This window comes from Syngnathoides biaculeatus, chromosome 4, assembly GCF_019802595.1.
Source record: "Syngnathoides biaculeatus isolate LvHL_M chromosome 4, ASM1980259v1, whole genome shotgun sequence".
Classification (NCBI taxonomy): Eukaryota; Metazoa; Chordata; class Actinopteri; order Syngnathiformes; family Syngnathidae; genus Syngnathoides; species Syngnathoides biaculeatus.
The window spans coordinates 13,393,755-13,537,933 of NC_084643.1; positions in this window are offsets into that span (position 1 = coordinate 13,393,755).

Here is a 144,179-nt window from a genome sequence, read left to right on the forward strand (position 1 = left end):
TGCATGATGTGGGTACACATTGCCTTACTGAAACAAGCATGGAGCTCCGTGAAAAACAAGCATACATTGCTTCAAATCCTGTGTGTCGCTCAGAATTAGAATCAGCTTTATTGGGAAAGTGTGTAAAAACACAACAATTTTTTTTCCAGCAGTCGGTGCTGCCCTGGTACAGCATTAAGAACAAAGAACAACAAAGCAACAAGAACAAAGAACAAGAGACATTTGTGTTTCTTGGAACTATTCCTTATCAGTGTCGTGCAAGATATCAAATATTCTTTATTTAGAACAGAAAAAAGACAAGAATGTGTCAACGTCCCACATTGTGTTAAGCTTGTACAGAGTTCCTTTACCCGTTTGCAGCTCCTGTTATAGATCAGTGCAATTACAATTGTGCAAAGGGAGCTGTTTAAAGTGGTGAATCGTGTGCTAGTCTACAAAATATATTACTAATACTAATACTGACTGGTACAGCAAGATGTGAGTGCCCTAACAATGACACATGGCAGAAAATAGTAGGTTCGTTGATCAAGAATTTCATGACTTAATTGCTGGAGAGAAAAAAATAGTTTGAATCCCTGCTAGATTTGACTTGCATTGATCTGTAGTACTTTCCTGACGGAAGGAACTGGAAGAGCTGGTGGACAAAATGTGGAGGATCCGAAAGGATCCTGCCTGCTTTGGAGCTAGATTGTGTTGCGTGCAAGTTCTCAATAGTGGGTAAAGTGGTCCCGACAAACCGTTCAGCGGTTTTGATTGTCCATTTCAGTCGGAGTTTGTCATTTTCTGTGGCAGCCCCAAACCAGACGGTGATGTAGGGACGCAGTACTGATTGGATGACAACTGTTTAGAACTGTCTCAGCAGCTCTTGTGACAGGCTGCACTTCCTCAGAAGTCGCAAGAAGTACATCCTTTGCTGGGCTATTTTGAGGATGGAGTTGATGTTCATGTTCTGTGAGACTGTAATTCCCAAGAACCTGAAGGTCTCAATGGTTGACGCAAGACAGTTGGACAGTGTCAGGGGCAGCTGTGGTGAAGGACGCATCCTGAAGTCCACTATCATCTCTACAGTCTTTAGAGTGTTCAACGGCAGGTTGTGTTGACTACACCAAAGCTCCAGTCTTGCCACTTCCTGTCAATACGCAGACTCGACACTGTCTTTGATGATGCCGATGACTGCGGTGTCATCTGTGAACTTCAGGTTTTCTACAGTCAGATGTCACTAGGTGCAGTCGTTTGTGTAGAGCAGAGGGGAGATGACACAACCTTGGAGTGCCCCTGTGCTGATAGTGTGTGTGTGGATGAGGTGGTGTCCCCCAGGCTCACCTGCTGTGTCCTGACCATCAGGAAGTTGTAGATGCACTGGGAGATGGAAGGCAAGACACTGAGCCGGAGAAGCTTAGAGGAGAGGAGTTCAGGGATGTTGCTGTTAAACGCAGAGCTTAAGTCAGCCAACAGGATCCTTGCATTGATTCCCTCACTGTCGAGATGTTCAAGGATCAATTGCAGACCCATGTTGACAGCATCATCTGCATACCTGTTAGCTCGAGACGCAAACTGCTTTGGGTCAAGCTGGAGACCTGCAACGCTCTTTAGGTGGTCCAGCACAGGCGATTCAAAGGTCTTAATGACTGCAGATGTCAAGGCAACAGACCTGTAGTCATTAAGACCCGAGACTCCTCCTTTTTGGGGGACGGGGATAATGATGGAATGTTTGAAGCAGGTTTGTACTTCACACAGTTGTAGAAACCAGTTGAAGATCTTTGTGAAGACAGGAGCAAGTTGGTCTGCGCAGACTTTGAGGCAGGATGGGGACACAAGGTCTGGGCCCAGCGTTTCATTGATCTTTTGTTGTTTGAAGATCTGTCTAATGGACGTTGGAGTGGAAGCTTATGCAGCTCTTGGTGCAGGTTGGTGCATGCGTGGTGTGGAAGTGTCTGTTTCAAATCTACAGTAAAATCTATGTATGTCATCGGCTAGCCCGCTTTTGTTTTCTACCGGGGGGGTACCTCACTTGTAATTAATGAGCGATTGTGCTAAACTGATTTGGAGTCATTAGCGCCAAGATCTTTTTCAAGTTTAACTGCATACTCCCTCTTTACAATGTTAATTTCTTTAGTCAGCTGATCTCTAGTGCGATTGTAGAGGGCCCTGTCCTCACTACGACAAACAAACTCTTTAGCCTGGTGAAGTTTCCTGACCCTGGCTGAAAACCACGACTCGTTGTTCTTGACCGTGCGAAAAGTTTTTTCCCAAAAACCTTTCTGCATTAATAGTTGAGCTGTGCATGGTGACACAAAAACATTTTGGAACCGAGACTGGTGTTCCGATGGTTCCCAGTTACAAAGCCTAGTCTAAAGAAGAAGTGGAAAAAAACCTATGAAAAAGCATCTCAAACCAATTAAAAAAATGAGCACGAAGACATGTTCATGCCAAATGCAGTGTCAGCAAACAAAACCACGTCTTAACTTGGTTAAAATGAATTACCAGTCACCTTAGTGCAACACTTTGAAGATTATATAGTGCAACGGAGATCTGCACAATGTGTAGCAATAACTGAGTTTTTTGGAGACACTCCTTTTATACCCAATCATGATATTCAGCAATCCATCCATCCATCCATCCATCCATCCATCCATCCATCCATCCATCCATCCATCCATCCATCCATCCATCCATCCATTTTCTTAGTCACTTATCCTCACAGGGGTCGTGGGAGTGCTGGAGCCTATCCCAGCTGTCAACGGGCAGGAGGCAGGGTAAACCTTGAACTGGTTGCCAGCCAATCACAGGGCATATCGAGACATACAGCCGCACTCACAATCACACCTAAGAGGCAATTAGAATGACCAATTAATGTTGCATGTTTTTGGGATGTGGAAGGAAACCCGAGTGCCAGGAGAAAACCCACACAGGTACGGAGAGAACATGCAAACTCCACACAGGTGGGTCCGGGAACGAACTGGGACCTCAGAACTCAGGCCAAATCCCGGCCCCACCTGTGTGGAGTTTGCATGTTCTCTCCATGCCTACATGGGTTTTCTCCGAGCACTCTTGTTTCCTTCCGCATCTCAAAAACATGCATTAATTGGAGACAAAATATGCCCTAGGTGAGTGGAAGAGAGTCCAATCCCAATGAAAGCTGGGATTGTCTCCAGCACTCCCAGAATCCTCATGATGATAAGCGACTCAGAAAATTGATCTTTTCCGTTTTGGAAGATAATTGCAGAAATAGTGCAAATCAGGAATGTCTCCATTTAGTTTTCCTTACGTTATTGGGTGTTGCTAAAATGGTTTTAAATGAGACATTTGGAGATCTAACATGAGTCAGCTTTTCCCCGAGTATAAGAATTAAGCATCTATTTTCACATCAGTGGCTATCCGTTGCAATTGTGACTTAATTACTGAATTCTTGCAATTTAGTGCTGACGTATTTTTCAATATTTCACCAAAAACCCAAAAGGGCTTTCTAGCATGACTTGGCCCTCCCCTAATATATAATTTAAGTGCTAACCACTTTCCTTCCATCAATGGCTATCGAGCGCAAATTTACTCAGTAATAATCACTGAGCCTATTTCTAACACAACAGCACACTGTTAACTATCTAGCTTTACCTACACCCTGAAAGTAATTATATCTGGATGCCACACTTTTCATGTCCAGAGGCGAGAGAGTGAGTATATTGGTAGAAGGGTGCTGGGGATGGAGCTGCCAGGCAAAAGAGCGAGACAAAGACCAAAGAAAAGGTGGATGGATCTTATGAGGGAGGACATGAGGATAGTGGGTGTTAGAGAGGAGGATGCACGAGATAGGCTTAGATGGAAAAAGATGACACGCTGTGGCGACCCCTAACGGGACAAGCCGAAAGAAAAAGAAGAAGAAGAAGGATGCCACACTTTCTAAAAAAGTTCTTTCTTGTTATTTTAATTCCCTAGCCTAATGCATTTTGTGTTAGGCTACAGCAAAATGTTGAAATGTGAAGGATTGTGGCTACAGTATATAGCTAGCAGGAAGCATGTGCTCAAATGTCTGTCATGTAGTGTCATTCACACTCTGAACAGTGTGTATCGATGTGTTTCATAAACTGTTAACTTTGCCTGAGCTGTCTCTGTTTTGTTGACCCACACACCGCCACGACACCAAGTGATACGGTGGGGTACCGGATGAGCCTATAAGCTGTTAGCCCATGACCTGGTTGTTGGCGAGTGCCTGTCAACATGACATAGAAAAGCCCTGCAATGATTCAGTGGAATATATCAAAGCAAGCGAAGGAGTTAAGTGGATATATTTTATCTGCTCTAACATAGAGGGATATTTAGATAGAGGAAAGATGATAGATGTCCAAATGTATTTAATTTGTATCACACTCTCTCGCTTCTCACACAGTGCACAGACTTTTTTTCTCTGCTCTTGCTCTGCTTGCTTTGCCTCTGTTGACAGTTTTTTTTTCTTTTTCTTGCTGATGTTGGAATTTTATTTCTAAATCATCATAAACTTAAGTTAGTAATCTGACTCCAATTTGTGACCTTACCCAACTGCCACTCATCCAACAATACGCGCGCTCGTTCTGCAATAGATAGGTATCAGGAAGCTGGCATTTTCACACACGAGTGGATTTATTCCTTCAACAAACACCTGGGTCTCGGGTCCCTCTCATTACAACCCTGTATGCCTCTGTTGCCACCAGCAAACGTACTCTACATCCGAGTTGCCCAGAACAATTTAAAAGTACAATCTACTAATTCACTATTGGTTCTGTGTCTCCTGCAGTTATCCTTGGCGCTCTCTCATTGGTCTCCTTTGGTCCGCTGGATGTTGGCCCGACTCCTCCCCTGCAGAATCGCGTGCTGGCTCCTCCTGGTGGTGGTTTCCTGACAGTAGTTTTTCCACCAACTGCCTCTGAGCCCTCTCGTCTCCGCACCCTCCTTGCAGTTAACACCGTCTGTTCTAAAACATTCCCTTCTTGGACATTCTTGCACCACATACCCTGTTTCATTCCACCAGTCACACACTCAGCACTTTACAGTCTCACACTTTCATACACAGGATGCAGCAACATCTAATGAACTACTTTAAGCTCAAACTCTTATATTCCTTTATTCCCTCTCATGACCTCAGACGACTGAGGTCATCACTCGAACACTTTATTTTATTGTTAAACACGAGTTAAAAATCAATAGCCATAAGCTAAAAATCAGCAAAAAAATAAAAATTAGTAGAAAATTAAAAATCAGTAAAAAATTTCATTCTAGTAGAAAATCAGTAGAAAATTTCATTCCCTCCTCATGGCCTCAGGTCCCTGAGGCCACCTTCACATGCTCACATCCCGGACTCCCGGAGGGTAACTGCTGTCTCCGCCTCCTGGGGGTCCTTCTGAGGGATCATCATGTACTGGCCACCCGGAGGGAGTGGCCCCAACGTGCGTTCAATTGTCTTAACAGTTAATGATCTGATACATGGAATACAGCAACATCTGCATAACACCATATTAGCAGCAAACACAGCGATATAAATCAGTACTGATGCAATCAAGCTTTTATATTTACCAAAGACGTTTAACCAATCAGAATACCAACTGGTGTCCACACCTGAGTGCTCCTTCATTTTGTTACATTTTTGCGCAGACCCTCCAATGCCTTGGTAAGGCGACCGTCAGGAGATGTATTGTTGGGAATCAGAGTACAACACTGATCCCCAAAAATACCACACACTCCTCCTCTTTCAGCTAACAACATATCTAAGCCCATTCTATTTTGGAATGCCATAAGAGACGTGGCAGCCAAATGCTCATGCACTGCCTGGAGTGCTGAGGTGGTGAAGTTCGCCAATCGTTGGACATTATAGTGGACATAATTAATCCGGTCCACATTTTTGTTTACTGTAACGAACAGGAAAATACTCTCCCATCCTGCCGCCACTTGATCCACCAATTTGTATTCATCAGGGACCCCTCTCGGAACTCCAATTGCATCTAAGTACGTGGGGTCTCCTGCATTCAACCATTCTTGCATGTCCCTTTTCTTCCCCACTGTCCAACGCCTTCCCAATCCCTTCTGGTCAGATCTAATGCTGTCACACTTATTGGTATGATCAGCGTTACTAGGGTGCACTTACCTGAGGCATTGGTGGGAAGCCTATCGTACAACAGTTTCGCTCCACACCACAGCCAAACATCAGCACGAGCGAGAGGGATTCCTGCTGGCAAAGACACACTTTCATTACACCATGACTCCTGGATACTTCCAATCCCAGGGCCAGTCCCATTTAACTTTAGGCAGGTGAAATTTTGTTTCGCAACTTGGGTCTCAAAGATAGGCTTTTTCTTTTCTATTCCTGCCAGTGGAAAGGCCAAGTCCAATTGGCTGCACTCTCCTTGGAAGTCTTATTATACAGGGAACCCGTGAGGCAGGTTTTAGATATGGCAGTTGCTGCTATTTTCAAAACTGGTCTTGCACCTAAACATACCAAACAATTCTCGTGAGTATTGTTAGCGGCCTGTTCAGCCATCAGGAGCCAATTATTAGTGACCATAGAAATACCTGTGTGACTCATAAACCAGTCATGCACTGTCGTCATTGTTTTGGCCGTGGTACCCGTTTGACGGGTATAATTATTTAACACTGGCGCTTCCCCTTTTGGCATAGTCCCATTCTCACAAATGATAATTGGAAAATATGGATCTTTTCCAGACAAATATGCCCACAACTTAAACCCCCAACATGATGTTTTTAGCACTAACACTTCTTGGTGTGGTGGCGCAATTGACTTATTACCCATTGCAATTGTCAATTCCAATATCTCCCCTTCTTTTCTTAGGATAATCTTATTATGGAAATACTTAGCAATATTATTCTTTGACGGTGTCCAATAATCACCCGCCTGTGTGGTAACCAGGGAATCCCATCCCCACATTGTCACATGTCCTGTTATATACCACCAATAACCAGGGAACATGTCTCCAGTTACTAATGACATGTGTGCCACCACTGATGTATACCACGCTTCCCGAAACCCTCTCAGTGCCTTTATTGGTATATTTACTTGGGTAGTTGTATTAGGGGCCACTGTTACTCTCACCGAATTATTGTATGCCCAGCCAATTATCCTAGGCTGGTAGCCCTTTTTCTCCCACTCATTTTCTGACTTTACCTCTCTTCTCCTTCTAGGTTCCTGTGGGCATACCAAGGGCCACTCCTGGTACCGTGGTTGATAATTGTCCAATTTATCTAACAAATCAAGCCATTGTTGAGTCCAGTTGAAAATTGTCACCCAAGTGTTCACCTGTGTCGGTTGTTTACACTTCAGATTTAGCAGTAGTTGTTGTGTCTGTGTCACCGTCTTACCACCATCTTGCTCTGCTTCATACCATACCGTTCCATTGCAGGAATGGTACACCATTACTCGTTCTCCTTTCACTCCATCACTTCTGTCATTCCGCACCATATGTTCAAACGCCAACATAGTCCACACAAAGCACAAGCCAGCAAGCAAGATAGTCAATAAAGTTAAACATTTTCATCGTCGTCGTCTTTGTTCGGACACTTTCGAGTCCAACTTTGATCCAATTCTCGCCATCGTCACATTCCCTCTCTTGACCTGCCCGTCCGGGCGGTCAACCTTTAAGCTCACCATTGGCAGGCACAAAGTCTGGGGCCAGGCGCAACTGTGAGTATTGGTACCACTTTTGTCCTTTAGTTTCCAATTGGACGGCATGTGAAGTTCTAGCCAGAACCCTAAACTGTGGGGAGTGGTGCCATCAACCACTGACCCCTAGGTGTCACAGGCTGGGAGCATTCCAGAACCTGTCCGCCAGGAAATGTCACTGTAAGTGCGTTCTCGCCGCACAATATCTGGGCTCTCAATGCTGACAACATGTCTCTGCCCATTAAATTGATGGGTCTGTCCATTGCATGAACATATGAATGATATAGTTTCTGTCCAGTGTTTGTGATTTCCATTTTCAATGGCCGGGTAAAGGACAGAGTCTGAGGACGTCCCGAGAAGCCGACCAACGTTGTAACTCGTCTCGACAACACTGTACTTGGCAGTGGCATGTTGATTGATGAATGTGTTGCTCCAGTGTCCACCAACATCTGGACCGGAGTGTCCGCCACTGTCAACTGAAGCATTGGCTCTGCCTGGCCAGTGTTTTCCGAGCTTCCCAGGCCCCCCTATTCATCTAGGCCGTACCATGGGTTGGCTTGGTAATACTGACCCCGTGGATTGCCTGTGGCCACTGGCGGGGCTGCTGCGGTCCCCCTTGGTGTGGTGGCCCTGCTTGCTGGTTCTGCTGCTCCACCCCTGGTGGTGGTGGGTTGCCATGACAATCACGTCCCCAGTGATCAGGGGACCCGCAGTTGAAGCAAGTCCCTGGAGCGAACCCATTCCACCCCCGACCTGGGGGGGGCGCCACGACCACGCCCTCTGTATCCACCACAGAACTCTTGGCCTCGGCCCCGTCCAGCCCCCACTGGAGTTTGATACATCTGTTTTTGTTTAACCTTTTCTTGTTTTGCCTCACCATGCAACTTTGCCAACTGTAGTTTAACCAAACTAGTCGCCAGACCATCAGTTTCCTTTTGATCTTTATTTGCTTTTTCCATGTAGATGCGGCAATGGTGTATCAAATGCCTTTTAAATCTCGGTTCCGGACAGACCAAAATGTCCGGGTCAATTCTCAGAATCCCTTGCACCTCATTCGGGAGGCCGTTCAGCATCGCCGTCCTGAACATCATCCCAGCGTCAGGATAGCTGCCTGGGTGTTTACCTGTGGTCTCAATCCACAGCTCCAATGCCAGAGCATAATGTTGCTCGGGAGTCACATCTTTTCCGTAATTAAAAATTGTTGGCACCACATCCACTGGGGAGGGAAAGGCCGCCCTCAGCTCCCGAAACAACGCCTCCGAGATCTCAGCCAGGGGCGTTTCTCTCCACAGCTGGCGGGTGCCAGCTGCCCCCTCAATATTCTGTAATTGAATCAGGGAACATGATCCCAAAATGGCTTGTCTAAAATCCCCCAATGCAACTCCCTGTCCTGACATGGAAGCTAAGAATTTAGTAATCCAGGCTTGTGCCCCTTTATGCAAGGGGGGGGGGGGCAATTTTTCCACCAATGCAGCAACATCCAGAAGCACCAAAGGCTCAGAGTGACGGCCAGCATGAGTCACCACTAGGGGTGCCATTGTTTGAGGCTGCTCCTGCTGTGCCATCATTTTCCCTTTACTACGCGTATTATAGCCTCGCTCCGCCCTGGACATCACTATCGCCCAGCCTCTCTCCTTCACTCAACGCTCTGAGCATCTGCCGCTGTTCACGTAACACCACCTCGTCTTCCTCATCACTTTCCACTTCCTCCTCGCGGTGATCAGCGTCGCTGGGCATTGCCTGCCCATGTTTCCGTGTCCCCGTCATCACTTCCTCTAACATCTCTCTTTCCTCACTCTGCACCCTATGTCCTTCGAACAACTTCCGCGATGCCTCCTTCTTCATCAGCTTTGGAGTCCTCTTACTAGCACTAGTGGTTCCCCCGTCTCTTGCTAGCTCCGCCCCTGGCGTCAGCACGGGCGACTCCACACTCCCCTGCTGTTCTCCGCGCACTCTCTTTCTCTCATTATTCACAGCCTGTTCAATCAACTGTATGGTCGCTGGCGCCATCCGTGAACCTTCATCTTCTACATCTAAAACCATTCTGCCCCCCAAGGTGACTACGGGGGCCATTACTGGCGCCGTCGGATACGGTGGCGGTGCAAACACATACTGTCGCGAGTCCGACAACTGTGGATAAATGCCTCTCAGACATTCTGTCTTTTCTTCCACTTTTTCAATCACTTCATCCTCTTTCTTCACCTCATTCTCACTCTTTTCCTCTTTTATCGCCGCCAGCGCAGTAGCGATAGTTGCCAATTGGTGAATGCCCCGTCTATCTTTCTCCAATTTCTTCACTTCCTTCTCAAGTTTATTACGCTGTCGCCATCCGACTTGGCTCTGATCCTCCTTCATACCTCGAATATTTGCCAACATTCTGCTTTCCTTTTTCTGTAACTGCCGCGCTAACTTCGCCATGTCCCATGTTCCGGGTTCTCTGCGAAACAATTCATCCCTCTTTAATTTCAGAAACAACTTCTGACTCCGTTCTTTTTCCTTCTTAATTTTCTTACTTTCTATTCCACTAATCAACTGTGATTCCATCTTAGCGTAATGACCATTAATCTCCGACCAGAGATCTTCCTCCCATCCCCCGTCACCTCAAACCACTGTCCACTAAGCGAAATGCCCCTCCTCACCCATGAAGACTATCTGTGACTGATATTTACCGGGTCTTTTCCAGAATAACTCAGACCCCTATGGAGATCAAGCATTTTCCATCCCTGTAATTACAAGGGACAAAAAGTTGGTCAAAAAGGTATGGCTCCAAAAAAGTAGAACTTCCAACTTAGTGACGATAAAATATGAGTCTATCGAACCATTCTCTCCAGCCATCTCTGCGAGACTAACTCTTTTTAATATCAGGTCAATGGGTAGCAAATCAATGTTGATCAATGACATCATTACAACCTATGGTCTGGAATTTTTGTTATTAAATGAAATGTGGTTAACAGAAAGTAGCTGTAATACCATTTTAAATGAGGCAAAATCAGTGGAATTAAATTTCATGAACAAGTGTCGAACAGGGAAAAAAAATGGTGGTATTGCTGTTATTTTTAAAGAATTATTTCAATGTAAAGAAATTATACTGGTTGTTTTTAGCTCTTCTGAATATCTGTGTTTTTTAGTTTAGGCTGACCCAAAAGTGATCATTTTAATAATTTATAAACCTCCAAGATACAATGGAAAATTTATGGAGGATTTTTCAGAACTGCTGTCAGTTATTTGTACTGAGTACAAGTATTTTGTCATAACAGGGGCTTTAACATTCATGAAGACAATAACGTGGAAAAAAAAAAACATCCAAATAACTTTCTGCAATACTAGACACATTAGACCTCTCTCAACATGTTAAAAGTCCAACTGACACTCAAGGTCACATCTTAGACCTGATCATCTCTAAGGATGTTGAAATTCTATCGATTGACATTAAGGATATGGCTATTTCTGACCATTTTTTGCGTATTTTTTGAATTACAGATTCTTCCAAAAATTCAGACAACCTCTCCCTCGTTTAGGAAAAGGTACATCAATGAGAGTACTGCCACTGTGAATGCTGAGACAGTTGATGAACATTTGGACAATTTCACCTCAAAAATCACAAATGCTATGAATGCTGCTCCTGTTAAAACTAAAACTATCCTGAGGTGACCAAGAACAACGTGGAGGAGCACAATGGTGGTCAAGAGATCTAAATCGGAGTGTAGGAAAGTGGAACACAAGTGGAGAAAAACTAAACTCCAAATTGACCTGGACGATTCCATGTTAGTAAGCTATAGACCTATCTCAAATCTATCGTTCATAGCCAAGATTCTTGAGAGTTATTTTTAATTAACTCGGAAATTTCTTGAATTTAAATTGACTTTTTGACAAATTTCAATCAGGTTTCTGAACTCATCACAGGACAGAATGTGCTCTTATCAAAGTGCTAAATGATATAAGGTTGAATACTGACTCAGGAAAGGTGTCAATTTTGGTCTTGTTGGATCTCAGCGTGGCTTTTGATACGGTAGATCACAATATACTGCTCAACAGGTTGGAAACGTGGGTAGGACTAATTGGAATGGTCCTTCAATGGTTTAGGTCCTACCTGGAGCAAAGGAGCTACTTTGTGACCATTGGAGGTGCTCGGTCTCAGCAAATGGCAATGACCTATGGGGTCCCTCAAGGGTCAGTTTTTGGACCTCTCTTGTTCAGCCTGTATATGCTACCCTTGGGTCAAATTCTTCAAAACTTTGATTTTTGCTATCATAGCGATGCAGATGACACACAGTTATATTTAGAAGTGTCTCCTGGTGGCTACAGTTCAATTAAGGTATTGTGCCTCTGTCTAAATCAGGTAAATAACTGAATGAGCCAAATTTTTCTTCAACTAAATCACAACAAAATGGAGACAATTGTTTTTGCAACAAAAAAAAAAAGAGAATTGCTGTTATGGACTCTTTATCTATAAAAAAAACTACGACCAAGTCCGAAACCTTGGTGTTCTGATTGATTTCGACCTGACTTTCAACAATCATATCAAATCAATTACAAAAACTGCCTTCTACCATCTGAAAACACATCTAGAATGAAGTCATGTATGTGTCAAGCAGACCAGGAAAAGCTCATCCATGCTTTTATCTCAAGTAGACTTGAGTAACTGCAATGGTCTTCTGGCTAGACTCCCCAAAAAGAGTATTAAAGAGCTGCAGCTCATTCAGAATGCTGCAGCTCGCGTTCTGACCAAAATAAAGTGGTCAGAGCATATAACTCCAATCCTAAAGTCCTTGCACTGGCTTCCTGTCATCTTTAGAATAGATTTTAAAGTTCTGCTACTAGTCTAGAAATCACTAAAAGATTTCGGTCCTGAATGCATGAAAGAAATGCTTACAGAATACCAACCCAATAAAGCTCTGAGATCGATTGACTCATGTCAAATAGTGGTGTGCAGAGTCCAAAGTAAACATGGTGAAGCAGCATTTAGCTATTATGCTGCACACAAAAGGAATAATTTTTTTAAAATCCAGGTTGAAAACTTTTCTTTTATCTCATGCTTTTTAGAATATATCCACTTATTGATCATATTACTTGCACTGTATGCGAATTTTAAGTCTTTTTTTATATTGTGTTTGTCGTTTTTATTGTTTTTATGCCATTTTAAATGTTTTATCTCTTTGTTTTCAAATGCCTTTAATCCTGTACAGTATCTTGTGTATGAAATGCGCTATACAAATAAATTTGTTTTGCTTTGTATTTGATAATGGACAGTTGAGTGGAGTTTGTTTCAGCACATACAGCAGATATACCAATAGTGTTTGAAAGCAGGGCTTGATATTTCACAATTTTGAAGTCTCATTTTAAATACTTGGCCATTTGTTTTAAATAGGCCAACACTTCTCCATTAAAACCTTGTTACCTTCAATTTACAGGGATTTTAACTCTTTTTTTTTCTTTCTTTCTTTGTTTTTTTTTTTTTTACAGTTAATTAAATACACATACGCATCATAAACAAACAGGATCATTAAATCATAACACCTCTAAACTACAGGTAAATATGGCCTGAACGGGTTTGGAAGTACTCTATTTATACGTATACATTCTATTTCAAAATAGTAACTAGTAATGTCTGACAAAAGTAAATAAAATGATGATGCAGATCTGTGCTTTACTGTTTTTGACTGTTCTCCCATGTGATAAAATTTTCCTGCAGTCTTGGCCTGAGGCTATGGTTGCCCTTGAGACTAAAGAAGACTGGCTGTCACCATCATGTTTAACTACCCTTGACACATCATCACCCTTATTGTGCTTCCCTATCTGAGCACACGTACACAGAGCAGAAGCAACAGCAGCCCAAAGCAGAAATGCTGCAGTACCATCTGTCAGGCTGGTGTCAAGTGGCACTTGTCTCCAATGATTATGAAAGCTCCTGCTCCCTCAGGTGGTCCATAGACCAACTCACCCATCTTTGAAGGGCTAGGCCAGGCCATATGGTGGGGCACAAGAGGCTCCCAGGGGAGGTAATACTCCTCCCTTGTTGTCGGAGAAGACAGTCTGCAAACACCATCACACTACTTGCTGCCCACTAAAATGTCCCACTCAGACCTGAACGGTTTTGGAACATCTTGATAGATGCCAGATGAGTATCTGAAAAGAGCCAAGGAGGATCAAAAACTGAAAAGTTAACCAGGTAGTGACCAACATGGCCCAACTTTGATGCTGAGATTTTATGGCAAAATTGTGGAAATCTGTCTGACAATCTTTTTCATTCAATTCCAAGATGGATCAAATTACTGAGTAAAAATATTGTACTTAACTTGAATATAGGTATAGCAGCTCGTTTATCCTTGAAAAGTTTACACAGAACTATTGGATTATTATCTTGGGTTTTGTTAAAAACAATAAACAGAAGGTATAAAAAGTTTTGCACCCACTATAATTTCAGGGATTGAGGTATTTAACCTCCATCCATCCATTTTCTGAGCTGTTTATCCTCAGAGGGGTCATGAAAGTGTTAAAACTTATCCCAGCTATCATCGGGCAAGAGGTGGAGTAGACCCTAAAGTGGTTGCCAGACAATTGCGGGGCACATAGAGACAAACCACAGTCGCACTCACAATCACATCTAAGGGCAGTTTAGAGTGTTTAACTAATGTTTTGGGGATGTAGGAGGAAACCGAAGTGCCCAGTGAAAATCCATGCAGGCACAGGGAGAAGATTCAAACTCCACATAGGCGGAGCTGGCATTTGAACCACGATCCTCAGAACGCTGAGGCCAATGCTCTATCTAGTTGCACCACGGTGCCACAACCTAATATACTTAAATGCTACTTGTTACCTTGAATTAAATTAGGTTAGAAATGCTTTGGTTCCAGTCCCATCAAATGTGTCTATCCCCCTTTGGCAGAAAGTGACAGATGTTTTATTGTGTTGGTAGAGTGAAGAAAATAAGTATTTGAACACCCTACTATATTGTAAGTTCTCCGACTTAGAAATCATGGAGGGGTCTGAAGTTTTCATCGTGGGTGCACGTCCGCTGTAAGAGAGAGAATCACCAAAGAAAATCCAGAAATCAAAATGTATGCCATTTTTTAATGATTTATTTGTGTGATACAGCTGCAAATAAGTATTTGAAGACCTGTCTATCAGCTAGAATTCTGATCTTCAAAGACCTGTTAGTCCTCCTTTAAAAGTCCACCTCCACTCCATGTTTTATCCTGAATCAGATGCACCTGTGTGAGGTCGTTAGTTGCATGAAGACACCTGTCTACCCATAGAATCAGTAAGACTCAAAATTGTAACATGGCCAAGATCAAAGTGCTGTCCAAACACACCGGAGACAGAATTGAACAACTCCACATGGCTGGAAAGGGCAATGGAGAAATTTCCAAGAAGCTTAGTGAAAAAAGGTCCACTGTTGGAGCAATCATTAGAAAATGAAAGAAGTTAAACATGACGGTCAATCTCAATTGGAGTGGATCCCCATGCAAGATACCATCTCATGGGGTATCAATGATCCTTACAAAGGTGAGGAATCAGCCCAGGACTACATGAAAGGACTTGGTCAATGACCTGAAAAGAGGTGGGACGACCATTTCCAAGGTCCAGCTAACGACCTTACACAGGTGCATCTGATTCAGGATAATACATGGAGTGGAGTTGGACTTTTAAAGGCGGACTAACAGGTCTTTGAGGGTCAGAATTCTAGCTATTAGACAGGTGTTCAAATACTTATTTGCAGGTGTATCACACAAATAAATCATTTAACAAAGCAAAAATTGTGATTTCTGGATTGTTCTTTTTAGATTATGTCTCTCACAGTGGACATGCAGCTACGATGAATATTTCAGACCCCTCCATGATTTCTAAGTGGGAGAACTTGCAATATAGCAGGGTGTTGAAATGCTTATTTTCTTCACTGTATCAGGTCAAGTCCAGAATATTTGTTTTTTTATGTTGGTCTTATCACATGCCTGGAAATGCTGGCTGTTTTACCCCCCAAAGACAATCTGAGCAAATAATGAAACTACGACAAATTTATTCATTTCAGTATTGGAGTTGCAGTCTTTGGCGGCACTAAACTCCTCCCATGCCCAAGTTTTTGCTTCAACGATCACCACAGATTCATTCCGCTTGGGATTCCAGTACCCATCAGCTACCACGGGAGTCCCATGGAGAAAAATACCCAATATGACTCATTTTTCAGCTAGACAGCATCCCTCACAGTTGGCGTCCACCAACGGATTCCTTAAGGCCACAGTTCGTATCTGCTGCCTCAGCAAAAGATGCAGAACATGGTCCACTTGGACTCAAAGTCCGCTGCATCCCGCGGAACATGAGCAAAGTTCTTTGGGAGGTGATAGTTGAAACTCTTTCTAGAATTCTGCCAGATGTTCCCAGTAGACCCTCACAATACATTTGGGCTTGCCATGTTGGATCAGCATCTTCTCCCACCATCGGAGCCAACTCACCACCAAGTGGTGATCAGTTGACAGTTCCCCACCTCTCATCACCCGAGTGTCCAAGACATATGGTCATAATTCCAACAACACAACCACAAAATTCATCATCGAAGTGCAACCTATGGTGTCTTGGTGCCAAGGTCACGTGTGGACACCCTGATGCTTGAACATGGTGTTTGTTATGGGTAATCCATGATGAGCACAGACGCCCAATAACAGAACTACACTCGGGTGCACTGTTCTGTCCATTTATTCCAGTTATCGCTGTCATTGCCCACATGAGTGTTGAACTCCCCCAGCAGAATGATGGATTCCCCATCAGGAACGCTCTCCAGCTCTCCTTCTAAAGACTCCAAAATGGGTTGGTACTCGCAACTGCCAAGACATAAACTGTCAGGTGCATAGGCACAAAAAACATCAACTGTTGTTTGGTGCATAGACACAAACAAGAGTCAGGACCCATTCCCTCACCCAAAGCCAGAGGGAGGCTAGCCTCTCATTCCCTGGGGTGAACCCAAATGTACAGGTGCCAAGCCGGGGGCAATAAGTATACCCGCACCCTGGGAGAGTCCAGAATGGAAGAGAGCCCACACCATCTCAAGAGGACTGGTATCCGAGCCCAAGCTGTGTGTGGAGGCAAGTCCAATTGTATCTAGTCTGCACATTCAGACCTCACACATAAGACCATGCACCTTCCCTGCCAGAGAGGTGACATTCCATGTCTATTGAGCCAGCTTCTGTAGCCTGGGATCAGATCATCAAGGTCCCTGCCTTTGGCCATCGCCCAGCTCACACTGCACCCAACGCCTATGAATTCTCACACAGGTGGTGAGCTCATGGAAAGGAGGACACACAATACCCTTTTTGACTGCGGCCGGCCAAACCCCATCGGTGTAGGCCCGGCCATCAGGCGCTTGCCTTCTAATCCTGTCCCAAGTATTGACCCGCATTCAGAGAAGATCAATGTTTTTTATTCATCATAGGGGTTAATTGTTTGATTTCTAACATAGTACCTATTTGCTATGGGTGGCTCTATGATGGGCGTGAATCCCCAGACAGTTTAGCTCCTAGGATAATTGGGACAAAGAAACCCCTCTACCATTCGTCCTTCTTGTCACATCCCAGCGGTGCAGGGGCGCAGGGACCCAAATGCAGGACCCACAGGCAAAGGCATAATGTTCAGTGGGTTTTATTCTCAACTAAAGAGATGCACAATTACACAGTCCAAGAAGGCAGAATCCAAAAAAAACGAGAAAGAAGGTTCGATGACTTTGAGGCAAAGGAGCGGAGTAATCCAGCATGTGGTGAAGCATACTCACTAACACAAAGCAATCAAACTGACAAATGCCAGTGACAAAATGTCAGGTTCACCAATCAGACATTCATTAAACAGGACAAAAAGGAAGCAGAGACACCAGTTCAAGTCTCGTGAGGAGAGAGGAGAGGAACTGTCTCGCACAATTCACCACTGCACTCTCTGATTATCCTCTCCTCAGCATCTTTATTTATTTAGTTTTGAGATGCTCCTTATTTACATGGATGTTACAAAAAGGAGAGGACAAGCAAAACAGTTTGAAAGAAGGTGTACATGTTTGTTCATGTGCGTGTGTGTGTGTGTGAGATTGCTGAATACATGTGTGGTCATCATTTCTTTAACAGGCAGCAGTTCTAACAGTTCTGATGATTACATGTTTTTGTTCTTGCTATCTCCTGCTAGGAGGCTCCCACGTTATCTAGGGCAGAGTAAAGCATTTCTTTATTGGAAGCAAATGTATGATAATTATGATCACAATTATTGATACATTTCCCCCCTGTTTATCCTACATTTGCGACCATGTTTTCTAGAGCAGAGCAAAGCATTCTTCATTGCAGGCAGAGACAGTAACTGAATTGGAGCAGAGCAAAGCATTTCTTCATTGCAGGCAGAGACAGTAACTGAATTGGAGCAGAGCACAGCATTTCTGCATTGCAGACAGAAACAGTCACTAAATTGGAGCAGAGAAAAGCATTTCTTCATTGCAGGCAGAAAGTCATTTAATTATATTTACAATTATTTTTACATTATCCCCCTGTTGATCCTACATAGGCTCAAATCTTCACATCATCTAATAGATCATCCTTTCGGCTTTATTCTACAGAGTCATATTTCTGAAAACAAACATAGTTACACTCAGAGGAAAATATAGTACTAATTACTTGTAATCTTCTGAATCAGAGAACAGGTCTGTAAGAGAAGTCATAACATCATCATCGTGGTCAACAACATCACTGTCATTAACCTGTTGTGCCAATAGTGGATATATTTCTGCAAATTTTGAATTTGTCGGGGCAATAGCAGTGGTTATAAGTCGGTTAAGTAATGCCTTTATGCAGGGAATACAACAACATCCACACAATGTAAGAATAGCTGCAAACACAGCTATAGAAACTAGGAGAGAGAACACCAAGTTTTTATATTTGCCAAACATTTTTTCTCACCACTCAGACCAGGCTGATGTGCTCACGCCAGAGTGCTCCTTCATCTTGTAATTCAGGGTGCAGAGGCCTTGAATGGCCCTTGTGAGTGACCCATCAGGTGCTGTGTTATTTGGAATAAACGTACAACACTGGTCACCGAACATTGCACAGACGCCACCCTTCTCAGCCAGGAGCATGTTGACCGCTATGCGGTTCTGGAACGCCATGAGTGAGGTTGTAGCTAGGTGCTCTTTTATGGCAATAAAGCCTGCTTCCGTATAGTTACCTAGTTTCTGTACATTGTAATGTATGTAGTTGATCCTGTCAACATTTTTATTCGGGGTTATCCATAACAAGATGGATTCCCATCCTGCAGCAATCTGGTTAACCAACTTATACTCATCTGGAACGCCTCGTGAGATGCCGATTGCATCAATGTATGTCGGATCGCCATCTTTCCAAGAGGACTTTCTTCTTTGGGAAAAAACGAGTGGAGGTCCAAAGATGGATGCAACCAATTGTATATCCTCTGCTGTGGATGGAAACACAGTCACAGGAAGGAGCAGTGATACCAGTGCACATGTTCCTGATGCATTTATCAGTGTGTCATACAACTTTTGGCCACCGCACCACCACCACACATCGCTGCGTAGAGGGGCAATTTGCCAATGGATAACATGACACCATGTTTTATTGAGACTTCCCACTTTAACACCTGTCCCTGTAAAGTTAACACAGGAGAAATTAGCTAATGCAACATTAGTAGAAAATATCGGTTTGTCATTTACTGCTTTAGTTGTCGGATAAACACTATTCCATTTCTGACAAGTGGTGTTAAGAGTTGTTTTTGTCATTACTTCCAGAGTGCACTGTGGTGGGATTGCTGCTGGAATGACACGTAGTAGTGGCCTGGGGCCCATGCAACTATAGTTTACCATCCTAGCTGCGTTCTCCATTAACAACAACCAATTATTTCGTACTTGTGAAATACCGGTCACTGCCAAAAAATGTCCATCCTGTTTTTTTGGTTGAAATATTTCAACCCCCTCCATAGTATACGAACTCTTTTGTCTGGCATTTGGGTTCAGGGTGGCGTTAAATTGGCAAATGGTAAGAAGGAAACGGGGGTTTCCTTTGACATAAACCCATAGATGGAATCCCCAGCAAGGTGTGGTAGAAGGCTTAAAGGCTGGTGGAATAATTGAACCTTAAGTTAAATTTACTTGTATTGTAAGGCCTGTTTCTGTCTTAAGCAAGGTCATTAGGCGTTTGTGATGTCGAGAGTATGATGATGTTCCCCAGGAGGCGGTCCATCTGTTAACTTCGTCCGCCACCAGGGTGTTCCACCTGGAGTCTCGTACATTATTTGTCAGATACCATTTATTTGATCTATACCTTATTCCTTGCAGGGTCCCTTTATTTGAGTGTTCAGTTAGACTCGGCCAGGGAATTAAAATAGTGCTTAGCTGATTCATTGGGAGGCACATATGGAGTCCTGCCCTCATGCCTAGGTGACTGCCACATAGTTGTTTATCAATTTTATTTGAAATGAGGTTGCACCTCTTTAGCTTATGTGTAGTAGGCATAGTTCACTGAGTATAATTATTGGTTCTGTTATGTGTTTTTGTCAGCAGTGCAGGTGCCCAAAGGTACCATATGAACAAAAATATCATAATTGATGTCGCAGTTGCACCCCAACGTGGTATGATTTTACTTCGCCATCTTGAAGTCATGTCGACCAAGTCACCCCTAAATGAGTCAGGTGTCTTTTAAATATTCACCAGCCTTCAGGTATTTTCAGATACTATAAATCTACACCCACCGTATGCTGGTCTTTGCTCACCTTTCCCTTCGGGTGACTCATCTGAGATGACTTTTTTACAGTGTGTAAGATGTATCCACGTGTTTCTTTCTGCTATTTTCACTGCTGTCGGTGTAGTCAACAATACTTGGAACGGGCCTTCCCACTTTCGATCATGCCAGTGCTTCTTCTTTATGCTACGTGTCAGCACCCAGTCGCCTGGCACCACCAGTTGTTGATCCTGTTGGGAAGTAATATCATGTTCTGGTAATTTAAGTTCACTTCTTTTTTCTAATGTTTTTCTCATGTAGTCTGCTAAATTTGCCTCGTCATCTATCTCCCATTGTGTGGAAAATATCGGTAATTTGTATGGTCTCCCAAACTGTGTTTCAAACGGAGTGAGACCTGTTATGCGTGTTATGTTGATGTATAGTTTGACTAGATCTATACATTGCGTCCATGGTCTGTGTGTTTCTTCCATGCATTTCTTCAGTCTATTCTTAATTGGGCCATTCATTCTTTCTACCAACCCTGCACTTTGTGGATGATAAGAACAGTGGTGTTTCAAGTTAATGTGGAACAAGTGTCCTATTTTGTCGAGCACTTTGTTTACAAAGTGTGTTCCATTATCACTATATATGGTCTCTGGGATACCATATCGTGGTATGATGTCTTTGCATAATGCTTTTGCTACTGTTAGCGCATCAGGTTTTTAGCCGGGAATAATTCTACCCATTTTCAAAAAGCATCAATGATGACTAAACAGTATTGTTTTCCCTCACTTTTGTTTAGTTCAATGAAATCCATGTGTATTCTCTGAAATGGATATGTAGCCTGAGGAAACTGACCATGTTTTGGACGCACATTCCCTTGTGGATTATGTCAAGCACATGTCAAACAAGCCCTGCAAAATTGTTTTGCATACAAGTTAAATCCATAGGTTGTATAATGCCTTTGTACCAAGGCTACCATTCCCCCTGTTGAGACATGAGACTTCCCGTGGCTCAATATTGCCACCCACTTAAAAATACTTTTTGGTAGAATGGGTTTTGTATCTATGCAGACATAAATCCCATTTTGTAATTATGCCTTTGTTTTCCCACATTTTTAGTTCTGCTGGCAAGCTTCGTTGTCGCATTTTGTTTAACACATCATTTGAAAGTATGTCTTCATTTGTTGCATGGTCAGCTAATCCCATACAGGTTTTGGCTGCTACTTCTTTTGCTGTTTTATCTGTAAGTGCATTTCCTAATGATACTTTATCTGTAATTGATATGTGTGTTGCACATTTACATATGGCTATTTCTTTTGGTAATTGAACTACTATGAGCAAATTTTGTAGTAGCTCTGCATGTGTCACTGGTTTCCCTGTAGATGTCACCATTCCTCTGTTTTTCCAGTATTGCACAAATATGTGACATGTAGCAAAAGCATATTGGCTGTCTGTGTAGATTGTAACACATTTTCCTTTCAATAATTTACATGCCTCAGTTAGTGCCAGTAATTCTGCAGCTTGTGATGAATAGTGTGATGGCAACGGTTCAGCTTTTAAAATGTGTGTTTCTGTTACTACAACATATCCCGTTTGTGTTTTTCCAAAATAATTCTTTTTTGATGATCCATCTACAAAAAGGATTTCTCCTGTTTCTAATGGTTGGTCTTTTAAATCTGGTCTGCATTTGGTAGTTTGTTCGGATAATTCTTGGCAGTCATGTTGTTCCCCCTCGTCAGGGAGTGGTAGAAGGGTAGCTGGGTTTAAAATGGTACATCTTTCCAGTGTGAGGTGTGGCTGAGATAGCAATATGGCTATGCATGATAGATGTCTAGCTGGGGACAAAAAAGTCATATTGGTCTGTAGTAGTAGGGCTGACATGGCATGTGGCAGCCCTGATGCAATGAGGAAGTGCACATGCTACACTATCCAATTTGGATGAGAAATATGCCACTGGTCGCATTTTTTCTCCATAGGTTTGAGTCAGTACTGATGTCATATATTCTCCTTTGCAAACTACCATTTGAACAAAGGGTTTTGAATAGTCAGGTAATGCTAAGGCTGTACTTGACACCAAAACTTGCTTTATCTCACAAAAGGCCCCCTCTGCCCCAGCTGTCCATTTTATTTGGGATTTCATTTTTAAATTTTCCTCATGCATCATTTTTGATAACGGTGCTGTTATTTAATCAAAATTCGGTATCCAGGCTCGCCAGTAATTTGTAAAGCCTAAAAATGACATCATTTGTTTTTTTGTTAATGGTTTGGGAGCTTGTAGAATGGTTGTCTTCCTATCTTCCAAAATTGTTTGTCCCCCCTTACTTAAACTATGACCAATATACTTTACTTGTTCCCTACACATTTGCAGCTTCTTCTTGCTTATTTTGTGACCCTCTTCTGCCAAATGCTTGAGTAATGCTATCGTATCTTGTCTATAGGTTTCCAGATCAGGTGAAGCTACAAGCACATCATCTACGTAGACTATAATTTGACTCCCCCCTGGGGGTTGAAACTTGGACATGCTTGCTGTCATTACTTGTGAATAGATTGTTGGACTTTCACAATACCCTTGGGGCAATCTTGTGAATTTATATTTTTTACCTCTGAACGTGAATGCAAACCAAAACTAGCTGTCTTTGTCTACTTGGACTGAGAAAAATGCATTACTTATGTCTACCACTGTGAAGACAGCAACGTCTGGTCTCAAATTGTTTAATAATGTTTGTGGGTCAGGGACACAAGGAGCTCTTTGTATTACTGCTGAATTTACTGCTTGTAAATCCTGGACTATCCTCCATCCAACCGATGGAGGGGCCTTTTTACAGGAAATATGGGTGTGTTGCATGGTGAGTCATTACACTCCACTATTACTCCTGCCTTCAGCTAGTCATCAAGTCCTGGTTTTACTCCCTCTAGTGCATCTGGTTTCAGTGGATATTGTCGCACACAGGCCCTGTACTCAGTTTTGGGTCTGATTTGTATTGGTAATGCTCCTTTTATGAGTCCTACATCTGATGGTCCTTGTGACCATCATTTATCAGGCACACCTTTTAACAAATCCTCTTCATCCTCAGTGAGGCCTAAAATGGTTAAATTTGTTTCATCTGGTCAGTATGAGTGTATCCCCATTTGTATTTGCACTGTCCAATGAAGTGGTTTTCTGTACAGTTCAGTCTCCTCACTATAATCTAAGCCTGGTTCTATTTCTGTCCAATCAGAAACATTTCATGCTACCTGTACAAATTGTCCCAAAATCTTCCAATCCTGCACAGTTTGTTTGTATAATGATATATGTGGCGGTGTCAATTCCTTGTATAATGCATCATGATTATCCTCTCCTCAGCACCTCTATTAATTTAGTTTTGAGACGCACCTTATTTACATGGATGTTACAAAAAGGAGACGACAAGCAAAACATTTTGAAACCAGGTGTACATGTTTGTTCATGTGCGTGTGCGTGTGTGTGCGATTGCTGAATACATGTGTGATCATCATTTCTTTAACAAGCAGCAGTTCTAACAGTTCTGATGATTAGATGTTTTTGTTCTTGCTGTCTCCTGCTAGGAGGCTGCCACGTTATCTAGGCAGAGTAAAGCATTTATTTATTGGTAGCAAATGTATGATAATTATGATCACAACAACAACAATTACAACACAAAAACTCCAACTTAAATGCTTGGTCTAATTACAGTACCTAATGCGAAACAGCTGTGGCAGGTGACAGGTGTCATAGGTGGCACCGCCCAGAGCAGTGGCCTGGCCACGCCCCTCTTGTCAGTGGCCAAGGTATGCTCATGACACTTCTAGATTGAAAATAATTATTCGTGCTAGTAACCTGAGGAGTAAGCTGCTATGACAATGCGACAGTCGTGTGATCTTCCGAAGGCAAAACATGATGGCGCTTTCCACGTAGATTGAAAGAAACTGTTCTTACAAGAAAGAATTTATTTTTACAACAGCAGCCCACAAATAAACTGGAAATGGAGAACCCCAGTGGTGTTAATGAGCTCAAAATGAAACCAAAAAAAAAAAACTGATTTCTCCTCTTAAACTGAAGATTTACTGGATTCAACAAAGATACAGACAAGTCTCCTCTTGATTGATAAGAAATTGTCACTCTCACTAAACTCATCATTCGTCTTCCTCCAAACACGGTTTGTGGAATTATGACCAAAAAGTTCCATTTTTGTGTCATCTGACCACAAAACCTTGTCCTATAACTCCTCTGTCGCGTCCAAATGCTCATTAGCAAACTTAGACGGGCCTTGACATGTGCTGGTTTAAGCAGGGCAACCTTCCATGCCATGCATGATTTCAAACCATGGCGTTTCAGTGTATTACCAACAGTCACCTTGGAAACGGTGGTCCCAGCTCTTTTCAGGTCTTTGACAAAGACCTGTCGTGTAGTCCTGGGCTGATTCCTCACCTTTCTAAGAATCATGGACCTTTCCGATGGTGAGCTAAAGCTCCGCCCCCTTAGCCATGTCGCACAAGCTTCCAAAATGGAGGTTGAACCGAACATGTTTGAAGTTGATTTTCTATGGCGTATTCCAGATAATATTGGGGTATGTATTTTGCCAAATGCGTCAACTGTTGTCCAAGAGAGTTCTACAGAGAGGTCTCAACTATTTCACCCAAGGATATGTACACGGAATTAAGATTGTAGCTGGAGCAGGACGCATTGTTGGAGTTACAGCGAAACGTTGGCGATTGATGCAAAAAATTTCGACACATCACAAATTTCATATTGAAATCCAACAGGATAAAATAGTGGAATCGTAGTGCGCATGGAAAGCAGGGTCAGTACTTTTTACTTGGAAAGATCACGAGTAATATCATTGTAGTCTTTATAAGTGAGTGGCTCTATTCATTTGACTTGGCTCGTATTCGAACCCAGTGCTCCGTCTTAAAAGTCCAATGTGATACAAATCGGCAAATAGACATTTCTCTTGCATGACATCACACGTTCACGTATCACTAACCCGACTCTTCAGCATAAAACATTACGCACTTCATTCAGGTGGTCAGTGATACACTAACAAAGTGAAAGTTGTTCTCCTGCAATGTATAAAATTGATAATGATTTGATTAAACTCAGAGAACATACTTCTCCCTCACTTACCTTCGAACATACAGCCTTGTGTTTGTTGATATTGCTCACATTTAGTTGTACGTGCGCTCTTCCGCAAGCCTTAATCCATTGTAGACACTGTCAAACTGTATTTTAGGCTTTGGAAAATGAATCAACTGGGCCCCTTGTAACCTAGCAGGATATCTTTCCTCAGAATTGCACGTTCCTCAAGTGGATCTGAGGACCATTTTCTTCGTAACATTAACTTTTCCAAGCGCACACAACTGACAACCAGCATTGCTTGTGGGACAATCTGGCGAGAGGGGCGTGTCAAGCCGGGGGTTAAGAAAATGCGGCTATTTGATTGGCTATTATTGTAAGAGTGATTGACAGGTTGGAACAGTCCATTGGCCGAGCACAGCAGAGCCATGGGGAAAGGCGGCAGGCTGCTGCTGGTTAAGCACCGCCGAGACATGGGCGAGACCCTATGGCTCCTGCTCAACGAACACCACCAAGGGATGGGCAAGAGCCAGCAGATGCTGGTTGAGCAAAGCCGAGCCATGGGCAAGAGCTGGCAGCCATTGGTCGAGCACCCCCAAAGCATGGCTGAGAGTCGGTGGCTGATAGTTGGACTCCACCAAAGCATGGGCAAAACCCGGCAGCTGCTGGACAAGCACCACAGAAATATGAACGAGAGACTGCTGCTAATTGAGCACCGCCTGGACATAGGAAAGAGCCAGCAACTGCTGCTCGAAGAACGCCAAGGCATACGTGAGAGGCATTGTCTGTTGTTGGCAAGAGGCGCCAGCTGCTGGTCGAAAACTGCCACGGTATAGGAAAGAGGTGGAGATGGTGCTGCTGGTTGAGTACCACTGAGATGTGAAGGCTTCTGGGGAATCATTGCTGAGGCATAGGTGATAATGCTGCCACCGCTGCCGTTCTAGGACCACCGAGGCATGGGCGAGATGCGGCAGCTGCTGCCGGTTGAGCATTGTTCAGGCAAAAAGTGAGAGGTGATGGCTTCTGTTAACGGTCAAGCACCACTGAGGCATGGGTGGGAGGTAGCGGGTGCTGCTGTTTGAGCACTACCGAAACATGGATGAGAGGTTGTGCCTGCTGGTGGAATGCTGCCAAGGCATAGGCAAGAGGCGACGGCTTTTGGTCGGGCAACCATGGGGTCATGGTGAGAGGTAGCTGCTGGTCAGGAACCACCAAGATATGAGCAAGAGACAGTGGTTGCTGCTGGTCGAGCACCGCCTAGACATGGAAGTGAGGCTGCGGATCCTGCTTGTCCAGCACCGCCGAGGCATGGGCAAGAGCTGCGGCCTCTGGTCGAGCAAAGCTGAGGCATGGTCAAAAGGCAGCAGCTGTTGGCATGCTTTTAAGCACCGAGGTGTGGGCAAGAGGTGGCAGCTGCTGCTGGTCGAGCACAGCTGAGGCAAGGGTAAGAGGTGGCAGCTTCTGTTCATGGTCAAGCATCACTATGTCAAGGGCAAGAGGTGGTAGCTGCTGATGGGCAAGCACGCTTGAAACATGAGTGCAAGTCTGCGACTGCAGCTATTCGATCACCGCCTCGGCATGGGCACCACAGAGATATAGCTGAGGGGTGGTGGCTACTACTGGTCAAGCACCGCCGAAGCATGGGCAACCAAACAGCTGCTGGTCAAACACTGGTGAGGCACGGGTGAAAGGTGGTGGCTGCTAGTCGAGCACTGCTGAGGTATGAGCGAGAGTGGCAGCTGCTGAGTCGAGTTCTGCCGAGGCAAGGGTGAGACTATGGGGCTTCTGCCAATAGTTGAGCATCGCCGAGGCGTGTTCAACAGGCAGTGGCTACTGCTGATCAAGTACTGCTGAGGCAAAGGTGAGACGTTGCGGCTGCTGCTCATGGTCGTGGACCGCTAAGACAAGTCCAAGAGGTGGTGGCTGCTGCTTTAACGCTGGTTGAATGCCACCGCTGGAGAGCTGTTGGGTGTTTATCAATTAGACATTCATTAAACTGGACAAAAAGAAAGCAAAGACACCAGTTCAAGTCTCGCGAGGAAAGAGAAGAGGAACTGTCTCATACAATTCACCACTGCACTCTTTGATTATCCTCTCCTCAGCAGCTCCATTTATTTAGTTTCAAGACATCCCTTATTTACATGGATGTTACAAAAAAGAGACGGCAAGCAAAACATAGTTAGAAACAAAGTGTACTTGTTTGTTCATGTGTTTGTGGATGTGTGTGGAAGATTGCTGAGTACATGTCTGGTTTTTCTTCTTCTTTCTTTAACAGGCAGCAGGTGCTCCTGGTTCTAACAGCTCTGATGATTAGATGTTTTGTTCGTGCTATCTCCTACTCAGCGGTTGCCACGTTATCTACAGCAGAGCAAAGTATTTCTTTATTGGAAGCAGATGTATGATAATTATATTCACAATTATTCCTACAAGAGCACTGGTAAAAATCGGTCACGGAGACTTTGATTATTGGTTTTTGAGACTTTGTTGAATCCCAGGACACATAGAAATAACCAACCATTTGCACTAACAGTCAAATCTCAGGGAAATTTAGAGTCTCCAATGTGTTGTGGGCTCAATGCAGGTGTGTGTGTGTATTGATGTGTAGGTGAGACGGACTGCGCATGTGTTTTGGTGAAAGGTTGTCTGTGAGAGGAAAAAGACAAAGGTTGATTCACGGTTGTGAATGTTTGTGGAAGTGTTGTGTCCTAAGAGCCAATAAAGCGAGTATAACAGCGAGTCAGTGCTCCGTGGGATTACTACTTTTGCCATTGAGTTGCGACGCAAGAAGGGAGTTAACCCCGAGAAGGACCACCTCGGCCCAGGAGAACACGTCTCCCTTGTGTCTCCCGACCATGGTCAGGTGACCGGAGCAGGAACGGTTAACATTGGCAACCACGAAGGGACCTTCTCACGTTGTCTAAGGCAGTGTTTTTCAACCTTTTTTGAGCCACGGCACATTTTTTACATTGGAAATATTTTGTGGCACACCACTAACCAAAAATGTTACAAAATGACACTCTGTATAGTATATTTAATTACAATATAATTTCTCAATTTATTTATACTCAGTCAGTGTGAAACCTGGGCCTGTTTAGATGAACACAAAGCCAATATGGCAGAAATAGAAGAAAGACACACACGAAGCTCTTCTTCAACAGCTCTCAGTCTCTCTGTTTTTAGTTTATATAGCAGTTAGGCTTGAAAAGCACAGCTCACACAGATATGTTGTGGAAAATGGGAGCAATGTCAGAACAGCTTTGTTGGCCAGAATGGGGAACTCCTTGGCAGCAGTCTTAGTTTTAAACCACGATCCTGTTTCAGTTCAGTTAGTTCCTCCTGCTCCTGTAAAGTCATGTCCTTTCCAAAAACTGATGCCGAGCTGTATGGGTCCCTAACTCAGTCAAAGCATTCAGTGGAGGCTGAAGAGAAATAAAATGACAACTTCTCCTCAAGACTTTTCAAATCTTTAGATATTACCTCAGACAGTGCAGCAGTGTTGCTTTGCCGTTTGTCTGTGAGTGGGAACATGTCCAGGTTGGCATGTTGCACATGTTGTTGCCAGAGGTGCACCTTTAAACGGAATCCATTTATTTTATCTGTGCTTGTAAGCAGGTTTTCATTTTGGCCCTGTATCCTTGTGTTCAGTTCATTAAGATGATGAAATATATCAGCCAGGTATGCCAGCTTTGCGCACCACTCATCGCTTGCAAACAGATTTGAGTAATCAGACCCTTGAAATAAAGAGTGTGTGTCTGTGGTAAACAGGTGATTGTGCTAAAGATTTGGTGAATGCCATTCCTGTCTTGGTTCACACTCATCAAGTATGCCGACCTGCTACCTTCACAACTTTCCAAGCAACTCTTCCTTGCTCGGTTCTGGTACTGATAACATTTCCTGACATACAGCTCTGGGTGCTCACAAACTCCAACAATCACGTCCTCCGTTTTCCTGATGGCAATGTTTACCAAACTCTGAGAGCAGTCGTACAGGGACTGAACAGCCCATATCAGGGGGTTTGGTACCCCATACTACCAAAGAACCCCCTACAAGACTTCTCGAGGGACAATGTCGAATGCCCAAATCCAGAGGCAATGTCCCTGATGTCCATGTGATGTTGCCTCTGCTGATGACTTATGACACTTGCAAAATGCTGCTTCACCATGTTTGCTTTGGCCTCTGCGTGCAACTATTTGACCTGTCAGTCGATCTCAGACATCAACTGGGTTCTTCTCTAAGTATTTCTTTCATGTATTCTGGACCTAAACCATTTATAGACCAGTAGCATAACTTTAAAATCTATTCTGAAGCTGATTGGAAGCATGTCCAAGGACTTTAGAATTGGAGTGAAATGCTCTGACCTCTTTGTTCTAGTCAGAACCGAGATGCACGATTCTGAATGAACTGCAGCTAATTAATGCTCTTTTAGGGAGCCCAGTAAGAAAAACATTATAATAGTCAAGTCTAGATGAAATAAAAGCATATATGAGCGTCTCCTGGTGTGCTTGACACATGCAACCCTTCATGCTAGATATGTTCTTCAGATGGTAAAAGACAGCTTTAGTAATTGACTTGATATGACTGTTGAAGATCAGGTTGGAATCTATCAGAACATCAAGGTTTTGGACTTGATCTTTGCTTTTTTTCAGAATAGTGAATCCAGGAAGGAAGAGCAGAGAACCGTGTGATGGAAGCTGAGAAAGGAAGAATGTTGTGTGGCCTTTCAGCAAGAGGTGAGACGGGCTCTCGATGGACAGCAGAAGCTCCCGTAAGACTGGACTATTACAGCCAAGGTAATCAGACAGACAGGCAGGAGAATACTTGGTGTGTCTTTTGGTAGGAAAGGGGAGTAGGAGACTTGGTGGTGGAACCCCAAAATACAGGGAGTCATACAAGGAAAGAGATGAGCGAAGAAGAAGTGGGACACTGAGAGGACTCAGAAGAGGCGAAAGGAGTACATTGAGATGCAACGTAGGGCAAAGTTAGAGGTGGCAAAGGCTAAACAAGAGGCATATGAAGACATGTAGACCAGGTTGGACACAAAAAAAGGAGAAAAGGAGCTCCACAGGTTGGCCAGACAGAGGGATAGAGATGGGAAGGATGTGCAGCAGGTAAAGGGTGATTAAGGATAGAGATGGAAACGTGTTGACTGGTGCCAGTAGTGTGCTAAATAGATGGAAAGAATACTTTGAGAAGTTGATGAATGAAGAAAATGAGAGAGAAGGAAGAGTTGAAGAGGCAAATGTGAAGGACCAAGAAGTGGCAATGATTAGTGACGGGGAAGTTAGAAAGGCACTACAAAGGATGAAAAATGGAAAGGCAGTTGGTCCTGATGACATACCGGAGGTATGGAAGCAATTTGGAGAGATGGCTGTGGAGTTTTTGACCATCTTATTCAAAAGAGTACTAGCGGGTAAAAAGATGCCTGAAGAATGGAGGAAAAGTGTACTAGTTCCCATTTTTAAGAACAAAGGCGATGTTCAGAGCTGTGGGAATTATAGAGAAATAAACTTGATGAGCCACACAATGAAGTTATGGGAAAAAGTAGTGGAGGCTAGAATCAGGACAGAAGTAAGTGTCTGCAAGCAACAGGATGGTTTCATGCCTAGAAAGAGTACCACAGATGCATTATTTGCCTTTAGGATGCTAGTGGAAAAGTACAGAGAAGGTCAGAAGGAGCTTCATTGTGTCTTTGTGGATCTAGAGAAAGCATATGACTAAGTACCAAGAGAGGAACTGTGGCACTGCATGCGTAAGTCTGGTGTGGCAGATAATTATGGTGGAATTGTACAGGACATGTATGATTGTAGCAGAGAGTAGAGCCCCATACAAGATATCACCTCATGGGGTCTCAATGATCCTTAAAAAGGTGAGAAATCGACCCAGGACTACACGAAAGGACTTGGTCAATGACCTGAAAAAGCTGGACCACCGTTTCCAAGGTGACTGTTGGGAATACACTAAGACGTCATGGTTTGAAATCATACTTGGCACGGAAGGTTCCCCTGCTTAAACCGGCAGCACATGTCAAGGCCCGTCTTAAGTTTGCCAATAACCATTTGGATGATACAGAGGAGTCATGGGAGAAAGGTTTGTGGTCAGATGAGGCCAAAATGGAACTTTTTGTTCATAATTCCACTAGAACACCATCCTTACTGTTAAGCATGGGGGTGGTAGCACCATGCTTTGGGGGTGTTTTCTGCACATGGGACAGGACCACAGCACTGTATTAAGAAGAGGATGACTGTGGCCATGCATTGTGAGATTTTGGGAAACAACCTTTTTCCCTCAGTCAGAGCATTGAAGATGGATCGTGGCTGGGTCTTTCAACATGACAATGACACGAAGCACACAGCGAGGAAAACCAAGGAGTGGCTCCGTAAGAAGCTGGCGTGGCCTAGCCAGTCTTCAGACTAAAACCCAATCGAAAATCTTTGGAGGGAGCTGAAACTCTGTGTTTCTCAGTCAAAATTAAAGTTTTGAAGAATTTGACCCAAGAGTAAACAGGAGGGCTACAAGATCTGATCCTTGAAGGACCCCATAGCATAGGTCATTTCCATTTGTAAAGATTGAGCACTTACAGTCATTACAAAGTAGCTTCTTTCCCCCAGGTAGAACCTGAATGATTTAAGGACTATTCAATTTAATCCTAACCACGTATCCAATCTTTTCAGCATTATATTATTATCTACCATTGCAAAAGGTGCACTGAGACCCAACAAGACCAAAATTGACACCTTTCCTGCATCAGTGTTCAAGTTACGTCATCTAGCATTTTGATAAGAGAAGATTCTGTACTGTGATGAGTTCGGAAACCTGATTGTCAAAAAGTCCATTTAAAAAAAAAATGCTGAGTTGATTAAAGATACCTTTCTCAACAATCATGCCTCTGAAAGGCAGATTTGAGATGGGTCTATAGCTTGCTAATATGGAATTGTCCAGTGTTGTTTTTTAAAGGGACATCACAGCAGCTACAGTGCCTTGTGAAAGTATTTGGCCCCCTTGAACTTTTCAACTTTTCGCTACATTTCAAGCCTCAAACATAAACATATGAAATGTTTTTTTTTTTTTTGGTCAAGAATCAACTACAAGTTGAACAGAATCGTGAAGTGGAAAGAAATTTATTTAATATTTTAAACTCTGTGAAAAGTGGAGACTGCAATATTATTTGGCCCCCTTGCATTAATACTTTGTAGCGCCACCTTCTGCTGCAATTACAGTTACAATGTCTCAGTTTTGCGCATCGATAGACTGAGATTCTTGCCCATTCTTCGTTGCAAAAACAGCTCAAGCTCAGTGAGTTTGGATGGAGAGCGTTTGTGAACAGCAGTCTTCAGGTCAGCCTACAGATCCTCAACTGGATTCAGGTCTGGACTTTGACTTGGCCATTCTAACACCTGGATATGTTTATTTGTGCACGATTTCGTTGTAGATTTGGCTTTATGTTTTGGATCATTGTCCTGTTAGAAGATAAATCTCCGTCATCGTCTCAGGTCTTTTGCATACTTCAACAGGTTTTCTTCCAGAATCGTCCTGTATTTGGTTCAATTCATCTTCCCATCAACTTTAACCATCTTCTCTGTCCCTGCTGGAAAAAAAGCAGGCCCAAACTATGAGGCTGCCACCACCATGTTTGACAGTGGGTATGGTGTGTTCAGGGTGATGAGCTGTATCGTTTTGCATTGTGGACAAAACGTTTGATTTTGGTTTCATCTGACCAGACCACCTTCTTCCACGTTTGGTGTGTCTCCCAGGTGGATTGTGGCAAACTCTAAAAGAGACTTTTTACGCAAATCTGGTCTTTGTTTTTCTTCTTGCCACTCTTCCATATGGCCAAATTTGTGCAGTGTACGACTGATTGTTGTCCTATGGACAGACTTTCCCACCTCAGCTGTAGATCACTGCTGTTCATCTAGAAGATCATGGGCCTCTTGGGTGTATCTCTGATCAGTCTTCTCCTTTTTCGAGGTTTTTACAGGTCAAAGACAAGTCAAGTTTTACAGTGTCAAATTCTGACATGGTGGTAGAGTTTCCCCTGGATGGCTTCAGATGTAAAATCGTTTTATCAGTTTGCTGATTTGTGCTGACATTTGACCTGAAGGGTTGTATTTTTTTTTTAATTATTAAAATAACAGAAAAACTCTTTGCATTTGTCAGCTGTTACGAGTTCTTATTAGCATTCACAGTTTGTGGCACAGCTACGGTCCTCATAAATTTAGTGGCAATACTCTCATTTACAGTATGTACCTTTTCTTAGTAGACATTGAAGTTGTTTGAACTTTTGGAAGAATCCATAATCGTAAAAAACACAAAGTTTTTTCGTGTGTATCTAGTATTTTTATGTGAGTAATCAATATCGAACAAGAAAAAGGGGTGGTGGTATTGCTTTTATTATAATTATTGTTATTATAAGCATTATTTTAATGTAAAAAATGGTGATCTTAGCTCTTGAGCCCAAAGGTTATTTTTATACACCTCCAAGATACAATAGAAAATTTATGGAGGATTTCTCAGAACTGCAGTCAGTTATTTGTACTGTGTACTATTTTATCATCACGGGGGACTTTAACAGTCATGTTTTCAATAACATGGGAAAAAAACATGAAAAGAACTTTTTCCATACCAGACACATTGGACCTCTCAACTTATTAAGAGTCCAACTCACATTCAGGTCACATCTTAGACATGGTCATCTCTAAGGATGTTGAAATGCTATCAATGAAATTAAGGACATGGCTATTTCTGACAATTTTGTGTATTTTTTGAATTACTGGTTCTTCTGAAAGTTCAGACAACCACTATCACTATTAGGAAAATGTACATAGATGAGAGTAGTGCCACTAAGTTTACGGAGACTGTGGCTTTACTGGCCTCAGAGAATCCCCTTTCGCTATCCAGTGAGATAAACACCTACACATAGTAAGTCACTGATGCAAGGATAAGTCCAGACTTTTACATTAGATGGCAGGTGTGAAACTGTAACAAGATATAGAGAGTACATTAGGAAACAAAACAGTGCCAACAAAATGCACCCTGCTTTCCTACTGCAGATAAATTAGCTGCTGTTAAGCCTCTTCCAAAAAACAGAGCAGTGGATGATTCCATGTTAGCAAGCTATCAACCCTTCTCAAATCTCCCTTTCATAGCCACTATTGTTGAGAAAGTTATTTTTAATGAACTCAGCAATTTCCTGAATTTAAATTGACTTTTTGACAAATTTCAATTAGGTTTCCAAACTCATCACAGTACAGAATCTGCTCTTATCAAAGTACTAAAGGTATGAAGTTGAATACTGACTGAGGAAAGGTGTCAATTTTAGTTTTTACTTTACTTACTTTACGTAGTATTATTTGGATCTCAGTGTGGATTTTGATACAGTAAATCACAATATCCACAATATACTGCTAAACAAGTTTGAAACATGGGTAGCACTAAATGGAACGGACCTTAAATGGTTCAGGTCCAACTAGGAGGGAAGGAGGTACTTGTTTACCACTGGAACTGCTCAATCTCAACAAAAGGCAATGACATGTGGGGTCGCTCAAGGGTCAGTTGTTGGACCCTTTCTATTCAACCTGTATATGCTACCCTTGGGTGAAATTTTCCAGAACTTTAGGTTTGACTATCATAGCTGTGCAAATGACACAGTTATATGTAGCATTGTCTCCAGATGACTGCAGTTCAATTGAGGTGTTGTGCCACTGTCTAAAGAAGAAAAATAACTGGATGAGACAAAAATGCCTTCAACTAATCCACAACAAAACTGAGATAATGGTTTTTGGCAATAAAAAAAAAAAGATTGCTGTCCATACATACCTGGACTCACTATCTTTAAAAATCAAAGACCAAGTCAGAAACCTTGATGTTCTGATAGATTCTGACCTCACTGTCAACAGTCATATCAAATCAATTCCTAAAATTGCCTTTTATCGTCTGAAGAACAGATCTAGCGTGATGGCTTGCATGTGTCATGCAGACCAGGAGAAGCTCATCCATGTTTTCATCTCAAGAAGACTTGTCTATTGTAATGGTCCTCTTACTGGGCTCCCCAAAAAGAGCGTTAAACACCTGTATATCATCCAGAATGCTCCAGCTCGGGTCCTGACCAGAACATATCGGTCAGAGCATATAACTCCAATTCTAAAGTCTTTACGCTGGCTTCAAGTCAGTTTTAAAATAGATTTTAAAGTTCTGCTACTCGTGTGTAAATCACAATCAAAATGGTTTATGTTCTGAATACATGAAAGAAATGCTAATGAATACAACTCAGTCGGGTTCTGATATCAAATGACTCAGGTCTAGTAATGGAATGCAGACTCCAAAGCAAACATGTTGAAGCAGCATTTAAAATGGAAAAGGTTGAATAAATTGATTACAGAGGCACTAAGTGTGTGTTTTCAAATCCAGATTATAAACTCTTGTTTTTTCTCAAATGATTTAGAGTACTTCCACTATTCATTGATATTTCTTACAATAAAAGCTGTTTTAACTGTACTTTTCCCAACATTTTTATGTATGCACGTATGTAATATTCTAAATGAACCCTGCACTTGTTGATATGACTATTACTTGCTCATTTCTCTGGTATTTTATTTAAAATTTCTGTGAATATTGAACTACCATGGTGAATTTTTTTTAACGTTTCAAATGTAATTTGCGCTCAAGAGTACAATTACTTCTGTTTAACTGTTAGAAAAAGTGTTTAAAAAGTGAAGTTAAGTGATTGCATATTGCATATTATATCCATGTTTCAAATTAACCAAATGCCATGCTTAAGATCGCTGAAATTAAACTAAAAAAGAAAATTTCATTATATTGTTGTTCGATATAAAGAACATCAGCCAAGGTCGGCCTCCCTACATTTTTAACACACCAAATGTGAGCCCCTTTGCAAAAGGTTTGGACACCCGTGGCCTAGATGTTTTTCCAGTTTATATGGATAGTGCCTTTTTACAATGTTAATTTCTTTAGTCAGCTCGTTTCTAATATGACTGTAGAGGGCCCTATCGCCAATACAATATGCAACCTCTTTAGTCTGGCTGTTAACCGTGGCTTGTTGTTATTGAAAGTGTGAAAATTTTTTGATGGAACACACACACGACCTCACAGAAACTGACATACAGTGCGCAGAAACAAAATCCGTGAATTTATTAAGGCTGTTTGCAGAATTTTAAAGACACTCCGGTCTGTGCAGTCAAAGCAGCTTTGAAATTCTAATTTTGCCTAGTTGGTCCACTGTTTAACTGAATTTCCCAAGGGTTCATGCAATTGAGCCTGTATGTACGTATTAAGCGGAGTAAGTAGTGATCAGAAGAGCCTTGAAGACCTCCGTTAGCAGTTAGCAGTGCTGTGTTCATGCTAGCTTGAGGCGGAATGTAAACACCTACAAGAATAAAAAACGCAAATTCACGCAGCGAGTAAAATGGCTGATACTTCAAGAACAACAACTCCAAAAGCGGGCTGCAGTGTGTGCTGAGCTGTGTAACGTCCGGGGACCATTTGGATTGATATAAAAGGGCAAAGGTAGAGGTGGCAAAGGCTACACAAAGGCATATGACAACATGCACACCAGGTTTGAAAAAAGGATCTCTACAGGTTGGCCAGACAGGATAAATGGAAGGCATTTGTCCTGACAACATAACTGTGGAAGTATGGAAGCAAGTTGGAGCTGTGGTTGTGGAGTTTTTGACCAACTTATTCAAGAGAATACTAGCGGCCGAGAATATGCCAGAAGAATGGAGTAAAATTGTGCTTGTCCCCATTACTCAGAACAAAGGTGATTTGCAGAACTGTGGGAACTATGGAGGAATAAAGATGCTGAGCCACACAATGAAGTTATGGGAAAGAGTAGTGGAGGCTAGACTCAGGACAGAAGTAAGTATCTGCGAGCAGCAGTATGGTTTCAAGCCTAGAAAAAGTACCACAGGTGCATTATTTGCCTTGAGGATGCAAGTGGAAAAGTACTCAGAAGGTCAGAAGGAGCTACATTGTGTCTTTGTGGATGTTGAGAAAGCATCTGACAGAGTATAAAGAAAGGAACAGTGGTACTGTATGCGTAAGTCAGGTGTGGCGGAGAAATACGTTAGTTACTTACACAACATGTATGAGGACAGCAGAACAGTGGTGAGGTGTGCCGTAGGTGTGACAGAAGAATTTAAGGTGGAGGTGGCACTGCATGAGGGATCAGCTCAGAGCCCCTTTTTGATTGCTGTGGTAATTGATACGCTGACAGATGAGGTTAGACTGAAATCCCCTTGGACCATGCTGTTCGCAGATGATATTGTGATTTGCAGTGAAAGCAAGGAGGAGGTGGAAGAAGAATTACAAAGATGGAGGCATGCAATGGAAAGGAGAGGAATGAAAATTAGCCGAAGTAGGGTTGGAGAGGGAAGAGTGAGGCTCCAGGGAGAAGAGATAACGAGGGTGGACGACTTCAAATATTTGGGGTCAACAATCCAGAGCAATGCTGAGTGTGGTAAGGAAGTGAAGAAACAGGTCCAAGGAGGTTGGAACAGCTGGCGGAAGGTGTCTGGTGTGTTAGCTGACAGAAGAGTCTCGCTAGGATGAAGGGCAGAGTTAATAAAAACTGTGGTAAGGTCAGCCATGGTGTACAGATTAGAGATGGTGGCACTGAAGAGACAACAGAATGAGTGGTGGTGGAAATGAAGATGTTGAGGTTCTCTCTTGGAGTGAGCAGAAATAAGGTCAATAAAGGGACAGCCAAAGTTGGTTGTTTTGGAGATAAGGTTCAAGAGAGCAGACTTGGTTGGTTTGACATGTCCAGAGTTGAGGGACTGAGTATATTGATAGAAGGCTGCTGAGGATGGAGCTGCCAGGCAAAAGAGTGAGAGGAAGACAAAAGAGAAGGTTGATGGATGTTGTGAGGGAAGACATGAGGGCAGTTGGTGTTAGAGAGGAAGATGCAAAAGATGGGTTAAAATGGAAAAAGATGACACGCTGTGGTGACACCAAATGATCCACCTTTGACATTATCCAAGCCACTTATCCTCACAAGGGTTGCGGGAAAGTTGGAGCCTATCCCAGCTAGCTTCGGGCAAAAGGCAGACTACACCCTGAACTGGTCGCCGGTCTGTCGCAGGGCAGATATCGACACCATCACTGAGCGGGAATCGATCCCACACATCCCAATCATATGCCTCTTGTTTAGCCTTCAGTACTTCTACCTTTGTCCTACGTCGCATCTTAATGTATTCCTTTTGCCTCTCCTCAGTCCTCTCAGTGTCCCAACTCTTCTTCTCTAAGCTCTTTGCTTGGCTGACTTTCTGTATTTATTTAGGCTCTCTGCATTCCTCTTCTTCTTCGGCCGACAAATCCGGTTTCTTCCTCTTCTTTGTCTTCGAAACACAGTAGCTGAATTCCCACCGAGGCCCTGTAGGTTAGTGTTATCGGGGGGCGGGTGTTGTTAACCTGGGCCATGACCGATCCGGGATGGGATTTTTTTAGATGAACGCTCATATTTTTTTGGCACAGTTTTATGCCGGATGCCCTTCCTGACACAACCCTCTGTATTTATTCGGGGACCGGCCTACAGATTGAACTGGCTTGTGCCCCCATAGGGCTGCATTAGACAGCCAGTTATATACTGTTACTTACAGACAATTACATGCTGAACCTTGAAAAATCCTTACTCTTCCACAAACATTTTTTACCATCTTTATATTGACAGTTTCTCTGCTTTTTGTCTCTCTCTATAGCTCTCTCTCACACACAAAGACACAAGCATGCACATGCATGCATGCAGACACACATGCACTCACACACGTATGTCAGACGAGAGTTTCTTTAAACGTCCTCACAAGCAATAAGAACGCAACATGTTTCACTCATGGTTCTCTCTTACTCTTCTCCACAGGCAGTACAACCCTGGTGATAGTTTAAACAAGCCACACTGACAATCACTGGGGGAACCACTCCCCTTCCTCACAGTAAATGTGCACGTACCAAAATTAAAATGAGGGGGAGGTTTGGGAATTGTCAGTCTTCAAATGACTGACATAAGTTACAAGCAAATTTTAATTAGCCAGGTGGAGTGGAGCGATAATTCAGAGGGGCCTTGTTCTGTCAGGGGGCTTATCTATATTGTGTTTATCCATTGAACAAGCATCTGGAGACTCCACTGGGCCTCTGAACAATGTCTCCTTAGAATAATACTACTTGTGAAACACAATAAAATGCGGGTCCTTCTCCACTTTAGCAAACTGATTTATAGTGATATTCATACTAAGAATAAAAGATTGTGGATTTACATTTGGATAATGTCTTTCCATGTGCTACTAAATTACTCTATGCAGTTATTCAGTGCGAGCTGAAGAGTATCCCAGCTGCTAACTCTGAACCATGATTTGAAGTTGGCTTAAATCAACCTCTTGACTGTGAGGCAAAATGCTTTAATTATATGACCACCACTGTGTCATTACATAGAGACCATTTCCAAAAAAAATCGGATAACACAGAAAAGTGTGTTTATTTCCATAATTCCATTCAAAAAGTTGAACTTTAATAGATTATTGATTCACGGCCCACCATGTTATATTTGATTATTTTTACATAATATGGACGTCCAGTTCATGAAACCCAGAAAATCAAGAATTTAAAAAAATTGAATACTATGAAGAAATCATTTACTTCCCAGTTTGTGTAGTAAAAAATAAATTAAAATTAAGAAATTAGGGTCACATTAAATCAATCAAAAGGTGGTCCTTTCAAAGCGATCCGTTAATTTTGATTCTTGGTTGGAAATCCCATTGCTGTAATCACTGCCTCGATGTGCCGTGGTGAATTAATCAATAAGTTAGGCTGTAGCATCATCTGGGAGTTAGGGAAGCCCATTTTTCATTTTTTACTTGCTGTGACTTCTTGTTTTTTTTTTTTTGTTCTTTTTTTTTGGGGGGGTGCCCCCTCATTTTCCTCTTGATAAAACTCCATAGATTCTCAATGGAGTTTGGATTCAGTGAGTTGACTGGCCAGTCAAAGACTGAGATGGCGTATAGCAGTAATGGCATGGGCCAGGTCCTGCTGAAAGATGAAACTTGCATCTCCATCCAGATTCTCAGCAAAAGGAATGAAGACGTTCTCTAAAACATTCTGTTTGACTGCTATGGTGACCTTGGATTTAAGAAAGCAAAGTTTTCCAACACCTGGACACTGAAATTGGACCACAAATCATGACTGAGTATGGATATTTCTTCCAAGACCTCAAGACTTGGTTGAGGGTTTGTCCGAAAATGAGATGCCCACTTTATTTAAGAAAACAACAGTCCAGTCCTTCTCATTGGCCCAGTTGAGATGCTTCCTTTCATTGGCTCACACTCAGAAGTGGCTTGACCCAAAGAACCTGACAGTTATAACCCATCTCCTGAATGTGTCTGAATGTGCTGTTTAATTTTTTAAGATGTGACTCCTGCTTCATTCCACTCTTTCTGGGTCTCTGCCAGATTCTTGAATCTTCTCTGTTTGATTATCTGTTGAAGCCCACTGTCTTCACTTTTGCTGGTGCATCTTCTTCTGCCAGATTTTGTCTTTCCACTGGACTTTCCAGTGATACGCTGGGACACAGCACTCTGCGAACAGCCAGCCTCCTTCGCCAGCCTTCTTAGCTATGAACTTTTGTGGCCTACCTATCCTATGAAGGGTATCAATCATGGTCTTGTGGCCATTTATTAAGTCAGCAGTCTTCCCCATACTGAACCCAGTTGAGATAATTGAACAAATCTGAGGCAATTTAATGACACTTGGGGAAACCTGTGCTGGTGCTTTGAGTTCAGTCGATGATGAATGTGACACGCAACTTAAAAATCCAGTATTTAAGGGCTGAACAGTTCGAGTTGATTCCTTCACAGTATTCTAATTGTGAGTGCGATTGTTTGTCTCGATGTGCCCTGGAAACCAGTACAAGGTGTACACCGCCTCCTGCCCGTTTACAGCTAGGATAGGCTTCAGCGCTCTCTGCAACCTTTGTGAGGATAAGGGGTGAAAAAAATGGATGGATATTGTAATTTTTGAATTCCTGATTTTGGTGGTTTATTTATTGTTTTTTGTTTTTTTTTAGCTGGAAACGCACATTATGTAAAAATAAACAAATAAACACTTGCAGCTGTTTAAATTGTAGGCCCTGAATCTCTAATGTGTGAAAGCATAACTTTTTGAATCTAATTATTTTTGGAAAGGTTCTGAAATGATTAATGACTATTGTAAAATAAATTTCTAACATTAGTGGCAACAGTTGCTCAAAGATAACTGGATACATAAAGTAAGTTTCTTTCGACTTGTCCCGTTAGAGGTTGCCACAGTGTGACATCTCAGATGAACACTCCTATTTGTTTGGCACAGTTTTTATGCTGGATGCCCATCCTGACGCAACCCCTCTTGGGGTAGAGAGGCCCCAGTGAGATACAAACTCACGAATCCTGGTTTACCAAACCAATGTTCTAACCCCTGTGCTATGGGGCCTCTAACTGGATACATATAAATGATAATAAATACCAAATGAGAATTATAAATTCCAAAGTCAATTTCCTAACTGAAGCAATGCAATGCCAGCACGTGGCGTGGTGGCACATCTGGGTAACCGTTGAGATTATCCTTGTCATTGTGGCTTGAGTTTTCTCTGGTCCCAAAACATGCATGCCAAGTTAAGACTCTGAATTGCCCATAGGGGTAAATGTGAGGTGGGATAGCCTTTTAATGAGGATGAAAAAATTGGATATAGCTAATCCTAGTGAGGATACTAACAGATGTATGCTAACTATAAAATAAAGCAAAGTAAAAGGAACTGTGTTCTTGAAAATTCAAACACAACAAAAAATATATACCTCCAAATAAAGTCTGTGAGCATAAATCCAATGTGTTAATTTCTCGTGAGGATAAGTGGCTGAGATAATAGATAGATAATTCTGAGTATCTTTGCGATTAATTAATTACCTTTAAAAATTATTTAAATGTTTCATTTGGGGAGGGGGTGCTAACTAACTGAGCACTGATTCATCTAGTTGGATCATTGGAGTATATGGATGATAGGTGCAATTGTGCAGCGTGATGGTAGGTTGGAAAGCATTTGCAGGTTTTTTTTTTTTATGAAGACTGTGTTTTCCTAAAGCTTGGAGCTTGTAATTTTCAGAAGTAGTGTTACGATCATTTATTGCCAATTGAAAAATATAAAAATGTTTGCGACGTTCTATTTTTAAACTTTATAACATTGTTTCATCATGTGTAAAGCTCTGTCTTCTGATTACTTTGGCCCAGTCCATCCCTGTCATAAAACAATTCAGTAGGCATGTGTTGCCACTGAGGAAAGTAATCAGGGTCATTAATATTTCAAACTCCGCCACGCCTTCCCGGCTGTTATTCAATCTCAGCTCCTGTTCCACTCTGCATTTTATGATGCCATTATTTATTTATTGATGAAGAAGGTGACAGGACATGCATGCTGCCAGTGAGGTTGAACATGAGGGTCAGGGCTTCTCTTGAAGCTGGAGGCTTTATAGTGGAGGGCAAAAGTGTACATGAGATCTGCCCATTGTCTTCTGTTGCCTTGTACAGGAATAATGATGAGAGGTTGTGTTGGAAAATATGTCAAAATATTGTGTTAGGTTCAGAATCAGAATCAGCTTTAATGGCCAAGTATGTAACAGCACACATGGAGTTTGTCTCCGACTGTCGGTGTCGCCCGGGTACGACATTTGTGTTGAATACTGAGCAGAAGAACAAACTAACAAGAACTCAGAACAACAGACATTCAATAATGGGAAACTGTTCCTTATAACGTCACAGTTGCGCAAAGATGCAGTCTTCTAGCATTTAGAGGCATTATAGTGAGTCAAACCCCGACATTGTTAAGCTTATACAGAGTCCCCTCACCCATTACCTGTACCCCTTAACCAATGACCAACCAATAACCAACCAATGACAATGGTGCAAAGGAAGCAGTTTAAAGTGACGAATCAGACCACTTTGCCATTTTTTAATTGATTTTAACAAAGGCTTCACACATTTAAGTACTTGCCTGTATATTGGCATTAAGTACATTAAGCAGTGATCAGAGGAGCCGATGGGAGAGAATTGTGTGATGTGCATATTTAATTGTAGTATAGCAGTGGTCTAAAGTGTTTTTTCCCTCCTCGGACATTTTACATGCTGCTGATATTGAGGGAGATTGTGGTTTAGTTTAGCTGTGTTAAAATCTCCTAGGATAGTGAGGAGTGAATTCGGGATGTTTTTTTCTCAACCTCGTTTACCTGCTCGGCAAGTGTTAGCAGACCTGCATTCATGCCAGCAAGGGGTGGGATGTAAAGACCTACGAGAATGAAAGAGCCAAATTCATGTGGTGGCTAAAATATCTTACATTTCAAGAACGACTCCAAAGCGGGCTGCAGTGTGTGCTGAGCTGGGTAACATCCGTGCACCATTTGTCATTTATATAGAAGCATATTCCACTGCCTTTTGATTTCCGCGCTAGTTCCCCAACGTGGTCTGCTCGATAAAGATAAAAGCTGGGTAGCGTAACGGCTCCGTCCACAAAGCCAAGTCTCCGTGAACCATAGGGTGGCAGAACGACCAAAGTCTTTGCAGGGCTTGATCAGAAGCTGAAGTTTAACCATTTTATTGGCTAGGCAATTTCACGAGATGAATCGACGGAAGTGCCAGTCTGTGTCCACTCCTGTGGAGTTCAATAACTTTGTCTTTACATATTTTGGGCTTCCAACTCTTAAAATCCATGAAATCAGGAATTCAAAAAATTTTAATACAGAGAGGCGAAATGGTAGTAAAACTGGTTCGACCACCGGCGTCACAGTTTTGATGTCCAGGATATAAATTCCGGTCCCGCCTGCATGAGTTTGTATATTCTCCCTGTGCCTATGTGGGTTTTCTCTGGGCACTCCGGTATCCTCCCACATTCCAGAAACATGCATTAATTGAAGACTCTAAATTGGCCTTAGGTTTAATTGTTAGTGTGGCGTTTGTCTTTCTCAATGTGCCCTGCAACCAGAGCATGGTGTACCCTGCCTCCCGCCCTTTGATAATTGGGATAGTCATCACCAGTACCACAACCATTGTGAGGATAAGTGCCTAAGAAAATGGCTGGATGGACTTTTTAAATCATGTAAAGTAGGGTGCCACCTCCTGGATATTTTTAAATCTGTGGGACTGTAGTTTTCTTTTTGTGGATAATCAATTGTTTCATCATTACCTGGGTGTGGCCTGCTAATTAGCACAAACCTGATGTGAGCAACAAGACCAGTCGTCAAGATGCCTCCCTTCTCTACTGAGGACTATCATGGACTACTGTAGGCGGTGTCAATTCTGGAATTGAAAATCTGCCGTCTTGAAGTCTATGTGGAAGTAAATGGACAGTCGGGAAATGAAACCACTCTACAGATGTCTCAAAATGGTGAGCAGAGGTGTGCTAACAGACAGCCACTTAGCTCAACAACAAGGACTGAAGTGAACTCTGGAAAGGTTAATGGACGCCACAGCAGCTCTCCCTGGAATTTACTGGGAGCAAAGCCCAAACATATGGGACATTTAAAAAGGAAGATACAACAGCACCAGGAGATTACAGAAGAATCTGGCTGGCCTGCATTGCGGGCTGCCTCAACACCAAATGAGCAGCCATGGACGGCTACAGCGAGGAGGAAGAAAAATGAATGTGAGTCAGTGCAAAATATTGTTGTCAGACTTACAAATAGATTTGAGGCAATCTTACAAGACCCAGGCAAAGAATGCTCATCCTCCACCACCACTCAAAGGTATGAAATTAAGACATCCATGAAAAAATTGGGACCCCAAACATTAATAGCTGGTGATGGAGCCATCAAGGATGTGAAACGCTTTTGCAGTGAGAAGAACACCAAAGTACCGTGGTGATATCTGATATCTCTCAAAAAATCCTGGAGCTCACTGATTAGCACCCACCTGTGAAATCTGTCATTATACATACAGGGGGCCTAGATGTTCTCATGCAGCAATCAGAGGTACCGAAGTGAGATTTTATAAATCTCCTAACAAAAGTGCAAGGGATGGATGCTAACGTTTTTACAAGCGGACCTCTCCCACTTGTACGATCTGGAGATGAATGTTTCTTGAGGCTCCGTCAAGTGAATAGATGGTTAAGCAAGGTGTGTACTGCACTAACCGTGAGTTTCATTGACAATTATTGTTCTTTTTGGGAGCGTAAAAATATTTACAAAGCAGACGATTTCTGTCTAAATAGACAAGGGGTTAAGTTATTAGCTGCCAACATTTTCTACTGTGTGCAACATTCATCGCCCTGGAAAGAAAATCTTTACAAAAACCAAGGACAAAAGGATCAAGTTGTTACCAAAGAATCTGAGGAAAAAGAGATAAGGTGAGTCAAGGTGCACACAGATTCATTTGCGTCATGCAAACAATCTGATGAGGAAATGACAAATGGAATGTGCCAGCACTTTAAATCTCCCATACCTCTTCCTGCCCCATCGGAGCCATAAATACCTCAGAATCTCCCCTGTATGACTACAACAACCATACAATCCCCAGTAGATATTGGCTCCCCCTCTCCCAGCCTGAATGCAATGTTGGGTCTGATGGATAGAGTGAAGACTATTGTCAACGATGGAGTGCAGCCCATACCACGCCAAGATCTTCCTCCCATCCCCCCTCGCCTGAAACCACTGTCCACTAAGCAAAAGGCCCCTCCTCCACCCATGAAGATTATCTGTAAATCTGACTGATATTTACCGGGTCTTTTCCAGAAAAACTCAGACCCCTATGGAGATCAAGCATTTTTCATCCCTGTAATTACAAGGGACAGAAAGTTGGTCAAAAAGATATGGCACCAAAAAAGGAGAAATTCAAACTTAGTGAGGATAAAATATGAGTCTATTGAACCATTCTCTCCAGCCATCTTAGCGGAACTAACTCTTTTTCATATCAGGTCAATGGGTAACAGATCAATGTTGATCAATGACATCATTACAACCTATGGTCTTGACTTTTTGTTATTAAATGAAACGTGGTTAGCAGAAAGTAGCTGTAATACCATTTTAAATGGGGCAACACCAGCAGAATTACATTTTATGAACAAGTGTCGAACAGGGAAAAAAGATGGTGGTATTGCTGTTATTTTTAAAGAATTATTTCAATGTAAAGAAATTATACTGGGTGATTTTAGCTCTTCTGAATATCTGTGTTTTTTAGTTTAGGGTGACCCAAAAGTGATCATTTTAGTCATTTATAAACCTCCGAGATACAATACTTGGAGGAGCACAATGATGGTCAAGAGCTCTAAATCGGAGTGGAGTAAAGCGAAACGCAAGTGGAGAACAACTAAACTCCAAATTGACTATGACCTCTACAGACAGTGTATTTGTAATTTTAACCAAGAGTTAGTTAGAGCTAGACAGCAACACTTTTCTGAAATCATCAGTAAGAACCTCAACAATACTCGTGTTCTATTTGCTGTGGTTGATAAGCTTATAAACCCCCTGAATCAGATACCCTCAGGAAAGGTGTCAGTTTTAGTCTTGGTAGAGCTCAATGCGGCTTTTGATAGGGTAGATCACAATATACTGCTAAACAGGTTGGAAACGTGGGTAGGACAAAATGGAACGGTCCTTAAATGGTTTGGGTCCTACCTGGAGGAAAGGAGCTACTTTGTGACCATTGGAGGTGCTCGGTCTCAGCGAATGGCAATGACCTATGGGGTCCCTCAAGGGTCAATTCTTGGACCTCTCTTGTTCAGCCTGTATATGCTACCCTTGGGTCAAATTCATCAAAACTTTAATTTTGACTACTATAGTTATGCAGATGACGCACAGTTATATTTAACAGTGTCTCCTGATGACTACAGTTCAGTTAATGTATTGTTCCACTGTCTAAATCAGGTAAATAACTGTATGAGCCAAATTTTTCTTAAACTAAATCACAACAAAACGGAGACAATTGTTTTGGGCAATAAAAAAAGAGAATTGCTGTTAGTAAACACATGGAATCTCTATCTATAAAAAACCACGACGAAGTCCGAAACCTTGGTGTTCTAATTGATTCTGACCTGACTTTCAACAATCATATCAAACCAATCACAAAAACTGCCTTCTACCATCTGAAGAACATATCTAGAGTGATATCTTGTCAAGCAGACCAGGAAAAGCTCATCCATGCTTTAATCTCAAGTAGGCTTGAGTACTGCAATGGCAATGATTTCACTACTGCTGCTTTCGTTGACTCACTGTTGGATTCTCAAGGCCTGTCTAAATAAAGATATTTCCTGTCCCGCATCTACACATCCTAAGTCGTGCACTTGGGTCCAGCCCTATGTCCTGGTCTAGACAGAACAATCTGGCCATAACATATGCCCAGCCAACTTGGATTCATTCCGCCATGCCCTGCAGATCCAAGGGAACTTTCTCGCCAAGCATGAAGCAGCCCTCCAAGCAACCAACCACCAGCTGTGAGAGGTAGTGGCTCAGCTGGACCCCTGGTGCCCGCCCCCAACCAATGGAATTGGCATCAGGCCAAAAGCAGACACCACCTTGGTCCGAGTCCACCCAAATCTGCTCCTGTCCGGGTTGCTGACGTCCAGCGATCCGTGTGTTCACCCCCTGCTGGCCTGGGTGATTTTCCGGAGACTTGGGGAATATTTCTCACCCAATGTGACATCCACTTTGGGTTACAGTCCTCCACCTTTCCCACTGATTGCTCCTGGTTTCCAGCCCGCGATTCCAGCCCACGATCAAAGACCACCTTATCCCGGTGGAACTGCCCACGAACCTGGACTCGCTCATCGCCCTCACCTTGAGGATTGGCCAACAGCTCGCTATACAGGAACGAGTCGACTCACTATAGGAGGATGTACGACAGAGCCCCGGACTGCCCCCTGCCCTCCAACTGGCCCTTGCTTGGAGTCCATGCAAGTTGAGGGGGTCAACAGCTTCCTTGAGGAGCAGCAACGACACCGGCGAGAAGGTCGCTGTTACTATTGCGAATGGCTGGGCCACCTTGTGGCTCGCTGTCCGGTCAAACCCACACGACCCACACTCAGAATGCCCACGAGGGTGAGTTTGAATTACATCGTGAGCAGGCCGACACAGTCTCTGCTCCAGGTGACGCTAAGTACAGGTCACGGCATTCATCGACTCCGTGTCTGAAGGCAATCTCCTGATTATTTGAATCATTAAATCTTGGGACATTTAAAACACAAAAACACAGCACCTCCGACACGCATACGGGGCTAACGGCAAGTTTTTGTGTCGAATAACCCACCGCACTTAGACTATGGAGATGTCATTCTCTGACACTCATACCGAGTGCTTGAGCTTCCACATTTTCAACTCCCAGAGCAGCAACATCATCTTGGGGAGCCCCTGGCTCAAGCAACATAATTGATTGGTTGACCGGGCATGGCCAAGATCCAGTCAGTGGTGGAACAACGTTTTTGGCAGCCGAACTTCAAAAAAGACATACAAGAATACGTCAATGCATGCCTGGTTTATGCAGCCAATGAACCCTCTCGACAATGGTCTGCTGGGGCGCTATGTCCGTTGTCAATTCCCCAATGCCCATGGTCCCACATATCCTTAGATTTTGTGACTTGTCTCCCGTGTTTGCAGGGTTACACTGCTGTTCTTTCAGTGGTGGACCAGTTCTCAAAAATGTTCCACTTCATTCCGCTTCTGAAGATTCCCTCCACCAAACAGCTCTTGTTGGATAAGATTTTCAGATACCATGACTTGCCCACAGACATGTTGGCGGATAGGGGCCCTCAATTTATCTCCTGATTCTGAAGGGAGTTCTGCTCCCTTATTGGGGCCACGCCAAGTCTGACCCCGGGCCAGCATCCAAAGTCCAACGGACAGATCGATCGAGTCTACCAAGACTTGGAGACTGGACTCTGATGCCTGGCTTCTCACGACCAGAGGACCTGGAGTCAGCAGCTCAGCTGGGTGGAATAAGCTCACAACTCTCTTCCTTTGGCATCGACAGGTATGGCCTCCTTCCATGTATTACATGGCTACCCCCCTTCTCTCTTCCCATCTGTAGGTGCTGGTTCCCTTGTGCCGTCTGCATTGGCTATAATAAGATGTTGCAAGCGAACCTGGGAGGAAGTCAGAAGAATACTGCTATGGATGGGATGCACCTAGAAGGCCGTGGTGGCCGACAAAAGGATGAGGTCACCGACCTATAAAGTAGGCCAACGTGTCTGGCTGTCGACAAGAGGCCTCCCACTCCGGATAGAGTCTCGCAAGGTGGCTCCCAGGTTCATTGGCGCGTTCCCCATCACCAAAGTGATTAACCCAGTCGCAGTTTCTCTGAAGCGGGTCAATCCGACTTTTCATATGAGCCTGTTCAGGCTCCACCATCCCTATTGGTCCCTTCGGCCGATCCCCTTTCGCACCCCCACATGGTTGAGGAAGGCCTAGTCTACTCTGTGTCTCTAGCTCCTGTCATCCTGCCGCCAGGGGAGGGGAGTCCAGTATCTTGTGGACTGGGAGGGCTACTTGTCCCGAGGAACGTTCATGGATCCTGTCCCGGTTTGTGGTCGATGCCAACCTCATCAGAGTCTTTCATGCCTCCCACCCTGAGGTGCCTGGGCCATCTGGGGCCGGCTGTTAAGGGGGGGTACGGTCATGCCCCTGGCGGTCCCTGTCGTGGCTGTGCAGGTCCCCGACGAGGCATGCACCGGCAGAAATCAGTGAGGCACACACCTGTGCCTCGTCCCACGTAATCACTGCTGGTACAAATAGGACCTCATGTACGGCCTTTGCCAGATCATTGCCTCATGTCTCATTTCCGCACTCTCATGATCTTGTTCTAATGTGTACCAACTACTGCCTGCCTACTGACGTGCCTTTCTTGGCTTCCAATTTCACTACTGCTGCTTTCGTTGACTGACTGTTGGATTCTTGATGCCCGTCTTGACAAATACATTTTCTGTACCGCATCTGCACCTCCCGTGTCGTGCATTTGGGTCCAGCCACATGTTCTGGTCTTGACAGATGGGACTCAAGAAAGAAGACTCAGAGGGTCAGCATTGTTTCAATATGAATGACTGGGTCATTGTGTGACAAAACCCTCTGATAGGTAAATAGGTAAAGACGACTGCAGTGTAAAATATTTAAACTTCGTACCCATGATACTTTATAAACATCAGAAAGTGCACAGCAACCTTTTTAACATCAGAAGGAGTGTGAAAGTCAGTGTGAATGAGCTTGATGACACTAGTCTAAGGCATATAAACCATCCAGAAGTGAGTGAACCTTAAGTGGAGGTATTCGGCAAGGTTTCTCTGCTTTTCAATTGAAGAGGTGAAAGGAGATACACAACGGGAGGATTTATCACTCTGGTGGTGAGGTAAAAATCATCAGTTCAATAGCGACCTTCCCTCTGAGTAAAATGGACTGACCAAATTGAAGTTAAAACGGGGTGGAAACAAAGGAAAGGAACACATAAAAAATCAGAAACTGAGCTTGAAATGTAAAGATTCAAAAAATGTAGAATCAAAATCAGCATGCACTATAGAACCGCTCAATTATTGGATAACTGATAGCCAACTCACCCAAGTCATCAAGGGCTTGAGGACCCTGAATGCCAAGATGAAAGAACACTCTGGGATTGACACGTCCATGTAGAATGGTCTCCTGGGGCCCTTGGCAACGTTCAAAGGTCTGTTATTGTCAGTGCTAGTGTCTGTAGCTTTGTTACAACCCTACTCATGTTCTGTGGATGGTGCTCCATACATTGTCTTCGCACTTGAATAGAATGTTTAGTCACAACTGCATTAAGTATTATGATTACGACTATGCTGGAATTTCAGATCTCTTTCAAGATCGAGGAGATTATGGTGGTGTTAACTCCACACAGGACACATAAAAGAGAAAGTAGTTTTTAACTTGTGTTTTCCTTCAACTGTAAAACTATGTTAACAGAAAAATTATCTCGCAATAGAAAATCATTATTGAATATCTTGTTAGGGATAATTTGTGCAGATGCTGATAAACTGGATGGAAATGTAAGAGTAATTGTGCATAAAACCTATCGTTTTTTGCTTTTAGATATATAATCCAGTGCAATCCTGCAATGACTTAATTTACGTACATAAACGTACATAGCATACAAATCAAGGGTGTTAACCATGCTGAAGAAACCGGATTTTTCCTGTTCAAAGTAGCAGCCTTGAGAAGTAAAGACATGAGCGCCTGCTGACGTAGACATTAAAGGTATGGGGCGCCTGTAGGTGTACTCACAACTGAAGATTCCTCCAAATATTTAAAATGCATTGTGTGTGTTACCCCCATCCCTTTTAGAAGCTTATGTCATAGGGACATTCCCTAATAAAAGGAGCGGAGGCGAGCGCAGTGTTTTCGGAACTGTTCTGAGACAGTAACTGGTTACACTCTTGTCCGTTCTCCTTGAGAGTAAAAAGATAAGTGCTTAACTTCAAGTCTCCAGGTTTGTCATAAGGTTCGGTTTACTTGATAGACCTAACAGAAGGAATGGAAGGTTTTGATGAAGAAAATAATGTTAATCATACATGGGGAGCTAAATAAATTCGCAGTCCTGATCTTTGCAGAACAAAGGTGAGCCTGAAATAACCTCCAGTCCACATTGTCGCTGGACCAGCCTGCCAAAATTGTGTTCTTCACAATGTCAGCCCAACGTGTGGATTTATCTCTTGTTCGCTCAAGTTCCCCTTGAAGGACTTGTTTTCTTCTTTTCTTTTTGGCTTGTCCCGTTAGGGGTCGCCACAGCGTGTCACCTTTTTCCATCCGTCTCAATTCCATACGTCATGGCCAGCCTCACCACTGTTTTATAAACTTTGCCCTTCATCTTAGTTGAGACTCTTCTGTCACATAGAACACCAGACAACTTCCGCCAGCTGTTCCACCCTGCCTGGATCTGTTTCTTCACTTCCTAACCACACTCTCCATTGCTCTGGATTGTTGACCCAAATTATTTGAAGTCGTCGACTCTCGCTATTACTTCTCCCTGGAGCTTCACTCATCCTCCTCCGCCCCTCACATTAATGCACATATATTCTGTTTTACTTCAGCTAATCTTCATTCTTCATTCATTCATTCATTCCAGACTCTTTTGTCACATAGAAAACTAGACAACTTCCGCCAGCTGTTCCACCCCGCCTGGATCCGTTTCTTCACTTCCTAACCACACTCTCCATTGCTCTGGATTGTTGACCCCAATTATTTGAAGTCGTCGACTCTCGCTATCACTTCTCCCTGTAGCCTCACACTTCCCCCTCCACCTTTCTCATTCACGCACATATATTCTGTTTTACTCCGGCAAATCTTCATTCCTCTCCTTTCCAGTGCATGTCTCCATCTTTCTAATTGTTCCTCCGTCTGGTCTCTGCTTTCACTGCAGATCCCAATATCATCTGCAAACATTATAGTCCAAGGGGATTCCTGTCTAATATCATCTGTCAGCCTATCCATTACAACCACAAACAGGAAGGGGCTCAACGCCGATCCCTGATGCTGTCCCACCTCCACCTTAAATTCTTCTGTCACACCTACGGCACACTTCCCCATTGTTCTGTTCTGCTTTCATACATGTCCTATATTATTCTAACATATTTCTCTGCCACACGAGACTCACGCATGCAGCGCCACAGTTCCTCTCTTGGTCATAGGCTTTCACTACATCTACAAAGACACAATGTGGCTCCTTCTGATCTTCTTTGTACTTTTACTCGAGCATCATCAAGGCAAATAATGCATCTGTGGTGCTCTTTCTAGGCAGGAAAGCATACTGTTGCCCGCAGATACTTACTTCTGTCCTGAGTCTAGCCTCCGCTACTCTTTCCCATAACTTCATTGTGTGGCTCATCATCTTTATTCCTCTATAGTTTCTACAGCTCTGAACATCTCCTTTGTTCTTAAAAATGGGGACGAGCACACTTTTCCTCCATTCTTCTGGCTTCTTCTCTCCCACTAGTATTCTATTGAATAAGTTGGTCAAAAACTCCAAAGAGTACTCTTTTCATCTACTTAGCACACTACTGGCACCAGTCAACATATTTCCATCACTATCTTTAATCACTTTTACTTGCTGCACATGATTCCCATCTCTATCCCTCTGTCTGGCCAACCTGTAGAGATCTTTTTCTCCTATCATATCCAACCTAGTGTACACATCATTTGCCTGTTGTTTCGCCTTCGCAACCGCTACATTTGCCCGACATCGCATCTCAATGTATTCCTTCCACCTCTCCTCAATCCTCTCCATATCCCACTTCTTTCGCTAATCTCTTTCCTTGGATGGCTTCCTGTATTTTGGCTTTCCACCACCAAGTCTCCTTTTCCCCTTTCCTACCAGAAGGCACCCCAAGTACTCTTATGGCTGCCTCTCTGAGTACCTTGGCAGTAGTATTAGAGCAGGGGTGTCAAACTCCCTTTGGTCTGCGGGCCGAATACAGCTTAATTTGAGATCATGCGGGCCGGACCAGTCAACTCATTGCAAAATTACATAGAACTAACAATAAGCCCACTTTTTTCCTTTGTATTCGTCACTAATACTAATAATTAGTGCAAAGAATCAGTAAATTATCAAAATGTTTATTAACAGAATTTTCCTTTTACATTATGAACAATATATTATGAACAAGAGAATAACATAAGAACATAAATAAAGTATGTGCAATTCTAACAACACTTTTACACAGTTAAACATATATTTGAGTGTGTTGTATATAAAACTGATCACAGAAATAGTAACGATGTTCCAAAAACATTTAGTACCAGCCTTGTGGAACTTAAAAACACTGTTTTTCAACATCTGGAAAGCAATTTGAACAAATGAATAACTTTCACAGCAATTATTCGTTTTGCTTGGAATTTGCCCCTGAAACTTGACATCGATTATCCTGCCCAAGTGCATCAATTTGAGGCATCATGTCCTGAGAAGCAGCCAATTTCAGAATCTCATTCAAATGCTTATGTGTGAGCTTTGAGCGCAGCTTTGTTTTATTAATGTTCAATAGTGAGAAAACTTCCTCACAAAGGTAGGTTGTCCCAAACAGGGACAATGTTTTAGCAGCTAGTGCTGTCAATGCGGGATAGCCTGGTAGGAGGTACTTGTAAAATGTGTCCAAGCTTACAGAGGCAAATCTGTCCTTCAGTTCTACATCACACTGCAAATCAATGATTTCAAGTTGCATGGCAACGGGCAAATCAGAAGCTTTGACTGTGAATGGTGAGCGAAAAACTGCAAAATCTGTTTCGAGTTCGCTAAAAACCTGAAATCTTTTCTCAAACTCCATCAACAGCCCTGAAATCTTCTCTTTGTACTGTTTCACGTCAGAATTAATGCTTGCTGTGCACATATCTTTTAAACTGGGAAAATGAGCAGGGTCACCACTTGCCACCTGCGTCTCCCATAACCCGAGCTTTAACTTGAATGCACGTATGCTGTCATAATACTGTGTTACGATTTTTTTGCGTCCCTGCAACATTTTGTTAAGAATATTCAAGTGCTCAGTGATGTCAACCATAAACGCAAGGTCCTGCAGCCACAGATGGCACTGTAATTCCTTAACAGGTTTACCTTTTTTCTCCATATATTGTCCGATTTTATCACGTAAATCAAAGAAGCGCTTTAGCACAGCACCTCTGCTTAACCATCGTACGTTCGTGTGATAAGGCACACCATGGATAATGTTACAGTCACTGAGAAAGCTGTCAAATTGACGATGATTGAGACCTCTGGCTCGGATGAAATTAACAGTTCGGACAACCACCTCCATGACGTGATCGATTCTTAGCGATTTGCTGCATAATGCCTCCTGATGCAAAATGCAATGAAATGTCCAAAAATTACCTCCCCCATTTGCGGCTTGTACTTTATCTCTGAACTTTGTCACAACACCTGCCTTTTTACCGATCATTGACGGCGCACCATCAGTAGCCAGGCTTACGGCGCGTGACCAGTCCGCTCCGACTCTGTCCAGCGCTCCAACGACGGAGCTGAAAATGTCCTCAGCTGTTGTGGTGTCGATCATCGGCACCAGCTCAAGAAACTCCTCTGTGACATTCAAAGTCTTGTCAACTCCACGAATGAATATGGCCAGTTGAGCGACATCCGTGATATCAGTACTCTCATCAATCGCAACAGAAAATGTCACAAATGACCCCTCTTTGCGTTTTAGTTGGTGGTCCAAATCTGCAGAGAGTTCCGAAATCCTGTCTGCCACGGTATTTCTTGTCAAGCTTATATTGGCGAAAGCATGTCGCTTCTCAGGACACACAATTTTAGCAGCCGTCAGCAAGCAGTTTTTGATGAACTCTCCATCAATGTACGGCTTTGATGCCATTGCTATTTGGCTCGCAATTAGGGAGCTGGCTTTCACCGCAGCATCACTGGCTTCTCGGCTCCGGGTGAAAACAGATTGCTGTTTCTTCAGACGCGCCATCATTTCATTTACCTTCTGTTTTCTCAATTCTCCCTGCAAACTGTTGTATTTTTCACCATGCTGAGTTTTGTAATGGCGCCGAATATTGTATTCTTTAAGCACCGAAACTTGCTGCTGGGACACCAGGCACACGGGTTTCCCATTCACCTCCGTGAACATATAAGAACATGTCCATTTTTCTTGAAAAGTCCGACACTCTGTGTCTACTTTTCTCCTTTTTGACAAAGACATTTTGCTGATGAGGGTGCGAGGCAAACGGAAAAGTAGATAATGCAATTGTCGCCAATAGATGCTGTACAGACATTCAATTTTACCAGGTCAAGGTGGTCCTAGTTCCGCCGCAGTGTTGCTTTCATGTTGTCTGCACGTACTAAAACACTGCGCCCCCTAGCGGATAATACAAGAACTACAAATTTGAAAGAAAATTCATATTTTTTTATACAATGCAGGTTTCTTCCCTGGGCTGTACCAAACCACCAGACGGGCCGGATCCGGCCCGCGGGCCGTATGTTTGACACCCTGTATTAGAGTCTTCAGGGAGCTCTTCCTGTCCATCTAGAGCCTGTCCCACCTCTTTCCGAAAGGCCACACAACATTCTTCCTTTCTCAAATTCAATCACATGATTCTCGGCTCTACCTTTGTCTTCTTAATCTTCCTACCCGGTACCAGAGTCATCCTACACACCAACATCCTATGCTGTCGAGCGAGACTCCCCCTCACTAATTTACAATTAGTCACCTCCTTCAGATTACATCGTCTGCACAAAATATAATCCATCTGCATGTTTCTACCTCCACTCTTGTACCTCACTCTATGTTTCTGTCACTTCTGGAAATAAGTGTTCACCACTGCCAATTCCATCCTTTTTGCAAAGTCCACCAACATCTGACCCTCAAAGTCCCTTTGCTGAATGCCGCACTTACCCATCACTTCTTCATCAGCCCTGTTTCCTTTGCCAACATGTCTAATGAAATTGGCACCAATCACAACTCTCTCTCTCTCGCTCTCTCACTCTCTCTCTCTCTCTCTCTCTCTCTCTCTCTCTCTCTCTCTCTCTCTCTCTCTCTCTTTCTCTCTCTCTGGGATGCACAGGACTACTTGGTCTAGTTCCTTCCAGAATTTGTATTTCTACTCGAGGTCACATCCTACCTGTGGGGCATAGCCACTAATCACATTATACACAATACCCTCAATTTCAAATTTCAGCCTCATCACTTGATCTGATACTCTTTTCACCTCCAAGACGTTCTTAGCCAGCTTTTCCTTTAAAATAACCCATGCTCCATGTCTCTTCCCATCTACTAGCCTTACTCCCTTTCCCTTTGCTCTCTTGGATGCACAATACAGCAACCTTTCTCCTAATCATGTCAACTAACTCCTGAGCTTTTCCTGTCATACTCCCAACATTTCCACCACAAGTCCCTACACACAGTTGTCGGGTCTGTGCATGCCTCTTCTTTTTCTGCGGACTAAACCGCTTTCCTCCTCTTTTTTTGTCTCCAATCAACATTATCTGAATTTCTTCCTACGCCTTGCAGATTAACAGTGGCTAACCCTAACCTATCATCTTGGGGGCTCCAAATGCCCTGCAGGCTATCCTCCCTGAGATCCCTGACATAAAGCCTCCTGTGCTCAAATCTAGTGCATTATATCCCACTCTTGATCCCATCAATAAATAAAAATAAAATAAATAAATAAAATAATAAATAAATACAAATAAATAAATAAATTGAGGTCAAGCAGCATGGTGACACAGCGGTCGTGCATTGGCCTCATATTTCTGAGGACAGGGGTTCAAAAGCTGCCCCACCCCATGTGGAGTTTGCATGTTCTCCCTGTGCCTGCATGGGTTTTGTCCGGCCTCTCTGGTGTCCTCCCACATCCTAAAAACATACATTAATTCAATGCCTTTCAATTAATTTCTGTTACACCCCCCTTAGCAAGAAGAAAACAATTTGTGCCAACCCTCCACTCTCCTTGCGACTATAAATATTATCATTTGTGAATTAAATTGTTTTAAGTACAGCTCTGCATAACATTGTGTCCTTATTAACATTAAAGAAAAAAATTGAAATATATTTCAACTTACAAAGAATAATTATATTAACATTGTTTTTTAGTTTGTAACAGAAAAGATTTTAAGCGCATCAATTTGCCTGAAATGAAAAAAAATGCTTGTTTAAACTGTAAATATTTTTGACTGACTTATTGCACGATTTAAAAGTGAAAAATAAAATAAAATAAAATCAATAACTTGCTTCAAATTCAGCTCTGCAATATTAACTCAAGAGGACAATATATAAAACACTTTAACTTACAAAACAAAAATTAATAAAACAATTCGTGCTCATTTATTTATTTTTGATCAAACTGAGGAAGTCAGGATTAATGACTACAATGACAATGTTTTGCAGTGCACAGGTTTTCGAACCAAGGTTTGAAGCATGAAACTGCAACTCTCACTTCCTGTTTAATGTTTAGCCGGGACTTGTACTTAGTCTTCAATTCAGCAACAACATGCAGGCAGTATCAGCTCCTTTGCTACGGTCTCGTTTTTTTTTGTACTGAGTAATTTGGTACACTCCCTTATATGATACTAACAGTGTTCGCTGGTTTACTGAAGTAGCTTTCACAAAGTGGGATGATTGTTGGCAGTGTTGGGCACCTTTTTGCTGAAAAAATTCCAGCGTCTTATCAGCATAATGTATTTAAGTGGCGCATTAATTTATTTGGCTTTATGCTGTCTGCTGCCAACATTTTTAAACACAGTAAACACAGCTGTCTTTCCTTGTCTTCTACTGTTGTCACGGTGAACCCAAGCGCTACATAGGCTTCGTCATATTTCCCCGTTTTAGCATTCGGGTGACTTTCTTTTGTCTCATTGTCTTCGTCTCTCTCTGGCATCGCCCAGGGCAGCACACTCCCAAGTAGCCGCTCATGTACTATAGTATTCACTTTTTTGCCTTTTTCTTTGGAGGTTTCTGCAACTGAAACAGGACCTGAGGTGGACCGCTTCCGACAGAGACATCTACCCTCACCACTTCACTTAATGAAATAGACTCTCATGCTGTTTAGACTAAGATTATACACCTTTTATTTATCATACAATGTGACTAATTGCGAGTTGCATGCTCTGCGTCCTTATCATGTGACTGATGTTGCCTGCTCTGTATTAATTTCAGCTTCTCATCCTCGATGGAGTATCCTACAACCTGAAATCCCTCCTCAAAATTTCTTTTATTTCCCCAAATGTGTTTTTCAAGTTTTTCTTTTCCTGGATGGATGCCCTATTTAGACCATTTGATGTCACTGATCTATGTGAAATGTGGTCCTTTGAAGCTTTTCTAGGATTCCCTTGTGATTAAAAGCTATATGAATAAATTTCCCTTGACTTTGGCTTTGTATATATTTTCTAAGAATCATAAAGCTGTGATAGATTGCTAAATTGACTGATTTCTAAATTGATTGATCTCCAATCATATTTTGGGGACTAAGTGTACCAAGTAAGTAAATGATCTGATTTAATTTTCATATTTTCTTGTTCATACTGAATTTCAATATGTTCATTATTATTTATTTGGGTCATCAGAGAATGTGCCAGAGGCTGCCACACGAATAGGCGCCATCTTGTCAAACCCATGTGTTTACATTTCATTTTAAATTTGAATTGGACTGATGTTCACATAGAGGTGTTCTGGTTATGAAAAATGAATACTGTATTTGGGAATTATTCACACATGTCTCTCATGTTGAAGTTTAAGTGGATTTGAAGGTATTGACAGATTTCAAATTGGGACCCAGCACATTTTAAGATTTGGGTTTGTTTGGGGATGAGATTAATTTAAAACATGTAGTTAAAAACGCTGAAATCTATTTGTCCAAGATGACCATGAATCTCTTGTTTTGCTTAGAAGACAATGATGTTTACATGAAGGACCTATACAATGAAATGTCTACAGATATCAGATGTTGAAATCTAAGGATTTTAGTTTTTAAAATGGTACTTAAGAATGAGATAAAAACCTTTTTCCTTTTGTCCAACATGTTTGCTGGAAATAATGATGTTTGAAAGAATTTTGGTGTTTAATGTGGACATTGGACATTATCTGACTACTCAAGTTTTACTGAAACACCTGGACCATAACAATCACCTGTACTCACTGATAACCACTGACTCCAGAACAACCATAATGTGCCCCTATGACATTATGGTGAATTTTGAATAGAGAAGAATTTGTGTGGTTATTTGTGATTATATTATTTTTATTGTTTTATGTACAGCGCTTTCTTACAGTGGGGGCTGTTTTAAAAGTGCTATAAAAATTAATAAGTATACAAATAAAGCTCAATTGAGTTATAAGACTGGGCGACATGTACAAGTGCATACTGTACAGCTATATAGGGAGTCCTCATGTTAAGATGGTCTCAACCTAAAACATTTTGACTTTACAATGCCCATTCCCCATTTTGTCTGGCTAATGCTTCTCCGTGTTTATGCACCAGGAGTATCTTTGCACATTTCGCCCTCATTTTTAGACATTATGACCCCAAAGAAAAAAGCACTGTCTTTTAGCAATGCTTCTGCAGCCAAAAAAAAAAATCCATGACCATGGAAACGAAGCTCAATATCATAAAAAGATTGAAGAAAGGAGAGACAGCAACACCACCAAGGCTTCAGTCCGTTGACCGTGGTGACAATTATGAAAGACAAAGCCCGTATTTTAGCGCATGTGCAGGGTTCCACTCCTAGGTTGGATACAATGATCACAAAACCAGGTTCTTTAATACTTATTAAAATGGTGAGGATTGAGGACCAGGTTCCTTCGCAATAGCTAAGCACAGCCTTCTCTACTTCTTCTCCATCCACCTCTCAGCAGTCATGTTAAGTAGATCATCTTGTTTATTTCAATGTATTTGTTTTTGTACAAAGTATTTTGATATAAAAACTGACTTCAATAGTGGAATCCGATTTAATTCAAATTTTGAGTTAAGTCACCACTGTAGGAACAGATCTCAGTCGTAGACCGAGGACTCCCTGTACTTCAAATGATAAACATTTAAACAAATGCAAAAAAAGGAAGAGACACATTTGAAAATGAAATTATAAACAGTGGATTTATGAGGAATGGTAGGCATAGGGTGTGATTGTCTTCTTTAAAATGTATGAATATGAGCTAAATTTAAACATCGAGCTGGCATAAATAGACCAGAACCTGGCTCTTTAAAAAGGGCATTATTGTCTAAGAGTAAGTGATTATCTTAGTTAAGGAGATTAGGTTAGAGATGGGGATGGAGAGGCGAGGATCCAGCTGGAATCGAAATTGATATGTGCCCACTCGGTAACAAGTACACCCACTACACTAACCCACCGGCTTTCCTGTATAACCCTCTCAACCAAGCCCCATCTCCACCCATCTAAACTCAAGGCTGGTGCCACCGTGAACCTTGAACTCTGAAGCGACCTTGTCTATGAGGCCCCACCAATCACTGTGTGCCATGACCCACCCCCACCACACACACACAAACACACACACACGCACGCACGCGTGGACACAAACACATGCACACACCTCCCTTATTTTCTTCTTATGCTCATCGAGTCTTCCGCTCAGAGCTGCAGCAACACTTGAGTGCAGGAGAGATGCATAAAAGGGAGAAGGGGAGGCATAAATGTTACTGTTACTTGCTGTGGCGGAAACAATTTGAAAATGAGTGATGCTTTTTGAGTCCCCTGAGGCACTTATGTCTTTCTCACTGTCCCTCTTGCTCTCTTACTCTATCTTTGCAGGAGGTGGGGGAGATAGTATAAAGGAGCATGCAACAACAACAGCAGATTCTGAAAGAGCTAACCGGTGGGTGGATTAAGTATGTCATTGAATTGGGTTCTGTTGTAAATGACAGGGTGGGGTGGGTTTTCATCCCCATCTGGTCTTTTTAAAGAATACTTTGTGGTAATTACCCCCCAGACAGCATTGTGGAGCGCCCAAGCCATCCGACCAGGTGCCTGCGAGTCCTGCTGCGTCCAGCCATTCAATGGCACTGCATGCTGTCCTGAAGAAAATGGGTCCAAGGTCACCACCTGATTTTCTAGACTACCACATTAGGTTTTTTTTTTTTTTAAGAAACATAAAATGAGTGAACTGTGAAGCCTAAATCCAACACACCAAAATTGCATTTTTTTTAATTTGGCCGAATGAACTATTCAGACAATGTTGGTAAATGGAAACTTTTAGTAGGAAAATGGAGACAAAAAATGCAATGTCACACCAAAACGTTATCCCAAACGCTCACCTTGATAAGGCTGTAACAATAAATGGGTGTATCATTTGAGAGCTGCCTGAAAACTCACTGGATAGCCCTCAGCTGCTGCCCTTTACAGAAAGGAAAGTGTCTGCTTGATACTCTTGACCCTCTTGAGAAAAAAGACAAGTCCAAATAATACCTCTGATAAAATCCCTAAGGCTGGGTGTTTTTTTTTTCTTGCTGGAAAAAACTGTGCATGGACATGACAAGGAATTGATGTTATCTCAACGATATTATGGGACTCCCTTCTTTGTTTTTCTGTTTCTCAATCTTCACACTTTTCAAAAATATGTTTTTGTCCATCTGGATTATTCATCCATTGTACAAATGTAAAAATATTGATTCAACTGTGTAACATGGTGGAGTACCCTCCAGTTTATTCCAGAAAATAATGCTGCCAATTCTGGTTCAAGTACACCATCTACAAGATGTATTGTAAATTTGAGGCTTGTGTCCAATGTCTTTGACCAGTGGTCCCCAACCATCGGTCCACAGATCAGTACTGTGAGGTCAGAAAGAATGATCAATTTATATAATTTGTGTTGTATTGCAATTTGCGTGTTAATTGTCTTCCATTTTGAGAATTGAGCGATCTTCTCCGCTGCAACTGCATCGTGTCGAAATTGACATGTCACGATTGCAGAAAACGCTTCCATTCCCAGCAGGCTGGCTAATGGTGGCAGAGCTCAAATAACGAATCATATCATAAATAAATTCCATTCATTTCATTTAATGCAAAGATTTGTTATTTTGAACAAAATGTTCACAAACAAAACAACATAATATGAGGAGTCCTTCTTAAAATGTGGGTGGATTGCAACAGTTAACTCTCACACACCAAGAAAATAAGGACAAAGGAAAGTGTGGAACAAAGCCACAAGTTGCTAGGTGAGGCTTCAATAATGCAAAGCCAATCAACTCATGAGATTAATCTACACATGCTCTCATTGGTCGATGTCACGCCGGGGACCAATCACACACATTGTATCAATGCGTCTTCCCGCAATATGCCAATTTGGCTCTATGTTTCCAAATTTATTTTTTTTATTATTTTATTTTTTGTAGGTGGGCACGGAGCACTGAAGCCACAAAAAGTAAAGTGCTGATAACAACAACAATAATAATAATTATTATTATAATAATAGTAACTTTATTATTTGACACAACCACTTTCCCCTGCAAGCCATTCTCCAGACATAAACAGTATAGAGCTCGTGCACGTGACGTCACCATTTTCATGGCGCCATGTTCCCGGTCAAAAAGAGCTGCTCGACAGTGTGGGGGACAGTGAACTGGAGCAGAATATTCACAATGCCTGAGATTTGTTGTTCTGTTGGTTGTTAAAACAGACGAGACAAATATTCAAAGAGGACATTCTATAGGATATGAGTTGAAAAGACAAGAAAAGATCGATGGATTTTGGCAATTAAACGTGATGGATGGTGCCCAGCCAAATACACATAACTGTGTAGCGATCACTTAATTTCTGGTATGAATAATTATTCTCAATCTTAAATTCCCAAAACGTATTTATAATGCCAAGTTGGCTCATTTGAGAACAATATGTTAAAAAAAAAAAAGACACGGAAGCGTGTTGCGGCCACACGTTAAACTTCGGTAAACCTCTCCTCGACAGACTTCTTTTTTTCTTTTTTTTTCAATATGCATTGATCTCAAATGAGTCCAATGCGTATTTAAAAAAAGAAAATTGTCATGCTCCTGGCATCCTGCCCAGGCTGGGCGTGACCAGTCAATTAGTCGGCATGTACCTGCAACCTGTTTCGGCTGATTACACCCAGTACTTAAAGGACAAGGGGGACAACTAGGAGGCGGGCCACAGCAGAATGGAGTCGCAACTCGGAGATCTGCAATTCATGGACGAAGTTCGTCTGATAGCTCAGCCAAGTATTCCAGTATGCGGCTCCGGAACGCAAGGGGGCGGGCTCACTCACGCCAATTTGCCAAGGCCGCCGCCGCGTGTCAGACTCCGCAATTGAATTCCGGATCCGGGCCACCGAGAGCCGGTGGAACGAGGAGGCTTTCCATGACGCCTTTCCCCACAGATCCGTGGTCACCTCATAGCCGTGGATCTTCCTCCTTCGCTGGACGCCCTCATCGCACTGGCCCTCAAGGTGGATCAGCGCTTGGCCGTGCAGAGGCAGATGGACGGCATGACCGAGGAGGAGACGGAGAGGCTCACCCTGGTCGCTTCCTGGCTCCCCACGCTGCTTACTACGTCGGAACACATGCAAGTGGAGGGGATCGGCAGCCCAGCGGAGGAGCGCTTACACCGACAAGAAGGGCATTGTTTCTACTGTGGTCGTCTAGGACACTTAATCACCCGCTGCCCGGTTTGACCGAAGCGCTCCGACCTTAGGATCTCTACGCCGGTGAGTGTGCGGTATACTGTCGTGAGTCAGGGCGGTCGTTTTTGCACCACACCTTAGGAACGGACTGTCACTCATGCCTAGTGACCGTGTTCATTGACTCTGGTTCAGACGCTAACCTAATAAATCCCCGTGTGGTCGAAGCGTTGCGTGCAGCGACCTTCCCCACGCAGCGTCTTCGTATTGCTTACGCCGCCAACAGCAAATTCCTCTGCCGTCTTACACACCGCACACAAACCTTACGTATGGACTTTCCGGACACGCACATGGAGTGCATTAGTTTCCACGTTTTTAACTCTAGCAGCAGTGATATAATCCTGGGGAGCCCGTGGCTCAAGAGACACAAGCCCCACATTGACTGGGTCACGGGTCGGATATTGGCATGGAGTGAGGACTGTCACAAGCAGTGTCTCGCCGCTCGGGAAGACGGAGGGATTCAAGTTGCTGAACTGAATACCGCTTCCGAATTAGCCACAGTGCCCTCTTGCTACCATCATTTAAAGGAGGTTTTTTTCTGAGTCAAAGGCAAAATCTCTGCCGCCGCATCGCCCTTATGACTGTGCTATCGAACTCCTCCCCGGCACCTCACCTCCCAGAGGGAGACTGTTCTCTTTGACAGGACCGGACCACTAGGCAATGCGGGATTACGTCGAGGAGTTGCTGGCAACTGGACTCATTCGCCTGTCGTCCTCACCAGCCGGTGCAGGGGTTTTTTTTTTTTTTGTTAAGAAGAAGGATTCCGCTTTGCGACCCTGCATCGACTACCGAGGATTGAATGACATCATGGTCAATAACAGGCACCCCTTGCCCTTAATCACTACGGCATTTTAACTGCTCCAAGGAGCCCGGATCTTCACCAAGCTGGACTTGCGCAGCGTGTATCATCTGGTGCGGATCTGGCAGGGCGACGAATAGAAGACGGCTTTCAACACTCCCACGGGGCATTACGTGTATCTTGTGATGCCCTTCGGACTGACCAATGCCCCGGCCATCTTCCAAAACTTTATTAATGACGTGCTTTGGGAGTTTCTGGACAAAAACGTATTTGTGTACCCTGACGACATTCTTATCTTTTCAGCAGACCTGACCGCCCATATCCGACAGGTCAGAGAGGTGCTCCAGCGTCTCTTGCAGCACCAGCTGTTCGTGAAATGGGAGAAGTGCAAGTTCCACCGAGCATCCATGTCCTTTCCGGGCTTCATCCTGGCAGAAGGGGAGATACGGATGGATCCCGGGAAGATCGATGGCCCACCCCGCCAGCAGGAGGGATGTACAGAGGTTAATTCAATTTCTACAGAAAGTTCATTCAGAACTTCAGCGCCATGGCCGTCCCTCTCCACGCTCTCACCTCTCCGCACAACGTTTTCGAATGGTCCAGGACCTGCCAGGAGGCCTTCAATAAACTTAAGGCAAGTTTTACTACTGCACCCATCCTCATTATCCCGGATCCAGATCACCAGTTCGTAGTGGAGGTGGACGCGTCGGACTCGGGAATCAGAGCCATTTTGTCGCAGAGGAGTCCCAAAGCCGGAAGGATCCACCCTTGTGCGTTCCTGTCTAGGAAGCTAACCCCAGCAGAGAGAAACTACGATGTGGGGGATCGCGAACTGCTGGCAGTCAAGACGGCTATGGAGGAGTGGCGGCACTGGCTGGAGGGCTCACAAGTACCATTCTTGGTCCTCACCGACCACAAAAACCTAGAGCACCTGAGGACCGTGAAGCGGTTCAACGCCCACCAGGCCAGGTGAGCTCTCTTCTTCACCCGCTTCCGCTTCACTCCGTCCTTCCGCCCTGGTTCCAAGAACGGCAAGCCAGACGCCCTCTCACGGATCCACGAGGGGGAGCGCGCGGAGTCAGTAGCGGCTCCTATCCTGCCAGAGGCGTGCTTTGTGTCCGGCTTCACCTGGGCGCTTGAGTCTCGGGTGAAGGAGGCCCTGGGAGAGACCCCACCGCCCGTAGATTGTCTGTCTGATCGCCTGTTCGTCGTTCCATCACTTCTGGGAGACGTCGTCAATTGGGCCCATTCGAACAAGATGGTCTGCCACCCGGGTATGGCAAAAACTCGTTCTGTGGTCGAGCAGAGATTCTGGTGGCCCAACCTCAGCAATGATGTGAAGGAATTCGTCAATGCCTGCCCGGTGTGTGCGGCCAATAAGACGTCCCGTTTACAACCGGTGGGTGAGTTGCGGCCTCTGTCCATCCCTTTCCGCCCTTGGTCACACATTGCGTTGGACTTCGTCACCGGTCTACCGCCCTCACAGGGAAACACAGTTGTGCTTTCTGTAGTGGACCGATTCTCCAAGATGGTTCACTTCGTGCCACTTCCGAAGATCCCATCGGCCAAGCAGACAGCCCAGCTGGTGTTGGACGAGGTCGTCCGCTACCAAGGGTTACCCCGGGACATCATCTCGGACAGAGGCCTGCAATTTAGCGGCCGCTCCTGGAAGGAATTCTGAACCCTCTTCGGCACTTCAGCCAGTCTAACTTGGGGCCATCATCCGGAGTCTAATGGCCTAACAGAGAGGGTAAATCAGGAATTAGAGACCGAACTTCGATGCTTAGCATCTAGGGACCAGACCACGTGGAGCCAGCACCTCAAATGGGTTGAGTACGCCCAGAACTCCCTACCTTCCACCTCAACAGGTATGGCTCCACTCCACGTTGTGCACGGCTATCCTCCCTCTCTGTTTCCCTCATTGGCCACAGACTCCGCGGTGCCGTCGGCCCTGGCAGTGATACGGCGCTGCAAACAGACCTGCGAGGCAGCCCGGAGGACGCTGCTGCGCATGGGCAACATCTACAAGTCCGCAGCGGACCGCAAGAGGAGAGCCGCATCAGAACTCAGGTTGGGCAGCGAGTGTGGGTCTCCACCAAGGATCTCCCGCTGCCGATGGAATCCCGCAAACTTGCTCCCAGGTTCGTTGGTCCGTTCCCGATCACCAAAATCATTAACCGGTCGCCGTATCACTTAGACTACCCAGGTCGATGAGGGTGCACCCTATGTTCCACGTCGGCAGACTACTCCCGGATTGTCCTTCGCCGCTGGCTCCTCCAGCCAAACTAAACTGTTGATCACAGACAAGTTTACGTAGGTTAATGTGTGGCCGCAACATGCTCCCGTGTACGGTTGCTAAAGCCGATCCCAGTGCTTTATTTTCTTTTTTTAAATATGCACTGGACTCATTTGAGAACAATGCATATTTAAAAAAAAAACGTGTGTCACGGATAGGTTTACCGAAGTTTAATGTGTGGACGCAACAAACTTCCGCATTCACGAGCCATCAACCCATTGTCTTTTTTTTTTCAATCATAGTTAATAAATGCAAGTTTCTGTAAAACAAGGGTTCATTTATTTGAATATTGGTATTTGTATTGAAAAAATCTGAGTGACTGCATCACTATGTTGGATTTATTCTAGATTGAGAACAGAGCAACAACGAAGTATGTGTATGCGTACAGACTTTTATACGCTTTCAAACTCTTCTGTGTATATCTCAACGACTTACTTACCAGATACATGTGTTGATACAGTTGTCCAAGACAAGCAGAAGTGGGTTAACAGTCCACTTTCTTATCAGCAAAAACATGAACTTCGGCATTAAATTTGGGTCCTCTGTGCAAAGTCTCTAATTTTTCCATGTACCTTCGTTTATTATCACCTTCTAAATTTTTAACAGTATCGGACAAAACTCTGGGAGACGTATTTTCGTTTCGCCTCAACGGACTTGGCATTGAACAATCCTTTGCTAGACCGCCAATATGGCCAGTCACGTGATTTCGGTGATATAGGTGCACTAGGTCTACAGGGCAGGGGATACCCACACCCGTGATGAAGTCTACCTTTCTGCAGGGGTTGTCGGGCACCCAACTATTTCAAGGGTACCTGTTCTACAAATCCAATTCCAATGAAGTTGGGACATATTGATAAATTATAAAGTATTTATTAATTTAGCATTTTATTGTAGAAACACATTCCAAAAATGCTTGTACTGGTGACAAAAAAGACTGAGAAAGTTAAGGAATGGAATATGAAATACCAGTTTGGAATGTTCCATAGGTGAACAGGCTAATTTGGATCAAGTGAATGAATATAAAAGGAGCTTCTCCGAATTGCTCAGTCATTAACAAGCAAAGATGGGTCAAGACTCATCTTTTTGTGAACAAGTGTGTGAAAAATAGTCAAACATTTTGAGGACAATGTTCCTCGACATGTAATTGTAAGGAATTTTGGGATTTCATCATCTACGGTTCATAGTGTCATCAAAATGTTAAGAGAATCTGGAGAAATCACTGATTGTAACCGGCAAGGCCAAAAAAATAACACTGAATGCCCATGACCTTTAATCCTGCATCAAAAAGCAACATCAACGTGTAAAGTATCACCAACAGGCTCAGGAGCAGTTCAGAAAACCAATGTCAATAAATACAGCTTGGTATCCTTTAGTGTAACTCAAAACTCTACTATGCAAAGAAAAAGCCAATTATCAAGAACATCCAGTAATGCTGCCAGGTTCTCTGGGCCCGAGCTCTCTATGATGGATTGATGCAAAGTGGGAAAGTATTTTGTGGTCTGACGAGTCCACACTTCAAATTGTTATTGAAAATTGTGAACATTGTGTCCTCTAGGCCAAAGAGGAAAAGAACCATTCGGACTGTTATGAATGGAACATTATAAACCAAACATCTGTGATGGTAAGTGGCTGTCAGTGCCATTGGCATTGCGTAATTTTCACATTCGTGAGGGTAGCCTTAATGCTGAAAGGTACGTGCAGGTTTTTGGTGAAACATATGTTGCCATCCAAGGAACATCCTTTACATGAACACCCCTGCTTATTTCACCAAGAAAATGCCAAAACATGTTCTGCATTCTGTACAACAGCAAGGCTTCATAGTAAAAGAGTGTGGGTATTAGACTGGCCTCCCTGCAGTCTAGATCTGTCTCCCATTGAAAATTTGTGGCACATTATGAAGCATAAATTACTACAACGGAGACCCTAGACAGTTGAACAGCTGAAAATCTACGTGAAGCCAGAATTGGAAAGAATTCCATCTGCAAAGTTTCAACAATTAGTGTCATCAGTTGTTGTTTTAGCATTGTTGTTTTGTCAAGATCATCCCAGAATACAGTTAAACTGAGGAATTTTGCAGTTGTTTTTTGTGAAACACATAAATAGTAATCTCACAGTAATCGGAATAAGAGCATTTAAATAAACGATGTTACTAATGTCAGTACTTTTTTCAGTAAAGGGTAATCTAATTACTCTGACTCAGTATAACACAGTTACCATGATCAGAACCTCTTTACTGAAAAAACATAAAAGCCGTCATCTGACTTCGCGCAAACAGACACAGGACTCAGGCGCAAGTGCGGGTATGAGTGGTCCAGTGACAAGGGAGGGGAGAGTGAGTTAATCACCTAAGCAATGATGATTGGCTAAGGTATTGTAAGATTACTTCTTTAGCCAATCAGAGAAATTGGGTGGGCGGGTGTTAAGAATGTATTTGTTGTGGCGGGTGTTTACAGCGCATAGCGAGACATGGTGAGTGACAAGAACTCAGATTCCGGTGGGAAGACAGCATTTGCCAAATGGAGATTCGGACACTACTTTAATCTCGTTGAGGTGAAAGGTAAAAATGTGCATGTCAAGTGTGGGGAAGCGGGTTTTCACACGAAAGAGGAACAGACTCTCTGACCTTTGTGAAGCTGCTTCGCCTACACAACCACTGGTTTAAGGGCTAAAATGTTGAGATGACTGAGTTGGGTGGGTGGATGTTTGAAGAGAGGAATCCATGCATGTTAAGAGTTGGATTTTGCATTTAACAAATCCATTAAGATTTTCAGTTCAATGTAAACATGAGTTTTAATAAATTCAAACCTCTGTACAGGTACGTGTGTGTGGCTTGTGTGTGTGTGGGGGGGGGGTGTAACGGAAGTTACCTTTGCTGGTGATTAGTTACTAGTTACCACTACAGTGGAGTAACTCAATTAGTGACTCAGTTACTTCTGGAGAGAAGTAACTCAGACCTATAACTAATTAATTTTTCAAAGTAACGTGCCCAACACTGGTTATTCATTACTTTTCAGCGAAAGTAAAATTCTCATATTGTTATGTAACAATGTTCACCAACAGTAACCATGTATCATGTTACATTTAGGAATCAAATGCCCAACCATGGGCACAATCCTCAGTTTTATTTTGATGATCTACCTCTTTAGCACCTTACCTTAAAAAAAAGAGTGGGACAACGAGAACAAAGGTTCAAAACATGATGGAATAAAAAATATATATGTATTTCTCACAAGACGATGCGATTAAGAAGAGATATAAAAAATGTTCACATAGTTGGATTTCAGTCAAAAAAAAATTAAGACCTGGGCTAACAATATACTACATATTTAAATTAATATTACATATTTGTATGCTGTGCTTGTAATGTTTATCCTGTTGATTTGAAAGATATGAGATATCAAGAAATACGGGTGTAGCTCTCAAAATGCTGAACAATCGGTTCATTGTGGAAGATAGGTGGCAGTGTTGCAGCCAAAAAATATTGATTAATACTCTTGGGTAGGCTCAAACAGTGTTGAAATGACTACATGCATTCTTCTTGTTCTGCAAATGTTTTGGGTTAAAGAGAAATAGCTCTTGGAAATGCTTTTTATGCATCACCGACTACAGCTATGTAGCTGAAGATTGATGGATGAATGGTTAATTAGGTGGATGATTGTAACAGTATGACAAGTGATTGGTCTGGTTCAAATCTGTAATTACCAGTAACCATCTAGATTATTTGTCACCCTAAGAGAGTTCAAATATATTGCCTGCTCAGAGGGTAAGGCTTAAGTACTCTGTCATGACAAAGTGCATGAGAGTTCACAGAAATTGCTTGCTCAGTAGGAAAGGTGTCAGTTATTTATTGTGACTAAATGCAGTGCCTTAACACAGCCAATCTCCTGCTGCTCTTCTCACATATCTACAGCAGCTGACCTTGAAATGTAATGTTTGTATGTATTGTATCCCTGATGGGTCAAATCTTAAAACTTAAGGCAAAATTATACTCCCGCAGTTGTGTGGCCGACAACGCCCGCATGGCATTACGTGACCTATGTGTTTTCCTGCACTGCACCTCTGTGTAGCTTGTTTGTAGCCTGCTAGCCACACATCAAAAAAGTTGCCACAAATATCAACCATGTTTATCTTTGTATTTGCCTATTATGACTTGAACTGGGATTTGAACAGTTCTAATGCAGGTTCCAGCTAGGCAAATTAAATGCAACTCACGTAGAGCATAGTTGTGTTTGGACATTCAGGATTGAGGTTGAAAGTTGGACACAGATGTAGAGAGGAAAGGGAAGTGAGTTTTTTTAATGAATGTTTATCACATTGGAAGTAAACAGAGGAACACTGACGACGGGATCAGGGTTTTGCAGGATCAGATGAGGACCAGTCTGGCAGGGCAAGGGTGAGGTTGTCAGTGGGCCTCAGGAGGTGAGCACTGGTTTGCAGGAAGCTAGGGCAGATGGCAAATGGGAGACAAATCAGAATCATCTTTATTGGCCAAGTGTGTAAAAACACACAAGGAATTATTCTACGGCATTCGGTGCTGCCCTAGTATGACATTCAGAACAAAGAACAACAAAGTAACAAGGACAAAGACAAGAGACATTTCTGTTTATAGGAACGATTCCTTATAAGAGTCACAGATGACAGAAATGAGTCAGGAACAAAATTTTCGGGACTTCAGGAGGGCAAAGATAGACAAGGTGGCTAGGCTACGAAGGCGACATAGACTTTGATAGTCTGGTGATGTGTTGGGAGTCCCACAGTGCCTTAAGAGCATTCAGGTGCAACTAGGATGATCATATGTAGCTGATGGACTCAAGCATGTCAACCATGCAAAGAACTCATGATAACCTACACCCCCCCGCCCCACACACTCATGCACACACACGCGCACACACACACACAAAAATCCATTCATCTATTTTCTGTTATCACCATTTGTATCCCAGCTGACCTCGCGCTGTCTGAATGCCAGCCAATCGGAAAGCATATATTAACACATACACTGTTTGATATTTCATAGGGTTTTTACAGTAATTTGCTGGCAACACTGTTGTTAAATAGTTTCCACTGCATCATGGGATTTTGCCCGATGTCGCACTTTGAAAAGGAAACAACTGTGTGGAACTAAACACAACAAAAACAAAGGAGATTGTTGTGGACTTCAGGAGGAAAAGAACCAAAACGCTCCATTCTTCATCAACGGTGAGTGTCTTGAGAGAGTCCACACAATCAGGTTACTGGGAGTCCTGATCTCTGAGGACCTTTCCTGGAAAGACAACATTTCAGCGGTCATCATCAATAAGGTCCAACAGCGTCTCCACTTCCTGAGAGTCCTCAGGAAAAACAACCTGGATGCAAAGTTGTGGCTGGCCTTTAACTGCTCATTCATTGAAAGCCTGCTGATGTACTGTGACTCTATCTGGTACGGGAGCTGCAGACAGAGCAGGGCTTCAGAGGACAATTAAAGTAGCACAAAAGACCATTGGCTCCATCTCCCCTCCATGGCAGGCATTTTCTGCTCTCGGTGCGTCCGCTGAGCGAGGAACAATATTAAGGACACTACACACCACCGTTCTCGACTGTTTAACACCCTGCCCTCTCGAAGGCAGTATAGATGCACAAAAACAAGGACTAACAGACAGAGAAACATTTTTTTTCTGAGAGCCTTCACCACTCTGAACCTTTGGTTTTCCGCAAGCTATGGCATTTTACTATAGCTATGCTATTAATCAAAAAGTGAAGACACACTGATTTCAACTTCTTGTGCAGTACATTTTATGCATTCCAATTAACGTATCAATTTTTTACTGTTGCCTTGCACTTTTGTATGAACAAAAACAGGGGAAGCTCTCCTATCTTATTACACGATCAGGACAATAAATTGAATTTTATTCTAATCTATTCCATTCTATTCTATTTAAGCAGAAAAAGCAAGCTTAATTTAGTAACTATAATGAAGTGAACATTTGTATATAATGTACTTGTAAAATCACCAGGAAACTGATTTAATTTGATTACATAGAACTGAACTCAACAGGATACCAATCTATTGCACAAAACCATAATCAGTGTTTAATGAAAAAAATTCCAACATAAATATAACCTGAGATTTAAGGAAGACACACATTCAATGAACTACGGGCGCCCTAGACAAACATTATTTATGTACGTTAATCGTGATCCTTCATGAACATGACGGATTCATGTATTCATTTCAAGGAAATTTCAGCATTTAATGGTGCAATGCAAGCTGAGAACCACATGACTTCTGCAACTAAATACTTTGTGTGTAATGTCAACTAACATCCTATGACACATTAGAAACTTTAGTTAATAGTACTTTAAAAGTACTTTGAAATATTTTATTGTCTGCTCTGTGATTGTAATTATAGAATTTAGAGGAAAGTATAACAATGTACACAAACAACAATTGACATTTTCATTCAAAGTGAAACATAATTTCATCTTCAATTAATTGAACATGCATATTTTTGGAATGTTATAGGAATCCAGAAAACCAAGAAAAAAAACCCCACAAGAATGGTCAGAACCTGCAAACTCAACACAAAAAGGCCAGAGCATCCACCACACCATACTGGTACTGTATTATGTAATTGTATATATGTCTATTATGGTATTAGACGAATCTCTGATTCTAAAACAAATCTCAATACCTCGAGAGAAAAGCTGATCACTTCTCTCACGTCCATCTTTTGATAGCAAACCAAATGTATAATGTATACAACAAAAATAGAGGACAGTGCATCACCTTCTAATGGGGAGTTTACTTGACCTATTTTGCCTTTGTTTTGTTATTACCTGCAATAGTATACTGTTTGTAGACCAAAAGTTATGCCAGTTCAGTCTACGTGACTTTAAATAAAAGCCCATTTTTTTCACTATCTGAAAACCAGATAGTGGTTGCATGTTCACTCTGAGCTTCTGTCCCAATGTCCCAGAATCCAACGCTTGTGTTCATACTTTTATCTCTTTCGTCTAACTTCATGTGAAATTCATTAGCATATCCTGACTGTGACGTTAATTGTTTAATGAGTCGTTAATAACAAATGCAGTAATTAGCATCATTGGTATACAGTAATTACACGTAGAGGCTGAAGCATTTTTTCTACAAAGAAACCCTGAGTGGTAATTGAGGCTTCTGCTGCGTACACAAGCAGTACGTAAAAAAAAAAACATAACACGAAAAAGACATCAACAAACTAACTAACTAAAATATACATAAATAAACAAATGAATAAAAAACTGGAGGAAATATTAATATGATGCTGATGTTTTGGAAGAATTTTGAGAAGGACTGTCTAGATTTTCATCCCGTGACCCTTGTTTCAAAGATGATGGATGGATGGATGGATGATTTTTCATTGTATGCATTCTGCACTGTAATATCCATCTATCCATCTGCCTATCCTCACAAGGTTTGCGAGTATACTTATCCCATCTGATGTTGGATGAGGTATGGGGTACAACCAATTGCACAAAGTCTGGGTTGCCCAGACTTTTTTACCCCAAGATCTACTTTTCAAGCACCCAGCCTCTAGCGAGCTCCCGACGAGGTAGGGTTAACTGAATGATGTTTCTCAAACAGTTTTAAGGTTAATGTTGTTGTTTATGTTGACTCCTATATTTAAAATACAGAATTATCTTTTGTGCACTGTGCTTTCATCCTGGATTAGGCTGTGCCAGGGTGGAATTCTAACATTACAGACCAGCTCATCTTTTTACTTTGGCTTCAGACCAGACTTTTCTCACTCAAAAAAGAGAACATCTCAACCAGTTTTACCACTTTTTCATCAATTATTCACATACTCCCACAGTCATTGCATCTTAAAACAACAGCATTTCTTTTTTTAACTTTCGCTATTATCGAAAGTAAACATATGCAGCATGTCTAGCTCGTCTTTTCTCTATGTTGCCCAGACTGTTGCTCACTAAAGCAGCGGTGGTGGGCGGCACATAAGGACGCTGTCATTTTAAACCACATTGATGGGCTGCAAAAGTACTGTAACATTTGTTTTATGAGTGTACCCCTTTAAGAGCAGTATAAGGTAAATAGGAAAAAGCGTGTGTGGCTGACCAGTAGGTCCCTGTTAGAGAAAGTTCCATGTGCTGCCTAAAAGAAACCAGTGGCTTCTTCTTTTCATTTTTACAGTCGGTATGTGAATTGTGTCATTGGATGGAGCAACCAGTCATCCCTCACTCATTGAATCACTTTGCAAAATGCCACAAACTGAATTGCTGTACGTTATACATTCAATTTGCAGTGGATTTTATTTTTATTTTTTTGCGCTCAACGCATAATATCTGGGCGAAGAGACCACATCAGTGGTGCTCAATTGCGCATGCGTGCAGCTGACCCGCAATCGACCTAAACTCTCTCGCGATCGTCCATAGGCTGCAATGAACTTACCATGCATGTATTGGGAATATGGAAGGAAACCAGAACACCTGGAGTAAAATGCCAACTAAGCACAGGAACCCCGGATTTGAACCCACGACCTCAAAACTGGACTCGTTTTTCACCGTGAATTGTGTTCAGAATCACCTGCGAAAGGGAAAAACACGAAGTAGTGGGTGTATCTGTTTATGTGAGTACCAGAACATTTAAAATATGTTAAAAGTATTTGTATTTTGCATATTTGACACAAAATTAGGTAGAGTGAAGAAAATAAGTATATTATATATATATATATATATAGACTATATTGCAAGTTCTCGCACTTAGAAATCATGGAGGGATCTGAAATTTTCATCGTAGGTGCATGTCCACTGTGAGAGAGATCATCTAAAATCAAAAATCCAGAAATCACAATGTATGATTTTTTTAACAATTTATTTGAAAATAAGTATTTGAACGCCTGTCTTTAAGTTAGAATTCTGTTAGTCTGCCTTTAAAAGTCCACCTACACTCCATGTATTATCCCCAATCAGTTGCACCTGTGTGAGGTCATTAGCTGCATAACCTGTCCACCCCATTCAATCAGTAAGACTCAAACTTGTAACATGGCCAAGACCAAAGAGCTTTCCAAAGACACCAGAGGTAAAATTGTACAACTCGACATGGCTGGAAAGGGCTATGATGAAATTCCCAACCAGCTTGGTTAAAAAAGGTCCACTGTTGGAGCAATCATTAGAAAATGGAAGAAGCAGAACATGACGGTCAATCTCAATTGGAGTGGAGCCCCATGCAAGATATCACCTCGTGGGATCTCAGTGAGCCTTAGAAAGGTGAGGAATCAGCCCAGGACTACACGACAGGACTTGGTCAATGACCTGAAAAGAGTTGGGACCAGCGTTTTCCAGGTGACTGTTGGTAATACACTAAGACGTCATGGTTTGAAATCATGCATAGCACAAAAGGTTCCCCTGCTTGAACCAGCACATGTCAAGGCCCGTCTTAAGTTTGCCAGTGACGAATGATAAGTTCCATCCCAAAACCACCATCCCTACTGTGAAGCATGGAGGTGGTAGCATCATGCTTTGGGTTTGTTTTTTTGCACATGGGACAGGACGACTGCAGTGTATTAAGGAGAGGATGACTGAGGCCATGTATTTTGAGATTTTGGGGAACAACCTTTTTCCCTCATTCAGAGCATTGAAGATGGGTCATGGCTGGGTCTTTCAACGTGACAGTGACCCGAAGCACACAGCCAGGAAAAACAAGGAGTGGCTCCATAAGAAGCATAACAAGGTTCTGGCATGGCCTAGCCAGTCTCCAGAACTAAACCCAATAGGAAATGTTTGGAGGGAGCCAAAACGCTCAGTTTCTCAGTGACAGCCCAGAAACCTGTCTGATCTAGAGAAGATCTGTGTGGAAGAGTGGGCCAAAATCCCTCCTGCAGTAAACAACTACGGTAAACGTTTGACCTCTGTAATTGCAAACAAAAGCTACTGTACCCAAGATTAACAAGATTAAGCATTGTTTTTCTCATGTGTTCGAATCCTTATCTGCAGGTGTATCACACAAAAAAATTGTTGAAAAAAAATCATACATTGTGATTTCTGGATTTTTCCTTTCATATGATCTGTCTCACAATGAACATGCACCTACGATGAAAATTTCAGACCCCTCCTTGAGTGGGAGAACTTGCAATATAAGAGGGTGTTCAAATACTTATTTTCTTAACCGTATATGATTGCATAGTTACCATTCATCACTTGGAGACTTCTGCTGGAGGTTGTCAAGTAAGTTGCCATGCCACGAATAGCAACGGAGCGATTTGATAACAATTGGCTTGTATGGCTTGGGTTCATGTGTTTAGCTGAGCCCTAGAACCAACTCTCAAATTGAACACCAGATGTCACCAAACAAAATTATACCAGCACAGCAAAGATCTCTCTGATAAACGTAGCCTTCCCACTTAGCATCTTATCGCATTGCATACATATACCAAAGTCAGTAACCTTATATAAACCTGATTAGTTTTCATATCTTTGTATTACATAGATATATATCAAGGTCAGCAACCTTAAGAACCCAATTATTGTCATATCTTTGTATTCACATCTTGGTTTTGACATAAAGACATCAAAAGAATGCAACTCCTCACACCCTGTGGTTTCCAAGGATTTTTCAACGGCAAAGCACACTGCCCTGCAAGTGACAAACAGGATGTTTGCAGCATCACTGGGGTGCTGAACAGGAAGCCTGTCACCCTTGAGTTACCACAAAGGATGTTTGCAGGCGACTGATTTTAACTGTTTTTCCATTAAACCTTTAGCAGAGAATATGATGCTTTGAAACTGCTTTGTGAAAAGAATATAACCTGTGTATGACTGTCTCTCTCAGAACAAGGCAACACATGACGTGCAACCAACAGAAACAAGCCTGAGAATGCATGAGAGAATTGTATTCCCAAGAATGTTGATACATTTATGCTCTCGCTTAAAAACTAGGGTGAAACTGAACACAAGTTTGTGGTTACATTTTAAAGATGCACTTATTGATTAAAGGGAAAATGACATTTGAGTTTGCGGGCGCCTGGCCCAAAATTCAGTGAAGCTAAGAGGGGCGTGACAAGTCAACCCAGGGATGGCGAAAGGGGTTCAATAGGATAACAAAGTGAGCCCATCCCACTGGGCGTAGATTCAGCCTACACTTTCCAGAATGTTCCACCACTGTTGTGACGTGCCCTCCGTCTCCGTGCTGTTCTTCATTGCGTCATATTGTTTAAAGGGTATGGAAAGTCCTCAAAAGTACTTTTTCTGATACTATGCAGTTTTCAAAGCTGCATTTGAATCTGAAATCAAATATAAAGGAAACAGGTATTTCTCGATTATCGGAAAAACCCAAGCACACACAAGAAAATCCCGAGAGGAGGTGTGATGTCACAACGAGAGTCTCAAATATGGCACACTACAAGAACTTATGAGTACACAACCCCTCCAACCCCAGTCTGTCTGGTGGCCGTACAGGCCACCCAAAGCGAGGCGTCGGCCCGAACAGGTCAGGAGGTCGGCCCAGACAGCAAGCACATAGGTCACCTCAGGAACCCAAAGGCGAAGCAGGAAACAGACAGGAGCAGGCAACAGCTCCAGATGAAGACCTCCCAGGACTTGGTCGTGAGGGGGCCGGTGATCGGTCACCGCCGAAGCTAGGTCAGGAGGCGACTGGGGACCGATCATCGCCATCGAAGCAGGAGAGGGAGGCAGCAGCCGCCGAGACATGGGCGTGAGGCGGCCGTATAACTGTCGCTGTCGAGACAGTAATGTGACACAGAAGAATACCTGTTGCTGTTGAGACAGGACTGTAAGGCTGCCTCGTGTCGGTCGCTGTCAACACAGGAACATGAGGCTGGTGCGTTTCCGTCACCATCGAGACAGGAGCGTGTGGCGGCTGGGGACGGTTGCTGTCGAAGCAGGACAGGGGGCGGCCGCGGGCCGGTCTCCGTCTAGACAGGAATATGTGATGGCTGAATACCTGTCGCCGCTGGCACCAGAACGAAGGGGACCATGATGTCGTTGTTGCCAGAGTGGAAACGTGAGGCGGCTGCCGAGCCTTCGCCACCACTGAGACAGGAACGTGAGGCGGCTGACAAGCCTTCGTCACCACCAGGACAGGAACATGAGGTGGCCGACGAGCCTTCACCGCCGCCAGGACAGGAACCTGAGGCGGCCGCATACCTGTCGCCGCCGCCGGGACAGAAACATGAGGTAGCCGATCAGCCTTCGCCGCCGCCTGGACAGGAACTTGAGGCGGCCGCATACCTGTCGCCGCCAGGACAGGAGCGGGAGTCGGCTGTGGAGTCGTCGCCGTCGCCTGAACAGGAGCGTGGGGCAGCCAAGGAGTCATCACTGCCGCCGCGACAGGTGCGGGAGGCGGCCGAGGAGTCGTTGCCGGCGCGACAGGAGTGGGAGGCGGCCGCGGAGTCGTCGTCGCCGCCGTCTGAACAGGAACGTGGAATTTGGATGATGCCGCCTGAACAACCGCAGGCCACAGAATGCTACGTTGTTGCTCTTTCAGTTTCTGACTTGGCACACCTGAACTGGGCTCTTGGCCATGAATGAGAGTCGGCGGCTTTAGTCTGTACCCAACTGGCTTCTCATCTGGCTCAGAGTCAGAGTTCCCGGAGGTAGTCTGGCAGAGACTGGGGGCAACAATAAATTGTTCTTTGGAACAGGTGTAACCGCCCAGAGCATTCCGGAAGATTGTCATCTGAGTATATTTTCTTATTTTCAGGTGACTGAGACATGCTGCCGATAGACAATTCGAGATTGTGTTGGGCAATTGTATGCACAAATAACCACGTAACACTTCCATCCTGCTGTGTGTCAAAGATTCATGACAGATGGCCAAGAGTACACAGGATTTAAATGGTCTAATCCTGATTTTTTTTTGGTTTTGTCTTCATGTAAATATTGATGTAAATGTTTATATATGAAATACACATACACCACAGAACTAAAATCGTTGCATTTTTATTAAACTGTATAGTTGCATTGTGTATAAATATGTTTCTCTCGTAACATTTTTACTGAATGGTTATTTGATCTTTCAATCTGAGGCTCTTGCGGCCACCTGAGGTAGAAATACATGTTGTAGTATCCTCTCTGCTATCAGAAAGATATTTGTTCCTTTCTCATGAACTGGCATGTCTGACAATTTTCGGAATGTACCAAAGATGGAGATTCAGCATCTGTTGGTTCAATGTAAATGTCTTGTTTTCATACTATGTAGTATTTTATGAAAACAAACAACTCTGTGCGGCACGGCGGAGCAGCTGGAACGCGGCGTTCTCACAGTTCTGATGACTCGGGTTTAATCCCGGCCCTCCCTGTGTGGAGTTTGCATGTTCATCCTGTGTCTGCGTGGGTTTTCTTCGGAAACTTCAGTTTCCTCCCACATCCCAAAAACATGCAGTATTAATTGGACACTCTAAATTGCCCCTAGGTGTGGTTGTGAGTGCAGCTGTTTTTCTCTATTTGCCCTGCAATTGGCTGGCATCCAGTTCACGGTGTACTTTGCCTCCTGCTCGTTGATAGCTACGATAGGCCCCAGCACTCCCGTGACCCTTGTGAGGATAAGTGCCTAAGAAAATGGACGGATAGATATAAACCCTCCACACATCAGTACATAAGCTTGCCTGGACTTGTCAATAGCCAGATGTACAGTACTTCCTTGTGATGCTGTTCGTTTGGGGTGGAGTCACGGGCATTGTTTGTTTACATTTTGCACAATTTATTAAATTGTTAAATAATAAAATATTTGCACACAATATTTTCCTGTTTTTCTACTTGAAACCATTTCCTGTAATACTTATATTTTTCGCCAACAATATTCAGTATGCTCCTTTAATTCAACCATGTCAACAGTGTTCAAAGTTTTCAGGAAACAAAACATTTACTAGCATACCTCTGAAACTTCTCTTTTAACAAAAGCTCTTCTCAGTTTTGGTACTCTGGAAAAAAAACAGATTTTATCTTAAAGTCACTGAGGAATTCTCAAAACAAATGTTTTTTTCTTTGGCATCAATAAGCAGTGTGGCAACCGATATTGAATCCACACAAGCAGACAAGTCGCCTAACTATGACGTCAGAGGAAATACAACACGTAATCTGGTGTTTGGCTTGTCTGAAAAACTAGGTCAAAGTTTGTGGATTTTAATTCATAAATACTTTTCAGTAAAAACATCGACCAAGATGTACATGGGACAATGGAAAACATTTTTTTGTTTAGATAAGATAACTTGCGCTCGAATGTTCACGTTCCATACGCTTTAACCACGTAGAGCCTCAAGCATTAAAAGCAACCCAAGAGATCAAATATGATAGAACTTTATTGACAATTAGTCCAACAGTGCTGAGGGTGTAACTGAGGTTATCTTTGAGGAAAAATGTGGTGCTCTCTTGTTTTTTCCTTCTGCTTTAAAATTCCCATGTACAAGGACATAAACCCATCAACACAATTGAGCCCTCCGTAGAATTGCGTCATCCGCATCGCTGACCAATCAGAGGCCAGAGATCTGCATAAACCACGCCCCTTTTTTGGACCCACAGTTCCCTCACACAGTGTTGCATGGTCCAGTATAGCTTTTATTAGCGTTTTATCGCGTATTTGGGTTCTTTAACAATAGATATGGTTAAGAGGTGTAGTCACGGACTTTATAATAGTGACGACAGGTATCCTGAAAGGCTAGTTGGTGGAGTTCAATTCATACCCTTTCCAAAACCGAAGACCCAGTACGAAAATTGTCTTCGATGGATCAAACTTTGTGGAAGACCGCATGATCAACTAAATCCATCAACCGCAACAGATATGTTTGCACGAAGGTAAGCCCTATATTTAATTTTCAATACATGTCTCATATAAATGAATTAGCAGTTCTTCGCTTGCATGACATAGCTAAGTGTGAATGATTGACACACTTGATCTGTGTTGAGCGATATTTTGCGATGATCTGACTGCACAAACGTGTCCCTTTGTTGCCGGCTACGGTAAACCGGACTGTGTTTGCACGAAGGTATGCCCTATATTTGATTTTCAATACATGTCTCATAAAAATGAATTAGCAGTTCTTCGCTTGCACAACATAGCTACGTGTGAATGATTGACACACTTGATCTGGGTTGAGCGATATTTTGCGATGATCTGACTGCACAAACGTGTCGCTTTGTTGACGGTGAGCTAAGCTAAACCGGACTAGCAGTCCTAAAAGCCTTCGACATGCACCGAAACACCAAGACTGAAGGAAGAATGTTTGAGGACGCTAAAGTAGTGATTGTCGTACTCGGTCGGGACTTACGTAGGTTCGGCACTAATTCAAGAATAATTATTGAGGGGAGCGCGTGACGTTACACAAAGAAAACGAGAGAAACAACTCGTAAATCAAGCCTCGCCTTCTTTTCCTTCATACGGCGGTTTACAAACGGCTATACAGATGCACATACAGATTCTGCACACAAGTGTGATAGGTAACACAAAAATAGGAAACTGTCAATGACTAATTTGTCTTTGGGTTATAATATATTATATTATGTGGCTTCTCGGTCTTCCTCTGACTCCGGAAAGATCTTGCGCTAATATCAATGGTTTCTCCGTCGATATGCATGTAAATACCATTGAAATACCCCTCGCTGAAATACTTGAAGACCTGCTGTCTGCTTTTCAACGATATTTCACTGTTAGCTAAGAATGCGAGTGAGAAATCAGCCGCTAAATCGGACAGTTTCGCTCTATTCTTTTCTTGCTGCGCCGCCATTTTTGCTAATTGTTTGTCTGACGTTACCACACGTGGCGTGACGTCACTTCAGGAGGCGTGGTTAAGTGCCCTGTAGGAGGGGTCAATTGCTAAATTTGACAGCTAGTACCATATTGACGCATGGTTCTGATGGCGTAACGTTTTTAAAATTTTTCAAACCAACCTTTGCTTTCTGAAAAGCCTCGTCCTTGTGCGTTGAATCCCTCATTGCAGCTTGTGGTTTGTCAGCACTTTCTTCAGCATCTTTATCATCATCACTGGGCTGTTTTTTTCAATTGCTGTCCAGAAACCAAAAGCAGCTTTCATTCCAAACAATCCTCTTATTTTGCGGAGTCACCACACATTCCAGTTCCTTATTAAAACTTTATGAAACAGTTTTACTGATGTTTACCACGTCCTTCTTTATCAAGCACAACACTAAGTAAAGTGTATTTTAAAGTCTTATTCCTCATGTTCAGGCATTTGTAATATTATTACCTATTTGAAAAGCAAACAAGAAAGTGCAGTTGCAAAATTTTTAGGAGTCCGTGTTTCCAGCCAGCATCTGGTTATTTTTGTTGTAGTTTGTGACGCGTTATAGTCCCTCCCACATCTTTTTTTAGTTATTTTCTGTGAAGATTTCCTCAATCTTCCTTTTGTAGGCCGCCTTAGCCACTTTAATGCCTGTCTCTAAATAAGCTTTGGCAGCGTTGTATTGTACCTTGTCCCCTAACCTGAAGGCGGTGTTTCGGGAGAGCCTACACCCCGATTCCACTTGTCCACTCTGTCCATCTGTCTGTCCCCTTAAACCTATTTCTATACAGCTGCATTTTCATTAAACATGAATAATTAAAAAAAAAAGTTAAAAATAAGCAGAGGGAGTATTTAAAACATTTAATCACAAATGCCGTTTAATTATCAATCGCACATATTATGTTTGACACATGCATCCATCGATTTTCTGAGCCACATATCCTCACAAGCATTGCGGGAGTGCTGGAGCCTATCCCAGGTATCATCAGCCAGGGTACACCCTGAACTGGTTGCCAGACAATCGCAGGGCACATGAAGACAGAAAACAGTCACACTCACAATCCCAATTAATGCAGGATTTTGGGATGTGGGAAGAAACCAGGTTGATTGCCTGGAGAAAACCCATGCAGGCCGGGCAGAACATGCAAACTCCACACAGGTGGGGGCTGGATTTGAACAACGATCTTCAGGACTGTGAGGCCAACACTCTTACTCGTTGCACCACACTCTATAGCTGAGTCACCGTTCCGCCATGTTTGACACAATTTTCCTCCAAAAGTCTGAATCCACCATACATTTGGATGAGAGACGGTGGCTCTGAAGAAACAACAGGAACCAGAAATTGTGGTAGCAGAAAAGAAGATGCTGAGTATCTCGCTTGGTGTGAACATGTTGGATAGGATTAGAAATGAGCTCATTAGTGGGACAGCCAAAGTTGGATATTTTGGAGACAAGATTAGAGAGAGCATACTCCGATGGTTTGGACATGTTCAGAGGTATGTTAGTAGAAAGGTGCTGAGGATAGAGCTGCCAGGCAACAGAGTTAGAGGAAGACTAAAGAAAAGGTTGATGGATGTTGTGAGGGAGGACATGAGGACATTGGGTGTTAGAGAGAAGGATGCACGAGAGTATGGAAAAAGATGACATGCTGTGGCGACCCCTAACGGGGCAAGCCAAAAGAAAAAGACTTAGACATCCAACATTGTTTACCTCTCTCTCATTTATAGAACCAATATAAAGTACCTTGATCTGAATCATAATAATAATAGTAATAATTTGGAGTCAGATTTTCTCACTGACCACTTTCTGGCAGTTACAAGATTGACTAGGAATACCTACAGATATCACCTTGTCCTTTGAATAAATACATTTCAAATGTTCCATTGGTCTTTTGTTTCTGGAAGCTCTCACTGCCTTCTCCTAAACACTATTATGCTTCCCTTGGCTGACACTCCCACCACACATACTCATTTATCCTCCTTGTAACCAGATGGTTGCATAGAGAATAGATGTACTGCCACTGTTTGTCTTCTACTTAGAGCTGGGGCCATAATGGAGTCACTAATGATTATAAAACACCTGCTCTAAAAATAAAACAAACAGAAACACCAGGCCATTACCAAGAACTAAATGCCCATGTGATCAGGTTGAAATGGTACAATACCTGTGCTTGGGTGATATTAGTCTACTGAAATCAGCCCACAGCACATGTTCACCACCAGTGCATGTAAGGTAGAATCATGCCCAGTAAAAACACACAAAAACACTTCCACATTTGGTATTCTGAAAAGCCCATTGCTCTAGCACACATTTGGAGGTAACCGGTTTTCTAAAGTTGCCTTACAATGGAAATATTTGTGATTTGTCATTGTAGCAACGCATTCTTTTTCATGTGGGAATATTTTATACAGAAGGATAATGAACATTTCACATCATTCTGCGATGCTAAAAAGCATCGTAAACCGTCAATTGACTTTCAAATATTATAAAGCAATGATCCTTTTTTGTGACTTGTTCATTCATTTATAAATTATTTTTTCTCAATACAAAAGACATATGATGTGTAGAATTACCTGGGATATGCTGCGTCTTGCCCGAAGATAGCTCGAATAGGCTTCACCGCGCCTGCCACCTAGTGAGGAGGAGCAGTAGAGTAATGGATGTATGTGTATAATTAAGAAATCAAATGAACAATTATTATTTACTGAGACATGTTCTCAAATAAGGTGTGAATTTTGGGTTGCAGTTGTTATGCGGCTCATTATACTATTTGATCAATAACAGTACAGACACAAAAACATTTTTTATGCTACCTTAGTTTTATATAGGTTTCTTATGATGAAACAACCACATCCAATCTTCAAAAAGTTAACGATAATTTAAAATTCAAGCATTCATAGTAAAGGCAATCCTTATTGAAAGAGCAAATGATTGGGCCCCAAGTAAATCCACTTTTTTTGTTTACAGTAAAGATTAACATCTTCACAAAAATCATGTGAGTTGCACACTATAAATGTAGTCCTTCTACCTCTGCAGTTACAGGTGCATAAATGATTTGAATTACTCTTTAAACCCATCAATCTCTTGTCTTCATACAATAATAATCATGGAAATGACATGCAATTGTTCCAAGACTCACATTTTCATGCATATTCATTAATTTCTAGGATATATCACCATTTAGTTTTCCATCTAAGACTATGTGAATGCAAAATGGCTCCCTCCTCCTGGCACCTCTGCTCACAGATCCCTCTGATGTATTGCAACGACATAATTAGGCTTTCTCTCCAGTATCCTTAATGGTAAAGACAGCTTGAGTCACAAAGAAGGACCATTTGTAAAGTAACCCGAAAAGAACTCGGAAGATACTTAAAGGAATTTGCGTTCGTTTTCAAAGAAAAGGCACATAAAATAATGGGAGAAATGTCCCATGACAATCTATCCAAAAATGTAATTGGCATATTAAGAAAACACGTTCCAAAAATTTAAAATTCATTTCTGACACCAAACGGTGAAGACATTTTAGCATTAAAAGTGTGAAAAAATTACATTTGTATGCTTTTTTCTTAGACTCATTTAGAACCATTTAATGTATAACATATGTCACTAATTTAAATGCTCATAGGAGTAAGATGTATTGATTTTTAAAAGGAAATTTAATCGGCCATGTCTTTACAATTATTGATCTAATGATGTGAAAATGACAGACACGCCTTGGATGATTTCTCCTGCACTTGATATATGATGAGATCACAATCTTGTTTCCTATTGAACAGAATATATCTTCCTTTTAGATGTTGTACTACAATAATCTTTCACTTCTTAAACATTATTTTTTCACTCTTTTTTTAAACACTAAAATATGGCATTTAGTATTCAGGATTTAAAGTACTTCTATGTAGAATCCAGCTAGTTTGTGTGGGTTAGGTTTTTGGGTTTTGTGGTAAATCTGTGTAGAGAAATATAAAGTTTATGTTAAATTATGAGGTTTTTTTGGCATTTACGGTTTGTTTCTTAGACATTAGGAAACCTTTGAATAAAGGCCAGAACAAATCGTCCAGAGCATTTGTAACCATGAAATATACAGATTAACAAGATGTTGATCTGCATATGGATAGGAGTTGGGTAGTGCTAAAACCTCCACTCCTCTCTGGTTTTCAATATCTGTCTCCAGGGCTCCACCCCTTTGTATGAGCCCCCATGTGATGGACATCCTTTCACTGGCTGACTGACCTCTGGTAATCCTGTTTCACAGACCAGCTCCCTGCTGAAGGTACACAATAGCAGGCGTTCAGTCGCCTCCCAGTCAATATTCTGACAGACTTGATTGAGCAAATTAGTACCCTTTGGTTAGGGCATGACCAAAGACCTTTTCAGCACCCATCTAGAATCAATAGAGGCTACAGCATGTTTCTGTCTTTTACGTGTCCTTTTACACTCTTTCCTCAACACCTTGTGTAAATTCTATCAAGGTTTTGTCCTTCATGTTTATCTTCACTACTGGCTGAAGTGTTAAATTTCAACATGTCAAAGAGTAATCAAGATTTAAAGTTGAATTTAACATTTTATCTCATAGCCAAAGTAGAATAGGTAGTAAGGATGTGCGAAACAGCTTTGTCACTTTTTGCAAAAATGATCATTTTAAATTAATGGATACAAATAATAAAGATTGCCTATGAATATAAAAGTGCAAATGCAGACATACTGTACATGCACACAAGCACACGCAAACACACACACACACAAGGCATTTAAATAATAATAATTTCTTAAACGTGCAAAGTCTATTGACTTTAAATTAATCTATTATTTAACCTCCTTATCCTCACAAGCATATCCCAACCATCTTCGGACAGGAAGTGGGTCACACCCTGAACTGGATGTCAGCCAATCACAGGGCACATAGAATTAAACATTCATTCATACCTATTGGCAATTTAGAGTCTCCAATTAATGCATGTGAAAGGAAACTGGAGTGCCCGGAGAAACCCGACGCGGGCACAGGAAGAACATCCGAACTGTCGTGTCACTGTTGTGTCACCATGCCACCTTGACTTTGAATTGTCTGGAGTAAAGGAACGGACAATATCCTTTCTTAAAGGGACCATGATGAAGCTGGTATGCTACCTATATATAAACTTCAGACTTCTTGACACTTTTATGAAAACAAAGATCCTCCTTCCCTGCTGTGGTTTTTTTCACTTGAAGACTTTCTGTCATTTGCCAATATGCAGTAATGGCAAATAGAATCAAAGAGATGGCTGTGTAATGTATGAGTATGCCACTTTGAGTTACACACACATCGCACACCGTCTCATCCTGCACTTTCTATTTTGGCTTTGCAATGTATATTTCAGACCAGACCTTTCTCGCTGGATAAAGAGAAAATAAAAATAAAAAAAAGAAAAAGAAAAAGTTTCACCAGTTTTCTTCTATTTGTACATACTCCAACAGCCACTGTATCGTAAAATAACATTATTTCTTTTCTTTTTTTCACCATTATTATGAAGAGCAAACTTAAGTTGCGTGTCTAGCTCGTCTTCGCTCTACGTTCCCCAGACTGAACGTGATAGGAACTAATGTACTGTTGGTGGGTGGCGCATAATGACACTGTCATTGTAAAGCACATCAATTGGCCGCGTAAGTACAGCGTGTCCTTGCCCATTAGGGGTTCACTGTTTGCCGCCCGGCATATTCGCGGATTTTGGTCTCAAAGGTTTTTTTTTTTTGGTTTTCTTTTTTTAAATTTACCATATTTTCACGGTCGTAAACATCTTAAATTATCTTCTAAATAGACAAGGTTCCATATTAGACATGGCACCTTACAATGTGGAGAACCTTATGTGCACACCGAGTTGCTCTGCCGACTGTCAGCAGCTTTTATTAACTGCGCATGATCAAAATCAATATCACTAAAACAATATAACACAGTCCAATAGACTTTTAGTTCAGATGGCTCAAAAATACAGAAATCATTGAACTCAAAATTATTCCAAAATATTATTTAGCAAAAGAAAAATTTAATAAAGTGCCAAATAATCCTAATGTAGATTTCTGTGTGTGTGTGCATGTATGTGTGAATGTGTGCAAACTTAATACTTAATATAAAGTAAGAGACTTTCTTCAAAAACAATAATACATTTAGCGACTCTTGAGTAAATTTGTATCATTACTCATTAGCTCTGACACAACGTATGAAAGTAATATCCACACTACGGTCTCATTACCAAATGCACACAACGTGCTCGCATATATACAGTACAAACATGCATCATGTGTGCTCTCTGCGAGAACACAATTGAAAATTAATGGTGTCCGCCATTTATGAACTCTCTGAAACAACAAAACTATCTAACTCACACTACAATCACACGAAATGTCAAACATGTAACTAGCAGTTCAATCAACAATCGTTTTAATTTTTTATAGAAATGTTTACAGCTATTAGTTGTTGATTAGTTATTGATAGGTGTGAACAATGAGGAATGGACATTTTTGCCGCTGTCTCTTGCTCTGCCAGTAGCGTTTTATTAATTGTGCAAGTGTGGGAAGAGGCTCTAGTTTCCTCATACTTAAATTCACAGGGACCGCAGGAGTGCCATCTACTGACAACTTGGGCAAATAACTGAAATCACAATGAAAAGTGTCAGTGACTGTCGGAAAGTAGTTCTCGTCATCTTAAAAAAAAATAGGGGGTGGGGGGGTCTGTTAATTATAAACTTTTAACTAGAGGCAGTTTCTAAACCCTCAACACTCTCCCCTGCTTTAAGAGATGTCTTTGGACATCTATAACTAAACTAACAATAAGCAGTTAGTCAAGTAATAGTCTGGGGAAAGTCATCTGTCCTAATTGTGTAGTGTCTTGCGAGTTCAGTCAGAGGTTAGTCAAATTTTGTCCAGGCGGTTGGTGTCTGCCAAATCCAGTGGTAGTGCAAATCAGCTGTTATATGTCTAACAAGTCCATCCAGTTGGGCTGGGGTAGTAGTTGATGTTATGCAGGGTAGTGTGAGGGTAAGGGGAGGTCAGAGATAAGGCACATATGTGAACATGCTATTTGCTCCAGGTTTCTGCGGCTGGTAAGATGGTTGACTGAATTGTTCATATGTGAATATTTCTGTGGGCCCATTTCTGCGCATATTCCTGTCAACTTGACACTTATTTTTCTGTTCTCTAGTCAAAGACAAAGAAGTCGATGGGCAAACGTGGGACTCTTCCATAGAGGAGAAAGAACGCCGAATAGCCAGTACCTTCATGTCTTGTACAATTGGACGCATCAACTTCTTCTTTACCTTTCAGCGTGTCCCGTTAGGTGTTGGCACAGCGTGTCATCATTGTCCATACAAGCCTATCCCATGCATCTTCTTCTCGAACACGAACTGCCCTCTTGTCTTCCCTCAGAACATCCATCAGCATTCTCTCTGGTCTTCCTCTCGCTCTTTGGCCTGGCAGCTTCATCCTGAGCACCCTTCTACCAATATACTCACTCTCTCGCCTCTGTACATGTCCAAATCATTGAATCCAGCTCTCTCGAACTTTGTCTCCAAAACATCCAACTTTCGCTGTCCCTCTGGTGAGCTCCTTTCTAATCCTATCCAATGTGCTCACTACCTCGTGACAACCTCAATATCTTCATTTCTAGCACCTCCAGCTTTGCTTCCTGTTGTCTCTTCAGTTCCACCGTCTCTAATCTGTACATTATGGAAGGATGTTTAGGGCTTAGATGGAAAAGGATTGCATGCTGTGGCAACCCCTAATGGGACAAGCCGAAAGAAAAAGAAGAAGAAGCCCGTTATCCGAGCAGACACTCTTCTGTCACATAACACACCAGACACCTTCCGCCTGCTGTTCCAACCTACTTGGACCCGTTTCTTCACGTCCTTACCACACTCACCATTCCTCTGGATTGTTCACCCCAAATATTTGAAGTCGTACACCCTTGCTATCTCTTCTCCCTGGAGCCTCACTCTTCCCTTTCCACCCCTCTCATTCACAGACATGTATTCTGTTTTACTTCGGCTAATTTTCCTACCTCTCCTTTCCATTGCATGCCTCCATCTTTCTAATTGTTCCTCCACCTGCTCCCTGCTTTCACTGCAGATCACAATATCATCTGGGAACGCCATGGTCCAAGGGGATTCCAGTCTAACCGCATCTATCAGCCTATCTATAACCACAGAAAGCAGGAATGTGCTCAGAGCTGATGCAGTCCCACTTCAATCTTAAATTCTTCAGTCACACCTACGGCACACCTCACCGCTGTTATGCTGTCGCCATACATGCCCTATACTTACCTATACCTGTACTATTCTAACATATTTCTCCGCCACACCAGAATTACGCATGCGGTACCACAGTTCCTCTCTTGGTCACAGGCTTTCTCTAGATCCACAAAGACACAATGTAGCTCCTTCTGACCTTCTCTGGGGGAAATAATGCATCTGCGGTACTCTTTCTAGGCATGAAACCATATTATTGCTCGCAGATACTTGTGTCCCGAGTCTAGCCTCCACTACTCTTTACCATAACTTCATTATGTGGCTCATCAACTTTATTCCTCTGTAGTTCATACAGCTCTGCAAATTGTCTTTATTCGTGGGAACTAACACACTTTTCCTCCATTCTTCAGGCATCTTGTCGCCGCCGTTATTCTGTTGAATAAGTTGGTCAAAAACTCCACAGCAACCTCTCCAAATTGCTTTCACACCTCCACAGGAATGTCCATTTTTCATCCTCTGGAGTCCTTTTCTAACTTTCCCTTACTAATCATTGCCACTTCTTGGTCATTCACACTTGCCTCTTCTGCTATTCCTTTTCTCTCATTTTCGTCATTCATCAACCTCTATTTCGCACACTACTGATGCCAGTCAATACATTTCCATCTCTATTCTTAATCACCCTTACCTGCTGCAAATCCTTCCCATCTTTATCCCTCTGTCTGGCCAACCAGTGGAGATCATTTTCTACTTGTCTTGTGTACAACCTGGTGTACGTGTCATCATGTCTCTTGTTTAGCCTTCGCCACCACTACCTTTTCCCTACGTCCCATCTCAATGAATTCCTTCCACCTCTCCTCAATCCCCTCCATGTCCCACTTCTTCGCCAATCTCTTTCCTTGTATGACTTCCTGTATTTTGGGGTTCCACCACCAGGTCTCCTTCTCCCCTTACCTACCAGAAGACACCCCAATTACTCTCCTGCCTGTTTCTTTGATCACATTGGCTGTACTAATCAAGTCTTCTGGGAGCTCCTCCATTCCATCGAGAGCCTGTCTCACCTCTTTGCGAAAGGCCGCACAACATTCTTGCTTTCTCAGCTTCCACCACATGGTTCTGTGCTCTATGTTTGTCTTCTTAATCTTCCAACCCACCACCAGAGTCATTCTAAACCCCAACATCCTAATCAGTGGAGCTACACACTCCTCTACCACTACCTTCCAGCATCCTTCAGATTACATCATCTGCACAAAATGTAATTCACCAGTGTGGTTCTACCACCGCTCTAGTAGGTCACTCATGTTCCTGCCTCTTCTGGAAAAAAAGTGTTCACTACAGCCATTAGCCATTTCCATCCTTTTTGCAAAGTCCACCTCCATCTGTCCCTCAAAGTTCATTTCCTGCATGCCGTACTTACACATTCTTCTTCATCTCCCCTGTTTCCTTCACCAACATGTCCATTAGAATCTGCACCAATCACAACTCTCTCTCTGTCTGGGATGCTCAGAACAACAAGTTTCAAGTTTCTTCCAGAATTTCTCTTTCAACTCTAGGTCACATCCTACCTGTGGGGCATATCCGCTAATCACATATAAGACCCTCAATTTCAAGTTTCAGCCTCATCACTCGATCTGATACTCTTTTCACCTCCTAGACACTCTTAGCCAGCTCTTCCTTTAAAATGATCCCTTCTCCATTTCTCTTCCCATCTACTCCATTGTAAAATAATTTAAACCCTTCCCCTAAACATCTAGACTTACTACCTTTCCACCTGCTTTCTTGGATGCACAATACATCAACATTTCTCCTCATCATCTTGTCAACCAACTCCTGAGCTTTTACTGTCATCGAATCCGCTTTCCTCCTCTCACTTGGCTTCGACCCACAGTAGCTGAATTTCCACCGATCCCCTCCAGGTTAACAGTGCCGGGGGTGGACGTTGTTAACCCCGGCCACAACCGATCCGGTATGGGATTCTTTAGATGAATGCTCATATTTGTTTGGCAAAGTTTTATTCCGGATTCCCTTCCTGATGCAACCCTCTGCATTTATACGGGCTTGGGACTGGCCTACAGATTGCACTAACTTGTGCCCCCACAGGGCTGCATTTTGTACGCATGAACTACGTGTGGTAAATAGTCTTTCCACTCAGCTTTTTTTTCCTCTCGGAGAGTGGGCAGGATCTGCAACAATGTTCTATTCACCTGTTCCATAGGGTTTCCCTGTGGGTGATATGGGGTAGTTCGAGGATGGGTAATGTCAGACAGCTGCTGGAGTTACTTAAACAGATTGTTCTCATTGGTTTAGGATCTGGGGGCATGAGAAACGTGGAATGAAGTCACTGAAGATTATCTCACCTGCAGTTTTGCTATATTTATTCTGTGCAAAACGAGTGAAGTGATCTACCAGAACTAAGATATACTCAAACCCTCCCTTACTTGGCCCGAGATGAAGGTAGTCAACAGAAATAAGCTCAAATGGAGCACTAGTTGTGATCAAACCCGTAGATGCTTTTTCAGAGATGGTGTTTTTTCTCTGCTTAACACAGGAACACTGGCGGATGACATTGTATTCCATTCGATTGACACCTACTCCCATGACATCTTCTCCATCTGGGGCATTTTGAAGTTGATTGAGCATGTTGTCGAGGTGTAGGATTTGAGACAAACCTTCATCTTCCATGCCTCTTGAGTTCTCACTCATTAGGAAATCAGCAATTAAATCAAACAGTTCTTGGTCATTTGGCCGCAAGGCTTTCACCGTCTTTTCCTGATCCGTCGTGAGTCCCATTGGCAAGTCTGAGTTGGCACAAGTGATACACAGGCGGTGGGGACTGTGGATCTGTGAACGATGGGGAGCGGACACGTTAGCTCATGTGTCTTTCTCCGCCAGCAGCATTTTATTAACTGAATAATCAAAAATACTCATATATACAACATATCAACAAAACAATATGACACAGTCCAATGGCCTTTTATTTCAGATGGCTCAAAGATACAGAAATCGTTTCACTCAAAACATCCTATAATATCCTTTAGCAAAACATACATACATGTAAATACAATAAAGTACCAAATAATAACCCTTGTGTACAGTGAAGAAAATAAGCATTTGAACACCCTGCTATACTTTGAAATCATGGAGGGGTCTGAAATTTTCATTCTAGGTGCATGTCCATCGTGAGAGAGATAATCTAAAAAGGAAAATCCAGAAATAACAATGTATGATTTTTTTAATGATTTATTTGTGCGATACAGCCGCAAATAAGTATTTGAACACCTGTCTATCAGCTAGAATTCTGACGCTCAAAGACCTGTTAGTCTGTTCTTTCAAAGTCCACCTCCACTCCATGTATTATCCCGAATCAGTTGCACCTGTGTGAGGTCATTAGCTGCATAACCTATCCACCCTATACAATCAGTTAGACTCAAACTTGTAATATGGCCAAGACCAAAGAGCTGTCCAAAGACACCACAGATAAAATTGTACAACTCCACACAGCTGGAAAGGGCTATGGAGAAATTGCCAAACAGCTTGCTGAAAAAAGGTCCGCTGTTGGAGCAATCATTAGAAAATGGTAGAAGCTAAACATGACGGTCAATCTCAATCGGAGCTGAGCCTCATGCAATATGTCAACTCGTGGGGTCTCAATGATCCTTAGAAAGGTGAGGAATCATCCCAGGACTACATGACAGGACCTGGTCAATGACCAGAATAGAGCTAGGACCACCGTTTCTAAGGTGACTCTTGGTAATACACTAAGACATCATGGTTTGAAATCATGCATGGCACAGAAGTTTCTCCTGCTTAAAGTAGCACATGTCAAGGCCCATCTTAAGTTTGCCAATGACCATTTGGATGATACAGAGGAGTCATGGGAGAAGGTTTTGTGGTCAGATGAGACCAAAATTTAATGTTTTGGTCATAATTCCACTAACCATGGTTGGAGGAAGAAGAAAGATGAGTTGTATTCCAAGAACACCATCCCTACTGTGAAGCATGAGGATGGTAGCATCAGGCTTTGGGGATATTTTTCGGCACATGTGACAGGATGGCTGCACTGTCTTGCAGAGAGGATGACCGCAGCCATGTACTGTGAGATTTTGGGGAACAACCTCTTTCCCTCAGTCAGAGCATTGAAGATGGGTCTTTCAACATGACAATGACCAAAAACCAAGGACTGGCTCTGTAAGAAGCATATCAAGGTTCTGGCTTGGCCTAGCCAGTCTCCAGACCTAAACCCATTGGAAAATCTTTGGAGGGTGTTGAAACTCAATGTTTCTCAGTGATAACCCAGAAACCTGTCTGATGTAGAGAAGATCTGTGTGGAGTGTGCCAAAATCCCTCCTGCAGTGTGTGCAAACCTGGTGAACAACTACAGGACACGTTTGACCTCTATAATTGCAAACAAAAGGCTATTGTTCCAAATATTAATGTTGGTTTTCTCAGGTGTTCAAATACTTATTTGCAGGTTTATCACACAAATAAATCATCAAAAAAATCATACATTGTGATTTCTGGATTTTTCTTTTTAGATTATCTCTCTCACAGTGGACATGCACCTTCTATGAAAATTTCATACCCCTCCATGATTTCTAAGGGGGAGAACTTGGAATATAGCAGGGTATTAATACTTATTCTCTTCACTGTAGATGTCTGTGTGTGTGTTCATGTATGCGTGTGTGTGTGTGTCTGTGTGTGTGTGTGTGCGTGTGTGTGTGTTTGTGTGCAAATTTAATACTTCATACAAAGTAAGCATTTTTCTTAAAAAAAAAAAAAAAATCAAACATTTCCCGCATCTAAACCAAGTAGATTTGTATCATTTGTCATTAGGTCCAACACGATGGATGACAGTAACATGGACACTATGCTCTAATTTGCAAATGCTCGCCAAACATGCTTGCACATGCCATGCCAATCGCAGGGCACATAGAGACACAGAACAGTCACAATCACAATCACGCATTTTAGAGTGTCCAATTAATGCATGTTTTTGGGATGTGGGAGTTACACCAGAGTGCCCTGAGATAACCATGCAGGCACGGGGGGAATATGCAAGCTCCACACAGGTGGGGCTAGGAATGAACCAAAGCCCTCAGAACTGTGAGGCTCTAATATCTGTAATTATGAGTGTACACCTTCAAGTGCGGAGAGGGATGGCATAAGAAAAACTAGGTGGAAGAGCAAGTATGGCAGAGCAGGGGATTGTTCTTAGAGTGTTCTGTCCACTGCTGAAGTGTTCAATGAAAAACATCTAAAAGTACCCAGTTCTTCATTGCCCTTTACAGAGGGCACTACAAGTACACATACCAGCTGTGCCATTGGAGTAGCAGCCAGTCATCTCTCACTTACTGCAAAATGGCACAAATGAATAGAAGTATGTTTTACTTTCAAATTGAGTTGGATTTTTTTTGTGTGTGTGCAACGCATAATGTTAGCAATCACATCAGCAGTGGACAATTGTACACGCCCACAGCTTAGAGGGAACATTGGCAAGAAGTGTGCAGTGGTACTGGGTTCCATATAGTTCCATTTGAGCTAGATGAGCTGGGCTTGATTGAACTGGTCAAATGTGGTGGGTGCAATAAGGGTTATGCAGGAGCGAAGTGGGCATGGGTTAAAACTGGTATCATTTGTCGGTCCTGTCTGCTTTATGTGTGGGATAAGAGCACATGTCTTAGAATTGGTCAACAATGTCTGGGTCCCGTGTGGGTTGTGGGTGGGCTCGGTGGGCATGGCTTAAAGCTGGTTAGTTATACATCTGTACCATATGATTTATACAGTATATGAGATAAGTGGGCATGGATTAGAGCTTGTAATCAATCTCTGGGCTACATATGGGCTAAATGGGCATGGATTGGAACTACATATGAGTTGTACATGGGAAGAGTTGTAATCAGTTAAAACTGATTACTCTTTCTGGATGTCATGAGCCAGAACATGAGGCTGAACTCAAAATGCATGACTCACGAGACCAGGTACAGTTCGGGAAGCGTCCTTGTTCGGTCCAAGGTCAAAACACAGGGAGGCAGTCAAAGGAAGCGGCAGTAACAGAATCAGCAGGCACAGAGTGCCGGGCAATAAGGAGGCAGGGTTCAGTACGCAGAATAGCGAGGACGTAGGCCAAGGGTTGCTGGAACATAGCATAGCAGTACAACGATCTGGCAAGGACCATATATATATATATATATATAGATATTGCTGAACCATGGAGCATGCCTGTTCAATCCCAGACCTGCCTATGTAGAATTTGCATGTTCTTCCCGTGCCTGCGTGGGTTTCTCTGGGAACATCCCAAAAGCATGCAACATTAATTGAACACTCTAAATTGCCGCTAGGTGTGATTGTGAGTGCGGCTGTTTGTCTGGATGTGCCCTGCGATTGACTGACAACCAGTTTAGGGTTACCCTGTACCCTGCTTCCTGCCCGTTGACAGCTGGGTTAAGCTCAAGCACTCCCCGCGACCTTTGGGAGGATAAGTGGCTAAGAAAATGGATGGATGGATATATAATCCATTATATCATTAAAAGGTTCAGAGGATCTGCAGAAATCCCTGAATGTAAGCGGAAGGCCATTGACCTTCGATCCCTCAGGCAGCACTGCATCAAAAACCGACATCAATGTGTAAAAGATACCATCACGTGGGTTCAGAGGAAACTTCCGAAAATCATCATCAGTAAATACAGTTCAGCACTACTTCCATATGTCCAACTTAAAACTCTACTCTGCAAGGCAAATGCCATTTATCAACAACACCCTTCTAGGCCCGAGCTCATTTAGGATGTTAGATGTCGGTTAAGGCCAATGGCATGGGGAACTTACACATCTAATAAGGAACCATTAATACAAAAAGGTGGATGCAGGTTTTGGAGAAACACGACAACGGGGACCCAGACAGTTGAACAGCTGAAGCTGTACATCAAACAAGAATGGGAAAGAATTCAACCTTCAAAACATCAACAATTAGAGTCCTCAGTTCCCAAACATTTATTGAAATGTGTTATAAGAAAAGGTGGTGTAGCTATAAAATTCCAAGTTAATATTTATTTGCTGAAAACAATTAAGTTTATCAGTGTGAACATTTGATTTGGTTCCATGGAGCACGCCTGACGAGACCAGCTGCAGTCAAAGATATAATCAGTCGACAGGGAATCTATAACAACAGAAGACACAGGAAACGAGATATTTCTAAAACACAATCATATTAACAAACCAAACCAAAATTAAACCTCAACATAGGAAAGTACAATTATCGTTCGCTAATGTTAGAAACAGTTATTGTTATTGTCTCTTCTCCTTCGATGGTTGTTCTTTTTCCTCGTTACCCAAGAGACATGTTACTTAGCATATATGTGATTCATTTCTTCTTCAGGGCATTCCAAACCATTGTAGTTTTCCTGTTCAATTTATGTGAAATGGCTCTGATTGGTGTTCTCAGCTTCACATTTGGCTTCTATGTTGCTTTTACCTCTAATTAGTATCAATGTTGTCCCCACAGACAAAACCTAAAATTGAGCTTTGACATTCGGTGCAATCTATTGTTTGAATAATCAATGAAATGCGACAAGTCTGGGTAACGTGGGCAAAACACGTTCCTATTTTGTTTGTCAGACAAAAAATGCTTTGTTTCAAATGTTTTTTAAGAAAATAAACACCTGAAAATACATTTACATTTTATTGCAAAAAAAAAAAAAACTGGGCCATCTAATACATCTAATTTTTTATGTTTCTACAACATGATTCTCTTATGCAACAACATACATCAGAAAGAGAGAGCGAGAGACAGACAGACAGACAGGCAAAAAGAGAAAGACATAGATAGAAAGAGAGAGAGAGAGAGAGACAAGCAGAAACAGAGAAGGAGAGGCACAATAAACTGCATCGTTTAATGGTAAAATATCTTTGTTATTCAAGTTCCCCGAGTGAGGACCTTGGGAAAATTGATGTATGCCTCCTCCTCTTCCTGGATCTCTCTTTTCTAACAGCATTATGGGTGGTTTTAAAATATTAATATGAAAGTGCATTTAGTGGAGAGTAGCTCTATGAGTATTCTCTCGTGACTCGCTATTTAGGTCACTTGGGAGAGGTTGTCTGGTCGCCTGGCCGATTTGCTCTAAATGCAACATTAAAAAAAAAAACTTTTTGGTGGATCTTCATCTCAGTCTCTCTGTCTCTCTCTCTGCATAGATAGATAGATAGATAGATAGATAGATAGATAGATAGAGATAGATAGATAGATAGATAGATAGATAGATAGATAGATAGATAGATAGATAGATAGATAGATAGATAGATAGATAGATAGATAGATAGACAGACAGATATCTTCAATGGTCCTACAGCTGCGTTTGAAAACACTAACCCTGGATTGATTGTCTGTCTTGTATGTTTGGACAGCACTCCTCCCCTCAGAGAAAAACACACAGATGTGTGTAGGGACACATGCACACAAAGCAAATACACGCACATTCATAATGCATGTATTAACCAACACGTTCCCAAGAACAATATTTATGGCTTAACTAAAAATGACTATTAAGACCACATACACAGGAGAAATTGATTCACATCTCTGCTGCACAAACTATTTTTTTTTTTATTTTCAGAGACATTATCTTGGCGCTATGGGTTTTTATGACTGCTTTACTCTCTTTCCAGACTTTATTCAGTGAAAAGAAAGTTGATCTCTTTCAATTATCATCTCATTATTCATATTTTATCGCCTCCCTAAGGCGTCACCTATTATGGTGAAGGGGTTTGCATCTGGGTCAGTTGTTTTGTAGGGTCACCCACGGAAAATGGATTTGAGGTGAGTGACCAAACAAATCATCATTTTACATCCCCTGTGATGAAGACTGTCATGGGACTGATTTTCTTCCTGGACTCCTCCCTACACTGACGTTTCCCTGAGCCTCCGAGTATACACTAGATGGAATGTGACTCTCATACCTTTGCATTTCACAGATGACAGATTAATACAGTGAATGTCACTTTTGCTTAAGATTTTTGAACAACCAATTTTCTGTGTCGAGTTTCTTTAGAGATGAATTTTCTAACCCAACTTGTTGTTGTGACTTGTGAATGATTATTTTGGTGAACGTAATTGCTCAAAAATGCAAAATGGTCAAACATGCAAAAAAAAAATAGGTTTACCAAGGAAATTATGAACCAACCACATTCGTCTTTTCAATTGAAAAAAAAAAAAACAGAAGTTCATTCATTTTATTGCCTCCACCAAGCACAAATTGTATACACCCCTTTTGGTTGGTTTGCGTGTTTGGTTGTGAGCAGGATCACATGAAAAATGAGACCAGGTTTGTGGAAAGTGAATAAGTGGCAAACGTGCTTAGTACAAGGAATATTTTGCTATTTAAATTACAAATGACGGCATGGCGGAGCTACTGGTGAGAGTAATGGTCTAACAGTTCTGAGGACCAGGGTTCAAATCCGGGTTCATCACACATGCGACCTTTGTGAGGATAAGCATCTCAGATAATAGATGGATGGATGAATTACAAAGCCAATTCCAATGAAGTAGGGACATTGCGTTAAATAAAAACAGAATATACTGATTCTAAATTACATGCAACCTATATTTAATTGAATATACTATAAAGACAGGATATATAATGTTCAAATTGTACTGGTACAACACATTCCAAAAAAGCTGGGAGAGGTGGCAAAAAAGACAGAGATTGCTGAGCAACGCTTAACGAACACATGTTTGGGACGGGCTAATTGGAAATGGATGGGTGCCATGACTGGCTATAAAATTAGCTTCCCTGAATTGCTCAGTCAATCAAAAGCAAAGATGGGGCGAGGTTCACCTCCTTGTGAACAAATGTTCCTCAACATACTACTGGAACTAATTTAGGGATCTCATCATCTATAGTCCATAAAATCCCCAAAAGATTTCTAGAATCTGAAGAAATCACTGCCTGTAAATGGCAAGGCCGAAAACCGACAAGTAATGTCCATGACCTTCGATCCCTCAGGTGGCAGTGCATCAAAAACTGACATCAATGTATAATCGATAGCACTACATGAGCTCAGGAACCCTTCAGAAACACATTATCAGTAAATACAGTTCCGCACTACATTGGCAAGTGCAACTCAAAATCTGACTGCACAAAGCAAAAGACATTCATCAACAACACCAGAAATGCCGCCGGCTTCTCTGGTCCCAAACTCATCCCAGATGGACTGATCAAAAGTGTTCTGTGGTCCAACGAGTCCACATTTCAAATTGTTTTTGCAAATTGTGGACATCATGTCCTCCGATCCAAAGAGGAATGGAACCATCTGGACCATTATGGATGCAAACTTCAAAAGCCGGCATCTGTAATGGTATGGCGCTGTGTTATTGTGAATGGGATGGGCAACTTTCACGTTTATGAAGGCACCATTAATGCTGAAAGGTTCATACAGGTTTTGGAGAAACATAGGTTGCCATCCAAACAATGTCTTTTTCATGGATGCCCCTGCTTATTTCAGCAAGACGATCCCATACCATAATACTGCATGTGTTACAACAGCATAGCTTCATAGCATAGAAATAAAAAAATGCGGGTACTAGAATGTTTATGTCTGCCTGCAGTCCAGCCCTGTCTCCCTCCATCCATCAATTTTCTTTGCCGCGTATCCTCACCAGGGTCAAAGGGAGTGCTGTAGCCTATCCCAGCTGTCGACGGGCAGGAGGCGGTGTACACCCTGAACTGGTTGCCAGGCAATCGCAAGGCACATGGAGACAACAGCCGCACTCACAATCACACCGAGGGGCAATTTAGAGTGTCCAAGTAATGTTGCATTCTTTTTTTTGTGTGTGTATGATGTGGGAGGAAACCGGAGTGCTGAAAGAAAACCCACGCAAGCACGTGGAGAACATGCAAACTCCACACAGGCAGGGCCCGAATTGAACCTGGGTCCTCAGAACTGAGGCCAACACTTTACCAGCCCTCTCCCATTGAAAATGTGTGTTGCATTATGAAAAGAAAAATACGACAATGGTGACCCTGGGCTGTTGAAGCTGCACATCAAGGAAGAATGGGAAAGATTTCCACCTACAAAGATTCAACAATTAGTGTCCTCAGTTCCCAAATGTTTATTAAATGTTGTTAAAAGAATAGGTGATGTAACAGTGGTAAACATGACCCTGTCCCAGCTTTTTAGGAACATATTGCAGCCCTAAAATACAAAGTTCATGATATGCTGAAATTATATCCATATTATATTAAAATATTTGCATAAGAAATTTAGTTTTATCATTTTGAACATTATATACCTTGTCCTTCTGTTGTTTTCAATTAAATATAGGTTGAACATGATTTGCAAATCATTTTGTTGTTTTTATTTATAACATAATGTCCCAAATCCATTAGAATTGGGTAAGTATTATACATTGAGATCACAAATTTTGTGCGCAGACCACAATCATTCAACCTTGGATGAAGTCTGAACTTCTGCTTTCATAATTCTATGTTTTTCTTCCCACATTCATATTTATCGCAGGTTTTTACGGGACTTTTTTTTTAAAAGAAAATGAGAACATCACTGTAAATGAATGGTAATATTGCTTAAAGGGTCAGATCCTCACTTCCAATCATGCATTGCTCCCTGAGTTTCTAAATTTTTCATGACAAATATTCATGAGATTGTGCTCCACAAAAGGGTATTGTGACAAGGAATATGCTAAGGGTTGAACTTCGTCAGTCAGGATTGCCTTTACTATGAATGTCAGAAATTTTTAAATCATCAATAACGTTTTGAAAATTGGACTTAAGTCTGGCTGTTTCACCGTGCGAGACATTAGCCATATAAAACCAAGACGTCACAAAATCATTCCTAAATTACAATTGTTGTTATGGTTATTGATGAAATTACGTGGCCATGACTGATAACCACTGAGTGAGGTTCTTATTACTTTGACAACCAAAGACAGAATCTGTCAAAAACGCTGCATTACATATGACCTGATGATCACTATATGTCTTGTGTGTGCATTAGCATTTGTGTTGGATAAATTTGAACGTTATGTCAACTCGACCAGACAACACCAGGCTGGGAGCTGTCCTGTTCTCAAATGCTTAATAATTAACTACATGCTACTCACAGAGTAATCCAGTGTGCTGGAGGAAGTCAGGCAGAAACTGAAAGCAAGCGGTGTGAAGAGCATGAGTGCTGTGTTCATGTATCTAGGTTAAGAGAGATGGTAAGATTGAATACGTTGTTCTTGTCATATGACTTACTTATGACATCTGATAATAAAGCCAATATGTTCATTACTTTGTCCTTTTGATGATGTTCTAAGGGTAACGACCATCTTGTATACCATCTCACCTCCCTCTCTCTCTCTCTCTCTCTCTCTCTCTTTCTCTCTCTCTCTCTCTCTCTCTTTCTCTCTCTATCTCTCTAAAACAGCTGAAGTCCCACAGTACATCTGTACGGGGAATCCGCTGGAGCCTTCATGTCACCATTAAAGTTTCAAGCCGCATGGGCCTGTTTTACATGGCTACCGATCCCCAACTGAGGCTGAACTGGAAAGCAGCCATAGGCAACTGCATGTCAGACATCAAATTGCTCGTCTCCTGGTGCCACTGTGACATAAACAAGTGTTAAATTAAACCCGTTGGGACCTAGAGCAACATACACTAACATCATCATGATGCTGTTAAAAAGGATATCATACACCAGAACTCCATGATGACAATTAAGTTCAGTCATATTTTACAGTTTTATGTTGCTGCATTTAATTTTAAGTTTACATTCTGTACTGTTTCATCATTATCTTAACTTTATTAACTGGTCCGCAATGGGAAATCTTAAAGCTATATTGTCTTAAAGTGTATGGAATGTCTAATTTCTAATGCAAATTATTTTATCTAAATAAAAATATACGTTCAACTGTTCCAACACCTGAACAGATCGCTGTTGCTAAAGGCACAAAACGCGACCTTGGATAGGCCGCTGAACACGCACACACTTTGACAAGTTCAGCCACCAAGAAAGTAACAAAAATGCAGATCTTTTGTTGAAAGTTGAAGAGGTATGTATTTTTTCTTTAATGAAAACTTTTGACATTGTTTACATAGTTGAATGATAGTAGCACATGTCGTTCTTAGCGTAAAATATTTTATTACCGCAAATCATTTGGCCATTCTCAACTACAAAAACAGGATAATAATGTGTACAAGTGACAGCACGGTGGAGCAGTTGGAAAGCGCTGACCTCAAAGTGCTGAGGACCCATGTTCAATCCCAGCCCTGCCAGTGTGGAGTTTGCATGTTTTCCCCGTGCCTGTGTGAGTTTTCACCGTGAGTTTTGAGATCCTGGGTTCAAATCCGGGCTTCCCGTGTGGAGTTGGCATTTTTCTCCAGGTGATCTGGTTTCCTCCCATATTCCCAATACATGCATGGTCAGTTAAAGGTCTAATCCAGAGGACCTGTATTTTATTTTTATATCATGCAATGTAGCTAGAATTTCATTTAAAAAATATTTTAATAATTCTCAACACAACCGAAATGAAATAAATTAGCGTCAAAGTCAGTCTCAAAGTTTTGTTAGAAATGTCACTTAGATTCGGCAAGTTCCATAAGTCCCCGGAAGGTGACATCACATCAAGACAACATTGAGCCAGAGAGTGAAAAAGCTACCAAGGATGGTGAGGAAGTGTGTTGTATACACCTGTTTATGCGTCAAACGCCGCCGGAGTCAGCTTACATGAATGGCCGAAAGATGAACAGATTGGCAGGTTATGGACCAGGTCTGTGAATACAAAGCGGGCGCATTGGACAAACAAATCAAAGTTGACAGTGATATGTTCCAAGCATTTCACGCAGGACTGCTTTGTTTGTACAGCGTTCACTTGGCTTTGGTAGCAAGTAAGTATGTACGTGTTCAATTGTTTAGTATTGACAAGTATCTACCTTGTTTTAAATGTTAGTACAATATAAATACATATATATATATGTGTGTGTGTGTGTGTGTCGGCTAATATCTGTATCCATGTAATGTTTAGGATGCGACAAAATATTAATTGTCATTATTATTATTATTCTTTATTAATAGCAGATGCTGCACAAGAGGTTGGCATCGAACCACCAGATGCTGAATCTCCATCTTTGGTCCATTCCAAAAGTTGGCAGACTGATAAAGTGCCTATTCATAAAAATGGATGTTGTTTCCGACAGCAGAGAAAATATTGCAGCATGTATTTCAACCTCAGGTGTTCTTAAAGTTCTCAACTAAGAAACTCCTGCACCTTCAGGAGGAGCAGAAGAAGACGTTGGAGGAGGAGATGTCGTCTGATGAGGCTGAAGGCAGGAAGGATGTCTCAACTGCCGATATTGAAGCAATCTGTGCTGAATGGAACGACATGCATAATTTTGTAGAACTTCATCACCCGAAGAAAGCTGAATGTTGCAGAGCACTGCAAAATTTTAATGATGCTGTTATGAGCCACTTCTGAAAAGTACTTAAAAGACGGCAGAAACAAACGACATTAGATTCGTTCTTTGTGAAAATGGCCGAGTCACCCCCACCGAAGACATCTGAAACTGTTGTTTTGCATTGCTTCTTTCTTTTGTTCCATTAACCCTATCTCTAGTTACAAGTTAATTTTTTTTAACGTTACGTACTTTCTGTGCAAATAAAAAACAATTTGTCTGTTTTTTCCCCCTTAATTATTGCTTGTTAAAAGTTATGCTGCACTTTTGTAAATTAAAAAAAAAGGTTTACAAGGCTGGGGGGGGGGGAGTCGCTACAGATACGGCAATGCACTCCCGGCCTAGCATACTGTACTAGGCTAAGGCATAGATTTTAAGCAAAAAATTAAAATATTTCTGAAAGGATTTTATTATATAAAGTATTTAAACTGTACATGCATTTCTACTATGCAGTTTATTATCAGGTAAAGCTAAAAAAATAGCTTAATTTTTTTTCAGCTTGGAACGCATTATTTCATTTTCCATTCATTGTAATGAGAAAACATGTTTCGGTTTTTGAACATTTTGGTTTCCAACCGGCCTTCTGGAATGGATTGTGTTCGAGAACCAAGGCACCACTGTATTTTAACTACAGGAGGCAACATAACATTAACCTTGAAACGGTTTGGGAGCATCATCAACATCATTCCCCCCCACACCCTACCCCGGGTAGCTCGCGAGAGGCTGGCTGCATGAAAAGTAGATCTTGAGGTAATTAAGTCTGGGCACCCCTGATTTAGATGCACACCTGTGGATATAGTAAAATAAATAATAAATAAAAATCTGTTTACATTCACAAACTTCCATGGCTCAAAGACACATATCAGTACAGTAAACAGAACCATCCACCCCATTTACATTGGTATTTTAAGCATTTACTGACCAAACAAAACCACAAGATATCAGTTTACAGCTTTCAGTATAAATTTTTGCGGCTTTGCTCATGACATCTGAAATTTGTGACTAAGATGGGGTTTGGACGATCTGTGTACTGTCTGGTTATGGGATCTGGTAAACCTTGTGACATTATATTTATGTTGAAGCAAGATATCACCACCTATTGCTCTCAAATTAATGTGGAAACATTTTAAACGGATTTCATCCATTAAAATCCTTATCTGTTAAAGTATACCAACTTAGACTGTGCACTATGTCTTCATGTTCTGTGTGTTTTGGTGCAATAATAAATGAGCCCTGTACACGCAAATTAGTGAAACATGTCATACTGCAGATAGTTTCTCATACAAGCACAGGCAGATCCATCACGCTGTACAATGAACACCCTATTTACTAAATACATGACATTTGCATAATTTTAAAACAAGATCAAAAATGTTATATATACATTCAGGATATCAAAGGCTTTCCTATGTATCAGTTTATGACTAACTAAAACAAACAAGAACGTCACAAATGCTTACCAGTCTTTGATTCCAACATGAGGCATATCCTGCTCCCTGCATGCTTGGCGCGTTCTTCATGGCCAGCTATTTCATCTGCATTCGAACGTGTGTGCGATCATTTTTTGCTGATAATCAAAAAATAAAAAAATTTGCTTCATAACGGATTTCAGATTCAAATTCTGCATAAAAAAAATTATAATATTAGCAAAAAGGTGCATTGAGGATCTTCCATACCATTTAAGTAAACTTCGTCTACCAAAATTTGCCTTGCCTATTAGGAGAATCTAATTTCATTTTTCCGTTGTCAGCAATGCAATGAGAAACTAATCCCAAATTTATGGATTTGCAGTCCGGGGGGTTGTGGAGTTTGCATGTTCTCCCGTGCCTGTCTTCTCCGGGCACTCCGATTTCCTCACACATCCCCAAAACAGATTAATTGTACCCCTTAAATTTCCCCTAGGTGTGATTGTGAATGTGAATGTTGTCTTGTCTCCATGTGCCCATACTTTAGCAATTGTTTTAATTCAATCATTGTTTTGCCATCTTTCTGTGTCAAATTTATAAGACGTCTTCTGGATTAAGTCACTGATGGTGTAGTGCAGGAGTGGTGAACCCGTGGCTCTTTGCCTGTTTTCATACTGCTCTTGTGAAGGCACGAAAGCATATCAAAGTTCTATTGTTTTAATGTGCATGCATGCTTTGCTTGAGTTCATTACGGTAGTTGCGAGGGGTCTTTGATACTGTGTGAGAAGGAAAAAAACAGCGTGGGGCAGGTGTGAGAGAAAAGAGTAGAGATACATTGATGTCGAATGTGAAGAGGAGCCAATAAAGTCATTCGAGCAGCAAATCACTGCTTCATGGCTTTATTGTTCCCGTAACCCAGCTCAGCTGTGCAATGAGAGAAGGAAGTGAACCCCGAGGAGGACAACCTCAGCCCCGGAGAAGAAATCTCCCCTGCGTCTCCCGAAAATGGTGAGGTGAGGAAAGGTTAACATGATATTTTTGCAAAACTGGCAAGCGCATTGAACGAAAATAGCTCGAACTTTCCAGTCGTATCGTGATGTTTGGAGAAAATAATTTATTAAATTGGCTCTGGTTTGGAAAAATGCACAGTTAAAGGAAAATATACGGGAGAGCTCTTCTTTTTTTTTTTTAATGTTGATGAGCACAACAGCCACTCTGTTTTTTATGTCAGACATCTTTATTGCATTTCAACAGCTTCAAATCTTCACTTCAGGTCACTCCACATTAACATCGACCTGGAATTTTCAAAAGGGACTGAACATCGCAGTAACAAGTTTATCACTTTGAAAATAAGACATAAGAAAATCAAATGCCATTTTTAAAAATCTAATGAACTATCCAGTGACTAACCCTTGCATCATATCAACTGGCTTGGAACTTTGCAAGGGTCAAAAAGCTGTATGTTGAAAGGGATTTTTTAAAAAAAAATGCCTGTTGAAGTCACTGAAATTTTGTGTCCTGAAAACAACAACTTTAAACAAATGGGATTAGACCTTCAATTCTCCGGCTACACCGTTGAATAGAGATATCAGACATTACCATGCCTATTGATTCACAGTTGCACTCAGACCTCCAATTATGTGAGTATTTTAGTGCTTAGAGTTGTTAAATAAAGGACAAGACTTGGTTGAACTGGTAGTTTGTGTGAGAAAGTTTACGGGGAAAGTAGCTTCAGCAGGGAATCTTGGACTTCCCTTTTCCCAGCCACTTCTTCCAGTTCTTCCGGAGGGATCCAGAAGCCTTCTCCAGCCAGCTAAGAGACATAGTCTCTCCAGCGTGTCCTGGGTCGTCCTTGGGGTCTCTTGCCCGCAAGATGCAATGCTGAGGCCACCAAACTGGACACACTCTACGCCTCAGCTGCGCCGAGAGATTCTGTCCAAAGATTTCTGAATAAAATTGGAGACAAAGGGCAGCCTTGGTGGAGTCCAACTCTCACTGGAAATAAATCCAACTTATTGCCAGCAATGTGGACCAAACACTGACAATGGTTATACAGGGACCGAACAGGTACTATCAGGGGGTTCAGTACCCCATACTCCCTCAGGTACACGGCCTTCTCCAAGTCCACAAAACACATGGAGACTGGTTGGGCGAACTCCCATGCACCCTTGAGGATCCTATCAAGGGTGTAGAGCTGGTCCACTGTTTCACTGTTAGGACGAAAACCACATTGCTCCTCCTGAATCCGAGACTTGACTTCCCAACGGACCCTCCTCTTCAGTACCCCTTAATAGACCTTACCAGGGAGGCTGAGGAGTGTGATCCCCCTATAGTTGGAACACACCCTCTGGTCACTTTTCTTAAAAAGGCGGATCACCTCGCCAGTCCAGAGGCACTGTCCCCGATATCCACATGATGTTGCAGAGGCGTGTCAATCAGGACAGCCCCACAACATCCAGAGCCTTTTGGAACTCTGAGAGAATCTCATCCACCCCCGGGGCCCAGCCACCAAGGAGTTTTTTTAATCACCTCGATGACCTCATTCCCAGGGATAGAAGAGCCCGCCTCAGAGCACCCAGACTCAGCTTCCTCAGGGAAAGGTGTGTTGGTGTAATTGAGGAGGTCTTTGAAGTATTCTCCCCACCAACTCATAATATCCCGAGTTGAGGTCAGCAGTGCCGCATCCCCACTATACACAGTGTTGACTGTCCACTGCTTCCCCTTCCTGAGACACCAGACGGTGGACCAGAATTTCCTCAAAGCCGTCTTGAAGTTGTTCGCCACGGCCTCACCGAACTCCTCCCACGCCAAGGATATGCTGCAGTGACTACTGAATCTGCATTCCACTTGGCCAGTCGGTACCTATCAGCTTGACAGCATCCCTCACTGTTGGTGTCCGTCAACATGTTCGCGGGTTGCCGCCATGACAGGCACCGACCACCTTACGCCCACAGCTCCGGTCAGCCACCTCAGCAATGGAGGTGCGAAATACCATCCACTCAGACTCAATGTCCCCCGCCTCCTCTGGGACGTGAGCAAAGTTCTTTCGGAGGTGAGTGTTGAAATTCCTTTTCACAGTGGAATCTGCCCGCTGGTCCCAGCAGAACCTCACAATACGTTTGGGCCGGCCACGTCGGACCAGCATCTTCCCCCACCATCGGAGCCACCAGGTGGTTGTCAGTTCACAGCTCCAACCGTCTCTTCACCCGAGTGTCCAAGACATGCGGTCGCAAGTCCAATGACACGACCACAAAGTCGATCATTGAACTTCAACCTCGGGTGTCCTGATGCCAGGTAGACATGTGGACACCCTTATGCCTGAACATGGTGTTTGTTATGGACAATCCGTGATGAGCACAGAAGTCCAAGAACAGAACACCACTCGAGTTCTGATCAGTGGGGGCTATTCTTCCCAATCACACCTTTCTAGGTCTCACTGTCACTGCCCAAGTGGGAATTGAAGTCCCCCAGCAGAATCATGGAGTCCCCACTGGGGGCACTCTGCAGTACTCCCTATAAGGACTGCAAAAAGGGTGAGTACTCTGAATTGCTGTTTGGTGCATAACCACAAACAACAGTCAGGACCCGTCCCCCTACCTGAAGGTGGAGGGAGGCTACCCTCTCATCCACCAGGGTGAACCCCAACGTACCAATTTTTGTACTCGTCATCGGGGTTTTGGAGTTGTACTTCGTCTGGTCGTCCACCTAGGACCTTTTTGCCATGGGTGACCGTCCCAGGGCATGGAGCCCCAGACAGCTTAGCTCCTAGGATCATCGGGACACACAAACCCCTCCACTACAATAAAGTGACGGCTCGAGGAGGGGATATAAAAGTATGCTCCCCAAATTCACAAATAAGTAAGATCATTCTCCTTAGCTGTACATCAGTCCTTTCATGTCTGTGGGTGCAAATAATGAAGTGAAAAGTCAAAGTTGGTTCTTTAAACTTTGAAATTCTCTGGTTGGATCAGGCTACAACACAAATTTTATCTTTCACAATTACACTTTGTCAGGCATGAAATCTTGCCAAATCTTGGTCAGAAAGTGGCAACACTAAATGACGTATGCAGATACCACCACATCATGATCATGGATTTCATCTTGATAGATCAAATTTTGTCAGAGAGATGAAATCAGAAAACATGTTACCAGTCAATACAGCCAAATATACCCTTTATCATGGCGTAAATACGGACGCCTTGGTGGCAGAGGAACTAAACTGTTTGTTTATTTGCCCGCTTTGAGATTGATAAATGAGATTCTCATCACAATCACCTCCCATCAGTAGCACACTAACGTTTCAGGAATATGAAGTGAAATGTGCTCAGGACTGTAAGCACCAGGCAGGCTGCCGGCCCAGATGGAGGGCTTGGGAAGGCACTGAAAGCCTGTGTTGATCGGATGACTGGTGTTTTAAAAAAAAAACTCTTCAACAGTTACAAATAACCAACCATCCCCTCCTTCCTAAAATTTGCAAAAATCATGCCTGTCCCCCAAAAGCCAGCCGTTGACAGGCTGAATGATTACAGGCCAGGTGGAGTTACACCTGTGAGCATGAAGTGGTTTGAGAAGCTGGTTTCACATAAGGGACTTACTCCCTCACTCGACCCCCACCAGTTTGTCTCCGGAGGAAACCAGCCCACCGAGGATGCTATTGCAGTAGTTCTTCACCCTGCACTGAGCTACCTGGAACACCAAGGGAACTATGTGAGGATGCCCTTTTTAGACTTTAGCTCAGCCTTTAATTCCCTCATCTCAGGTATCTTGGTTGACAAACTCTCCTCCCTTGGACTATACCCTTCCATCTGATGATGGATTAAGGACTTTCTCACAAATCGTCCATAATCTCTCAGATTTAGCCCAGACCTCTCTTCCTCCATCACCCTCAGATCCAGATGGCCTCAAGGTTGTGTATTGAGTCCTCTTCTGTACTTTTTATACCAGGTGTTGGCAACCTATAACACTCAATGAGCCATTTTGACCCGTTTCCATGGAAAGACAACACTGGGAGCCACAAACACTTTTCGACATCTGAAATGAAGATGTTAGCCGATATATTTTTAGTGTATGTCCACAAACCCTCTAAAGAATGTATATATATATATATATGTTTAAAAAAAAAAACACAATTTGAACTCTTACAAAAATAAAACTCAGATTTGAAGGTGTCTTTCAAATTAATTAAAAATCTGAATTTAAATTATCGATCTACCAAACAAAATTGCCGTGAGCAATCATTGGGCTATCGGTACGTGTCGCGGAGCCTTGACATGACTTTAAAAATACAATAGAAAAAAGAGCACTATGAAAATTAAATATTTGCATAATAACAGCCTCATGATTTATTTTACCTGTTTAGTGGGACCTCTGCTCCTGATCCTCCGCACACAGCTTCTCCAAATCAGTGCTGTAGGAAATCACTTACATCTTTACACATGACTGCAAGCTACAGTCTGTGAGGCCTCGGCATCTCAGAGAGCGTGACGCTTATTTTGAATGACAAAAAAGAATACTATATATATATTAATATTTTGAGATCACAAAAATCTTATTAATTACATCTACAGTTAAACAAGCAAACAAACACAAACAAAATACTTTTCTTCAGATATTGTGACGTTTTGGTGTCACTGGGCTTTCTGCGCATGCCGGCTGTCAGATCTGACTGCTGACATGTCAATGTGCTGTCAAATGTCTGTGAAGAATTTAAATGGTGAGCACCGAAATTGCATGAGGTTTGAAGAAAGAAATTAAAAACATTGACGTAATAAGAAGACATGAGCCACATTTTTGAGACAAAAAAGATACAATTCAATCAGACACTTATCATTTATTTTGCCAAGTCAGGCAGAGCCACAACATAAAGATGAAAGAGCCGCATGTAGCTGCAGGTTGCCAACTCCTGCTTTATATACACATGATTGCACACCAACCCATCCCAGCAATTCCATCAAAAGGTTTGCTGATGATACCACTGTGGTCGGGTTCATCTCAAAAGTTGCTGAGTCTGTCGACAGAGAAGAGGTTGCAAAACTGTTAAAACTGTGTTTCGTAAACAACCTCACAATGAAGACCAAAAAATCATCCTGGACTTCTGGAAGTACGGCATGGACCCAGTCCAAATATTCATCAATCGAGAGTGTATGGAAAGGTTCCACTCTTTCAGATTTCTGGGAGTCCACATCACAGACAATTTCACCTGGACTGTAAATACCACACCGGTTGTGAAAAAAAAAAAACCCAGCAACGACTCCATTTCCTGAGAGTGCTCAGGAAGAACAATCTGGAAATTACACTGCTGCTGGCTTTTTATAAAACCACCGTGGAGAGTATTCTCACATACTGCTTCACAGTGTGGTATGCTGGATGAACAACATGGATAGGGTGACATCGCCAGCTCTCGCTACCATAACAGAGCAAATACCATTGCTAAGGACTCTTCCCACCCAGTTCACCACCTGTTCAACTTGCTGCCCTCAGGCAGACAGGCATTACAGGTCCCACAAAATACAGACAAACAGGCTCCAAGACAACTTTTTCCCTGGAGCCATCAACACCTTGAACTCAAGACCACTGAACATAAATGCACTGACACAAATGTATTCTGTGGCTGGACTTAAAATGAGGAAAAATGTTTGGTGGGCATCACAGGTGCTCGGGAGAGGACGTTCATTCAAAGACTGGTTGGGTTCAGAATCAAAATCACCTTAATTGGCCATGTAAACAACACACAAGGAATTTGTCCGCAGTAGTACAACATACGTTGCATACGACAGCAGAGAACCAGTCAATTGACAGAGAACCTTTTTTTTAAACTCAGAGTTGTGCAACGGATGCAGTCTTCCAGCATTTAGACCAGTTAGAATACCCTTTAGAGCGATAGTCTAATGCAATGACCATTGTGCAAAGGGTGTCAAGACTTCAAGGAGTGTATTCAGTTTAAAGTGACTAATTGTGCAATAGTCTGAGACCACGTCGATTGTGCAAATGTTAAAGACACTCCTCAGTCGAGGAGATGGTGATGCAGATGCTACTCATGTACAAGAGGCTAGTATTGGTCAACAACAGATGTGCAGATGGTGCAGAGAGGTCAGACTTACACGGTGGCTACACGAATATTCTATTAAATATAATATTAATTGGCCCAGCAGATTGCGACAACGTACTCAAGATAGAAATCAATTTTTAATAGGATACGTCTCACAAGCAGGAAACAAAATTTATGTAGCCTAGCAAGCTAACAGTTGTACGTAAACATGCCACATTCTTTCAAATCATGCTACATTGGTTTGTGCACGTGAACAAATGTTGATAACTCTGTGCAAGTATGTTGACCAAGGCAAGCACTGGAAGCCATGCACTGATCATAATATGCAGACCTATTGGTCAATGTAAAGGTGAGTTATTGGAGAGTTGTCATTGATATGTCACACTATGTGAAAGATTTTCAAAAAGTTTTTATTTTGGTGTTGTAGGGATATTGTAGGGCCAAATTAATGGTTGTGGATTATGTCACTGTACATGGAGTTTTCTTGTTCTCGACAAAATATGGTCCAATCTTGGGAAATGGGCCAATATAGAGGTTAAATCCTGTGGAGAATCTTTGCATCACTTTGACTAAAATAAAACTAAATGTTTTGGTATAATATGAGACGAGGGGTTGCTAATAGATTTCTGAAAAAGCAAAATATTTTGAATCTACCATGTGTCGGCTGGTGGCACAGAGCTTCTTTTTACTTGATTTTATTTGAAGTCAGGACCCTACACCCCCCTATCACTGGTTTATAAGTCATAGATGGCAACCTGCACAGTATTGATGCATGTCCACAGCTAAAAATGATTCCATAAACCAAGTAAAAAGCCTGGCTTCTTGTTGAATGGATCTTTTTCTCCACCGCGCCAGTCAGGGATCAGAGCAGCATGTCATGAAAGGCTCAGCGCATCAAAGCAAGGCTATTTTTTTTTTGTCTATAAAATGATACACACCCAGATGGTTGAAATATGAGCCTCCCCTAAGAGAAAATAAATCCAGCATAACATAACCAGCATAATCCTTGACAAGGAATCTGTGCCAAACAACCTCACCTTTACATATCTTTCCTCTTAAAGCTATCAAATTTAAATCTGTTGGGTTCTTTTAAGGGCTTGAATTACATGGGACCGAAGCTACTGTGAAGCACACCTTAGCTTAAATGAAGACAGGAAAATCATATCTGTTTTAGATGTTTTTTTTAATTCATTCCTTCATTGAAAATATTCACTTTTCCGGTGGGAAAAAAAGTATTATTTATTGACTGTATTTGTTAGGTTTAAACCCAACCACTGGAAGAATTATGCAAATGAAGGGACAAGAGAGGTTTTCAATTTGGCTCTAGAGGAGAAATGGGTTTGACTGACCAGCTGCAGCGCCAACACCCGTTCTGAGTCAGTCTTACCAGTGTCCCCCTTTTTATTAGTTTCTCAAAAAAGGGTCACAAGATTACAAAACAAATGGAGGAACAGATGGCAGTACCAACAAAAAGACAAATATTAAGATAAACATTTATAACAACGGTTTTTGAGGAGTATCTGATTTGAAGTCAGCAAGGGGAGCATCTGTTGATGGTGTTTCAGGAGTATCTGCTTTGAGGTCAGCAAGAGGGTGCTTCGTCACCCCCAGAAGTGGCTGGGTCACATTCAGGTCACACAGCCACTCGCAAAGAGAATGGTTCGGGTAAGGATGATATAAACAAATGCATGATAAAATAATAAATCTAACATTTCCCTCCTGTTTATTATGTATTTGCATAAATTCTCTATAATCTCTATTATCAGTCATCATTCTCTATCATCTAGCACTAAAATCATTTTTTTCCTCTAAACAAATACATATACACAGAGGAAAAAAATGTTTTTACTCATAACCTGGATCTAGAAACAAGCCAGACAAGTTTAATGGAAAATCGTCATCACTGTCACTCCATCAACATTCTTCATCAATAAGGGATACATCGTCACCACCTGTTCCTTTGTGGAGTGTTAAGTTTTACAAATGAGAACACATAGACAAAGAATGCAACAGCATCCACACAATGTCAATATTGCTGGAAAAACAGTGACTTATACCAAATTGAGGACACCAGGGCTTTGTAGTTTCCAAAGGCACGCATTCAGGAGTCCCACAAGGCAGCGTCAACACCAAAATGTTTTTTGACATTTCACCATTAAGGGTTCGGAGACTCTCTTAAGGCATTGGTGTGTGACTTCTTCACAGCTGTAATGTTTGGCGAGAAGTGTGCAATATTGTTCTCCGAACATAATACAGAGTTCCCCTCTCTCAGCCAACATGTCAACAGCGACTCCGCCTTGCAATGCCACAAATGAAGTAGCAGATAACTGCTCATGCACAGCTTCAAACCCTCTTTATGTCCAACTGCCCTTTTTTTTTTACGTTGTAATGAATGCAGTTGATTCTGTCTACATTTTTGTCGGTTATACACTCAAATCAAATCCTGCAACCAATTTAAACTTACTTGGAACATCAGTGACGTCGATGTATGTTAAAACACTTTTGTTGTTCCCATTCCGCTGCTCTTTTGTCTATGCCAGTGTTTGGTAAACTGCATGTACAGTAGATATTAATTCATAAACAGACATCATATGAATAGATAAGACAATGGTGTTATCAACGCAGAACAACCTATCTCTTTCTTTTTCCAATTTCTCCAAAAGCCTGTTACCTCTACATCATCAACAGATGTCCTGACGCGACAATGACTTACTTACTTATGATGTACTGTCAATCACAAAAATTGATTTAAACATCGAAGTTGATAAATTTCGTTATTTGCAATTTCATGCATGTGAAATTATTCAGTGCTAAGTCACCAGAAAACGTTTTTTTTTTAATTCTCAAAAGAAGTGCTGGAGGCCATCCCTGCCACCACCAGGCAGGAGGCGAGGCACCCTCAAACCAGCTACCAGTCAACTGCAGGGAACATAGAGAGAGACAACAGCCACACTCACACTTTGGAGTAATTTAGAGTGTCCAATTAACGTTGCATGTTTTTGGGATGAGGGAGGAAACCGGACTACTGAATCAACATGCAACTCCACACAGGCAGATTTGAACCCCAGTCCTCAGAATTGTGAGGCCAACACTCTACAACTGCTCCACTGTGCCACCTTTGTTTTAGCATAGGAAACCAATTATGATGATGATGATGATTATTATTATTAATAATATTATTATGATTATTATTATTATTATTATCAAAAATGCCTGTCGCAATTTAAAACCACTCACCAGCCTCTACTTTTTCGATCACTTTTACTTTGGTTAATTTTGATTTAGAAGAAGGGTACTAGTAGTTATCTCTGTGGCCTTGAGACTATTCTTGCCTTCGCAAAGAAGCAAGGTGAGGTATATTTGGTTCTTCATAGGAAGGTGGTTTCAAAGGTACTTTGGTGGTGCTCAAAATGATTTGAAGTTTCAAAGGTTTTTCATAGTAGGACAACATTCCGACGCTCCAAAGATGTGTCATAAGCTGAAAGAATGTTATCATGATTGTGACCACGCTACACCCTCCTAATTTGGTACGTAACTACTTTTAGGGTAGGCATTTTATCTAGGTGTCCCTAAAAGGTTAGGTGTCTTTTAATGTCTTCTCTGACTTTTGGCTATTTTTAGACACTATAAGTCTAAACCCAGCCTCGACTCAGCTTTCCACTCAACTAACCAAATGGATCCTAGATTGAAATTACCTTATTACAATGTGTCAAATTAACCTAAATTTAGTTTTCAATTATCTTTATTTATTTTTTAAGCAGTTGGCATGGTCGGTAACTTGGGAGAGCGCCAATGCTCCTTCCTCACACCTCTTACAAGCATTAAGTACAACTATTTTTTTATCATCTAAATTGTTCTTCCTGTGCTAAGGTTGTATCCTAAGTTCTTAACTTGTTATTTTCTACACTTGTAGTTTATTTTCACTCAATTTGTGCCCTTTTTCAACCAGATGTTTTAATTATGCTACTTATCCTCAGTGACCGTTAAGTCTCATTTTTGCTGAGAATGCACCTTGGTAAACCCCTCCTATCTTACATCTTGATAAAAGGTATCTGTAGACTTCTGTTTCTCAGATTTTTTTTTCTTTCATTACTTTACTTATTTTTCTCTTTTTAGTTTGCAGGATGTGATTTACATACTCCTCCAATGTGCCTGCGTACAGGACGATGTAATGTTTGTTAACTTAGCTGCGAATTGCATCTTTTGAACCTGGAGAGTATTCTTCAACTGCTGTTGAAGATGCCCATTTGCATCTTTATCTTCCTGCCACTCGCTGTTAGTCTTGAATGCAGTTGTCATTTACACTCTGTGTTCCTCAAAAACTCATCCTTTTGTTTTACTCTTCTTGTTTAATTTGCTTAATTTGCTCTATGTCTGAAATGCTTAGTTGCTCTCTGAATTTTCAAATTTACTGCAGATTGATTTTTGTCGGCTTTGTGTGAAGTAATAACTTCCACACCCTTTTTAATGTAATTCTTAGTTCAAGTCCTATACATTAAAATAGTCGAGTCGGCACCATTTCAAGTCAGTCCCGTCTGATCTAATCATTCTGTGTGGTGTTGTCTCATAATGTGAAGGTAGTAGTAAGTCAGTGTTTTTTGTTTTGTTTTTTTTTTTTTCTCTACTACCTCTCATCTTTTTGTGTCTAGTGTCCTTTACAATGGTCCTGTCTCATCATCTTCCTTTCTATGGAACAACAGATCTTTCTTCCTCACTGTTTGTTCTTCCTGTCCACTTTTTCATCTTTCTTTTTCTGACTCCTACTGAATATTTTCTTATCTCACTTCTCTGTACTGCTACATGGCTCAAGTCTCTACTGAGGTCAAAAGGAGTGTTTGACAGCAGTCCCTGCCCCACATGCTGAGAGCTTTTTGTCATTTACATTTTACTAGTATTCTCTCTGCCCTGGACACTTTTCTTCCAATTGAAATGATCAATTTTCTTTCCCCCCATTGAATTTTATCCCTTTAACACATTACGTGTTAAGGAACCCTTTTAATCCATTTCCTAAATTTAGGAGCACATTGAACCAGATACAATACTAGTTTGTAATCTCTCTCTTATTTCTACAACGTATCATCTCTCAACAGGATTATTATTATTACTATTATATGTTTTTTTCTTTTAGTTATTTGCTAAATATATATATATATATATTCCGAATTAGGCTGGCCAGCAAAATTGTATCTTTCTAATTCATCTAATGAATCATTAAGCCAATTCATTTATCTAAATATTTTAGCTTATCTAGGCTTTGTCCCTCGACAAGTTTCCAATCCTTGGAAGTGAATTTATTTTTTCCCTTTTGTTTTCTGCTATTATTCCCCATTTTGAGAATTTGGAGCGAACACACTTCACCTATCATGTACTAAGGTCGGCCTTTGTATTAGACAGGTTAAATGTTCTTGCTTGCTATTTCTCAAGCTTCTTCCCATCAGGGTGGAGAAATCTTGCCTGTGCTTCCAAAAGAGCTGTCACTTGAAATCCTGTCTCTCACTCAATCATTTACAAAGACACACACGCTCCATTTTTTTTTTCTTTTTCGCTTTTCTGTTACGAAAATTTTATTTGATGTTATTGTATTGTATCGATTTGTTATTGACATACTTAAGTATTGTTTAACACAGAATTGAAGTCCGTACACGAGTCCGACCTTGTTTATTTCCACGGAATTTAAATGCACACGAGTCCGCCCACGTTTATTTCCACAACTTTTAATGTACAGACGGGTTCGCCCTCATTACCTTTCACAGAATTTAACTGTATCCTATACAGACGAGTCCGCCCTCATTACACGGAATTTAACTGTACCTCCTACACGTTACATTCATGTAGACTGCGACGGTGCCTTCGCACAGATTTTATGTCGACACTCACTCGTTCGTACCCCACAAGGAAAATTATTCTTTCCAAGACATCTTCTTGTCCCTCGGATTTCCATCAACCTTGAGATCCCAGTTTGAGAGATCGAGGACCAGTCCCTTGACGGGTCCGTGTTGCCGTGGCCACGGTCTTCCTGGAGGTCGACTCTGAAGCTGGGATCCTCAGGTATGTTGGAATCCGGCTCAAAGGACCAAGTAAATGTTAGGTTTAAATCCCACCGCTGGATGAATTATGTAAATGAAGGGATAAGAGAGGTTTTCAATCTGGCTCTAGAGGAGAAATAGGTTTGACTGACCAGCTGCCGTCCTGAAGTCCTCAGATGGTTTCTCTCTGCATCCTCTCCTGGCCTGGCATGAAGTCTGGGAACAGCATGTGGAATTGCTAGCATTGTCAGACTCATTGCTGCTGCAGACTTCAGTTCATGGCAGGGCGTCGGAGTAGTTCCAGCTTCACCACACTTGTTGATCTCTCATTGATTGTGCACGTAGGGTCACCATCTTCACATACAAGTACCAGGCATTGGCGTCCATTGGAGAGGTGGGATTGTCCTTGGTTCATGATGATTCATGTCCATAGATCTCGTGACGAACACGTAGAGTCCCAGACTGGCCAGTCCAGAGGAGCCATGCACTAAGGCAAGCAGTCCCAATATTGACTCTCCTTTACCTAACATGCTCAAGCGCAGATAAGCTGAATTCTTCATCGGTTTGAGACCAGGGCAGCCTATTGCTACCCCACCCTTTGTACTCGGACCTCCACCACTACTCGTTGTTGAATGAAAAGGGAGCCACAGGCTTGCAGTAGGACAGGTGTATCCACGTGGGACGTTTTTAACAGTTTAATTTTGAAGCATCTCTTTCACCCAATCAGCTAAAGTATTTTCTTCTTCTGACTGCTGCACTGGCTGCTCTATCATGGGCAGTCTAATCTAATCTACCAGATACTATTTCAAATGGGAACAATCCTTTATCTGTTGGGCTTATTTTCATATACAGTTTTACTAAATGTAAACATTCTCTTCAAGTTCTCCCTGTATGTTCGATAGTTTTCATTAATCGAGACTTCACTGTCCCATTGCTTCATTCCACTAATCCTGGACAGGGATTTTTACAGTTATTTCTACATTTGCAGCTACTGTACTGATATTTTTCATTAACAGAATGCGGCCCATTGTTGCCGTACAATTTTTCTGGGATGCCATGAAAAGGAATAATATATTTACACAAGAACTTTTCCACAGCATAATAGCATCAACACTTGTACATGAAAAAATCTCCACCCATTTAGATAATGGGCAGATCAATACTAAACAACATTTGTAATGCTGTACTCTGTTTAACTCCATAAAATGAATGTGTAAAAACTGGAAAGGATGACTAGCTTGGGAAATCTGCCCTCTCTTAGTTCTGCAGTTCCCTTGAGTATTGTGTTTACAGCAATTAAAACATGATCTACGAAAACTTTTTGAGTAAGAATTGAGTAAGCATCCAAAGGTGCGAAAATGTCTGTGTATAATAGCTACCATTACCATCCTTCCTGTTGAGACATGGCAAGGCCCATGACTCAAAATTGCCACTTTTGTTGGTAATACAGGTTTTCTACTGATTATGTATATCAGTGGTCTCAAAAGTCAATTCCCCTTGGAGGCACATTCTGGCTGAGGCTGGGATGCAGCCAGCTGGGATGCAGCCTCAGCACACGCACACAATTTGTCATATCATGTCATTATTCAAGCCACTTATCCTCACAAGAGTTGCAGGAAAGCTGGAGCCTATCCCAGCTAACTTCGGGTGAAAGGCGGATTACACCCTGAACTGGTCGCCAGTGAGTCACAGGGCAGATATCGACACCATCACTGCGCGGGAATCGATCCCACACTGCCAATAGTGCAGGTACAAAGGCAGGCTTGTGTACCACTACACCCACAGTGATTCTAGTCGCAAACAATTTAAAAAAGAAAATTAAAAAAACTTTTTTTTTCTAGCACAAAATAAGATTAGCAAGGAAGCTAGTGTAAACAGGTTGTGTGCAAAACGAATAAAACTCTCCATGGCAAAACCACTGTCAGGTTCACTCAGTGAGAAATGTTTCTGTGCTTGCATCAAGCCTTGTCACTGTCACACCCCCGAGAGCCACAACGCAACCGTGATTGGTAGGTTCACTAGCCCCGCAGACAACACCGAAGTGCCATTCAAAAAAACTTCAGGGCCACACCATCATTTAACTTTCATAGTAAGTCAGGTGGGGGCCATAAAATATCATCTTGAGCGCCACAAATGGCCCGCAGAACACTAGTTTATGATCCCTAATGTATATTATCTTCTAATTCATTTTTTTTTCTTTAACCCGTCACTGGGTTCCACTTTGAGGATCATGTTTTGCACGTCTTTTAGAACTGTTAAATCAAAAGGAGGGTTGGGGGCTTTTGATTGTGTCAATATGTGTGTGGCATATTTTCCTGTTGCTGTCTCCTTGGAGGTTTTATCAGCCATGTGTTTACCATTTTTTTTTTCTTTTTCTTTTTTTTCAAGTTTTTTCTTACACCTCTCTTTCTGCCTCTCACTTTCTTTAGCCTGTTCTAAACTGTTTTAGCTGTAGTTTCTTCATCTGGTTTTGATATAGCCACTGCTTGCATTACTTCAGCTGTCTTTCTTGCCTTTCTCTTTCTTGCCTATGCTAACCAACATCTCGGCATCCTAAGATCTAAGTCTTAATCTTGGCTTTTCCTTACTTTCCTGTAACACTTGCAATCAATCTTTCTACCAACCTGGTGCATCCTTCAACTGTTAACTTGCCATTTAAGCCGTCATTTTTTTAAGAAACATCATGCTGCCCGGTAAACATTGTTCCATAAAGTTTACACCCCCTCGAGGGCAGACTTACTGTTACCGCTCACCATTATGCTTTTCTACGTTTGTCCTGTACAGATCACTTGTCCTTTTTGGGACCTTAGTCCTAATCCACTACCTTGTGTACTTAACTGGAACGCAGACTTCTGTTAGCATCATTAGGTTTCCATCCATGACCAATGATTCCACAAGTACGTAATGGCATTCATACTCACATTCACTCACTCACACATTTATTGATCCTTATAAATAGCCTCTTTAAAGGTGGAGCAACCTTAAAACCTCCTTCTGGCAGAGAAGCTTTAAACCTCCTTCTGGTGGAGTAGCCTTGAAACCTCCTTCTGGCAGAGTAGCCTTAAGCCTCCTTCTGCCGGAGTAGCCTTAAGCCTCCTTCTGGCGGATTAGTCTTCAACCTCCTTCTGGCAGATTTGCCTTCAACCTCCTTCTGATGGAGTAGGCTTAAACCTCCTTCTGGTGGACTGTCCTTACTTACCGGTTTAAGCATTGTCTGGACGCCCGTTGTTCATGATCCCGTCAACCTTCGTCCACCGAGGGGAGAAGGCACTCTGGCACCGGCCTGGCCACGAATTCACGTCCCACCAGGGCTTTTCTTCAGGAACAGCTAAATGCTCCTGACTTGTGTGTCTTCTCCCTCCTCGATGGGTGGTGGTTTGTTGTGATCCGGCTCGAAGGACCAAATGCCAGATTTAAAAAGCTTGACTCTCTGTTAAAGGCGAACAGACGAGGCTTCAAGTTTTACTTGCTGCAAGGGGAGCGACAGGACCGCTATGGCAGGGTGGCGGGCCCGGACAGACTTGGGCTCAGGGAGGCAGCGGCTGTCGGCGGACTGGCGTCGGCTGTGCTGAACATGGACGCAAACCACGCGTCCAGCCAAGCACACATCTCCCGTAATTGGTGATTAGATGCCTGGAGAGTGCCTTCCTGCTTGCCGATACATCTGCCCTGGAGTTGCAGAGACTGGTGGAATGCAGCTGAGTCGGCTGGGTCCATATTTTGGCCAGATCGTTCTGTCACGACCAGAACACGGGTTTGGACGCAAATTAACGACTCGGGAGATTCAGAGGCAGTTTGGGAAAAGTGTTTATTCGGTCCAGTGTTGGGGATCAGGCAGGGAGTCAACGGGAGCAGCAGTAACAAGAACGTCATGCGTAGGAAGCAGGTCAGTGGGCAGGCTGGAGTCGGTACACGGGAGATCAAGAACAAGATTACGAGATTGCGGAAACGAGCCACGAAAAGCTGTGTGGTTCTATATAACTGGGACATAATCACTAGAGATGAGATGCAGGTGTGCCCCTCCGCCGATTGTGGCAGGTGCGTGCCGCCTCGGGGACCGGTACGGCCTGGAAAGGGACTGGCAGGGCCATGACAATGTGGTCCTCACAGGAAAAAGTTTGGGGACCACTTGCTTTAGATCAACGCTCATATTTGTTTGGGACTGTTTTAAGCCAGATGCCCTTCCTGGTGCAGCCCTCTGCATTTACTGGGGCTTGGGACCAGCCAATAGATTGCACTGGCTTGTGACCCCATCGGGCTGCATTTTATAAGGTTTTATCTAATGCAATGCTAAAATACATAGCAATAATATTGATACTAAGTCAAGGGTATTGTATTGGTATTGTGATGAGATTGGCAAAATAATTTCAATTGTGTTGTCATGTGATTAAGCAGGGCAAAGCAAACAAGCTGCTGGCTCATGTTTCCCCGCCAACCAGCACACATGCATCGATCCACAGAGGTGCTCAGTTGAAGAATAGCAGAGAGGAAGAGGATCACTATGTGCCTATGTTTTATCTCAAAATTTAGTCTATGTTCTTTTATTCTGCTATCCCATAAATAGGTCTTGATGAAATATTGTTTATTTTTCTCAACTGGAGTTTTTTTTTATCGGAAGGATTTAAAAACAAATACATTTGAGGTCCCCCCCCCCCTTCCTGCAGAGCACATTCATTCATATGAGCTTCAGTAGCTTCTGCCCTCCACCTTGTTTCCATCACAGAGATACACGCACTATCATTTTCAGGGCTACAACTAAAGTGGAGAGTAAGAAAGGAATTGTATACAGAAGTGAAACATGTAGCTACAGAACTACAGGCTCCAGAATGAGTTGAAAGCTTCTCTAAAGGGAACTTACTCCTGCATCGTAAACATCCTTATCCAGCCAATTGGGAGAAATGTCGATCTTTACAAGGGGGACAAGACAGCTGTAACTAACAAGCTCCCAATAAAAAGTAGCTTACTGTGGCAGATTTTTTTTTTGGTAAATTAAGGTCCACATCTACAGCAAAAAGACTATTTATCCATTTGCTGCGAATCTACGTACTATAAACCTATTCACGCCTACCTGCTGTCAGGATTCAGATTATAAATCAGAACCAGATACAGAGAGGACAGGCAGGTGAGATTGTGAATTAATGTCTATTGAAACAGTGTCAGGGGCCTCCGGCAGCAACTCCCCACCTGCACCTTATTGATGCGAATTATGCCAGGCATATATATATCTATATCTATATATATATATATATATATATATATAGATAGATAGATAGATATAGATATAGATATAGATAGATATAGATAGATATAGATATATCTATCTATATATGGTTTTTTTGTTATTTTATTTATTATACTTCAGGACAGATGATACTCGAGAAATTATGGTAAGCCTTGTGTTTTTCATTCTCATTTGGCAGTTGGTTGTGCTTGAGACTACATTCGTTTTCATGAGTATCCAAGCCTCTTGTTGTGTATTTGCCTCGTTGTCATGGCCAGTGTTCCTGTGCCACCACAGCTAAGTCAAGCCTTGGTTTTTTTTGTTTTTTTTTGCCTAGAAATAATCTGACTTCGTTTTCATGTTTTGGACCTTGCCTGTTGCCACATGTTTTTGTGCCTCCGCCTTTTTCGCCTCCTTACCTGTTTATGACCTCTGCCTGGAAGAAAACCACCCTCAACATCATGTTGCTGTCTGTGAGTCCTACATTTGGGTCCAACCCCTTGTCCCATGTTTGTGACAGAACAAACTGGCCAGAACAGGACCCGGTGGGCAAAACGCGGAATCGGCAGTCGGTAAATGAGAAACTTCAACCCCAGCGGATAAAGAATTTGCTGCCCTTAAAGCGCAGCGGGCTGAAGAATTTGCTGCTTTCCAACTCCGTTTCAAAGATCAATGTGAGCAGAGGAATTCAATAATGAATGAGTTGGCCTCATTGGTTGGGGTTCTTGTGGGCCGGGTTCAGGAGAAGAGATTTATCGACCTGCCGCTGCCCCCTGCTTTTGTTCAGACGACACCCGGCTTGAGGTGTTCACCTCTTTCTCCTGTTTCAGCACGCAAGGTCCATGACGACCAACCTTCACACGTTCACTCCAGCGGTAGGATTCAACCCTTGGCCATTGCTCATGCCTCGTAGATGCATAGCCCATGGCCACCGCTACGCTCTCCAGCAGTGGCATGTGATGTACGGCCACGGTCTCTCGCTTCTCTTTTGGCGGCTTCCTAACAGCAGCCGCTCTCTCATGCTTCAGCGGCAGCACCCATTATCTGCTCATGTCTAGTCAGGCACCCAGCACACAACGTTTACCAAGTGCTCACGTTCCGGCAGCGCCCAGCGCGTTCCAACCACTAGTTTCTCATGTTTCATCGGCACTCAAACCTCAACATCCACCACATGTTCTTGCTCCAGTAGAGCCCGGCCCATGCTGTCCAACTTGTGTGCAGGGCTCATCTCCGCCCGACCCAGAAGCATCCATGTACAGCACAGTTTTATGCCTTCCGCTACACTCCGCCAAGGCCATACCAAGCAAAATCCGCCAGTCAGTTCACTCATTTTATTTCACCCATGTTTTCCAATTCAACTTCCCGGGTCTGTGAGCACTCTCCCACTCTTGTATCCACTCCAACCAAGCCTTGACGGCAGCAGGCTGAGGACCTACAGCCGCTTTTCGCTCATGTTCCGGCAGTGCCAGACCCACAGCCGCCTCTTGCTCATGTTAAGGCAGTGCCGGACTTGCAGCCACCTCTTCCTCCTGTCAAGGCAGTGCCTGAACCCCAGTCACCTCTTGTTCATGTCACGGCAGCGACCACGCCCTTGCTGCCTCTTGTTCATGCCTTGGTGGAGCCCATGCCCCAGCCCACTCTCGCCCACGGTTCCTACAGTGCCATTGGGAGCCACCTTGTGGACGTCCGCCTGAATCACCCTGTAGGGACCCTGGTGCTTGGCATACTAGTCAACCTACTGAACTACTCAGCCAAGCTCCTCATTCTTGATGGCCTAGACGGCCACCTGAGAGATTGGGGTGAGTGTGGGTTACACACTGTGGATACTCAACAGAGCTCAGATGGGTTCTCCACGAGGTGGGAAGAGACTGGGAAATTCAATGCAGTGTTGTCTCCGGCTGTTGGTTGGTGTCCTCTTTACCCGGCTGCAGAGAAAGAATGATCAATTTATATAATTTGTGTTTTTGTTTGTTCAGAATTTGCATGTCAATCTCCTTTATTTTGTATCTTCTCCACTACAACATCTGCGTGTTGCAGTTGACACGTCAAGACCACACAGAATGCTTTCGTTTCCAGTCCCAGCCAACTCGAACGCTTCGGATTCCGTTCCCAGCAGGCTGGCTAAAGGTAGCAAAGCTCAAAGAACGAATCATCATATCATAAACTATTTCAGTTTATTTTATTTTCTGCAAAGGTTTGTTCTTTTGAACAAAATGTTCATGAACAAAACAATCCACTATTAGGAGTCCTTTTTAAAATTTGGGTTTATTGGGTGGGTGATACAGACACTGTTGTAGGTTTCTGCTCGACAAAGGTAGAAATACTTTTGCGGAATTAAGTCTTCTCTCATTGAGGAGCTACAGAACTGCAGTCTGGTCTGGCTGCCTACAAAACCTCTGATGTCTACTCCTGCATCACCCACACAGTGCAGTATTACTTACTGTAATATATACAGTAATTGTTTTATAATTTATGTTAGAAATTTATAATACTGTATATTTTCATCAGGTTTTGTAATTAAAGATTTAACTAAGTACATCTTTGTGTCTCAAAAATGCAAGATACACATCCTCTGCTACTTTGCATTTTTTCACTTTTCGCATGTGGCCCTGATCCATATTAACCATGAAAAATTAGGGATTACTGTAATGTATGTTGTTTTTGTTTTTTTTACATGAGTGACTGGGAGGAGCAATTTGAGAAAGACCAACACTGCCGAGGGACAGTAGGGGGAGAGTGCTACCTCCAAAGGTGCATGTTCCGGAGGGAGCATCCAAACATATTAGGCCAGGGTGATTTTATCTACAAACTCTTTTGGTAGTTTATGTGTCCATCTGGCACATAATATTGGGAGTTGGAGATTTGTAGTAGTCTTGACAACAGAGTAACCAATTGTGATAAACCTGAGGGGGCACTTTATACCGCTCAAACACTGCAGCTTGGTCATGATGAGGACTCAAAGGGTTTCAGTCGCTATGCAACATTCCAGGGTTTGTTTGGAGTGAAAATGCAGTGATATAAATCATTGATCCACTTAAAGCGCTCCGATGCTACTTGTTTCATAGCCTGAAGTCTACAACATTCATTAAAAGTTGGTTTTAAAGTACGATTGTAAGTGGTCCACTGTACTTCTGAAGTTGCCAAATTAATTAAGGGTTCCCAGATGCATTATGTGTTCGGGTGGAATAATTCGATTGGAGAAGACAAAATTAATCATTTGAAGTGGAAGAAAAGTGTTCAAGGCAGATAAGATACAAATAACCTATAAGTGAAACAAACATTTCTCATCATCTTCTCTGGATGTGTGGTGGGACTACTGCTCTTGCAAATACAGTGGTACCTCTACTTATGAATGTCTTTAGTAATGAAAATTTCAGGTTACGAAAATCTCTCGTTCCTATTCCACCAAATGTAAACATCCTGTATCTTTCAGTATAAGCTTTCTTTCACTGTACTATCTTTCATGCATCCCCCTATCTCGGAGGGACGCCAATATTTAACCATGATGCTTTTCATGTCCCTTCGACATGCATGTGTCACTGAATCACACTCTAGCGCAGGAGTGCCCAGACTTTTTTACCCCAAGATCTACTTTTCAGGCAGCCAGCCTCTTCCGAAAGGGGACGCATAAGGACGCCGTCATTATAAACCGGATTGATGGGCTGCGTAAGTACTGTAACATTTGTAATTATGAGTGTACCCCTTTTAAGAGGGGTGGGGGCAGTGGAAGGTAAACCAGTGTTTTTCAACCTTTTTTGAGCCACGGCACATTTTTTACATTGGAAAAATTTTGTGGCACACCACTAACCAAAAATGTTGCAAAATGACACTCTGTATAGTATATTTAATTACAATATAATTTCTCAATTTATTTATACTCAGTCAGTGTGAAACCTGGGCCTGTTTAGATGAACACAAAGCCGATATCCTGGCAGGAATAGAAGAAAGACACACGCGAAGCTCTTCTTCAACAGCTCTCAGTCTCTCTCTGTTTTTAGTTTTTATAGCAGTTAGGCTTGAAAAGCTCAGCTCACACAGATATGTTGTGGAAAATGGGAGCAATGTCAGAACAGATTTGTTGGCCAGAATGGGGAACTCCTTGGCAGCAGTCAACCAAAAACTGTCCAAAGGAAGATCAGCAAATCTTAGTTTTAAACCACGATCCTGTTTCAGTTCAGTTAGTTCCTCCTGCACTTGTAAAGTCATGTCCTTTCCAACAACTGATGCCGAGCTGTATGGGTCCCTAACCCAGTCAAAGCATTCAGTGGAGGCTGAAGAGAAATAAAATGACAACTTCTCCTCAAGACTTTTCAAATGTTTACCTATTAACTCAGTGCAGCAGTGTTGCTTTGCCGTTTGTCTGTGAGTGGGAACATCTCCAGGTTGGCATGTTGCACATGTTGTTGCCAGAGGTGCACCTTTAAACGGAATCCATTTATTTCATCTGTGCTTGTAAGCAGGTTTTCATTTCGGCCCTGTATCCTTGTGTTCAGTTCATTAAAATGATTAAATATATCAGCCAGGTATGCCAGCTTTGCGCACCACTCATCACTTGCAAACAGATTTGAGTAATCAGACCTCTCATTTGTCAGAAACATTTTAAGTTCCTCTCGCAGCTCATACACACGGGTCAGCACCTTACCACGTGACAACCATCGAACCTCTGTATGGAGCAATAAGGCTTTATGCTCCACTCCCATTTCCTCACACAGAGATGTGAATATACGGCTTTTCAGAGGTCGTGTCTTTACAAAGTTCACTATGCGCACCACATCGTCCAACACAGGAACCAGTTATGCTGCTAAAGTCTTAGCAACAAGGGCCTCACGGTGCAAAAAACAGTGCGTAACAATCAGATCTGGGTTTCTTTCCTTCATTCTACTCACGAACCCTTTGGTGCGCCCGACCATGGCTGCAGCTCCATCAGTGCACACACTTGTGCAGTTTTCCCACGTAAGTCCTCCCTGGTCAAGATATTCCGATGTGACCCAAAAAATTTCCTCTCCAGTTGTTTTTTCTGGCAGTGCCTTGCAAAAGATGAAGTTTTCTCTAATGGCATCTCCATCCACAAAACGCACATTGGGCAAGAGCTGAGAATGTCCACTAATATCCGTAGACTCGTCAACTTGCAACCCAAATTTCCTACTGATGTGTATCTTTTCCAAAACATGGCTTTCGATGTCTGTAGACATGTCATCAGTATGCCTGGCAATTATGTTATCACAGACCGGGACTTTAGCTATGTCTTTAACCGCATCAGGGCCGAGCATCTCGTTGACAAAGGCTTTACAGGCAGGTAGTATTAATGTCTCTGCCACAGTGTGCGGCTTTTTTGATTTAGCAACAAGTTCGGCGACTAGGTAACTAGCTTTGAGCGCTTTCTCATTTACCTTCGTGGTTTTTCTCATAAACGTTGCCTGTTTCTCTGTGTTTACACGCAGACAAACAAAATAGTCTATCGGCTTGTTTTGAAGCGACGGGTGTGTCGTTTGGAGATGGTGTTTAAGCTTGCTTGGCACCATAGCGCTGTTGGATAGCTTCTTGCCACACAACAGGCATAACGGAATAGGTGTCGTCTCATCCCCGGTGAAAGTAAATCCAAACGAAGGATAGCTTTCACTATATTGCCTTGAGCTCACCGTCTTTGCTTTCTTTTTCCCACCACTCATACTAGGGCCTTCATCCGGGTCAGAATCTTGTCCAGGGCCCAGTTCGGAGTTTGCAGTTGTCCTTTTTAAAAACTTCTCCATGACTGTCACCACGGCCTCCCAGGTGCATCACTAATTCTCTTGGAGGAACGAGGCAATCAGCTACGTGTTGTCACACGGACAAATATTACATTACTCTGCCAGCCTTTATACAGCACGGGCACTGGACAATGACATTATATTTGCAGAAATTTGTTAATAAATGTTAATTTAAAAAAAAAGTGATATTGGATAATTTCTCACGACACACCTGACGATCTCTCACGGCACACTAGTGTGCCGCGGCACAGTGGTTGAAAATCACTGAGGTAAACTATGCAGGAGGATATGTCGTCGAGCAGTAGATCGTTGTTAGAGAAGGTTAATGTGCTGCTAAATGTTCATTAAATATCGCCTAAAAGAACCCAGTGACTTCTTCCTTTCGTTTTTTACAGTATGTACGTGTGCCATTGGATGTAGCAACCAATCAACCTTCACTCATTGAATCACATTGAAAAATGCCACAAACTGAATAGTTGTATGTCATACTTTCAATTTGCGCTGGATTTTTTTTTTTATTTTGCTCACAACACAGAATATCTGTGTGCAGAGACCACATCAGCAATGCACAATTGCGCATGAGCACAGTTTAGGGTCAACATTGGCTGATTGTTTTAAGCACGCCGTCACGCAATCAAGCAAAACTGCCTCGTGATTGATACATTGAGCACCCCTGCCCTAGCGCTAGCTCACGGTTTGTCGCACGCCAGGGGACATAGGTAAAGTACAACTTTTTCGCAATTTTTTCATTGAAGTCAACTTGTTTATTGCAAGTTTATTCATCTTTCTTCACCATGGGCTCCAAGAAAATTTTGTGGGATGAAATTGTGTGCATGCATACATTCGTACGTATGTTTTCTCACAGCCAACAAATGTTTACCTCCTCCTCCATCAACTAACCCTTTCTCATCACCCAATGCCAACGGTAATGAAACAATTCTTATTATTCTTTACTTTATGTACTTTGAGGGCTTATTTTTGGCGGCGGCAGGGGGTTGAAGCGTTTGGAACAGATTAGGCTATTTACATGTAAAAAGCACTTCTACTTCCGAAATAATTATGTTACAAAATGTCTTCCGGAACTAATTCAATTTTTAGGGAGAGGTACCATCTATCCATCCATCCATCCATTTTTTTAGCCGTTTATCCTCACAAGGGGCATGGGTGTGGTTGAGCCTATCCCAGCTGTCAAAGGGCAGGAGGCAGGGTACACCCTGGAATGGTTGCCAGCCAATCGCAGGGCACATATAGACAGACTGCCATACTCACAATCACACAATAAGAACATTGAAACTCCACAGAGAGAGGGCCGGGATTGAACCCGGGTCCTCAGAACTGTGAGGCCAACGCTTTCCAGCTGCGCCACCATGCTGACAATCGAGGTACCACTGTCTTCTTTTTCATTCGGTTTGTACTGTTTTGGGTTTTCCATCCAAAGCTATCTCATGCATCTTCCTCTCGAAGACCAACTGCCCTCATGTCTTGTCTCGTGACATCCATCAACCTTTTCTTTGGTCTTCCTCTCGGTATTTTTGCCTGGCAGCTCCATCCTCAGCACATTTCTATCAATATACACACTCTCTTGCTTCTGGATATGTCTAAACCATCGGAGTCTGCTCTCTTGAACCTTGTGTACAAAAATCCAACTTTGGCTATCCCTCTAATTAGCTCATTTCTAATCCTATCGAACCTGCTCACTCCTAGCAAGAACCTCAACATCTTCATTTCTGCTACCTTCAGCTCTGCTTCCTGTTGTCCCTTCAGCGCCACCGTCTCTAATCCGTATATCATGGCTCCCTCAACATTCTCTTATAAAATTTACCCTTCATCCTAGCAGAGACTCTTCTGTCACATAACACACCAGACACATTCCGCCAGCTGTTCCAACCTGCTTGGACCCGTTCCTTACCACACCATTCCTCTGGAATGTTGACCAAGTATTTGAAGTCATCCACCCTCGCTATTTCTTCTCCCTGTTGCCTCACTCTCCCCCCTCTACCCCTCTCAATCACGTACGTATTTTCTGTTTTCCTTTGGCTATTCTTCATTCCTCTCCTTTCCAGTGCATGCCTCCATTTTTCCAATTGTTCCTCAACCTGATTCCTGCTTTCACTGCAAATCATAATGTCATCTGCAAACATCATGGTCCAGTGGGATTCCATTCTAACCTCATCTGTCAGCCTATCCAATACCACAGCACCACAGCAAACAGGAATGGGCTCAGAGATGATCCCTGATGCATTTCCACCTCCATCTTGAATTTTTCTCTCACACCAACAGCACACCTCACGACTCAGACATGTCCTGCACTATTTTAACATATTTCCTTGTATGACTTCCTGTATTTTGGGGTTCCACCACCAAGTCTCCTTCTCCCCTTTCCTACCACAAGACAGACCAACGACTCTCCTGCCTGCCTTGGCTGTAGTAATCCAGTGTTCCCGAAGCTTCTCTTGTCCATCGAGAACCTGTCTCACCTCTTTCCAAAAGGCCACACAAAATTCTTCCACCACATGGTTCTCTGCTCTACCTTTGTCTTCTTAATCTGCAAAACCACCACCAGAGTCATTCTACACACTACCATCCTATACTGTCGAGGTATGCTCTCTCCTACCACTATTTTACAGTCAATAACCTACTTCAGATGACATCATCAGTACAAAATACAATCCACCTGCGTGCTTCTACCTTCACTCTTGTAGGTCGCTCTATGTTCCTACCTCTTCTGGAAAAAAAAGTGTTCACTACTGCCATTTCCTTTCCTGGATGCCATACTTACCCATCACTTCTTCATTGCCCCTATTTCCTTTATAACATGTCCATTACAATCGGCACCAATCACAACTCTTTCTCTGTCTGGGATCCTCAGAACCTTTTAATCTAATTCCTTCCAGAAATTCTCTTTCAACTCTAGGTCACATCCTACCTGTGGAGCATAGCCGCTTATCACATGATAAATAAGACCCTCAATTTCGAATTTCAGCCTCATCACTCGATCTGATACTGTTTTCACCTCCAAGACATTCTAAATAACCCCTATTCCGTCTTTCTCTTTATCATCATGCCAAACAACTCCTGAGCTTTTCCAGTCATCGTTCCAGAATTGAAAGCCTCCACCCTCAATTGTAAGGCTCTGAGCATTCCTCTTTTTCTTCTGCTGACAAATCCACTTTTCTCCTCTTCTTTGTCTTCGACTCACAGTAGCTGAATTTCCACGGACACCCTGCAGGTTAACAGTGCCGGGGGCGGGCGTTGTTAACCTGGGCCACGACCGATCAGGTATGAACGTTCATATTTGTTTGGCACAGTTTTATGGCGAATGCCCTTCCTGACGCAACTCTCTGCAATTATCCGGACTTGGGACCGGCCTACAGATTGCACTGGTTTGTGCCCCCATAGGGTTTATTTAGAGGTACCACTCCACTACCTTTAATCTCAGGAGAGACTTGAGGCACATAACAGAGCACAGTGCAACTGGGGAAGAAAGTGTTTATGAAGGTTTTCAGGAGGGAGTGGTTCAATGAGTGCTGACAAGTTCCAAGTTCCATATGAAGTTGCTCACAGCCTTGGCACAGCAGTCCAGCTAGAAAGGTCACCACCTTGGTGCTATCTGTCACAATATGTCAAAGTGTCAGAGGAAGAAGCTGCACAATAACTTGGAGCTAAAAGGAATGGCTCTGGACATCTTCAGGTCTCCGGGGATGAAAGGAGCAGCAGAGAGCCTTCGGCTGCATCATGCAGGACTGACTGGTTGGTGATATGGCCTCTGTTGACCATGCTTTCCATTCTCAGGGTGTTGCTGGCGATGTCCCAGGCTTTGATAGAAGGGGAAAAAGGTCCAGTAGCATCAATCTAAAACATGCCACAGGGAAACTTGGATGGGCACCTGCAGACCACAGAGCGACCCGGGTAAGTGAGAGTAATAATGACCCAGTAAATGGTCCAGCAAACGCAGCTGAACCCGGAATCCCAAGTTATTATATTTGGGATGACTTGGTATGTTTTCACAAATATGGATTTTAAGGAACAAAATCTGTTTCAAATGTTGTCATGTTAATTTGAGAAGCAATAGCTGGTCAGAACGTGCTTCACCATAAATATAATTTCATGTGGTAGACCCCATAGCTCAGTGGTTAGAGCACTGGTTTGGTAAACCAGGGGTTGCGGTTTCGAGGGCCTCCACTCCCTGAGAAGGGTTGCGTCAAGAAGGGCATCTGGTGTAAAAAAAAAAAATTGTGCCAAAAATATATGTGCGTTCATCTAAGATGACGTGGTGGCGACCCCAAAAGGGACAAGCCGAAAAGAAACTTACTAAACTTGATGCCACAACCAGACAGTATCCAAAACCATCCATCCCCATTTTAGTCAAAATTTTTACAAAATGCCATGAGCAAAAGCCCCAAACTTTATACTGAAAGCTGTAAAACGGTATTTTGTGGTTTTGCACTAAATGCTTAAAATCAAAATGTAAATGGGGTGGATGGTTCTGTGTACTGAACTTATAGGGGGTCTTTGAGCTGTAGAAGTTCATGAATGTGAAGAGATTTTTAAATTGTTTTTATTACAGTAAAGAAACACACCTGAACACCCTGCTTATATTGCAAGTTCTCCCACTTAGAAATCATAGAGGGGTCTGAAATTTTCATCGTAGGTGCATGTCCACTGTGAGAGCGATAATCTAAAAAGAAAAATCCAGAAATCACAATGTATGATTTTTTTAACGATTTATTTGTGTGATAAACCTGCAAATAAGTATTTGAACACCTGAGAAAACCAACGTTAATATTTGGAACAATAGCCTTTTGTTTGCAATTACAGAGGTGAAACGTTTCCTTGTGGTTATTTACCAGGTTTGCACACACTGCAGGAGGGATTTTGGCTCACTTCGCCACACAGGTCTTCTCTAGATCAGACAGGTTTCTGGGCTGTCGCTGAAAAAGACGGAGTTTCAGCTCCCTCCAAAGATATTCTATTGGGCTTAGGTCTGGAGACTGGCTAGGGCACACCAGAACCTTGCTATGCTTCTTACTGAGCCACTCCTTTTTTTTTCCTGGATGTGTTCTTCAGGTCATTCTCATGTTGAAAGACCTAGCCATGACCCATCTTCAATGCTCTGACTGAGGGAAAGAAGTTGTTCCCCAAAATCTCACAATACATGGGTGCGGTCATCCTCTCCTTAATACAGTGCAGTCGTCCTTTCCATGTGCAGAAAAACACTCCCGAAGCATGATGTTACAACCCCCATGCTTCACAGTAGGGATAATGTTCTTGGGATCGACCTCATCATTTGTCTTCCTCCAAACATGGTGGAATGATGACCAAAAAGTTCCATTTTGGTCTCATCTGACCACAAACCTTTCTCCCATCCAAAGGGTCATTGGCAAACTTAAGACGGGTCTTGATATGTGCTGGTTTAAGCAGGGGGACCTTCCAAGCCATCCATGATTTAAAACCATGACATCTTACTTTATTACTCACAGCCACCTTGGAAACGATGCTTCCAGCTCTTTTCAGGTCATTGAATAAGTACTGTCTTGTAGTCCTGGGGTGAGTCCTCACCATTTTAAGGATTGTTGCGACTCCACAAGGTGATATCTTGCATGGGGCTCCACTCTGATTGAGATTGACCATCATGTTTAGCTTCTTCTATTTTCTGATGATTGTTTCATCAGTGGACCTTTTTTCACCAAGCTGCTTGGCAATTTCTCCATAGTGCTTTTCAGGCATGTGGAGTTGTACAATTTACTTTCTGATGTCTTTGGACAGCTCTTTGGTCTTGGCCATGTTACACGTTTGAGTTTTACTGATTGTATGGGGTGGACCTTTATGCAGCTAACAACCTCACACAGGTGCATCTGATTCAGGATAATACATGGAGTGGAGGTGGACTTTTCAAGGCGGACTAACAAGTCTTTGAGGGTCACAATTCTAGCTGATAACAGGTGTTCAAATACTAATTTGCAGCTGTGTCACAAATAAATCATTAAAAAAATCATACATTGTGATTTCTGGATTTTTCTTTTTAAATTATCTCTCTCACAGTGGACATGCACCTACAATGAAAATCTCAGAACCCTCCATGGTTTGTAAGTGGGAGAACTTGCAATATAGGAGGGTGTTCAAATTATTATTAGAATTATTTTCTTCACTGTAAATCCATAGGTGTGCATGTAAATGCTCCATGGAAACAACAGAAGAAAGTTTTTGGTGCCATGAGAGTCAACATATTCACCAGAAAATGGCAGATTATCCTGACCATCAGGATTTATTGTCAGCTGTCTGAACTCATGAGAACTTTAGGTTGCCGATCTCCAATTCAACAACAGCAACAATATTAGCAGTGACTGGATTTTCCACAAGACAAGTAAGAAATATTTTAAACATGATTAATATTAATATTTGGGCGCCTTATTAGTTCTGAGGTCCCCGGTTCAATACCGGACCCACCTGTGTGGAGTTTGCATGTTCTCCCCGTGCCCGCATGGGTTTTCTCTGGGCACTACCCCCCCCCCCCCACACACACACACACACATCACAAAAACAAGCAACATTAATTGGACACTCTAAATTGCCCCTAGGTGTGATTGTGAGTGCAGCTGTTTGTCTCAATGTGCCCTGCGATTGGCTGGCAACCAGTTCAGGGTGTACCCCGCTTCCTGGCTGTTGAAAGCTGGGATGGGCTCCAGTACTCCCGGGACCTTTGTGAGGTTAAGTGGCTAAGAAAATGGATAGATACAAACCTTGTATTTATTATTTATTTATCTATATTCATGTATTTTTTTAATTTTAATAAAATACTATATAGCACTAAAAAAGCAGTACATACTAGTCACTCACAGAATAGGAGACCTGTTCTCAACGTATCAAAACTAATTTGTGCACCATGAAATGGAAAGAAATAAACCTGTGCATTTTTCTTAAGGACTATACTATTTTTCTTATTCAGTGACCACTGAAGCTACATTCAACTTGGCCAGCCGGCACCTCTCAGCTGGATCAGGAGTCACACAGGCTAAAAATGCTCCTTCTTAAGTTTTACAGCATCCTTCACTATTGGTGTCCACCAACGTGTTTGTGGGTTGCCACTACGACAGCCACCGACCACCTTACGGTCACAAGTCCAGTCGGTGGCGTCAGCAATAGAGGCGCAGAGAATTTTTGGGGTATGTTGTAAGGCACAGCCTAACACACGTATGCTCACTATTTTGAGATATTGGGAGAGTGGTTTCATTCCCTGACTGTCCATTTACATCCACGTAGACTTCAAGATCACAGATTTTTTGAAAAAGTGACCATGATCCCATCCATGCTCACTTGAGCAGCGATTTTAGCCCAATGGGTATCGTCCATGTGAAATAGATGCTGGCAGTGTTGGTGAATGGGCAATTTAGCTGAAGTTGAATTGGTGGATTATTCCTGATTAACCCTATATTTGCTGGGATCCCAAACAATGGGATATGATATGGGAAATGTCCTAGACACATAAAAACATTGAACATGAAGTTCAAATTGTAATAAAGACTCAACGCAAAGCATGTATGCATGTTGTGAAAATCTGTGTTGTTCAGCTACACACAGAAAAACAACACATCAAAACTACAAAAATCAAAGAAAAGACAATAAAAAGTCCAATTAAAGTTGCATGTTTTTGGGATGTGGGAGGAAACCAGAATGCCCGGAGAAAACCCACACAGGAGAACATGGAAACTTCACACAGGCAGGTCCGGGATGGAACCCAAGACCTCAGAACTGTGAGGCCAACGGTATTCCACCATGCTGCCCTGTGGTATATTTTCACTCATTAACAGTGATCCAAAATTATCTAGTGATACATTATTAATTCTAAATTCAATCGTCATTGGCGGGTGTGACACTTTTAGCCATCAAAACACATTCACCAAAATGGGTTGGGGGAGGGGGGTCACATAACTCTTTCCAGATCAAAATAGAACCCACAGAAGTCCTTCATCAGAGATCTCTGAGAAGGACTATAACTAAAAATGTGCAGTTCCCACATGAGTAGAAACTATGCGCACGAAGTGCAAACAATGTGACCCATAAACAACGGTGTAAAATCCTAAAATATTTTTTAGGATTTTTTGTTTCCAGGCAGCATTTGAAGCTTTTGTCAGAATAAAGTCATACGTTACTGTTTGATTTGTTGTTATTAAAATCAGAAAATTCAGTTTTCATTTTTTTTTTTTTTTTGGCACTCTAATGCCAATTCAAGTCAGCATCTATTCGTGGACAGGCCTTGTAACTATCATCATATCACTGCTCCTAAAATAATAATAGAACATTTAATGGTACTGCTGCCTTATTCAGAGCAGTAGATCCAAGTACAAAAGAAAAAAAAGTTAAAAATTGCTTTTTAACAAAGATTAAATGAAAAAAGACTAGCTGTGACTAATGTTATGATAAATTATTGAAGTAGTAGATAGTCACATACTATAAAACAGAGTTGTGATACTAAAGATCAGTCTTGGTCTCCATTTTGAAGGTCTGCGTATTATTCGGACCCGACTTGCAAAAGTCTTTGTCTTGCCTTGGTCTTAAACTTGGGATTTTCTGCGAAGACTAGTAAAGATCAACAATGATTTTCTTTTCTTCAACATTATTTATGTGATCAGTAAACGTGCTTGATAAAAAAACAAATAACTTTCATGTGTGTGCAACAAGGAAAAAAAAACTGCAGTATGCAAATTCTGACGTCTTTGTGTCGCTTTAACACTGAGGACAATGTTTAACTGTAGCTTCCATCTCAAAAGAAAAGTAAAACAAGTAAGCTAAAATTCACAAAGTAATGCCAATGGGTCTAATTTGGTATTTCTGAGATGAGTAGTTCCAAAAACAGGTTTTAATTGTACTTTTTATTGACATTATTATAAGACCGCACTATGGGAGGCCCCGTAGCTCAGTGGTTAGGGCACTGGTTTGGTAAACCAGGGGTTGTGGGTTTGTATCCCACTGGGACCTCCACTCCCTAAGAAGGGTTGCATCAGGAAGGGCATCTGGTGTAAAAATTGTGCCAAACATATATATGTGTTCATCTGAGATGATACGCTGTGGCGACCCCGAAAGGGACAAGCCGAAAGGAAAACAACAACAGCATAAGACTGCACTATGCATATTTATGTTACAAAATGTGTCTAATGTTGCAGTCTTTAATGAAACCAAGTGCTTTTTAAATCTTATTTTTTAAAGACATACAATGATTTTCCAAGGATTTACATGTAGAAAAAAAATATTTTTGCATGGTGTCATTTGAAAGAATTGCAGACACCATATTTTTAGCTGTCAAATGTATGCAAAAGAGTTCAAATGAATGATTTAAACCAAGGTCAAGATGTTTTGGCTAGATGTAGTTGGGCTCACCTTCACACATGGCTTGGCATCTAGTGTCAGTCCTTTTGAGAGGGGTGGACCTTTTCCACTCTGGAGTTCCCTATCGTGAGAAACACAAAGCAGGAGTGGGTATACTTATCCCCCGTCCTGACACCTGTACAATGGGGTTCACCCCAGTGGACGAGAGGGTAACCTCCCTTTGCTTTTGGGTGAGGGCGATGAGTCCTGACTGTGGTTTGTGACTATGCACTGTAGGGATTTGCGAGTTTGGACCCTACGCGTGTTCACGGATCGAGGAAGAGATGAAATGATTAGACGAGTTAGCAGCGAAAGGATTTATTACAAAGGACTGTGCAATTACAGACATCCGGGTCTTATCTAGGGATCTGCCGCACACGAGACATGTGTCTTCTGGCAGGATAGCTCAAAGAAGAGGACAAAAGCTGCCCGGTACCACAAGGTTTTTATATATATGGGTTCAAGGTAGAAGTGGCTGCCCCCAAGTCTACTCTTCAGGCGGGATAGTAACTTTCCGCTCCTTATCTGGTGCCATTCGTCTCCACAGCAACACCTGGGCTAGGAGGATATCACCAGCTGCCTTCTGTGCACAAAGATCAAGGACAGCCACGCACTGCACTACACATTCTTGTCTGATTAGCAAATGGAAAACACCTTATCTCTTGATTAAATGTATAAGGTCATATTTAAGCAAAAAATGAAAGTACAATAAAAGTAAAATAATCTTAATTCCCTCTCTTGATCTATGAAATAGATCACAAAAACAAACGCAAATATCACAAAAGTAAAACTTCAAGAAATATGGAAAACATAAAGCCCCTCTCTAGTTGTCCAAACATATCTCATAGTGGGTGCGCAACCACATGATTCAGGACACCTGAGAGCCTTAAACCTGCAGGACAGTGCTAGACAACTCAAAGATAGCAAAACATTTCTAAAAAAAGCAGCAATACTCAAATATGAGTAGAACAGAATAATCACACAATATGAGCAAGGGCAATGTAATCACGGAGCATCTCAACATCATGACAATCAGGAAGCAGTGGAAGTTCAGCAGTATAGTTCACCTGGGGCACCAGTCGCCTTCTCAATCAGACAGGTTAAAAGAGAATGAATAAAAGGAATGCAACGGCCTCCACAGAGGGTGAGAATAGAGGTCAAGACAGCCAGAGAGTTGAAGATTGATGAAATGACACCATTCCATTTACCAAACACATTAAGAGGCCCCGTAGCTCAGTAGTTAGAGCACTGGTTTGGTAAATCAGAGGTTGTGGGTTCGTATCCCACTGGGGCCTCCACTCCCTGAGAAGGGTTGCGCCATACACTGTGGCGACCCCAAAAGGGACAACCCGAAAGGGAAACAGCAACAAGATTAATCCAGTTATCCCACATAGATGTGACAACACCAGAGTGTTCCTTCATTTTCCTAGTAAGGGTTCTAAGTCCATCAATGGACTTAAGAGGTGTCCGTCAGGTTGGGTGTTATTCGGCAAACACCTCCTTTCTCGGCCAACAGTGGAAAGCCATGAAAAATGTAGCCTTAAGTTGCTCATGTACAGCTTCAAGTCCTTCAAGGGGGAAGTTGCTCAAACGTTGCACATTATAATGTATGTAATTGATACGGTCGACATTTTCGTCTGGAGTAACGCGGAACAGAGCACAAAATACAAAAGGTATATTTTCAAAACTGGCAACTACCTGATCAGCCAGTTTATACTTATCTGGGACACCACAGGGGACGCCAATAGTGTCAATGTAGGTGGGATCGTCCTCACCGAGCCAGGTAGGTTTGGACCTACGTGAACGGTGTAGGCCAAGCAACCGCCAGATCATCTAGGGTGACAGGAAAAACGGAAATGGGTAGAAGTAAAGTCACCAATGCACATCAGCCCGTACTTTTGCAAGGAAGGCGGTTGAAGAGATGGTTCCCTCCGCACCACCACCACACATCAACACGGTTGATGGGTTGGAAGAAAGGTGCTTCCTGGGTCTCTGCACACTGATCATCAGAGATATTGCCAATTTGGGCACCATTACCTTTAAGGAAAATACAGGTGAAGTTTTGCCACGCCAGAGCATGATTAAACACAGTTTTGTTCTTTTGAGCCGGTGTGACCGGGTGGGCAGTATCCCAAATTTTGCATTCATTTTTAGTCGGCACATAATTTTTCATAAGATCTATAACACAGGTGGAGTTGACAAAAGAGGAAACAGTACGTAACAAAGGTCTTGATCCCATGCATACACAAAGTCACTCGGGGTTTTATTAGCCACTGGTTCTGCCATTATTAACCAATTATTGTTTACTGCGCTAACGCCTGTCAAAACCCTAAGCCACTCATCAACAAGATAGGGCTTTGTTTATAATACGACTCTTGATACGACTATTGGAGTCTGGGCCACGGCTCAAACCTAGGGGAACTGATGAGTGCGGGGTAGGTTCGTTTTGCTGATGTTTAGTCAGATCAAAGGCGGTTTTATTCAGACAAAAATGTATATATGTACATGGATCTTTGTTAGCCTTCTAATCACATAAGCCTAATGTGTAACACTTAATGGGGGAGGAGAAGTGAGGGGTATTATGAAAGGCAGGGGGAAATCTCAATAAAGGGGAAAGAATGGTATTAAGGGTCAGAAACAAATGGGGTTCTCCATTTCCCGGCCCTCTTCTGATAGAGAGTCGCTTTTGCCAGTCTCTGGCGAATTTTTTCCATCCATACGACACCTTATCCCACCATGCCCAGAAGTGGTGTGAGAGATATCCCCAAACCCCAGCCTTTGTGAATCCGCTCGTATCTATATACCAATCACAGTCTCCTCACTCACTAGCCTTGTACCCTCCAATAGAAAACGAATTTAGATTTGGCATAAGTACACTAGTGAATCTGCAAGCATTGTAACAAAAATAAAGATCATCCATTCGTTTGTCGGGATTATAACAGGGATTTTCCAATTGTTCCATTGCTGTTTTGGCTAGCACTGGTACAGGATAATAAGAAGCAAGACCCCCCAGCCCCCACCCTTCCATACGTCATGTAGCTCTGTGATAAATATTTTCTGGGTGGGTCTTGCTAACGGCTAGCATTGATGTGGGTGTGGGTAAAGGGTATTTTTGAGCTATTTCCCAAATAAATAATACCAAAATACCAAGAACAAATATAACACCAAAAATAAGAATACCATGAATTCCTGCTCTCCCTCTCTTGGTCAGAAAACCAATTGGACCATCTGTGGGAATCATGGTTAAAAATAAAACAACAACAACAAACAATAAAATAAAAGTGCAATTAAGCGTCTGTAGCAGGGCAAAGCATAGAATAATGAAATCACTTAGTTCCTTTTCCCTCCAAGCAGATGGCTTTGGAGGTAGAAGCAGTCACCTTATATGGGCCAGACCAACGGGGT